This window comes from Myotis yumanensis, unplaced genomic scaffold, assembly GCF_028538775.1.
Source record: "Myotis yumanensis isolate MYYU_CA2020_CCGP unplaced genomic scaffold, mMyoYum1.0.hap1 SCAF_1, whole genome shotgun sequence".
In the NCBI taxonomy this organism is placed as follows: Eukaryota; Metazoa; Chordata; class Mammalia; order Chiroptera; family Vespertilionidae; genus Myotis; species Myotis yumanensis.
The window spans coordinates 6,327,376-6,469,655 of NW_027223752.1; the positions used below are offsets into that span (position 1 = coordinate 6,327,376).

Genomic DNA, 142,280 nt, shown 5'->3' on the forward strand with positions numbered 1-142,280 from the left:
TTCGGGGGGGGGGGGGGGGGAATCAAATACATCACAGAAAGGTCACACAATTCATAGGCAAATTGCTGCTGGAATTTATTACTTGTTTGCAACACATTCTGTTGATCATCGGTAACTGCTAAATGCTTGGGCACCTCTGACTAAATAAATAGATACATAAAGCGCTCTGCTTCTGGGAGGGGGGAGGAGAATATGAAAGTCACCTGGAAGGCTAACGCCCGCCCGGCTGAGAGGGAGGGAAGGTGAGGGCTGCTGGGCGGGCAGGGAAGGACCAGCGGCTCAGGATCCAAAGGGAAGAGGAGGAACATGGCAGGTGCATCCCCGCTTCTCGGGAACATCTGAGCTGGGGCAGGAGGGGACCTTGAACAATAGGCCCCCGGGGCTAGGATGGGAGGGGGCACATGAGGAAAAGCAGGATGTGGGGAAGGGCTTGCAGTGTCCCCGGGGACGGGGGACGGGGGCCGCCATCTGAGGGACGCACTGGGGAAGGTGAGGCGGACGGGGGCTCCCATCACTCACTTGGCTCTGGATGTGATGCATCCATCCTTTTCAGACACGTGTCCAGGACTGCAAGCTCTCGGGAGTCTTGCCTCAGGCGCCACCTCAGTGATCCCCAGGCACGCTGTGAGGGGCCGGTCCACCGGCTTGCAGAGAGAGGAACAGACTGAGAAGGGACAGGACTGTCCAGAGAGAGGGTGGACGTGGAGCCAGAGGCTGGGGCTGGCGTAGACACACGGGAGACGGCGGGCTTGACACCGGCATCATTTCACACACCCGAGGCATTCTGCACGTGGCCCAGGAAACCCCTGCATCGTGGCCCAGGAAACCCCTGCATTGTGGCCCAGGAAACCCCTGCATCGTGGCCCAGGAAACCCCTGCATCGGCTCTCTCGGAGTTTGTGTATGGAAGGCATGTTCCAGGCCCTGCCTCAGACCTGCTGGCTCAGACTCTCTGAGCTCACTGTGACCGGGAACGTATTTAAGAAGCTGACGGGCCGTCCTCTATGGAAGTGTGGGAGCTGCCAGACTGAAAGGTCGTCGGGAGCCTGTGGGCCTTTCTCCCCAGGCAGCAGGCATCTGGACGGGGTCACCGCTCCCCCAAGTCCTCAGAATGCCCCAGGGTGGGTGCTGGGCAGGAAGAAGCAGTATCATCGCCCAGAGAAGTGCTCACAGCAGCTTGGGGTGTACAGCACAGGTGTGTGTGTGGGGGGTGGGGGGGGGGGGTAAGGAGAGGGAGGCACAGAGGCAGGAAGAGAGAAACAGAGAAAGTGACCGGAGAGAGAGAGGCCAGGGAGACTCGGACAGACAGACAGCGAAAGTCGGGGGAGAGACAGGAGGGAGCAGGAGAGGGAGGTTAGAAAACAGAGGGAGACCATGCGACGTGAGTCACTCCCATCTGCCAAGCCTTCCAACCCCTCCCTCGAGTGAGGGGCAGACAGGGCCGGATCAGCACCCCACCTCCGGCGCTGGCCCCCTCCCCACACGTCAGCCACCCCCTGCCCAGCTGCCAGGCGCTCAGGGTTGTGCCAAGTGGGTGTCTCTGTGACTGTGCCAGGCAAGACTCCCCCAGGCGCACACATGGTGGGGGGGCGGGATGGAGGGAGCCTTGGCTGACTCCAACCCCAACGTGGCAAGGCAAGTGACAGGCTGCTGAGTCCTCTGTGTAGTGTAGGGCGTGGGGTGTGGGGTGGGAGGCAGGGAGCAAAGAGGCTTGTGGGAGTGGGGGGAGGAGGGACTAGCTATGAACTTGGGAGCTCAGTGGAAAAGGAGAGAAAAGCAATGCAGTTTTGTTGGGCAACCTCCATGTTCCAGGTGCCGGGTCCACATCTCCCTGTCTGATCCCCGAAACAGCTCTGCGACGTACAGAGAGTCTCCGGAATTGCAGATGAGGAGACTGAGGCTGAGAAAGTACAGAAGTCAGGCACTTAGCTGCTAAGAGGCAGAGCTGAGACCCTGCTCAGTCTCAAGTGTGTCCAATTCTAAATTTCCACATTCATTTCACTGCACTAAAGTTCCCAAGTCCATAAGAAGACAGAGAACAATACACAGCCTTTTCAAACAGTGCAATGTAGCGACATCAGCATCATTTCACACACCTGAGGCATCACAAGGCCATGGCTGACCATAGACAGGGAGGTGTAGACACAGCGGGAGTCTGGAGGGGAGCAGAGTAACATGGGCAGAGTCCTGGGATGACTTCATGGGATGGAGGGAGGCATCTCTTTATTTAATTCTCGACCCTACCATCTTCTAAAAAGTATTGGGGGGGGGGGCTTGCAGTAAGATCATATGTACGATCCGACTGTCCAAATAGAAAATCAAAAATGGTACAGAAGGAGAAATGCTTTTATAAAATCTCAAACTAATAGGGATGCTGTGATGGAACACTAAATTTAACACTGAGCTTCCTGGCAGTTGCGGCAAAAAGGGAAATGCAACAAGGTACATGATTTCATGGTTCAAATACAAGATGAAACGTGCCAACTTATCGGAGAGACATTTCTTTCCCAATGCTAAGTCCTAGAAGTCATGGATAAGACTGCCAGATGAAAAATACCAAACACTTGTTATCTTATCTTGCTATACACACACATATATAACTATATATATAACTATATATAACTATATATATATGTATATATATACAACATATGTGTGTACATAACAATATAGTTTAGTTGTGTTGTATATAAAGAACTATATAACTATGCAACTATAGTTGTATGTGTAACTAGTTGATATAGTTATAAAGTATATAGTTATATAGTATATACTTATATGGCATATAGTTATATATATTATGCAAGTATGAGTGTGTCTAAACTCAAAAGAAAGGGAATCCCTGAAAGAAGGAGAAATGGAAGCCAGAGAGGTGAGAGCTGACTCCACAGCTCATGGGTTTCAGACCCACAAATGAAACTAGGAACCAGAGTTCTGGCATTAGTCCATGTGAGGCTGGGCAGCTGGAATGGACCCCTTGCATAAAACTGGGATTTTCAAGAGCTGCAACCATCAACAAAAACAGGACAAGGAACACTATACCTGCCGGGCAGCAATGAAGAAGCATGGCCTGCCTGGGACCACACATGTGTGGGATCCAGGTCTACACGCCCTTTCTAGGACAACTGAAGGCCCTAGGCTCCCACAGAAGTAGCCAGGAAATGCTCTGAAGGACATTTTTATCACCATCACTAATCAGACTCATCCAGATGGGGAAACCCACAAGGATGACCTCACAATCTGAAATCACAAACCACCAAGGAGCCAGATCCATGAGAGTCCTTGAAACAGGAGAGAACTTGGAATGATGGAATGAGCTGAGCAAGACTATAGAACTGCTGGGCTCAGAGGACACACACAACACCATGTGTGTCAGACAACACAGGGAAAACGTCTTTAACAAGTTTTCTGTTTGATTCATCAGCCATGGTTGAGAGAATGACTAGGTTGACAAAGATTCTTTTGGTAGCCAGCCCTTTGTTTGGCTGCCATAACAAAATACTATAGATTGCGGGCCTTGAATAACAGAAATTTATTTTCCCACAATTATAGAGCCTGAAATCCAAGGTCAAGGTGCTGGTACGGTAGGTTTTATTCTAAGTTCTCTTCACTTGGCTTGTAGGCGGCCACCACCTCACTGTGCACTCATATGACCTTGTCTTTGTGCACTCAAGGGTGTGGGTGGGAGAGAGCAAGCTCTCTGGAGTCTCTTCTTACAAAGACACTAACCTCATCATGAGAGCTCCACCCTCATGACCTCATGTAACCCTAATTACTGCTAACAGCCTCAACTCCAAATCCCATCACACTGGGTGGGTACGGGGTGAGAGGGGAGCTTCAACATATAAATTTGGGGGGACACAAACATTCAATATACATCAGGCAGTCACTATTATTGTCGCCATTTTTACAGATGAGGAAACTGAGGCACAACCAGGTTAAGTGGTTGGGCTGAGATCCCACAGCTCATAAGCAGCAGAGCTAAGCTGTAAACTCCGGCAGCTGGCACCCAGAGTGCAGGCTGTTAGTAGCTACACCATGCCGTTGCATGGCAGGGATTTATCCCTGAATTCTCTTGACAACCTGGAGGGATAGGTATTATCAGTATTTAACTAGTAGGCATCTCTAGCTTCCCATGCCAGAGAGAACCCCGACTCCCTTCCTACCTACCTCACCACCCTCATTCATTCTGCAGTGTTCCCATAGGAAGATACATGGATGGATGGATGGATGGATAAATGGATGGATGGGTGGATGGATGGATGGATGGATGGATGGATAAATGGATGGATGGATGGATGGATGGATGGATGGATGGATGGATGGATAAATGGATGGGTGGATGGATGGATGGATAAATGAATGGATGGATAAATGGATGGATGGATGGATGGATGGATGGATGGATGGATGGATGGATGGATAAATGGATGGATGGATGGATAGATGGATGGATGGATGGATAAATGGATGGATGGATGGATGGATGGATGGATGGATGGAAAATGATGGATGGATAAATGGATGGATGGATGGATGGATGGATGGATGGATGGAAAATGGATAGATGGATAAATGGATGGATGGATGGATGGATGGATGGATGGATAAATGGATGGATGGATGTATGGATGGATGAATGGATGGATGGATGGATGGATGGATGGATGGATGGATGGATGGATGGATAAATGGATGGATGGATGGATGGATGGGTGGATGGATGGATAAATGGATGGATGGATGGATAGATGGATGGATGGATGGATGGATGGATGGATGGATGGATGGATAAATGGATGGATGGATGGATGGATGGATGGATGGAAAATGATGGATGGATAAATGGATGGATGGATGGATGGATGGATGGATGGATATGCTATATGTTAGGATTTTGGAGAGGATCCTATTTTAGGTGGGGGTGGTACTAGAGTCCCAGCCAACTCTAGGCTTCTGCTTCTCCACTGTTTCTCCAACATCCATGCATTTTCCCATGTCAGTCCTTCTGCAAGACATGCCATTTCTTCCTTGCCTGCCTCATCTTCCCAGTAAATCTTTGCTCATCTTTCAAGGAGCAGCAAAATTTCCCTAGCCAACCCTCTGCCCAGCTGATGAGCTGCTCCATCTTCCAGGATCCTCTCACTGCCCACATTAGCCCATCCTGCCGCCTTTTTCCCATCACACATTTCTCTGATTGAGCGAGGCCCTGCTTGGAGCAAAGCCCAGGCCCAAGGCTTCCCTGTGTGCCCGGCCCTGGCAGCCGGCTCAGCCTTCACTCTGGGAATGCCATAGACTCTGAGCTCCACCTGTTTTGACAGCATTAGAGCACCCTGAATGGTCTGTAGCTAGAATCCTATAAAATTGTTTTTGAAGGTTGTACAGTGCAGGCAATTAACGAAGGCTTCGCCTGCACACCAGGAAGGCAGAATTTCCATCCTCCCTGGTTTGAAAGTTACATGAGTTTCATTATACATTTCATCACATTAACATTTTTAAAAAAGTTCTGTTCGTCTCGTTTCCTCTCCTGGGCAGAAGGGGGAATGTTTTCCAGCTCTAATTGCTGAACTTAGCACTCGGGAGTGAGCGGCTCAGCTGCCTGCTCTGATGGCCCAGCCCAGGCTGGGACTGTTGGGAGAAGGTGGACACCCCGTGACTTGCAAGGTAGCTGAAGACTTCTAAGTAACAACCAGCAAGAACAGGGGGTTTTCTGTTGGAGAACCCATGCTCACCCCCATTTTTTTGTAGTCCGAAGAGGGAACATTTCTGACACCAACATCCCTATCAAATTCGGTTACTGTTTTTGATAGGGAGGCCCTCTCCCCAGGGTCCAACGATGTGAAGGCAGATTGAGTCCTTTCCGATCCCCTTCAGTCTTCATTATACAGATGGGGAAACTGAGGCCCCGACACGGGAAAGGACTGACCTGGGGTCACAGAGTCACTGATGGGATCGTGGTGAGAACTGAATCGAGCCTCTCCGTTGCCCCACTGGTAATCTCCGACCTTGGCCTTCTTAGAAGGGCAGCGGGAAGGGGCGGGCTGTAAGGGTGAATGACGGGCATTCACTAGTGTTAGCACACTCATCCCAAGCAATTTTGGGTACTCCATCTAGATGTTTGCTCCCCAACCCCAAGATGGAGAGTCTTCCCAAAATGAGCACATCCCCGTGTTTTCCAATCAGAAAGCAACAGGGCATTTCAATTCTGCTATTTGCACGATTTTCTGGGCGAGAAAAAGCCCAAAGTCTCAGAGACCTGCATGTGACAGCCAGCTAGGCAAAGACTTGGAGCCGAGGACCCATGGAAAAGAAGAGAATTCCTCTCTGCCCCCAGGAAGCAGGGCAGGCCTTCCCCTGAATGGCACCAAGTCCATTTCTGGCGCTGGAGTTCAAATCCCACTTCTGTTCCTCCAGTGGCTGGACATGGCCTTGGACAAATGGGGCCTTGTTTGGGGTGAAGACAGGACACAGAGGGACACGCTGCCCTGGTGTCTCAAAACGTCTTAGTAAGCATGGCTTGGTATTTGCATGTTTCTTGCAAAGTCTCCTTGCCAAGCTTCTTGGGCTGCCTCGCTTGGTACATGGTCCATGGTTGGTGCCCTGTGAATTTGCAGAACGTGACTTGCGTGGAATGTTTTCTGTGCCTTTAAGAGCAGGAAACACAAGAAGATTGGCCAAGAACCCAGTGGATCTTTGATCCCTTTGCACTCGGGGGTAGGGGGATGGGAGGGAGTGTTCTCTCATGCACAGGAGGCCCAAGCAGCCGAAACCCAGCAGAACAGTGCCTTCTCCCATCTCCATCCTGTCAGCTCCCAGGACCGGACCAGGGAGAACCAAGCTGAAGGCTATTTCCTTCTGAAAGACCCTGTGGATCAGTGAGATTATCCCTAAAGAGAGTGTCCTCAACTCTGTTAACACCTAGAACCCGGGAGGGCAGGCAGTCCTCCTGTGTGACTTGTTAAAACTCACGATGATAGAGATGCGAGCCCAGCGTCCTTGCTTCACCAACGGGAAACCCAAGCGGACCTGAGTGAGGGCACAGGACCCTTCAGGGCCTCTGTGTCCTTCATGCCTGACCCCTCTCGCCTCGCCCGATGGCGCTCACTGGGTGTCCCGGCAATGCTGGCTGAATCAAACTGGACCCGAGACTTGTCATTCTCGGTGGTTTCTTCTAAACCCCCTCTTTGCAAGCCTGGCTGTGTATGAGAATCACCTGGGTCACTTCCAGAACTACTGCTGCCCTAACCCTAAGCCCAACTAGGATCCTACCTCCAGAGTTTCCTGTGGGGCGCAGCTACAGTGTTTGGACAGGTTCAAGCCTGGACTGAGGAGAGGGCACAGTCCTCTCGTGGCCACGTGCAAGTCCCAGCTGGAGGGCCGAGCCTTCCCAGCACCATTACAGCCAACAGCTATAGCTGTAAGCTTGAACCTACGGTCCGAACATGTGGCCCCACGTGCCTGAGTGATAGAGTTCAGGCGCATGTAGTTGAGTAGGATTGAAACCCACGAGAATGCTGTAAACATCTTGATCACGCCCTTACTTTGCCTCGTGGCATCTGCTATAAAATAAAGACACGGCTTGTGGGTGTTGGCGCTGTCCATCAGAAGGGCAGCGTCCCACCGAGGCCCAGGTTTCATTCTCTGGTCTATCTTTTCTAAGCCTTTCATCGCCCCCACTCAGGGTCACCCTTGGTGGTGCCGGCGTGGCACAGGTTCCAGTGAAATCGGGCTGGGCTGAGGCCTGGCACTAAGATGTCTAAAAGTTCCCAGAAGGTCCCAGCGAGCAGCCGGGACCCAGGACCACTGTCCACCCAGCGGTTCCCGGGAAAAGGAAGGGGACCATCATCTCTGGAGCCATCATTCCCTGTCTTCCCGGATACAGGGGTCGGGGCTTGGGTTGGGAGGAAAGTGGAGAAAGACCTTCCGTTCGCCCTTGGGAATCAGCTGTCCATCCCCCACCTTTAAAAGACACAGCAAAGGACAAGGTTTGGAGATCAAGTTAAATGTCCAATTTATTTTTATAACTTGAAACCAGAACAAACTTGGTTTTTGAACAAGCGTACAAATGAAATGGCAGACACATGCTGAACTCAACATCGTGACATTGAGGGGGGGAAAAGAGGCCCAAAATCTTGTACAGAGAATAAAAGGAACAATAAATAGTTTACTAAGCCATATTGAAATGACCTCCTGTCATCTCAACATTTTCTCCATAATTAAAAAAAAAAAAGTGCCCGTTTCTTAAACAGGGCACCAATACCAAGCAATAAATAGTTCAAACTTGTAGCAAAAGACAGAACCTCCAAGTAAACAACAAAAGCTCATACAATAAGTGATAGAAAAGGTAATAAAAATTGTATAGTTCGCCTCGCCAATACAAATGCAAACTGAAATCAATGGAACTTGGCTTTGCAGGGGAGGGGGAAGGGGATACAAAGAGCACCAAAATCACGAGGTCGCCTGGGCCCCACACAGTGTCGCCTGGCCGCCCTGAGCCGGGAAGAAAGGCCGACTTCCTTTCCTCCTCGCACTCTCCTCCGGTTCAGCCTCCCCCTCTCCCACGACAGACCCTCTAATGGCAAGTGGCGGGTTCCTATTTGGGGCAACTTGGAACCAAGTCCTGGCAGTGTGGAAACCAGCCTGCGGCCAGTCGGCGGGGTCGCCCAGGCCGGGCCTCTCCCACCCGGTCATCTGCTGCAGCGTTGGCTTTCGAAACGTGAAAGAAGCAAAATGCTCTTTTTTTTTCCTGCCGTCGGTGGACGGAGACACAATCTTTGTGCTTTAGGATGGCTTAGTCCTGGCTTCTGGTGACTGGGTGTGAGCTGGGAAGAGCTGGCTACGTTTCTCACTACAGGAGGGTCACCTGGGAGGCTCCCAGGGCAGCCCAAGGGGCTCAGAGTCAAGCAGGTAGGAAACTGACACCTCAGCTTTACCCCCCACTCCCTTCCCCTCTCCTCCCCGTTGCAAAGGTAAGTAGCAAGGAGGAGAGAGAATCTCAGCAGAGAAGCTCCCATCTCTGCATTTGGTAAAGAGTTGCCCCAAAGGATGCTCGGTTATACTTTCATAACCTGAAATAATGGTTTCTTACAGTTCCTGAAATAAAAAATGGCTTCCTGATATAGGTATTTTTTAATGTATTATTCCCTCATCCAAAAAACTACCACTTTATCATCTTAAAGCTACTTGGCTTTACAGAGAGAGAAGAGAAGAGAAGAGAAGAGAAGAGAAGAGAAGAGAAGAGAAGAGAAGAGAAGAGAAGAGAAGAGAAGAGAAGAGAAGAGAAGAGAAGAGAAGAGGACAGAGAGGGAGGAAGAAAATAAATTAAATGGAAATGAAAACAAATAAAGGACCAACAGTGGAGGATGGAGAAGACACATGGGGAGGGAGAGATGGAAAGGCACCGAGCCCATCCCAGGCCCTAGGCATTCGGACACGGACGGGATGTAGCTTTCGGACAGAAAAGCAGCAGAGCAGGAAAGGGTGACAGGCCAAGCCCCTCCGTGGGGTGAAAGGCCCTGGCTGCCAGGGGGCTCCCTCCTGAAGGCCCGCTCGGCTCGCTGGTCTCAACAGCAGGTCGGTCACCTGTGCGCCGCTGCTGGGCCAGCTCCTTTGCAGACGCTTCCTGTTTAAGGTTTGGTCAAGGACTAAGGAAAGGTCAGTTCGCATTTCTTTCTGCTCTGCCGGGCGGGCGGGAGAAGTGGTGGTGGTGACTGCCAGGGCAGGGACTGGGGAGACGGAAGATGCTCACTCGCTCTCTCTACACTGACCCCTTACAGATGGCCTCTTAGAGAAAGGGCGGACGCTGGGAGATGTTTACAAAAGCTGACTTCTCCACGCAACAGGAATAATGGATCTCCCATCGGGTCTGCTGGGGCCGCGCCAGGGGGCCTGGGTGCAAGGGAAGCCTGGCTCCAACACTTCTCTGTACGGGCCGATTCCGTCAAAAACACACACAACTCAAATGATTGTGAACCAAAGCATTTCACGACTTCCTTTTGCTTCTTTCTCTCCAAGGTTGTCAGACAACCCTTTTTCTCCTGTACAATAGGACTGAACATACAAATTTTTTTTTTGCAATATTTTATCCTGCCAAATTAAAAAAATATATTATGGCAGCCTGTTTTTGTTTTTTTTCTTTTTATTTCCAAATTCACTAACAAAAAGGTACATTAAATCCCTTTAAAAGGACAAGCTTACAGTTAAAAAATTACAAGCTCCAGTAAAAATACAGCAAGTGCCTACATCATATGAACCGACCAATATATCCATTCCAGAGGGAGGTGGGAAGAGAAAAATAAGTACAGGTCAGGAATGATTTTTTTTTTTTTCTGCAAAGCAATAACAATATTAAGCACTTTTTTTCTACATACTTTTTCTACATGGTGTAGCAATCCCCTTTTAATCCCCAAATACAAGTTTCTATACATTTTTTTGAAATAAAAATTCAACACCCAAGGCAGAAAAAAATTTACTAAAACTCCGACTTTACAGTTACTGTGACAAGAACAAATTTATAGACCCACCATTTAAATTTTACTGCAACATTTTCAAGGAAAAGAAAAAAAGGTGTTTTTTTTTTTTCTCGTTTTGTAAAATGCCCAGGCATTCTCGATTATTACAAATACTGGTCCACTTTTACAGTAATCAAGAAATTTTAATATATATAATATATACTAAAACCCCATCACCAAAAGAAACAATATACACACGGCCACTGTGGCATCTTTTATAACCTATTAAGCAAAACTTTGGGGGGGGGGCGGGGGGAATGATCTCTCCAACACACATACACACAATTTTTGTTACCCTTGTATGTATCCAATACTGTAAACGTATTTTTAAGACAGAGTGCACTAAATTTACCTTTAGGAAAAAAAATTAGCCATTGTTCCTGAATTGTTTTTTTTTGTTGTTTTGTTTTTCATTCAACGATATCAACTTGTCACTTGTGTCACTTGAGCTTTAATTCAGCAGTAAATCACTTCCACTCCACATCTAAGCAGCGTTGTCCCACAAACAAAAGGGGGCTGAGGACCTTCAGCTAACAATTGTATGTCCAAGGTTGTGCTGGGTTTATTTCTTCACTCGATCGGGCCTGATGGCATTTTCATGTCCTCTATCTTCAACCGGGATTTTTAAAAATCGTATTGAAAGTTAAGTGTGGCTTTGTTTGTGTCTAAAGAACGTACTCTTCTCGTTTTACGTTTTGTTTTTTTTAAAAAGTCTTTTCGTTTCCAAAAAAAAAAAAAAAAAAAAAGTTTTGCATTTGTCTCAAGAGACTGAAATAGGAAGATCAGTTTTCAAGGCACTCACATCAGATCGAATGGCAGTAGAGAAACTGTCCAATAAGTTATTATTTTATGTCGTTCTTTATAGTGCCAGTATTGTGAATGCCACGCTTAGCAACACTGACACTCAATCTCAGTCGTCCCTTATTTAACCCACCTCTGGGCCAAAGAGAAGAATATGCTGCAATTTCTTGTTTAGAAGCCATTTAATTTAAATGCAAACAAAAAGCTTTAAAGTGCGGGTCAACAGAACTCAAACATCTAATCTCGTGGGTTTAGTACCTTCCAACCGAATGGGAATGATAAAAAGGGAAGCAGCGCTGGGCACCTTGGGATGGGCCTTCCCCTGCCTGCTTTCCCAGGAAAGGGAACAGAAATTCGCACGGACGGTCCCACCCTCCCCCACCCCGGGCCTTGGAATGTCACGTGTACATGAAATGAGAATGCTAACTTCCCTCCAGTCACCATCAGGGCACTTGTCTGCTTGAGAAATGACCGATCATCGCTATCATGGGCAGCAACTCGTAGGACTTGGGATTTTCGTGGTGGGGGTGATAACAAGAGAGAGAGAGAGAGAGAAGCTGGCAGGCCAGAAGAAGCCCGGAAGAACCTGGCTGCTTTCTTCCTTTCTGTGTCACTGCAGGCCACCACCATCAACCCCAAAAAAGGTACCCTCAGCCCACGTTAGCCTGTTCTATGGCAAATGGCTAAGACGGCATCCCAGGGTACACCTCCATTTCAAGGAGGAGGTAGCGTCTGCTGGTAATGCACAATTTTAGAATCCTCTGGGGCCATTCCCCGGGCAGCCCTCAAAAACTCCTGTGTCTCTGGCAGTGTGCAGAGTTTTGGGGGCCTCTCCCCCACCACTCCAAGTTCACCCCTGTTATTCATGGAAAGGCTGAAATCGACGCAGAAAAGGCCCCTGTTTCTCAGGACATCATCAGTGCTACAGCTCCACTCCAACTCTGAAACAAAGTGCTACAACTTTAAGATTGTTATCCGCTGTACATCCACTCCCCACCCCACCCCCACCCCCACCCCCCAAAAAAAATGCATGCCACTTTTTATTTCAGGACCAAAAAAAAAAAAAAGGAGTAAAAAAAGTAAACAACTTTAAAAGTCATTTAAGTGTTGGCTTCTTCACAAGAAATTACACATGCTTAGCTTAAATTTCAAAAAAGCAGCGCCCTCCCTCCCAAATTATAATTTAAAAGCTATGCTTCCCCTCTACATTGCTTGCGAGTCATTGCTCAGGCTTCTACTGGGTTTTTCAAAATAAAAAAAAAGAAGAAGAAGAAGAAGGGATGGATACCCAACAAACTCTTTCAAAGGAATTTAAACAGAAAGAATAATAATAAAAAGTACCTGCACATGCCAAAAAAAAAAATTACAAAACCCAATAAATACAGAAATTATTGCACAGTTAAAAGGCTCCACAATTTTGACTCGGGTTTCCATAGGACTTCGCAGACACAGGTTAGGTTGGAGAGCCGCCTCCCCCCTCGGGCCCCAGGGACACGCGGGGGTGCTCGGTGGCGGTGACACGGAGGCAAGTGTCAGGTCAGCATTCTGTCGCTTGGCAACGGTTCCACTGTACAGGTGCGGGGAGGGCCCGGCCCGCGCCCGCGCTTAGCTCCTCTCGGCCTGCTCGATTTTGACGTCGTTAGTCAGCAAGTGCTCGCCGTGCCACTTTTTCATGTGTTTCTCCAGGGTGCTGTAGACGCTGAAGGGCATCTGGCAGATGTCGCAGCGGTACACCTCCTTGCCGATCTGCCCGTGCGTCTTCATGTGGCGCGTGAGCTTGCTGCTCTGCGCGCACGCATAGTTGCACAGCTCGCACTTGTAAGGCCGCTCGCCGGTGTGGCTCCGCCGGTGCACCGTCAGGTTGCTGCAGTTCTTGAACACCTTGCCGCAGTACTCGCACGTGTCGCTGCGCCGGCCCTCCTTGGAGCTCGGCCGCCCGGGCCCGGGGCCGCCCAGGTGCGGCGTGCTGCCGCCGCTGGCCGTGCCGCTGCGCCCCGACAGGCCGCCGTCCAGCAGGTCCCCCGGCGGCGTGGAGAAGCGCAGGCTGCCGTTCTCGGACGAGTGCTCGGAGGACGTGGCGAAGGGCGACTGGCGCGCGTCCGTGAACCCCAGGAAGGGGTCCTTCATGAAGTGCCTCGATGCCGCGTAGCCCACCAGCCACTGCGAGTACACGTTCTCCGACGGGATGAGCGCGGCGGGCGGCAGCTCCAGGTCCTTCTCCACCTTGATGCGCTTGGCCGCGCTGTTGAGCCCCGGGCTGGGCAGCGGCGCCGGCTTGCGCGGGAAGAGGCCCGGGAAGGGCTCGGCGCCCGGCACGAAGCCCCCGCCGCGCCCGTTGACGGCGCCCCCCGGGCCCGCGTCCCCGCAGCCGCCCGCGTCGTCGTCGTCCCCCGGGTCGCCCGCCGCGCGCTTCAGGAAGGCGCCGCGCTTCTGCTTGTCGGCCAGCAGGTCGCTGTACTGCGGCAGCGCGCCCAGGCCCACGTTCTCCATGACCTTGCCCAGCACCAGCGCCTTCTCGTCGGCCAGCGCCTTGGCCGCGCCGCCCAGGCCGCCCGCGCCCGGCACCCCGGCCACGCCGCCGCCGTTCTCCCGGTTGCGGCTCAGCTCCGAGTCCATGCTGAAGCTCGACTCGGGCCGGCTCTCGTTCTCCAGCAGCAGCTCCTCCTCCTCTTCCTCCTCCTCCTCTTCCTCCTCCTCGGGCTCGTGGCCCAGCGACGGGTCGCTCTCGTGGTGGCGGAAGTCGCCCCCGGCCTTGAGGCCCTCGCCGGCCAGCTCGCTGGTGCCGGGCTCCGGGGAGCTGGCGGCCGAGAGGCCGTCGTCGGAGCGGCCGGTCAGCGAGCCGGCCTTGTGCATGTGCGTCTTCATGTGGCGCTTGAGCTTGCTCGCCTGCGAGCACGCGTGGTCGCACAGCTGGCACTTGTAGGGCTTCTCGCCCGTGTGGCTGCGCCGGTGCACGATGAGATTGCTCTGGAACTTGAAGGTCTTGCCGCAGAACTCGCACGACTTGCTCTTGGCGGGCGGCTGCGGCGGCGGCGTGCCGCCGGGGGGCATGGGCGGCAGCGGCGGCGTGCTCAGGAACGGGGACTTGGGGCTGGGCTGGAAGGGGTTCAGGAGCCGGTGCATAGGGTTGCCGCGGCCCGGCGACACCGGCGGCGGCGTGGAGCTGTTGCCCGCCAGCTCGCGGAGCCGCCGCGAGAAGTCCATGGCGGGCGAGTCGATGGCCATGGGGTTCAGGCGCATGACTCGGTCAAAGGCACTGGGGTGCTGGGCGACGAGCCCCATCTCCTCGGCACTGAGGCGGTGCGGGTCCAGGTGGTGGCGCGGCGGCGGGCTGAAGAGCGGCGGCGTGCCGGGCAGGCGGCCCTCGCCGAAGCCCGGGTGGTCCCGCAGGATGGGGCCCGTCATGCGCAGCAGGTTGAAGGGGTTGCTGTCGCCCAGGAAATTCATGAGCGGCGACTGGGCCACGGCCTCGGGCCCCAGCGGCGGCGGGATGGTGAGCCGCGGCGTGAGGGAGCTGCTGGCGGGCCCGGGCTCCAGGTAGATGCGGAAGCCGTGCGTGTTCTGCGCGTGCTGCAGCAGGAACCACGCGCTGGTGAAGGGCTGCTTGCATGTTGTGCAAATGTAGCTGGAAGGCTCATCTTTACCTGGGGAGACACACGGACAGAAAAGCAGAGAAGAGAGCGTGAGAAGCGGCGCGGGGCGTGCCTGCCGCGGGGCCACGGTCCTGGAAGCGCTTTCTGCAAGGCCCAGGCCCGCAGTGGGGTGACCCCTGGGCCAGGCCCTAGGTGTCCGTCCCCAGCTGGCTGGGGGCTGAAGAAGCCCGTTGTGTGTGTGGGCAGGCGGCCTCGCAAAGCCCAGACCGGCCACAGGACCTCAGCTAATCCAATTCCATTGGCCTCAGTTTGTGCCCCTAAAGAAAAGGTGTCCTTGTTGGCGTCTGCTCAGAAGCCAGATGAGATGTCTATGAGAATGCCTGACTCCAACAATGGGGATGATATCAAGGTTGGACTGCATAAAGGGTGCCCTGCCCACACCGGCAGCTCTCTGGGTGGAGGGGGAGGTTGTCAACCAAGGCATGACTGACATTGAGACCCCGATAATTCTTTGTCGTGGGGGCTGCCCTATGCACTGTAGGATGTTCAGCAACATCCCTGGCCTCTACACCCCCCTGCCCACCCCCACCCCCAGTCACTAAGATAAAACATTTCTCCAGGCATTACCAACTGTCCTCTGGGGGGCAAAACTGAACCCCCACCCCTTTGAGAACCACTGATGAGGCAATATTTGCTCCAAGGAAGTTCTAAGAACACAAGTCAGACGGAATCACCTTGCAAAGGCTTTTTTAAAAGAAATGGCTGCCTCGTTTGGGATTTTAACTCCAGGAAATTCTAGGGTTTCATATATCAGCATCCGCACAGAAAGCGCTATCAAACTTCAACGTGGACATGCAGGCGCAGAAGGAATTAGCATGCTATGAAGATTACTACATTGTGACAGCTGCCCCTCCGTGGCCTCACACACACTCTAACCATAACCACTGCGTGGGGTCGGCCTGCACAGACCCCCCAGAGGGGGCGGGGGCCATTGGCCTACATGAAGTCCTTCGCCAGAAAGTTAACCGAATGGAAGAATGCCAGGCCCACCACAGCAGCCGGGATCAATGGCGGCACGCATGGGTTTGCCAAAAGCTGGCTCTGGGGGGGGGGGGGGGGGGGGGGGCGGGGGGAGCACTGGGTACAAACTGTCACAGACCCTGATGGCACTGAGCCAGGGTGGAGTCTTGTCCGTCACTGGGGCAGTCATGGAGCTGGACGTTCTGTCCAGAGCCCGTCCTGTGGCTGCCCCCCACAACCTGCAGTTGAGGCTACCACCTGTCCTACTGCTTCTCACACACAGGACGGCGTGGGCAGGCCCTGCCTTCCACCACCAGATCTGCTCGCTGGCCGGAAGGAACGGGAACAGGACATCACAGCCACGATCTGGAAGAACCCCTTCTGCTTTCTCCACTCCCCTGTACCTGGGAGATCCTCACGCTGAGAAAACCCGGGAACCATGCTGGGGACCATAACCAACATTAGTAAGTTGATGGGAGGTACAGTGGGGTGCAGAGGGAAGAAGCCAGTCCCCCCCTTGCCCTGGTCCATTGAAGGACTTCTGAAATCCTGTACAGAGATTCCGTTTTTGTTTTCCACCCATGAATTATATTTCTGGGGGGCTGCACCCTCAGCAAGAAAAACCAAGGGGCTCGGACCCAATGCTGTGAATTCCACGCCGGTAGGTTAGTCTTGACAACTCCCGAGGGGGCAGGGCCTCCCGAGCTCACAGGGTGTGCGATGTCACAGAAAAGCAGGCCGACCAGGGTGCATGGGGTCATGGGGTCGACTCTGCCAGGCCACAGAGCCAACGGGGCCAGAGCCCCACCTCCGGTAAGCGAGGCCAGCTTTGCGGGTTTGCTGTCCTACGGGATCATTTCACTCTGGTCTCCTCTGTCGTGTCTGCGCCTGTAATGGCGAGGAGACCTCTGGGGAGGGAGGCCGGAAAGAAAAGGGAAACTGACGTTCAGCTTCACCTAGCTTCTAAACAGCTCAAGGAGAACCTCTGAGCAAGACGCTTTCCTTTCTCCAGGGCGTCTGGGGACTTCATTCCTCACGCTGGGGCCCCAGGAGAATCATGCGGTGGGGGACCTTCCCAAGACCCGTAGCAGCACGTGGTGGTGCAGGGCCTCACAGCACCCCAGCTCCCCCTTTCTGCATGCCACTCAGCTAGACAGGAAGTGCCGCTTCCTCGGAGGCACCATCTCCCATCCTGGCTTTTAGTTACTCTCTGTGGGAGACGGACTCGCTACCTCCTGCAGACGCACGGGAGAGCGGGCCAGAGGCCATATTTATAGAGTCTTCCTCAAACCCTCTTCTGGAGCAGGATAAATAAGTAAGAAATAAGAAGCAGATCGATTAAAGTTCTTTCTGACACAGCAGCTAATAGCACAGATGAAGGGCCACACCCCACAAGGTCGTAGGGCTTCAAATTAAAGGGCGCTTCTGTGCCCCTCACCTGGGCTTCGGCCATTCATGGAGCCCCAGCACCAGCCACCCCTCCCTTCCCACACTCTCCCTTTCCATCATCTGCATTTCCTTGGGTATCTCCAGAGCACTCCTGTTTCTTGCACTGACAGCCACGCATTTTCTAGAAAGTTCTATAGCTAGCCAAAGACCAGTCAGAACTCCGTCCGAAGCAGGCTCTGCAGCCGAAATGGCTGATTAAAAATTTTTTTAAAAATCAACTCAAGATGGCAGCTGCTGAGAAACGTGTAGCCACACGTCCCAAACAGCCCAGACGTTCCCACTTCTCGTTTTAAAAAAAAAAAAAGAGGGGCAGGCACCTGTCAATCTCTAACTGGGCACGGCCTGGGGAGGAAGTCACCTGCCCGGAATTCACCATCAGGCGCATCCCTCAGGTCGAGTTGCTGGGCCCCTCGTCACGCTGGGTTGAGCCCTTTCTTTTCCTGCACCCGGAAACGGCTGAGCTTCCTGGACTTCCCCCCCCCCTCACCTGGCAACACTCACCCCGGCGCCGGCCTTCCCGGGACCCGGCAGCTTCCGACTTTAAAACCCTGGGGCCCTCACAGGCCCTCCCTGACACCTCTCCCCCCTCTTTTTTAAATAAAATGTTCATTTCCATTCCCACCTCGTGGAGATCTCCCGCCCAGAATCGCCTTGAGCACTTAAGGACTGAGGGTGTCAGAAAGTCTTTGAGAGCCACACGGAGCATTTTTCTATCCGAAACCTGGCGGCGCACACAGTCCCGGCGGCTCCTTCGCAAACGCAGACCCTCGGTGAGAGGGCCGCCCCTTCCCCTTCAGGGACCAGAGGTTTCCTCGCCGGCACCCAACCTGGAGCTCAGGGCCACCTGCCCGGAGGTGAACTGGAGCTTCCACGAGTGAGGACCCCACCGGTGGCCCAGACAGGACCCACCTCCCACTGGGCTGCGGAGGTTCCAAGCTGCCGGGCGGACACCTGGGTTATTCTGAAGTGACTTAGGCAGCGGCGTGGAGCTCGGCCTACAGACCTGGAACTGTCAGCTGCACTGGGAGCTCTAACTCAGGCTTAAGGTCCACGCTGGGTCTTCTTCGCTCCGCGGGCTCTAAAGGGAGCCCCCTGTGTTTTTCTCAAGTTCAAAACCCTCCGCGATCTCTCAGCAACGAGCTAGCAGTGTGGGTTCACACCTCTGCCTTGACCTTCCCAGCACAGTGAAGTCAACCAGGTCCTTCAGCGCTCGAGCCTCGATTTCCTCATCAGTAGAATGGGAACAACACACTGGGGGGGACCAAGCAGGTCCCAGTACGTGGACACACCCTACAGGAGTCCCCGCTGCCATGCAGATGTTCGGGTTTGGGGCTGTGCATGATTCGTGTGGTTTTTTGTTTTGTTGATTCTAACCTGAGGATATCTTTTTCCATTGCTTTTCAGGGAGAATGTAAGGGTGGGAAGGAGGGGAAGGAGGAGAGAGAGAGAGAGAGAGAGAGAGAGAGAGAGAGAGAGAGAGAGAGAGAGAAAGAAAGAAAGAAAGAAAGAAAGAAAGAAAGAAAGAAAGAAAGAAAGAAAGAAAGAAAGAAAGATAGATGTGAGAGACACACATCAACGGGCTGCCTCCCTTCGGTGCACGGGCCAGTGCTCTAACCACTGGACACACTGGCCAGGGCTCGTTGGTTATTGTCCATCTCGGACCCAGCACTGGGTGTTTCTGGGATGCCTGTCGGTGTAGCTCTGGCAGTAATAAAACGCTGGAGGGATTCTAATGCAGCCCACCTAACGCACGGGAGGTTCCAGGGAAGCTGAAACTTGCAAACGTTGAGGAAACATCATTTTTTATTGTGAAGCTTGGGAACAGACACCCAACTGGACTCCTGCAGAGAAATGCTACTCTCCCTCTGCTATTCAAGTTTTCTCTATATTGATTTCAAGAGAGGAAGGGAGAGGGAAAGGGATATAGAAACATCAATGATGAGAGAGAATCACTGATTGGCTGCCTCCTGCACACCCACACTGGGATCGAGCCTGCAACCCAGGTATGTGCCCATGACCAGAATCAAACCAGGGACCCTTCAGTCCACAGGCCAACGTTCTATCCACTGAGCCAAACCGGCTAGGGCTGTTAAGGTGTGTGTTTTAATGAGCATTTAAATAATTTCCTCGTCAGTATGCCAGTGACTCTAATAGTACCAATAAAGGTATCAGGGACGACAGCAATAAAACACACACCTTTACTGGAGTTATTCGTGGAAGAGGCCATCGCTAGGGGCCGAGTTTCCCGTCTCCCACCGAGGCCAAGCCACCCCGTTGGAAAGGCAGCCTGCCTGCAGGGCCTGGGACACAGGCTGCCCTGTCCTCCAAAAGCTGGAGGCCAAAATCAGAACCGGGCCCTCTGCAGCGTGCGCCGCGTTTTACAGCGGGTCTGGCATGTGCACGGGCCGCTTCCTGCTGCTCGCACGGTGTTGGGGGAGGCCAGGCCAGGGCTGCATTCCTGCTGGCGGTGCTGAAGCCCAGGACGGCAGAGGCCCCCAGCCGGCAGGGGGAGGCTTCCCGGCCCCAGGCTCCATCTGCTGCTCAGCGCACAGCCCCACCCAGGCACGGGTCACTCCCTTCACACTTGTCAGGGCCTGTTTCCCAGTGAAAACAGCGGAGAAAGGTTCTGTGTGTCCTCCCAGGGAAGGGCATCGACGGTGCTTTGATGGGACCCAATCCGGTTCCCCCGCAGGCCCGGCTCCTGGGCAGGAGGGAGACCTTTCACAGAGCGAGTGAGCCTGAAGGGCACACCATGTACGCAGCACCCGGCGGAGGGGCCGTGAGATGCCAGGAAGCCAGGTCAGGAGCAGGAGGCTGGACCCCGGGTGCCCTGTGGCAGGCCCCTTCCCCTCCCTGGACTCCACGGCGCCCAGGCCCACAGAAAGGGCCTGGGTCTCTGACCCACCACCCAGTCTAGGACAGCGAACATCGCTGGTCTCCACAGTGGCAAATGACAGCCGCTGGCATCACTATCCCCCCTTCGATGTGGAGACCCCTTCCCAGAAAGTTTAAAACCATCTCCCCTCTCAGGGTCCCAGAAAGAAAATGTCAACCAGCGACCCTGAGGGGGAAGGGAGCCTTGGTAAGTTTCATATTTGTGTTATTTCTGAGCACTAACGTCCAGGGAATCTCTGACCATCGCTGCTTGTTCTGAATGCGTTCCATCAAAGGCGGCCTGACAGGGAGAGGTGGCACTGGGGACGCCCAGTCACAGCAGGAACAATCAGCCATTATTACATCCTCACCACAAGCCGGCCCACGGCTGAGTGCAATCAGCCTCACACGAGGCTCCCGACAACCCTGAGGTCGGAACTGTCATCAGCACCATTTCACAGATGAGCAAGATGAGGGTGGGAGGAGGAAACGGTCTGCCGGAGGCCACCAGACACTGTGCTTCTGAGCTGAGCGTTATGCTGTAACTCAGCCTGATGGCCCGGTCAAGAGAAAGAGTGTGCGGACCTGGGGTCCCCCGAGCCCAGGGACCTGATGGCATAGGACACAGCTGCGTGTGCCTGGTATGGGACCTCTGCTTCCAGCCCAGGTGCTAATGAACACGTGGAGACGTGTTGCTTTCAGCTAGAATGTCAATACCTCGGTGAAATCACGCTGATTACTTCATGGGCACGTAATAGCTGCCCTTTGTTGGGTGGGCGCTGGTGCTGGTGATACCGGGGGTAGCACTATCACGGCGAAGACACACTGTCCCTGGTGATGAAGCACTGAGCCAGCCTCAGCTGGCAGAGCCCACACCCCTCCCCTCGTGCCCATGGCAGACACTACCAATCGCCAGGAGGAAGCAGGCCAGGGCTTGGCAGGATTCGGAGGGTCCAGACCTGCCCTGGGCCTCCTCTGACCTGCATCACCCAACTCTGTCCTCAGGATCACTCGACTCATGGTGACCATTTACAGCAGCAATAAAGGACACTCAGAGACCATAAGTAAGTTGCTCAAGGCCACATAATTGGTCTTGGGTTATTTATTAAAACGGACTGTCTGGGCCGGATTCCAGCTCCCTGTGGACAGGGATCGATCAGGTCTTGTCCGCTGCTGTGACGCGGGCCACCAGCACGTCCTTCAGAACTGTCGGTGGCCCGTGTGAGCGGTATGTCCTGTCTGCTGCCCCAGGCTCTGTGTCACTGAAGTCATCGCCATCGGGAGAAGGTCATCTGCCCGATCTGGGTGAACCGGCCCGGCTCCAGCCTGCCTTCCCGGCGAGGCCAGCTCCAGCTCAGCCCTCAACGAACGGCCCCACTTCCTGGGCACGCCAGGCACAGGCCCCACCCGGCACACCCACGCTCTCCGCCGGCTGCATGCCCACCACCGGAGCATACAGGGATCCCGGGAGACTCCAGACAGACTGAACACCAGGCCACCGCCAGTGCCCACCTTGCAGCTGCCCTGGGCAGAGTGAGCGAGCAGGCCAGCGATAGGCCCAAATCACAGAGCAAACGGCACCTGTATCCCCGGAGGAAGCCCGGGCACTCCGCCTTCGGGATCCAGCCAGACTCGCTGCCCACCCCTGCCCCGGCCACTCCCCCTCCCGGCCCTCTCCTCGGGGCTGCGCACCTTCACACGTCCGTGCACCTGCCATTCCAACGCCTGGACACCTGCCTTTCCTTCCCTTCCCCCCACACATCTCCTTAGACCCAGGCCAGGCAGAGCCCGACGTCTCCCACAGCATTCTGGGAATGCTGCCGGATAGGCATCACCATACGCATGGTCAATTCAGCCCTTGACTTTGGTGTGTTCAACTCATATCCAACCTGCACGTGCCAGTGTGGGCATCTCAGGTGGACACTCGCAGCGACACTGGGAGATGGGTTTGAATCCAAATTCTGTGGGGAAGTGGAAGTAAGGCTCATCACAGTTAAGGGAGGGGCCCAAGGTCACGCCACCCAGTCTGAGCCCAGGCCGGGGTCTGAGTCCAGGCGCACACCTGGCTGCTGGCTGCCCCCTCCACTGCCACGGCAAAGTCTGCCACAGGGGGCGCTGAGGAGCGGCCTGAAGCAGCCATTCCGGCGGCACCGTGAACACCAGTGGGGGGCAGCGATGGCAGCTGCAGGCTTGCAGGAAACGCCACGGGTCCCTTGGCCGCGAGGGAAGCAGCCTCACACAGTGAAGAAACTTCACTCATCCTCAGCATTGTGGGGAGTCCCTTCACCCCCCAGTGTCCGTGTGGCCGAGGAGAGCTTTCTTTGTGCTTCGGATGCCTGGAGTCAGCTCGGGCAGGGGATTGGGCCCTCAGCCTTCATCGAAGCCTCAACCCAAAGCCCGCCCCCCCCCCCCCCGCCCCGCCCGACGGCCAACTGTGCACTAAAACACCCGTGAATCCCGCCTCCAGCCAAAGAGGCGTTCCTGGAAGTGAGTGGACCGAGGAGAGCTGACCGTGCCCCGCGTGCTCCAGGGACATGTCTTTCTCATGCATGTACTCACTCATTCACTCACTCCTCACCCATCCAGTCCCCACATGCTGGGTGCGAGCTGCCAGAGGCCCCGCGTGACCCGCCCTCCAGGAGGCCACAGGCGGGTTCGGGATCAGGGTGGGCTAAGCTGTGGACACACAGGGTCCTAAGGCAGAGCAGACCCTGCGGAGTGAGTTCAGAGCGCCCGGGCGGGAGGCAGGCAGGAAGCCCTGTGTGCAGTGAGGTCGAGCCGGACACAGGAATAACGGCACCTGCCCGCCAGGCAGGAGAGGCAGGTGGAAGGCCCGGCTTGAGCACATGGAAGGCGCCTGAGCCCACAGACTGCAAGTCTGTTTGCTGCAAGAGGAGGCGGTGAGGGAACAGGAGATGCAAGCAGAGGGGCTCACACCTGCGAGAATTCCCCTCCCGCGTTTCCCTCCGGTGCGGCCCCTGCTCGTCCACGGGGTGCCCCACGCAGGGCTGTCCTCGCTCCTCCACGCGCACATCCAAACCCAGGGCTAAACGTGCCTGTGAAGAACCTGTCCTGCTCTCTGGGCCCTGCTACTTCTCCTAAGATGCCAGGAGGGACCCAGGACCACAGCCACGGTCACACTACCCTGGCTGGTACCCCAGAAACCACTGCACCATCATAGCAAAGGTGAAAGGGCCTTCTGAACCCCATTCACACATGTGTTCCTCCCTCCCTCCAACCTTTATTCCACGAATGAACATACGAAGTGCCAGGCCCTGTGCTGGACGCAGGGACGCCGAAACGTCCGCCCCCATGGAGCCGGCGGTCAAGGGCAAGGGGCTAACGCGTCCACATGCAGCTAGTGAGAGCCCAGGCCACAGTCACCGGTAAAGGGTGTGCCACGTGGTCCAGGACCCAGAGGAAGGAGAGACCAACAGCCTGGGAGGGTCAGAGGGATTCCTCCCAGGAGGACACCCCGAAACGGAGTTCGGGGGGAATGAATCTGCCACCCAGAGAAGGGCCTGGGGTGGGATCCTGGAGTCCGGAGGAACTGTAGGTGCAATTGAAAGGGGCTTGGGCTTAGCCTGAGGAGGCTCTGGAATCAGGCAAAGATCAGCTGGAAGCAGATCAAATTCCATTGTGTCAATTCTAGCACAAGGCGGGGAGGAAGATTTTCGAGCCCACACTCAAGACGACTTGAGTCATCAACTGCTCGGTATAAGGAGTCCTCAGTGCAGCGGGAGGATGGAGGTGCACGCCGTGGAGAGCTTAGCATCAGACCAGGTCCACTCTTCCTAGACGGCGAGCCCATTAGGCTCAGAGAAATGAGACGGGAGGGCGGGAACCACAGTGGGATCTTCAAACCCAATCCAGGAAGATCACTGCCCTCCAGGGAGGCTCCTACCTCCCGGTGGTTCAATGATCCCACCCGGCCTCTCAGCCTAACCCCCAGGAAGCCATCTTCAGGCACGGGGCGGTCCAGCCTCTTAGTGACACAGGCAAGAAGCAAACAGAACCGCAGCTGCAGGCACCGAGCACCCCGATTTCCCCAGGCTCGCTGTCAACTGCTCCGTTCTGTGGTCAGACCAGGTGTGCAGTTCAGGCTGCAACAAAGCAACGTCGCTGACCGCGGGGTACTTCGGGGGGGCGGGGTGAGAACAGCAGTGTTTGCCACTAAGATGGGGGAGCCAGGGGCAGGACACACGGAGCGGCTTTAATTGTGGTAACTCGTGAACGACATTCTCGGAAAACTAGGCCTGTTTCTCTAGATCGGCGGCCGCCAGCCGGTGGTCTGCGGAGCACTGGTGGTCCGTGAGGCCCGAAAGGTTGGCGGCCGCTGGTTTAAGGAAACCTTTGGAGCAGCGGCCGCTAACGGGTAGTCTGTGGATCGCTGGTGGTCCATGAGGCCCGAAAAGTTGGTGACTGCCGCTCTAGAGCAATGGTTCTCAACCTCCTGGCCCTTTAAATACAGTTCCTCGTGTGGTGACCCAACCATAAAATTATTTTCGTTGCTACTTCATAACTGTAATGTTGCTACTGTTATGAATCGTCATGTAAATATCTGATAGGCAGGATGGTCTTAGGCGACCCCTGTGAAAGGGTCGTTCGACCGCCAAAGGGGTCTCGACCCACAGGTTGAGAACCGCTGCTCTAGATCATCTTTATAGCGTTTTCCCCTTTGCATAAGGCACTTGAATCTGCTGGAAATAATACGTCCTCCCTGTTATCGAGGGATGCATTGTCGGAGTCCCTTGAGCTTGGCATCCCTGAGAAGGACCTACCTTTTCCAGTGTGTTTGAGGGTTCTGTTCCCCTCACCCCAACACCCCCCCCCCAAATATGGGGTTTTCTGAGAGGTAGATTCTGGGACTCTGGGGGCAGGAATTCAGCAGAGAACGGGAACAGGAAGCACAGAGCCAACCCTTGCTATCATTTAATAGGAAACGGAGTGAATTAAGGAATAAGCAGGCAAGAGGGCCGGAGAGGGCTGCAGGGTGTGCGTGCGCACATGCGTGCTCACCTCCTCTGGGTCTCATGCTCGCCTGCGGGGGACACAGGAAGTCTGCCCCCCCTCTTCCACCCCCCCCCCCCCCCCGCATCGTTCACAACTCCCTTCCCAGACAGGCCTCCGCCCTTCCCTCCCTTAAACCCACACAGATCTCCACATTCCACCCCAAGAAGTATTGCAGGGGCAGTAAATCTCGCGTTAATGGAGTGTACGTTAGCTCCGAGGAGAGAATTGACGGTACGGACAGCCTCCGCCCCGGCGCTATAGGTCCGCGAATGCAGAGGGGACTCGTTACCGACGCACCACAAACAAGTAGTAATATATGTATATTGTTCTGAGTGGCATTACAGCCAAAGTGTTCCGGTCCGCGGGGATTGATAAAACACAAGGAAACAGCAGACATGCACTTGTAAATTTGTCTCATTTGTCTCTGAAGTTAAAGGTTATTCCCTTGTTCTGAATTTGTAATAAAAACATGCTGGCCCAAGCTTTGTGGAGAACGTTTGAATATTTAAATTGTGTATAATGATGGGCAATTACGGGGTAAAAACTGGACCTTCTGAATCGGGGAGGGCCGTGTGGATGGCCCAGTGTTTTCCCGCCGATGACTCATTTATCTTTAATGCGTCGCAGGCGCCTTCCCCCAAAGGGCTACAGGGACCGTTCCCGGCCGGGTCCCTCCCCCCACGAGCCAGGAACCAGCCGAGCCTGGGTTTGCTAGGGCAAGAGGGATTTTTTTCCTTTTCATTTTTCAGTTTTGTTTTCTTAAAATTGCATAGCACATCTCTCCAACCAGGGGCGCAGACACAGGCCACGGCCCCTCGAGGGCACAGCACGAATCTCCTGTGCCCCCAGTGGGCACCCCCCAGGAGGGCAGGGGGCTGGCAGCGAGCCCCAGCGGTGCCCACGGTGGCACAGCTCCCGCTCAGAGCCGAGGTGCCCGCCTGGCCCGCCCAGGTTAACCAACTGCAGCGTTCGAGTAACTCCAGCCAGCTTGTCACCAAGCACAAAAGTCATCAGCGAGTGAATGTTCTTTTCTGCACCACAATTAAGACGAATCAATACGACGTGCCACAAATGGTATTTTACTCTCAATAAGGACTCGAGCTGAGTTTATTCAGAATATTTTAGCGCCTCCCCGGGGGATTTGGGGCCTACGCAGATGGCAAATAAAGTACTCAGCCTAAGGCTACAGCACATTATGGTAATTCTAATGTCAGATGTACTTTAATATACAGCTCTATTTAATCACCCCATTATTTCACATTTCCATATGAAAAAACCTGCGGCACTCGCGGCGCTGAGCCTCTGCCGCGGTGCCAGCTTCCTCCAGCCGCCGGCAGCCGGGCGATGGTCACCCTCGCCAGGCGCCGCTGACAGTGCCGGGGCTTCCGGGGCTTCCGGGCCCGACGCGCGGCCAAGCGGCCGGGTGTTAGAAAATCGGAGCATCCGGAGATGTACCGACAGCCACGGGAGGTTACAGGAAACAGAAACCTAGCACCCCCACCCCCGCCCAGGTTCACACAAAAATGCAGGGGGGTGTGCGCGCGTGTGCACGCATGTGCTAGCACATGCACACACACACCAGGTGGTGGGGAGAGAATCACACCCGTGCTCACTACATGGTCCCCCCTCCAAAACCCGTGAGCCCAGCAGGGCGGCTGGGTGGCCCAGCGGCTCATGCCCGTGGCCCACAGGGACTGCGCCAGCTGGTTCTCATGGCACTGCCCACCCCACCCCCAGAAGGCATATGAAGGCAGCAGCGACGCCAAGGGGCAGGAGGCTGTGCCCGTAACAAAAGAGGAGGGGACCTCTCCAGGAGGATGGGGGCTGGCGGCTGGGGGCTGCAGCCCAAACTGACCGCAGGATCTGCACCAGGGAGGCGGAGGCCCCGAAGCCCAGGCCCCGGGGAGGGGAGTCCTGTGAGTTCCGAATGGCCGCAGCACCTCCAGGCTGGCTGGGCCCGCCAGCTGGCGGAGAGGCGCGGGCGGAAGCACGGGTTTTGGCTGAGCCCAGGAAATCACTCTCACACTGTCACGCGCATACTTGGCCACGCGGCGTTCCAAGAAAGCCCAGCACGAAACCCGCTGACCACCCAATTCTAGATTTCTCCAAAGATGGGTTTGCTGATGGATGAAATGGCACCTGGCACCTGACCCTGTCGGGTGCGCCAGTAATGAGTCAACTCGTAAAGCCACAGAATAGGATTCTAGTGAATCGTTACTGCGTATGTCATCAAAACGAGGCCCTTGCCTGGGAGCAGGCGAGGCCCCATTCCTCACACAGTAAAAGACCTCCACGGGAAGAGAAGAGAAAGAGAGGGAGGACAGGAGAGAGGAAGGAAGGAAGGAAGGAAGGAAGGAAGGAAGGAAGGAAGGAAGGAAGGAAGGAAGGAAGGGAGGGAGGGAGGGAGGGAGGGAGGGAGGGGAAGGAAAGGCAATGAAGTCCTAACATATGTTGCCCAGAATACTGGCAAATTCCTCAAAATTGTCCATTGACCAATATCACCAGTTACCTAATTCTAAGAGATTTGTCTTATAAGCTCAGCACAGGAAATGTTTTCAAGGAAAACTTCCTGATTATTGGAAGGGGTGAACTCTGGCCACAACCCTGCCTGGCCATTTTGAGTCAGACAGGCCACCTCCCCCGGCCCCACCTGCCAATGGCCACACCTGGTCAACCCTCAAACCAGAAGGGTCCTGGGACTTCTTTTTAAAATACACTTTGGGGGGCAAAATTCAACACTGGGGATTCATTCTCAATTTCCAAGTCCTTTGATCCACCCTGTTATTATTGGTTATTTGTCAACCTAAACATAGAGGCTAATATGACTGCTCTCCAGGCCTTTTACTGGTTGTCAGTTTGGGAGGAATAAAAGGCTAGACCAGCGGTTCTCCCCTGAGGACTGGGTGCCCTCCCGGGGACTTGGGGCCATGTGCTAAGACGGTTCTGATGCCACCCTGGGAGGGGGTGCTGCTGGCACCTTGAGGGTAGAGGCAGGGGTGCTGTTAGGCAGCATGTGACAACGAGCTACCCGGCCCCAAAGCCGAGTGCTGGGGTTTCACCGTACTGGGCTCCCTTGTGTGCACTTCAGCTTGAACCTGCAGAACAGACTGCAAGAGAAATGTTCAAAATTGGGAGTAAGGGAGAGAGGGAGAAGGGATGGAGATGGAGGGTGGAGAGAAACTGAGAGACGGGGAAGCAGGGGGGGGGGGGGGGGCGGGGGGGGGGGCGGCTGACATCATTTACTTTTGGCAAATAAACGAACTGTGGAATCCCAGTCAATCTCATCACTATAGCAATCATCTGCATTCCAGAGTTGCCCGGAGCTGTGCAGCCCGGCCTCCTGGGGAGCTGAGCCTTAAGAGGGGGACGCCAGCCTGTGCAGGCTCAGGAGCAGGAGCAGGAGCTGTGGCCGCGCCCCCTCCATGGCCACCCCCAAAACACCTCCCTCCCGACTGGGCTAGGCCCCCAAGGCAGGGAGGGCAGGGGCTGCCCTAGATTCCGCTGCTCAGATGTGAGTCTTGCAACAGCAGCTGCAGGAGACGAAAACCCAAATATCCTTCCTGAAGTCAGAGAGATAAAAACACAATTTCTGCTGCATACACCACTCTTAGGCTGCAGCCACACTTATGCGGGGGGGGGGGGGCGCACGGGGAGAATGACCACGCAAGCCTTAGTCAATTTTTTTTTAACACGATCCGCAGAGACGACATAAAAAGTACGATTAAGGGCCGCTCAGAACCCCAGGGCCTCCAAGAACGTGCCTCCTCCAGAATATTTTTAGAACAATCGCTGGAGTGATTCTTCTTAGTTGTAGAAACACTCCGAATCAGACAGTCAATTTTCCCCCTATCTGCAGAAGTGCGCTGGCGCGGCCGGCCGGCTGCGTGTGTTTGGCTTGGCGGCCGTTCACAGCGCTGTCTTGGCGGCGTTTCCTTGGAGCTCGCACCGTGAACCTGGCGCTCTGCACACAGTAGCACTTTCATTTTAAGCGCCCCGGCCACGCTCCCCTAATAACAGCCTGGAAGCTGCAAGCTCCTGTCAGGCCAGCCTGGGAATGGGGAACAGAGCCGGGCTTTCGGGGGGGCCCTCCCCCCACACTAGGGGGGGGGCCCTCCCCCCACACTAGGGAGCATAAACCGGGGCTGCTGCTCTCAGTCAAGCTGTTAAAAGGCGGAAAATAAAACAATGCCCACACGCTCTGGGGACGGCAGCGGGCTTTCACCTCGCCCGCCTGCCTGCCGACCCCCCAGCACACTCCCAGGCCCAGCCCCAGCGCCGCCCCCCACAACCTCCTTCTTCCAGAACCTGCTGAAGTTTGGATGGGAAGGGACACAGGGACTTCAGAACCACACTGGGGCCGGGTCCCAGGACTGAGAGACGGAGATGCATCTCCTGCTCCCAGCCTTGGCTGACCAGCAAATGGGGTTAACCCACCCTGAGAGGCTAAAGCATGCGTCCAGACAGCGCTCAAGAGTAAGCTAGTGATTGCTGAGAACGTGAATGAGAGGGAGAGTGAGTGAATGAATGAGTGAACAAGTCAATGAATGAATGAATGACAGCAGAGTGGGGCTAGGAGGGAGGAGGAGGAAGGGACCACTCGTGAGCCCATCCCTCTCCTTCACTGATGAGTAGCTGTGGTCCCACCCTCCCCGTTAGGGCAGTTGTCACTCAGAAAAGGGACCTCCAGGTCCAGTTCCCGCCCCTCCCTGGCGTCGGGCACTGCAGTTATTTCGGCCTCTTCGAGGACGGGCGCATCCCCACTGTCTCTGCCTCACACGCTCCCCTTTCCTCCTCTCTGTGTTGTTTACAAAGGTTTCATTATGTTTTCAACTAATCAGAAAGGCCCCACTAATACACAATTAACATGTGATTATAAAAAAAAATTAAAATAGCTTCCAGAAGAAGGAAATGTAATTAAGTAGAGAATGCTTTTCAATAAGTGCTTGCTTTAACCCATTGTCAGAACACAGGCTCCGTTCGTCCACAATGCCTGAACAGATGCCAGGGGCAGAATGTTAAAAGCAAGTAAAAAAAAAAAAAAAGGACACAAAAAAAGGAACATTATTTTCTGGGGGAATAATAAGCATCGGCTTGGCACCGCGACGTGCGTGCGCGAGAACTCAGATTCCGGCTGCAGAGGGGTGACCTGCCCCCAGTCCTCTCCCCACCCTCTTCTGCAAGCATGTCTCCCTTTTACACAGAAAGTAAGTGATGAAGCCCAAATCTAACGCAACCAGTGTGGCCGAGGGCAGAAACAATAGGCAAACACGCACATTGACAAGCCCCACGGCTCACAGGCGTTCCGTCCAGGTCGGAAAGGGGGCTTGCTCTCACCACTTCTTCCTCAATTCTGGGATCATTTTGCTCCCAATCCTGGGGGCCAAATTTCAGAGGGGGGGGTCAGTCTTGAAAAGCCCCAAATCTAAAATGGGTTTTTAACCTCATGTTCAAGAAGCTCGCTGACTAATCAAAGCATTTTGTCACTTCCCCATCGCTGCAGCCACCCCGACCCATTCTGTGAGCCCGTGAGCGCCAGCCGTTCGTTTTACTGGCCACAATGCTTGTCGATGAAATGAGGGCGCTACGGTGGGCGTTGATGGTTTCTGCCAATCACTGGGGCCCCGTGAACTGTAAATTCAACGGGTTCCCACGAAGATGGGACAGGTGCGAGGAATGTGTATGTCCCCGCACACAAAGCATCCGGTCTTCACCTTAATGCTCCCAAAGGTGATGGAGAAGATGTGAGATCGGTGGCAGGGCTGCCACGCGGGCCACCTGCCCTCCGATCCTCCAACCTGGGCACAAAGCAAATGCCCACCCGGCCGGCGTGGCTCAGGGGTTGATCGTCGACCTCTGAACCAGGAGGTCACGGTTCCATTCCCAGTCAGGGCGCATGCCCGGGTTGTGGGCTTGATCCCCAGTGTGGGGCGTGCAGGAAGCAGCCAATTGGTGATTCTCTCTCATCACTGATGTTTCTCTCTCTCCCTCTCTCTTCCTCTCTAAAATCAATAAAAGTATATATTTTTAAAATGCTCCAGGACCCAGACTGCCCCCAGCAGCAGAGGTGACAGTGAATGGCCGAAACCACACCGAGCTGCCCAGGCTCCGGAAACTCGCCCAGGGCTGTGGGCCCGGCCTGCCCAGGAGCTGGGCTTCTGGACAGTCACTCCAGCCCGGAGGCCAGGGAGCAGGGCCGTGTCCAGCATTCTGTCCTCTGGGCCACTCAGGACACTGTCCGGCATGGCCCCATGAACCTGAGCCAGGGACCAGACACGCTGGTTCCTACTCCCAGCGCACACCCACTCCGAGTTCTTAGCCAAGGGACGGGGACAAGGTGCTCAGCTTCTCTGAATCTGTCCTTCAGGGTGACGTGCCCATCTGCACAGTGATGCCGAGGGGAAGACAACTGTTCTGTGTCTTTTAGGGAGAAAAGTGAGATTCAAAGGGTTTGTATGGCAGGCCGAGGGTCTACTGTGCAAAGGAGCCCAGACCCAGGCCTGGAAGATTTGGCTCAAGAGCCTATCGTCCTAACCATGAGCCGACTGCCCTCAATGTCGGTAACCCCGGGAGCCGCCAGACCCGCCCAGCGCACCGGTCAGCAGGGCCGAGTCCCACCCCATGGCACCCCCACCGCTCACAGATCCCCACCTGCCGCTGAGGATCCCATGTGCCTAAGACCACCCACACCATGAAACAAAGGGCTGGCCAGCAACAAGCAAGGTCCACCCAGCTCTTGCACAGAACCAGCTGGGGAAACTGAGGCTGCCCAGCATGAAGAAAGGCCTTCCCAAGGTCACACACAGGTTGAGTGAGCCGAGCCCTGGCTCCCGACCCAGCTTCCCTCTGAGTGTCCCTGGCCAAACACACCACTGGACCAACGCAGCCGGCCCACTCGGACCCAGGCCTCCTTCTGGAAGGAGCGGAAGAGAAGCCACAGCGGCTCCCCTGACATTCCGCATGTGTCCCTCATGGGGGTGCCCAGGAACCCCGTCTCACAGATGAGACCAGGACACTGAAGGCAAATGACACACCCATAGCCTACAGTTCCCGGCCCAGCATCCTGTCCTCGCTCCCTCCCACCCCACAACTCCCCTCACTCCAAGACCCAGGACAGCTCCCTGGGCCACAGCACCCAAAAACAATGGCTTGCCCTCGCCAAGCACTTGCTGAGGAGTCTTGGTGTGTCACTAACCCTTGCTAGGCTCTTCACCTCGATTCCAAAGGGAGAATCCATGGCTCAGAGAGGTAAAGTAACCTGCCTGAAGCCACACAGCTCAGATGCACCCAAGGCCTGTAGTTCAGATGGTGCTCAAAACCAATGTAAATAAGTCTCCGTGTGATAGCACCCCCTTCCACACCCCACCCCACCACCCCCCTCCCCAAGGATGGCAGGCCTCTCCAGAGCACGAGATCCCGTCCATCCCCATAGCTTTTCACCATGTGCCACCCTCCGACACATAGTAGGTGCTCTACCAACGCCTGCTGGACTGAACGGAAACGCCTCTCCTGCCCGCCTCCGAGAAGAGCCCTTAAAATTCTGCAGTCGGCGCCCGCCCCGAGCGTCTGCGCGGCGCAGCGAGAACTGACAATCCTTCCTAGATAAATATCTGGAAAGAAGTCGGGAAACAATTAAAACTAGAAGCTAATAAATGATGAAGAAGCCCATGAGCCAAGTCCTGGCCCACTTCCCAGTCTTCATTCATGCATCAAAAAAACCCCAGCGGTCCAAGGCTTTGAGAGGGCAGCTGGGCAGTGGGGCTGTCCGGCTTAATATAAATGGGAATTAGATATGATCAAATGTACTCACTGCGTTCCCAACAGCAGACACTATCTCCAACTCCCCCGCCCGTGTCTCCCAGCCAAGCCCCCTTCTCGGGAGCTGTTGACAGATGATCTTGTAACCAGGCAACCAGGCAGAGGAAAGGGCCCAGGGTTCCTGCACAGGAGCAGGGACGGCTGTGTGCTGCTCGTGGTGGCTCCCGGGTGGCAGCAGCGTGACACCCTCTTCTGGATCTCTAAAATCAGGGGGTGCGGTACCCCAGCGGCTCACGCAACATGAAGGCTGACGTGCCCCAGCATCTCCCTCCCCTGCCCCGGCCACGCCGGCCAGCTTGGCGGGGACACAGCTCCCTGTCCTCATGGCCACGCAGGCCTGCGGCAAAGGCCCAGACCACAGCCTTTCCCGAGAGGCCCTCCCTTTGCAGGAGCCCATCCCCCTTGACCCAGGGCATCTGCAGCTGTTTTGACAAATGCTCCCACGACGCCAGTGCACCAACGTCTCGGAGGTGCAGCGGGCTCAGCTGCACTTTGGGGAACCGTGTCTAGGCAGAGAGAACGCTTTGGATCTGTGGGAGGGGAAACAGAAAAAGGACCTTGGGGTTCTCAGCCGAGGACACGGGAGCTCTCTGAGCCCTGAGCATGTGCAGTCACCCGCGCTAAGAAAATCAACACGCTCCAGAGGCCCCATCAGACACTTCGAAAGCTGAGCTCTAACACTGGGCAGCGGGCACAAGCCAGGCGTTTTCACACCCAAGGGGACACCGAGTCCTCCGGGGTTAGGCGGGTGTCGTCATCATCATACCGACCTGGGTGAGATCCAAGCTCAGGGCGAGAGGCGGCAGAAGGATCATTTTCCAAGAGCCTACTGTGTGCGAGGAACTGGGCCCAAGCTTTCACACACGTGGCCTTGTGAACTTTATTTTCACATCAGGATGCACACCTAGACCCCTGCTTCTGAACCAGATGTCAAATGGATGTCTCTCTGCCTGAGCGTCGACCTAGGAACCAGGAGGTCAACGGTTCGATTCCCGGTCAGGGCACACGCCCGGGTTGTGGGCTCCGTCCCCAGTGTGGGGTGTGCAGGAGGCAGCCGATCCATGATTCTCTCTCATCATTGATGTTTCTCTCTCTCTCTTCTCCTTCCCTCTCTGAAATCAATAAAAAATATATTTAAAAAAAATAAAGATGTCTCTCGGATCCCCTAGCCTGCTTGTTTTAGGGCACTGGATAGGATTACAATTGGTGGCAGCGAGTCGGACACAGAGAGCAGACGAGCGAGAAGAGGGCCACGGCGGAAGGCATGTCTACGTGGGCCTGGCATGTACCATCCCCAGGGCCTGAGAACCGCCGGCCCCTCCTTGCCAGCCAGCCGAAGTCAGTATGCAAAGCAGGTGCGGACTCTGAGTTCCAGGCAGAGCTGTCATTTTATTCCTTTCTCTCCAATAACCACAGTGCACTTAATAATGAGAATGAGTGAAGTTGGAAAATTAAAAATTGGAAAGAGAATAATTTTGTTCCAGGAGGCAGGCCTCCAGGATGTTCCTGTGGATATCAGAGGGTGAGGGAGGGGGGCACCCCAGGGAGGAAATGAAGACCCTGTTGGGGCGGGGGAATATCATCTGAGGATCTAATAAAGTTCTTCTGACCACACACACACACACACAGACACACACAGACACCCCACTCGCGTATGAATAGAAAATCCTTTCTGGGCCTCTATCTGAATGGAAATGACCACAGCTAGAGACGGGGTGGACGGCCCAAGTGGAGAAGATGCAGAATCTGGGGCCATCCACGCAACAGATGCCGGCACCGAATGTCCCACCTCTGGACCATGCATCCCCCAGCCCCAGAGGCCCTCACTCCAGTGTGGACCAACAGGCCGAGATTGGACATGAAGCCAATGAAAAGAAGATGCCGCTGCCACGCACAGGGACGCCGGCTTTCCGTGCTGGAAGCCATCCGTCACGGCCGGGCCGACGGGAGCGTTTCCAGCTCGTCTCCCCTGTTCATCTCAGGGCTGAATGGTTTTCTGGGAAACAGTAAGGAGGAGCTAATGAAACCGCAAGCTTGGCAGCGCCCGATGGCATGTGCCCGGCTAGAAACCTCTCTCCAATCAGCGAAAGTCATAACTTCTGAAATCAATGTTACTGCGTCTTCTGGTTTTTAAAGGAATCTTTTCTTCTCATACAACATTTCACAGAGAACAGATCAGGATACAAAGAACATAGAGACCATCCAAGTGACTTGCGTTAAAATTTCCAAGTTTGCTTTCTGTCCCCCTGCTGTGGACTTAGACGCACACACACAGACATGGACCGACAGAGCTCAGACTGTCTGCAGTTTGGGTTTGGGCTTTTCTCTCTTTCTCTCTCTCTCTCTCTCTCTCTCTCTCTCTCTTATTGATTTCAGAGAGGAAGGTAGAGGGAGGTAGCAACATCAATGATGACAGAGAATCATTGATCGGCTGCCTCCTGCATGCCCCACACTGGGGATCAAGCCCACAACCCAGGCATGTGCCCTAACCTGGAATTGAACTGTGACCTCCTGGTTCATAGGTCGATGCTCAACCACTGAGCCACGCCGGAGGGGCTGGGCTTTTCTCTCTTGATATTAAGTGGGAGCATTTCCCCACATCCCTAGAGACACCATGAGATCTTTATTTGAACCTCTCGGGGACGATCCATCCCACGGTGGAGACCCGCTCAGCTAACCGGTCTCCTCTGTTGGAACCTACACACTGCCCACTGCTGCAGGGACACTGCAGGGTGCGCAGGCGTTTTTCTGGGCATCCCTGGTTAGTTTCAGGGTGGAGCCCCGGTGGTAGAGTCCCTGGGTCAACGTCGGAAGGACCTGGCTGCGTGTTCCCTGCTGTACCGCCCCCCCCCCCCACCCCCGCAAATCCCACAACAGTTCACAGCTCACCCTAATGGTTGAGAGTACCTCGCTGACCCCACCCGTGGTCAGCACACATCAAGAAAGCCTTCCTTCTAATGCAGTGGTCAGCAAACTGCGGCTCGCGAGCCACATGCAGCTCTTTGGCCCCATGGCATGGGCCACAAAGTTTCAATCACACTGTACATGCACGCCCGCACGTGGTATTTTGTGGAAGAGCCACACTCAAGGGGCCACTTTGCCGACCCCTGATCTAATGGATGATTTGGGGAAAACTTCCCCGGCTGGACTGGCCACCTGACCACACCTGCTGCGTCTGCACAGCTGTCTCGCAGTGCACCCCCCACGCACGCCCGGCACCAATGCCACACCCGCCCACGCCCCTCTCTCCAGCTCCCGGGACGCCAACTCCCTCCCCACGGCACGATGCTTTGCACGGGGCCATTGTCCACAAACGATCCTTTTAAAAAAACAAACAAGAGCACGTCGCCAATACTTTGCTGAGCGCTTACTTGTCCGCTTCCTGAAAATGCGAGATAATGAATAAAAATGTTCATTACGGAATTATTCACTTTCCCCCCGATTCCCGTCCCGGTAATTACCGTGACCAGCCTAATAAAAACTGCTACAAACCGGAGGTCAACTGGCAGTTAGAAGTGTTCATTTTCATTTCAATGTATTCATCTCTGGCTCCTAATGGCCTCATTTTCTCCCATGCTCCTTAATAAATACCACTGAATTACAGGTTAAATAGCTAAATTAAATTATTGCAATTACAGCGTGCAGAGCCCTGAATCTGGGTTTACCTTTCCCAGTTCAATTAGAGGCGAAGTTTCCGCAGCCGCGGAACGCGGATTGCTGTCAATATTCTCAATTGCCGGGAACCTGCGCGGCGCCCAGATATTTGATGAGAGGGTCCCCCCCCCCACCCCCGGCCCCCCGCCTGTTTCTGAGGGGCTGATTGGAGCACCCTCAACTGAAACAAAATCACACCATCCAAGTGGCTTTTGGAAAGCAACACGAGGCATAATTGGTTCTTTTCGACTGAAAGGGGAGAAGGCATTGAAGGGTTCCGGCTAAAGGCTCTGTGTGGGCATGCACACGTGTGTGTGTGTGTGTGTGTGTGTGTGTGTGTGTGCGTGTATGTGTGCGCACGCGCATGCGTACACGCAAAAGAAAAGCCCCATCCTCTGAGGGGGGGGAGCACATTTCCACACACGCAGGCCCGCTCCCCACCACGCCCGGCCCGCGTGTGATGTGCCGGGTCCGCGTCAGCGCGCTCCCTCATTATTTAAATCTATTCGGAGGTTTGTTGCCACCGCCTCGCCACAGGATTAATTATCCAACACCCCTTCTAAGACAGAGTGTCTTAATAACACAGAGAGCCGGGAAGGAAGCCCTCGCCTGCTCGCTTCCCCAAACCCCAAGACAGGAGCGCCGATTTCTTGTGGAAGAGCTCCCCCTGACTTCGCCAGCCTCCGCTTCTCAGGCTCCACATTCCGATGCTCGCCCTCTTTCTTCCTAACAATCTGTGAACGCGCAGCGCGGGGGAAGCGGCCGGACCCCACGAGGCCCACCCCGGAGTGTTGAGCAATGTGGGTGCCACAGGGGTCCATGTCACAGAGAACAGAGCCCACTTCCCCGGCCCCCTAGCCCAGGCCCGGGGAAGGGAGGAAGCCTGGCTAAAAGCCCATTGGGAGCTTTGTCACCCGGGCTCGGGAAGCCCACAGCTGAGCGGGTGCCCAGCACTGAAGGGCTGGAGCCATAGTCAGAGCCAGAAACACAGGTGGTGACTGAGACCCGGGCACACGCCAGCCAAAGGCGGCCCTCCCAAACTCAGCATTCTCTCGGGGGCTTGGTTCTTCATCTGCTCTCCCAAGAGAAATAGGATTCCCCATCCAGGCCCAGGGGAACCCCCTTACCCATGCCCTACCCCTCAGCCAGGGCTCTGGACTCCCCAGCAAATGCCTGCTCCAGGGCCTGGGCCATGCTCACCAGGAACTTATGCCCCTGGCATAGGGCAGGAGGCTGGCACAGCCACTTCTGGGCAAACCCAGAAGGGAATCAGAAGCAGGGAGTCCCAGGCTGGGAGCTCTTAGAGGGCTGGGCCTGCGTGGAGTTTACACCGGCGCCCGGGGCCCTCCCTCAGGCCTGGCACAGAGCGGCCCTCGGTCCATATTTGCTGACTCGGAGTGAATGTGAAGCAGCCTCCCAGAGGCCAGGGCCAGGGGCCTCGCAGCCCTCTGGCCTTTTTCCTCCCAGACCCGCCTTAGCTGTCATGAGGAGAGGGCACAGCCGGCCCAGTGTGGTGGGGGCATCAGGGCAGGTTGGAGAGTGGACACACTCACCCCAACCTTCCAGGCCCCCCGCATTGTCCTAGGGGCAGGGTCTCTACCACAAAGCACCAGTTTCCCAAGAGAAGTGGCCAGTGGCCTGTGCAAATATTTCCACAGAGGAAAAAGCAGCTCTAGCCAGGGATTCCTATCCCTGGAAGCCAAACCAAGACACTGCAAAGAATGCCTGGAAAACCAGTTCCCCATCGACTGCCTAAGACTGATCACTCTTGAAAATCTATCACTTACAATTAACACATCAAGTGCTGGAGGGGGTTTTTGTATGTGGGGGGGGCTGGGGGCACAAGTGGTGACCTGGCCACCCTCCCTGTCCTGGGCACACTCAACTCCAGACTCTGAGGTAAGCCTTGCAACACCCGGATGGCACGTCACCACCATCACCAGCCCACCGGGTGCTGCCTCCAGTTTGCGGTGACGACCTACAGTTCAGAGAGGTGGAGTGATGTTTCCGAGGACACACAGCTGGGCGCCCTCAGCCTCCCATTACAGGGCTGCCCCTGGGGAAACAGCAGACGCTCCCCTGGCCTGGCACCTGTGCTCACCTTGATCTGCTACCAGTGGCCTGCTCTGCCCTCTCACACCCTCTCCTGGGCACCCCTACATTACTGGCCCCCCATCCTCCGTACCCCAGGGAATGTATTTGCCCCCTTCACACCCAGGCTCAGAGCCCCTCCCAGGGCCTCCCCTGATCGTCCCTGGATGCGCCTCACTGTTACCCGGTGACCTCCAGGGACTGACCGGTGTCTCTGTAACCTGGTGCCTAGGACAGGGCTGGGCCCCAAGGGGGTCCTCGAACACCAACAGGACTGCATTGACCGCATCCATCGGACACACTACCCTTTTCTGCAGCACCCACAGTCGCCTGTTTTTTCTTACAAAAGCTTTGTGCAGGGCCACCCGACCTGGCCCCAGCATGACGCAGGCCAGGTCACCACGGGGACAGCGAGGCAGCCCAGCGGAACAAGCCTGGGGTCTAACAGCTCCTCCCCTGCTGAGTGACCCAAACAAGACCCTTCCCCTCCCTGGGCCTGGGTCTCCGGTCAGGGAGGGAGTCAGGCCACACAGCTTCCCGCCCTCCACCAAGAATCTGGGGCCTCACAGCCCAAGGGTTCTGGGGCAGGAGCAACCCCTGAAAAGCCACGTCCATGAGAACTGAGGGGCCCCTTTGTCCTCACTGCCCAGGGCCCCCTTGTCCTCACTGCCCAGGGCCCCCTTGTCCTCACTGCCCAGGGCCCCCTTGTCCTCACTGCCCAGGGCCCACTTGGACAGAATACATGGCAGCTGCTCTCCCGAGCCCCCAGCATGTCCAGGCACCTGCTGGGCCCGTCCACGTGTTATCTCGATTAACTCCCACTTCCTGGAGGTTATGGAAGCTGGGGGTTAAAGAGCTTCCCCTGAAACAGGGCAGGAAGCAGCGGCCACTGCCCTGCCCACCAGCCCCTTCTCCTCCCAGCAGCCTTGGTGGGCAGAACAGGCCTCAACGGCTAGGAGAGCAGCACCAACAGGAAGTCCCCACCTGGCTCGGGTCCCTGCCTGTAAATCCCGCTTTTGCGGGCGCATCCCCAGGACAAGGGGCGCTTCTGTGACGAGGGGATCTCACTTGACCGCAGACACCTTTCAGGCAGCAGGGACACTGACCCGCATGTCCGTGATGGACAGAACAAGTACAGCGTGGCTTTAGTCTCTAACAGGTAGGTTCAAATGGGTTCTGTGTGTTCATTTGATGAACAGCATCCCCTAAGCACCTACTATGTGCCAGGCATTGTCGACTGCATCCATCGGACACACTACCCCTTTCTGGCAAGGTCCTGGCAAGGTCCCCTGCCTTCAAAGAGCTCATTTATTCACCTGTTCATTCATTCATTCACTCGCTTATCCTTGCTTGTGAATGCATCCACTGCATGAGTCTCCTGTGCCAGGCTCCGTGCTGGGCGGGGGCTGCAGTTATGAAGGGGACCCCACACCCACCTGGAGGCATCATCGCTGCCTGCACTGCCTCTGGGGGCCTCACAAGCCCCTGTGCAGCACACCCACCCCAGCCCCTCCCACCCCCGCCCTCCAGCCAACAGGCATCGAAGAGAGGTCCCGGCGCCATGTAAAGGCTCCCACCCTGTGGTCTGGCAGCCACTGCCCCTGCCCCGGACTCCCAGCTCTGCCCAGCCCCCAGAGCCCGGGCCCTCTGGGACCCTGCTCAGTCAGACCTGACCTGGCCTTGGAATGTCAAAGGTCATCGGGGACAAGAGGGCGGAGGCAGGGGAGGTGCAGCTGAAGGGGGGGCAGTCACTGTCTGGGTGGTGGTTGCAGACAGTGTCCATGGTGGGCCCCATGAACTTGGGGACCGGTCCTCGCCCGGGAGTCTGCAGTCAAGGTGCCTCTGTCCCTGGCATCAGCCCTGAGGCCTCCTGTCTGCACTGACCAAAGGCATTTCACCTGACAGAAGCAGTGCGGAGCGGGCGGGGTGATCTGGGGTACGAAGGCAGGTGCAGACTCACAACCTTGCTGCCCAGCCTGGGCATTGCACCCTAACACTGCAGGGGAGGACTCAGCAGCCCCTCCCCCCAGGTACTGAGGCACAGACGTCCTGCTAATGCCTGACAGGGACCCGCCGCTGCTCACCCCACAGTCACCGAATGTGTCCTCGGTGCCGGGGCCAGTGCCGAGCAGCTGGGAGCCGGGCACCAAGATGTGCCTGACAGGAGCCTGGAACCTTCTCGCTCACCTCTTCCCCTGCAGCAGGCAGAGTAGAGCTAGAGTCCAAGCCGTGGAAGGAATGTTCTGGACAAAACCGAGCACCGGCATCTTAGTTCCATCCTTGGGTCCCTGAAGGTCATGATGAAGGGCATTCCTTGTTCAAAATTCCTTGTTAAAAATCTAAAGAGACTCATGGACTTCTCTAGAGTAAGGCCACGTGGGTGAAGGGAAACACCGTTGCTTGGCATGGGCCTCAATTTAAGCCACTCGGTGTGACACCCCCGACAGGTGGGCCAGGTCCCAGATGCCCTGCGGGGGGGTGTCCAGAGTGTGCACCTCCAGTGAAATTACCTTTAAGGGAGGATGGCGTGACCGTTACCCAGGGAACGTGCACTTTCACAGCAGTGGGAGGGGGTCAAACGAAGCAGGACCTTAAAGGAGCCGTAGGACCCCGGGCAGTCGAGGAAATTCTGGGGTTGGTAGAGATGCTGCTTTGTCCTTGGCCGTTTCTTCATGGTGGTGTGGCCAGAGGTTCCCCACACCCTGAAAATGAACATCCAGGGACACCCCGAACTGAGACGCCAGGGCCGGCTGGGCCCGCGGAGAACCAGTCCACGCTGGCGCCCTCGCCCGTGATTTCTGCAGCGGGGAATTCTCCCAGAGGCTGCGCACTGCCCCCCTTCTGACAGCGGTCAGTCAATGCAGCCACACTGCACGGAGCTGGCTGCACCGGCAGTGAAAGAGGAAGACTGACCCCTGCGGCTCCTGGGGCCGCGCCCGCCTGGCATTCATCGTGAGGACGAGAGATGCTCACGCGTACATCTCTGCAGTCACACCCTCCCACAGTCTTTGTGGAATGAGGTCGGGATTAAGTACAGAAAAATATTAAAGGTAAGAGGTAAAGAGCAAAATTCACGAAAGTTCTTTTTCCCATAGTTTGCCTCCAACAGTTAAAATACCAGCCCACATATCTCTTCCCAAGAGCATACCCACTGTGCAGCCATAGAACCAGCCCAGGCCTTGCAGAAACAAGCTTTTGAGAGAAGGACAGCCCCACGGGCACGGCCTGTATCAGGAGGTCTCGCAGGAAGGGAGCCCACAGGGCCAGCGCTGCCCGTCCACCTGAAGGCGAGGATTTGGGGAGGGAACACGCAACCCATCGCCCCCTTGACCAGACTCTGTCTCTCTCCAGGGACAAATGGGCACAATAAGAGCTTCCACCAGCGTCAATATAAGATGGCTGTGTTCTGTGGGCTAATATTGTGATGGTCCATCAGTGTGACAGTCACAATTCTTATCTGGAAAATCCACAAACTATGGGCCACGGAAAGGCCGCCTGTTTTTGTAAATAAAGTTTTATTGAAACAACAGCCACACCCATTTGGTATGCACTGTCCACAGGTGCTCTTGCCTGGCAATGGCAGAGTTGAGTAGTTACAACAGGAATCATTTGGCCCACAGAACCTAAAATATTTATTGTCTGGACCTTCATCTTAAGTAAAGGCCCTATCTTACCTAAAAATCCGTGAGAGGAAGTCTCCCAGGCTTGAGGTTGATGCAAAAATCTCTCTATCCTGCTCTTTATTTTATAAGCAAATCAGGATCCACCATATTTCCCTTTTCGCCAAGGCTACCAGGAAGCTCAGGGGTAACTTTTGTGCTTCATTGCCGTGTAGGTGACTGGAACAACCTTCCCCCTCCCTTAATTGTATGACTCCTTTCACCATCCTTTTCATGCTTCTCTTACAGGTTTACTTAAACTTAAAGTAAGAGACTTCAGACTCTGCTATGGAAGCAGTAATGGTCTAAAGAATAAAGAAAAAGTGGGCAGAATGGTGCTCCAGCCCAGGGTCCCTCTGCATCTGAAAAGCCTCTGCAGACCCCATTCTCAGAATTCCCTGGCGGCACAGACCACCCCGCTCCTTCCTGTTCAATCGAAACTCCCTCCAGCTGAGCCCTCCAGGAGGAATTCCCACATGAAGCTGGGCGAGCTGCGGGCACTCACTCTGGTCACTTCCAGTGCCCCACCTGCCTCTGGGGGGCAAGAAAGACACCCCTCTTCACCCAGACCCTCCTGGGCACCAAGGCCGCACTGGCTGCTGAGACCCAGAGACACACACAGAGCACGACCGTGCACTGGGGGCCCTCGCCCTCCACACAGAAGGGTACCGCGTGGTCAGCTAGGCCCAGAGGCATACATGGGAGCTGCTGAGGGAGTAAACAGGATCCCAGCTACCGGAGAGACCGAGGGACTTGCTGGGCAGAACCCAGCCAGGATACAAAGGGCAGAGGCACCCAAGACCCTGGGGAGGAGACAACAGTAACAACCAGCCCTGAACAACGGGGGTTCTGGCCCAGCCGTGTCCCACAGCTCCACCTGGAAATGGGCCATGTACGGCCTGGGTGACTCTGGGAGTTACAGAGGCTCCCCGAGTCTCCATCTCCTCGCACCCACGTCTCCTCGTACCCACGTCTCCTCGCACCCACATCTCAGCAGCAGCCTGTAAGAGGATGTGATAACAGGCCCAGCTCACAGTGGCATTTTCTCAATGGACTCTAAGACCGGCGGCTGGCTGGTGGTGGGGTGCACCGGCAGCCCTGGGAGACGGTCCGGAGGCCCAGAGCCCGTGCATGGGGCAGTGAGGAGCCACTTCCCCGAGGGGACCTGGAGCTGGGAGCTGGAGCCCTCGCCCCTGTGTCCTGCAGTCTGACCTTGAGCTGACTTAGGCCTGCCACCCTCTCCCCTTACGGAGAAGCCCCGGTGACACCCGGCCACGGGCCCTGGGTGTGAATGAGCCCTCACTCCAGGGGCGGACAAGGGCCTGCCCAGAGGCTGCCAGCCCGAGAATCACCCAGTTCTTTACTCGGAGCTTACCAGGCAGGTGCCCCCCAGGCTGCTGGTGGCTCTAACACCTGCCCTCGCTGTCCCCAGGTCTCCCCAACACTGGATCATAAACGGGCTGTCCCAGCCCGCTGCAAAGCCAAGTGTGGGGTCCCCCTTCACAAGAAGAAAGGGGTTTCCGGTGCCCTCTGGCTCGTGACGTCATGGTTCTAGCTGCCTCTGTCCTGTCCAGCGAGGCTGGAGACCCGTCACAGAACTCGGCCGGGCCACCTGCGAGGCTTTACTGCCCTAAGGCACAAGGTCAGGTGAAGGCATATTCGCTGGAAGAATCACTTTGGTGCCTGCCCACCCACCCATCCCCCAGACATCAGGCCCCTTCGGTGGGCAGGCAGATGCTCATATTAGGAAAACAGAGGTCACAAGACAGGGCCCCTGCCTCAGCCATGGTCCGGACTTGGGGGGAGGCGGGGGGAGGCGGCGGACACAGATGGGCACATACACTGCAGCCGGGCCAAGGCCTGCACAGACCTGGGAACAGCGGGCACCTGAGAGCAGGGAGGGAGTGGCGGCGGGGAAGGGGGCGGGGCTTGGTGACAGCTGACGGGGCCCTGACCACGGCACAGGATGGAGACGCTTGCTTCAAACCGCCTCCCGAGAGAGGACAAGCCAGGCCAGGGCCTCAGAGGCCTGGCACAACCCTCCCTCTGCCACTTCGCAATGACCTGGTCAGACCCACAAGCCCCCAGGCGCCCTCCTCAACGGCTGGGGAAACGGTGCAACGCGCTGCCTCTTCTCCCGCCATTTCCCCAGAGGAGAGCCATGCCAGGACAGAAATGACATTTCAACTTCGGGGCCTGAGTGATCGATTAGTAGTGGCTGCCTCCACCTGAGGTGCCCAGGCCTGGGCCCAGGGGAGAGAGGTGCCGTGATCGACTGGTGATGTCTGCCACGGGCACGGGAAGGAGCAATGGAGGGGCCCGTGCTACACAGGTGCCCAACCCGTCTCTGGACAACAGCATCCCATTCCTTCTGCCAGAAACGAACACAAAAAGATGGAACAGGAGTTGCAGGAAAGGAGAAAGCGGGACGCTGGTCCACAAGAACGGCCAAAGCCAGGGCGGGGAGGAAGAAGAGTCGCCCATAAACCTCTGGGCTTCATTAGCCACAAGTCTTCCAGTCCCTCCTGCGACAGAGGAGTTTACTGAGAAGGTTTTCTCCGGGGAGAAACAACAGAGGAGAGGTCTGCACTCAGCTGGCCACCTCCCCGCTCCACCCCTTTGCGCTGGGTCTGAAACAGGCTCCCAAAGGAACCCGAGGGGCTCACACCCCTGGACCAAGAAACCAGCGTCCTGAGGTTGGGTCCCTGGTGCGGTACAGAGAGGGCCACTCGGGAAGGAGATGTAGCCCAGCAAAATCAGGGAGCCGGCAAGGACAGGGGCTCCCGGGGGCCGGAGCAGAGAGGCGGAGGCAGGGCTTCTCCCTGGGCACCAGGAGGTCTACGGCAGCCCCACAGAGCAGCTCACACTAACGGGGTGACAGACACTCCCAGCCCGGGGGCTCCACACTTAGGACGCAGGAGGACCTGTGGGGGGAGCTAAGGCCTCACCCCCACCCCCTCAGCTCACGCGGTGCTGCAGACTGCTGGGGTCACGGTGGAGAAGACACCTTCCCTTCCGCCTCCAATGACCGCTACTGTCCTAATAAGATCAGTAATAGCTCCCTTTGCTGGGGCCTCCCGCATGCCAGGCCCTGCTCTATCCACCGGCACACTCCGGCACCTGGGTAACACCATCATCTCCTTTCAGGGAGTGAGGGGCCCAGGCTGCGAGATGGAGGTGAAGGGCCGTGGTCACCCAGTGGGAGCCGGGCAAGCTCAGGCCCGGCGGCTCCTGGCAGGCACCCTGCCCAACAGCTCTGCCTCTGAAAGTAGCGTCAGGGCGGCCACAGGGTGCCCAGGAGAGTAAGGGCCAATCGTCAAGAGAGCTCCGGTCACACACTCAGTGTCATTTGGTGCCTCACTACCCCGTGGTCCTGGGCACCTGCTCCCTGGCCCTTCACAAAGCATCACAGAGCAGCTGGCCATGAGCCTGGCCCTTGGAACAGAGAGTGGGAGAGCTGTTCATGCACATGCATATACATACATGCATGTATGCAAACGTGTACATGTGCGTGTATGCGAATGTGTGCACGCATGTGGTACATGCATACACACACAAACGTGCACACATGCACATACACACACCACTCTTTCCAGACAGTCGAGTCTGTCGCCCTTACTCCCCAGGGACCTCCTTGACACAAATACACCTGCAGGTGTAGGGGCCCGAGGGCTCCGACTCTGCCATCTCCCCCTGAGGCTCTCATCAAGCCCCTCCCCGCACGCCGACCTGCTGGTCCTTCCGTTCTAAGCCCTCGTTTGCTCTCTGGGGAATGTAACGAGGAGACACACCCTGCTTGTCCCGCCTGTGCTTCTCGTCATCCACACGGGCTTTTGCTTCTTCCCCATGAAAAGAGGAAACTCCAGCTTAACACAAGTGAATGAACGTGAACCCTTGCTCTCCCCCACCCCCCACACACATCCCCCAAACCACTTGGTAATTCCAAACTCGGAAACCACACGTTGCATTTGATTGCAAACCCAAGAGCCTCCCCCATCCTGGGAGCAGACTTCCAGCCCTGGGGGTCCCCCGCACCTCAGCGTCTCAGACCCAATCCCCACGCACTGCTCCACCGCCCCCCCACCCCGCCCCTCCCGAGGATTCGCTGGAGCAGTGGGCGGGCTGGAGCATCCCACTGAATACGAGCAGTGAGAGGAACATGGACCACCCCAAAAGACTATATTTCAAAACACCCCGTGGCATGCCCCGAGCCAGGGAGCCGGTTCCTGGCTGGTCCGACAGCTGCGTCTTGCAGAGCCTCAAGTCTCACATTTCTTAAACACGCAGCCCTGCAGCTTCCCCTGTCCGAGCAGAGGCCTCCCGGAGGCCATTCCTCCCTCCCTGCCCCCTGCAAGCCGCATCTGGGGCCAAAGGTCCGCTCACGGGCAGCCCAGGCCCTGTGGGGCCCACAGTGTTGGGTACAGACACCCAGCCAAGGGGCTGACCCTGCCTCTCTGCGCCCTCCTGCCGCCCCCCCCACCCCTCCCCACCGCCCGGGTGCTTTCCCCCAGAACATGGCCTTCAGACAGCAGTCTCTGCATCTGCCCCTCCCCACAGGGACACCTCCCTGCACGGCCCCCGCCTCAGTCATGGGAGGTTTCTGGGGGGGAATAGAGGAACAGCAAAGGCACAGAGCAGTTTCTTTGAGGGGACAGCACCTAGCCTGTGTGCACCCTCACCTGAGCAGGAAGCCCAGCAGGCAGAGGGGACCCGGGGTTCTGTGCCAGGGCCAGCCACAGATAGGGGACACACACCCCCAACTCCCATCTGCTTCCCGTTCACGTGAGAAGACAGACATGGAACCTTTTCAACTGGACATTAATCATTTGCAGCAATTAGACACCCGAGCCCGCGAGGAGGGAATCCGATTGGCCCCGGGAAGGACAGGCGCCCCGGGGCGCTCAACAGCCAGGCTCTGCGAGCCAGGTGAGCCGCGGAGAGGCCAGCACAGGCCCGAGTCCGCCCGCTCGGTGCCGCGCAGGGCCTGCCCTGGAATCAGATCGCAAGGGGTTGCCACGCAGAGCGCCGGTGGATTATTCAGCAATAAGGTATAATTGAAAGGATTAGCGTGAATGCCATGTTTCCCTTCCAAAAATTCGAGGAACGCCAAAACGACTCTCATCTGGGCTGGTATGACTCATGTTTTTAATAGAGGAACTTAATTTTCACTTCTGAGGAATTCGGGCTCAGGGAAACATTGTCTAAGAAACACTCATTTTACTCCGCCGACAACAATAAGGCCCGCCACCCCAAAGGAAAAAACAAAGGCCCCCAGCCCGCCCTTCTCCACGGGATGGGACCCCCGAGGGCCTGGGCAGAGTGGGAGGTCTCAGGAGAAAGCGTGGAGCCTGGGGGCCTAGCTCAGCTGGTGGCCTGGGGCCAGTCCCTCCGGTCTTGCGGGCCGTGCCCGCCTAGAAGCACACAGGCACTGGGCAGGGGATGCGGTGTAGGCAGGGCAGGAGGCGGCCACCAGCACGCAGAGCCCAGGGCCCAGCTGGGCTCTGGCTTCCTGCCACTCTCCGAAGGCTGGGGACAACGTAGCTCCAGCGCCTCTTACACAGGGACGGCCTCAGCACCCCGACCCTACGGCACCCGCCTCCTGTGCCCCCGGCCCAGTCCTCACCCCCAGGGGATGGGGGGGGGAGGTGCTGACAGAAGCAGGGCTCAGAGGTCACATAACCTGTCGCCACTCCCAGCTGCCTGGTTAGTGGAGGTACCGTTCCCCACCTCCATGACGAGACATCACAGAAGCTCCAGAAATGCCCGTGCCTAACCAGACCCGTCCCTCCTGGCACAGCCAGTGAGCTGTGTCCCCGTCCCTCCCCTGAGTCCCCGCTCTAGCCCACCCACTCCGGAGCCCAACGAGTGTGAGGTTTTACAGAAAGACTGATCCGAGGGCGAGTGTCTGGGGTGCAGATTTCTCTCGAGCAGCAGCCCCTGGCCAGGCACTGCTTTTCTGCCTCTTCACCTTCTCAGCCGCACCTTCTTAGTAACATGGCCCCCAGCAGGTCCCCAGGGCTTCCAGCTGCTGGACGGTTCCAGAAGGGGAGGAGGAATCAGGGGGCCAAGAAGCAGGTGCTGGCTTGAGGCCATGGCATCTGGGTGCCGCCATCCGGCCCTCACGCCACTAAAGAGCCCTGCAGGTGAGAATTTCCCATGGAGCACTTGGGGTGGAGGATGCTCTAGGGTACCATGGCCGGCCACAACGGGATGTCCCTTCAGAGTGCTGCACACCATTCACCATGGCTTCCACAGGGCCCCAGCGTGCCCAGGCCGCCACCCGCCACCCCCGCCCCCACCATGCAAGAAAGAACAGGTATCCAGACCCCCTCCCCAACTCTTCCCCCACCCCTGCTCCGGCCACGGGAGAAGCACTCATTTATAAGTTGCAGATAATGTCACCCACCATTCATCCAAATGTGTCACTAACATCCCATTAGACTGCAATTATTTTTTAATTAAAACTAAGAAAACTGGCATGCCTGTGCCGACTTTATGCATCTGTTATGGGTTAAAATAGCTTTTAAAAAATGTTTCGGAGACCGCAGTCTATTGTGGCCGCGGCCCCTGCCAAAGAAAACGCAAGCTTGCTTATTTTCTCCATGGGGCGCAACAGCGCCTGTGTGTGCCGGAACAGAATCGGCTGGCCGTGAAAAGAATTCTAAATAAAACACAAACATGGAATTTGGCAACGCCACAGAAGCAAGCTTAAGACTAATTCCAGCATGCGGACGGCTCTCACATAGTAAGTCTGGCTCCAGCATAAATGAAACCAGGCACCGTAAAATACCAAGCAAGTTGGAGTTTCAACTTAAAGGGGCAGAATGCTGGTTCCAGGTATAAAAGCTTATTAAGCCTGCTCGCGCTGGCTCCATAAATCCATAGGTTATTAGCTGTTTGCTTTCAGCCAATCCCTCCGTAAAGAGGTGCATATTAAGAGAGAGAGAGAGAGAGAGAGAGAGAGAGAGAGAGAGAGAGAGAGATGAAAACCATCACTTTGCACCTGACTTTCAGTGCAGCGGTTCTGGAAATACCGTGTTCATTATCTCAATGAGAAGAGAAAGGCTATGTGAGACCTCAAACGCACACAGACCCAAAGGCAGGAGGGAAGACAGGGCAGAGGGGGTGAGGGATGCTGGTCGGAGGCCTGTCCCATCCCAAGGATGAACAGGGCGGACACCAGAGCTGTCACAGGGCGGCCCTCAGCACAGCGGGGAGAGCCGGGTGGACCGGACATACCTCACCCGGGAAACAGCCATGATGATGATCCTGATAATAACAATTATTATTATAACAACAATAAAAATATTATACTGCCACTTGCCACTCTTCCCCACCTTTCCTATGCCAGCCGCTGCTGAAGGCGGTGCAATGGACAGGGCAGGTTCTCAAGTATAACAGAGCAGAGCTTCGGGCCCTCCGTGCACACTGCCTCAGTTTCCTCACCTGAGGCCGATGGTGCCTTCCTCGCAGGCTTGGGGCCAGGGATGTGGAGAATGAAGCCCGAGTTTAGTAAAGTGCCCGGTTATCATTGCTGCCCGTCCCACTTCGTCACTGCCATCCTCATCTACAGACGAGGAAACTGAGGCTAATGAAGATAAGATCCCTCAAGGCCAAAGGGCTCATAATGTCCGAGGCAGGATGTGACCCGGCTATCCATCTCCAAAGCTGGCGTTTCCCCGGCACACAGTCCTGGGGAGGATGACCCACAGGACTGGCCTATGAGGCGGGCGGGGGGGGGGGGGGGGGGGGGGGGGGCGCGGACCTGAGAAAACAAATTCATCCCCAGAGAGAAGCGCCCCCCAGCCTCGGGGCTGGGCCCTGAAGCGCCACGGCGCCCACTGCAACGCAGGAGGAACTGCCAAGTTCCGGGAGAAAAGTCCCGAAGGGTCTCTGCCTTAAGCACCAGCTGTGGGGGCGGGGACGCTCCCCCCCACCACACACATACGTGCGCACACACACAGGGGCATCTGTATACATATGCACACAAATATACACATACACACACAGCAAGACACACATACATACACACACCTATACGCATATGCATTCATATATACACATGAAAACACAAATACACATATCATATATACACACATGCAAATACACATACATATATACACATGTGATCGCACACGTGCATAGGCATACACATGCATACACCTATACACATATGCTCACTCACATAAACACATATGCATATGCACACAAACACATACTCACTTATAAACACAAACACATACATCAACTATACCCACATGCAAACACACATACATACACATGTATTCATGAACGCACAAATACATGTACTCAACATATAAACACACAAACACACGGGGCCTTTCATTATGGGGTCCGTGCCAGACCCAAGGCCCCTGGCAGAGGCAATGGGAAAAACCAGGGAGAAAATTACATGAGGCAATGCTTGGCTCCCAGTGAAAAAGCCATGGAATGTTTCCCTCAAATCTGGGTTGTGTCGTACAGGTCTACGCAGACCGGGCTCATAGCAGGATGGCCGGGCCAGCTTCCCCCGGGGGAGACCCGAAGCCTCCTGGCTCCTGAGCTGAAGCGACTACAGTCCTCCCACCTGACCAGCCACCTGACCAGGGGTGGCCGGGACATCCCCCGGAGGCCATGGCCAGGCTGATCTCGGACCATCCTCCTGACCCTCCCCCACTGTGAGCCTGACGCGGCATCACACTCCAGGGGCCCCAGGCTGCTCTTCCTGAAAAGATGCACAACATCTTGGAAGATGCAGACTAAAAATACTCCTGGCTTCTCAGAGTCGGTTTACAAAAATAATTACATTTTCTTGAAAAAAAAAAAAAAGATTATAGGCAAGTATGTGTCCAGCTATTTTTAGCTCCTACTCAACTCTGCTAATTTTTTCTCACAATAATCATCGCAGGCTTTTTTTTTAAAGCCACCCCACTCTCTATTAATAATTGTGCTCTGACTTGGCACAGGGCAGGACTGGGGGCCACACCACCTTCCGTGAACCATGGGGGTCTGGGTGTTCCCAGAGGCAGCAGCATCTGAGAAACACAGGACTCCTGGGGGAGGGAACATGTGCAACCATCTCCAGGTGCAGCCCAGCACACATCTGGGTGCCCCCAGATGCCAGAACCTGTCCCAGACTCAGGGGTTCACGAGAACACCCAACTGGGGTTGCTGCCCTGCAAGGGCCTTCAGCCCAGCACGGAGGATGTCATGAGCGGAAGGGTGTCCCGAAGTGAAATGCCCATAACCGAACGTCTCCACTCCGTGACTCTGACCTTCTCTGGAAAAGCGGCCACTGCAGATGTACTTAAGTCCAGGGTCTGGCGTGAGATCATCCCAGATTATCCGGGTGGACGGTAAACCCAAGGAGTGTTGTCCTTTTATTTTATATTAAATATATTGTTACTGATTTCAGAGCAGAAGGGAGAGGGAGAAATAGAAACATCAATGAAGAGAACCATTGATCGGCTGCCTCCTGTACACTCCCTACTAGGGATCAAGCCCGCAACCCGGGCACGTGCCCTGATGGGAAATCGAACCTATGACTTCCTGGTTCATCGGTCGACGCTCAACCACTGAGCCACACCAGCCAGGCAGAACAGTTGTCCTTTTCATTTTAATTGTCCAGGAGAGGAGAAGAGGGACCCCAAGGAGGAGGACACAGGACCGCAGAGGCAGAGACTGGAGAGAAGCGGCCACAGCCCAGGGCCACCGGGGCGCCAGGAGCTGGGAGGGGCAGGAAGAGGTCCTCCCCGGAGCCTGCAGGAGGAGCCAGCGCTGCCCACACCTGGAGTCTGTACTTGTGGCCTCCAGAACTGAGAGACGGAACATTTCTGTTGTTTGAAGCCATGGTCATTTGCCAGGGCAGCGCTAGGGAGCAATACAGAGCAACCGGGAGAAGTCCCAGCCCCAGAGAACCCTCACTGTCCCTTTCAACAACGAACCTGAGCACCCATCACAGCCGAAGACCCAGGAAGGCGCCCTCGGTCCCCCCACGGCCCCGCCAGGGAAGGAAGGCCGCGTGATGACGCCCAGGAGATGGGAGAGCCTGAGAGGCCCAGAGAGGAGTGGGGCGTGCCCCGGGGCCCGCCAGCTCTCCCTCGCTCCCAGGTTCATGGTTCTGCTCAACCAAACCCAAACCAACGCCCTGCAGACACAGCAGAGAAGCAAGTGGGGATTGTCCACTTGCAGAATTTTCTTCCCCAGACACTCAGGCTAGAGAGATGTTTGGCTGATAGCTGAGAACCAGTCATGCTGGGGACAGGGCCGCCATGGGGTCAGAGACCCTCAGACAGAAGGTACCGCAGGAGGTGCCCGGGACAGTGGCTACGGACACTGAGCCTGAAGCCCGGGGAAAGCTGGTTCCATTCCAGACCCTCCGGTGTATTAACCGCTTACCGTGGGCCAGTTGTTGTCCACATCCAAGACTCAGGGTCCTGGAGAGCAAACTCCACGGTCAAGTGAGGATGTGGACAAACTCGGCCCCTTGGGCACTGCTGGTGAGAATGGAACATGGTGCGGCCATTGGGAAAGGCAGCGGGGGGGGGGGGGGGGGGGGGGACAGTTCCCCAAAGGGTGACACATAGAATGGCCATGGATCCAGCAATTTCTCTCCTGGGTATAAACCCCGGAGAGCGGAAAGCAGGGTCCCGAACCGCTGTGTGCACATGTTCACAGCAGCATCCCTCACAACCACCAAGAGGCAGAAGCAGCCAAGTCTCCATCACAGGACGAGTGGACAAACAGACGTGGTCCATCCGCAGAGTGGAATACTACTCAGCCTCGAAAAGGAAGGAGAGCCTGTCACACGCGACAACATGGATGGACCAGACCTGGAGGACGCGCTGGGTGAGACAGGCCAGGCACCAAAGGACGAGCACTGTGTGGCTCCACTTCTACCAGGGGCCCAGGAGTCAAACTCACGGAGACAGAAAGTAGATGGTGGTTGTGGGTTTTGTGTGGCGGGGGGGGCGGGGGGGGGGGGGTTCAAGCTTAAGGGGGGGCAGTTTCCATTTGTGATGATAAATGGATCTGGAGATGGATGGTGGTGCTGGGACCAGAACAATGAGTATGTACACCGAAAAGTGGCTAAAATGGCCAGTTTTCTGTTCTGTGTGGTTGACCACAATATGAAAACAATTCCAGCGGCATATCCTCGTACCACCGTGAGAATCATGGAGATGGCGCGTACAGAGGCTGTGGCACACAGTGGGCCTTCAAGCAATGGCTCCTTTTACTATGAAACTGAGAATAAAGGAGGTGCTTGTTAATAAAGTACAAGGAGTTGGGAGAAAAGGGAGCCCTTGTCCGCAAGAACTGGTTAAACTCGGCTCCTCCCGCCGGCCATGCCTCACCTCTTATTAACAAAGGCAATAATGTACAATGTCCAGATTTATGAAATGATTCCAACTGTCCCTGTCTCTGCAGCTAGTGACTCCATTTTTTGCATTAACCTCCTTTGAGAAGTCCCAGCCCTCGGATCCTTTTCGCTGAAATCATAAAGTGCAGGCCTTCTTTCTATCCGGGTGCAGCCAGCCGGCGCAGCTCTGTGACCCACTAGCTCGTTCCTCTCTCTTGGCTGCTCCCACTCACCCAGCCAGGCAGGCCAGCGGGAGGGCAGCCTGTGAGCCAGAAAGCCAGAGAAGGCTGTGGCCCCCAGACCCAAAGACACCCGAGTTCAAATCCCACCTCTGCCACCTATGAGCTGTGCCATTTCAGGCAAGTCACATCACCTCTCTGGCCTTCTCATCTGTCAACTATAGAAGGTTACCTTCCTAAGAGAGAAGCTGCTGGGAAGCTTAAATGTCTGCAAAGGCCTCTGCAGAAGGCCTGACACACAGTGGGAGTACAGAAATTGTGGCACACAGTGGGGCCACAGAAATAGTGATGCACAGTGGGAACACAGAAATAGTGGCCTGCCCGTGACCTGGTGGCTTCACTGTCAAGGGTAAGAAGAAACCTGGTGGGAGAGGAAATCATGGTTGATGCTTCCACCCCCACCGACCACACACCGTGGTCACACACCACCCCCCGGCTCTTGGTTATTAAATAACTCCCAAGGAGGGGACTCAAGTGACGGGCAGCTCGTATCCGCCTCAGGTGTAAGGCGGGCTGCACGTGGAACCCCACACGGCGGGGCCCCTGCCCACCGAAGGTTTCTTCCCGCTGCTTTTTGGATGAAATTGGCCAGCCTTGATTATGTTTGGATAAACGATATTTCATGGTTTAGACTACTTGGGTTTGATTGTGAAATATGCACAGTACACAGCCTCTCCGCCCTGCCCGACCCTCGGGTTCGAAAGGACAAGTACATTTTGTTCCCCCACCAAAGGAGACAGACACCTCAAGCTTTAGGGGCGACGGCAGCTGCTTCTCTCGAGTGAAGAGAGACTGTTTCCGGGGGGCGGTGCACACAAGTGAAGGGGCACGAACAGATCTGTGAGCTTGTCCTGCTTTCCCTGGAGGACGCGACCGTGACCTTTCCGGGTCTTCACCGTCCACCCGCGTCTCCCGGGCCCGCCCAGCGCTGGGAAGACAGTGACCGGGACATGCGTGGACCTGGTGAAGGCTGGAGCGGGGCCAGCGCCGAGTCCCTGCCTCCCAGCCAGACCCCAGAAACCCAAATGGAGGGGGATGTGATGAGAAAATCTCTTCCCAAACCCCAGGCCTCTTCTTCAACATCAAAACTCCCCTCGGGTGGTCTGAGGGTCAGTTACTCTGTGTCCCCTTAAGTCGCTGACAACTTGGACCGCCCCCTCCCCCGGGGGGGCCAGCCAGGGTCAGTGGAGGCTGGTCGGGTCAGCGGCACCCCTCCTAGAAGACGCCCACATCTGTCTCTGTCACTGCCCCCCACACTGGAAGAAGCCTGCCCCCTCCCCAGCCTCATCTTCCCCAGCAGGAAACTCCGTGCACCCCGACTCCTCCCAGATCCCCTAGCCCAGTCCTTCCATCTGTCTTCAGTCAAGCACGGCATCATGGGATGTGCATCTCATGTTTGCTGTGCAGCCCCCACCACCGGGACCCCCTCAAGGGAAGGGCCCCACTGAGCTCATTTCCGATCCCTGCGTCTGGCCCAGGGTCGGGCACGAGGACAGCTGGTGATGAAGGCAGACCTGGGGGACGCCCCCAGGCCCATTTCTGAATGGGGTCTGGTTTCCCAGGGCAGGCCACATTGCTGTTTCCCGCCTCTGAGCCACCGTGCAGCCCACCGGAGGGGACAGCTGTGAGCATGACGCCAGGGCCAGGCAGACCTGAGTCCCCATCTCAGTTCTGCTACTCATGTGCTGTGTGACCTGGGGCACTTGGTTGGCCTCTCTGAGCTCCAGTAAACTCATGAGCATAAGGTGGTGCGGCGGCTTCTTCTTAGGGGGTGTCATGAGGATGAGGTGCCTCGGGCACTGCTGACGACAGCTGCCAACCCAGGAGCACTGACGGCCGTGGGCCCTCCTCCCCGTCCCTGACAGGAGACTGTCAGAGAGATGGCGGCCACGTCATCCTCGGAGCACGTGGCACTCGAGGCTTTTCAATACCAGCCTCCTCCTTCCTGCCCCTCACCCCTCCCTTCGCCTCTGCTGCCCCACGTGCTGGTGATCGGCTGTGGCCATCCCACGCTGGCGGGCCGGTCAGCGGGCCCCCCAGTGCGGGGATGATGAGCAGGGAGAGCTCATTTCCCAGGTAAGAAAACTGAGGCGTGAAGAAAGGCAGTGGCTACCCAAGGTCACAGGGTCACGCCATGCCCTGGAGAATAAGAACCAAGCATGGCCCCTTCGCTGGGGCTTCCCGCGACACCTGCGGCCCTTCTGCCAACATGTGTCCACAATGGCCTTTCCTGTCCCACGGGAATCCGTGCCACGAGCCCTGCGAGGAGATGGGGCGGCCACAGAACGGCTCGCACCGGAGACGCATGGAAGCGTGTTCCAACTGCACACGGCCAAGCTGAGGGTCCCAGAGGCTAAGCACGTGAGGCTCCCCAAGGCAAACGCTATCTATCTGCTGCCCAGTCCAGCGGCACGTGTCCCGCAGCCTCAGGGGGACGGTGAGACTCCTCCGTCTTCAAAATGAACTACGTGAGGCAGTGTGGTCTAGTGGGCAGAGCCTGAGGGTGTACTGCAGCTCAGCTCAGCCATACACGCCCCCCCCCCCCCCACATCCAACATCGTTAAAGCTTCATACAAGCCTCAGGCCACCAAGGTGAGCCCGGTCCTGGGCCACTGGGCTCCACGTGGAGGGCGCCGGCCGCTCCCGCCGCTTTCGGGCGCCCTTTCAAGCTGCGGAACGGGGGGCGGCCTCGCTCTGAGATCTCTGGTGTCGGTGGCCAGTGCCGGCTATTCACATCCACTCACTGCTTTAAAGTGCTGCATCCAGGCTGCATTAAAAATTAATTACACATGCTATTTTATTGCCAGTGCATAATGTAATGAGCACCAGCTGTGCTAAACAGCCAAACTCCTTTTTAAGACAGCTATAAAAAAAAAAGGGGGGGAAGAAAAAAAAGGAAAGAAACTGCACTTCCAGTGCCTCTCCTTTCAGAGCAGGAAAAGCAGCAACATCTTGGACGGATTTGAGCAGAACTCTTTGATTTAGCTCTGCCCTCAGAGGGTCTGCGGGGCCGGCTCGCAGAGGCGCATGGAATCTGGCCTGGCTGCAGGTCTCCGTCTGGATGTCGTCGCTGGGAGCCCTTTTATCTAAGGACGGTCACACTGGTAGGTGCCCCTGCCCCCCGCCCCCCGCTGGGCAGCCTCAACCCCTCCCCCACCCCTTTCCCTGCTCCCCAGCAACCTCAGCCCCCACTGGTGCTGGAGAAGTGACTTCAGGCAGCCAGACAGGGGACTTTCTGGGGTTCGCCCATGCCCTGGGGCTCTGGGCCACCTCCACCAGCCTGGAGAGGGGGCTCCCTCCACCCTGGGGGCCGTGCGGCTCTCCACGGCTTCTCCCAGCACGTTCTCCAATGGTGGGCGCTCAAGGCCGGAGGTCGGCGCTGGTGTGATCTCAGAAGCGGACAGACACCGCAGCAGAATCCAGGGCCTGGCGTGCAGACGTCCCCGCGGGGTGGCATCTGCCGGACCTGCGGCCCTTGGGGCGGTGCAGACATCACAAGGCGTACGAATGACTCTAAATTTTTAATAACTCCCCTGAGAGCCCTTCTTCTACAGTGAGCCAGCCCCCACCGGCCCTGAGACCTGGCTGGCCAACCAGGACCCATCTACAAACGCGACTCTGCAGAGGGAGGCGCAAGAACACGTCCCGAACCTCCCCGCATCGGAGTGCTTCCGTCCACACACGCTCACCCACACTCACTTCTCTTCTTCTTCACCCCATACTCACCCCTCCCTCCAGAGTCTCCAGGGAGGCTCTCACACCCCACTGGGGCACCTGGGCGCCCCTGCACGGGTCGAGGCAGTGCGCCGGCGCGGGCCTGGCGGGCGCTGCATCGCGGCCCGCAGCGCCCCGGGGCTGCCCACGGATCCTCCGGTGCTAATCAAACCCAGTCCAGAATGCAACTGCAGCTCGCTCCTTGTTCTGGGATGAAATGTGCAAAGCACAGACCATATCATTAACATAAAGTTTCCAGAAATAAGGCCCCTTTCCAGACAGACTGTATTAATTGCACCAAGCTTCCACAGCGAGGGTGGTCCAGTCCACGGCATCCCATTGGACGGCCCGGTTTTAAAAACCAACACAAATGAACACCGGGATATAGCAGAAGGAGGGGGAAACGATGGTTAAACCCTCCTATTTACTTACAGGTATTCTTTTATCTCTATTGTCCCTTTAACCCAAGCCAAGAAACCCCCGCCTGGTTACACAGCACAGCAAGCAGGCTCTCCATAGAAAAGTAAATTGAATTTAACTTTACAGGATGGCCCTGTGATTTCAGCAGATACCAGTGACAGCAGCGGACTCCTTCCATTAAACCCAAACACTCCTGCTTCCCCGAGCTGGGGTCCTGTGTGGTCTTGCATGCGCCCTTGAGCTTCATCAAACTCATGTATTAATCAGTGTGGCTGCTGACCATTGGCGGCTTTTAGATACGCAGCCAAGTCTCTCGCTTCCTTCTCTACCTCCTAAGGCTGGTAGGGGATCTGCCGCTCAGAACGGAGCCTCGGGGTCCGGCTTGAAGGAAGAGTCCACACTGTGCCAGACACGGACCACGCCATGTTCTGAAGCCCATCTGCTCACCAGTGAGTCGCGATGTCTACAGGGTTCAGCACGGGGCACAGTCCTCCACTCTTGACCTATGACCTCATGCAATCCTCCAAACAGTCCTTCAGAGCATGCACCATCCCCATGTTGCATGTGGGGAAATGGAGGAAAGGGGCAGGAAATGACTTCTCCAAGGTCACACCTCTCCAAGGTCACACTCTCCAAGGTCACACTGCCATGCGGCACAGAGCGGCCTTCACCCAGGGTCTGACACACTCTTGTGTCTGCCTCTGAATCGCAGACACCTCTAGGGCACGTTCCCCAAGCCCCAGGCCCAGCCATCCACAGTAACTGTAACTGAAAGGCCTAAATGACCCACTTCAGAGATCAATATAAGGAGCCCCGTTTCTAACTGTAACATGTATATCACAGCTATATAGGGTGTCCCCCAACAACGTATACACACACTTTGAATCATTGTAAAGGCCGTGTTTATTAAAATACATTTCATTTTCAAAACTGAGCTATCAGCTCTTCAAGTCTGTATACATTTTGGGGGGACACCCTGTATATGTATGTGTATGTATATATATATATTTTTTTTTTTTAGAAGGAGAAAATGAGGCTCATGGTGGGGGGGGTGGGGGGTCACTTGTTCAAGGTCACCAGCCAGGTACAGGAAGGGCCAGGACCACAGCCTGAACCTCTTGACGCCACGGGCGGCCTGGAGAAGTCCCTACGTGGAATTTCTCAGGAAAATCTTCATTTCCTAGGAACGCCTGGACTCGGCTGCCCGTTATCTCAGCGAGTCAAAGAGCAACAGACGCGCAGGGGTCAAAGAAGTCCCTTCCCCCACCCTGACCACCAGAAAGGGGTCTGGGTTGGGGTCCTGGGAGGCGGGGCTTGTGGGGTACCACCAGCCCGAGAGGCCCACAGCACCATGCCTGTGTGGTCTTCTCCCCCATGAAATCATACCCTTCCATAAAGAGCTGCGAGCGTGTTCCCGGGCAGGCAATTAACCTGCGCGAAACGCGGTTACACCGGGGTTTTCCGTATTAATTTGAAGAGAGAGGTTCAGTGCATCCAGATCCGGAAAGGAACAAGACACAGTGCGGCCGGCGGCCCCTTTCCCCCTGCACAGAGGACTGCCTCCTCCTGACGGGGAACTGGGAATGTAATGACTCCATTGCAGCTGCTAATTAAACAGGCACTAAACACACTGAAGCAAACAGCCGGGTGCCAGGGGCAGAAGCTACAGAGGGACAAACACCACCGGAACGGGATATTTGCAGGTTGAAATTCATCGGAAAATACGGTGGTGCGACCTGGCGCAGCTGATTCGTGGGGACCCGGCGATGAAAGGGGACAGTGCTGGGAATCGGGGTGGAGCGCTGGAGGCTGAGAGCGGGCCCCTGGGGTCAGGAGGAGCGGTCCCAGGGACCCCACGCACAGACACCCCACTGCCATCAACTCTGGGGGCTGCTCCGGTCTCTGAGTCCTCATAGCATCGAGCTATAAAACCCGAGGAGGCCTCACACTGAGGAGGCAACGCCAAAGATGGAACAGGTGCTGGCTGAGCAGCCCAGCATCAAATCCCACCTCTGCTCCTCCATCCCCTTTAAAGGGATGTACAGTCCCCTTCCTGCTCCTCCCACCACCGCCAGACTACAAGCAGCGGGAGGACAGGGACCCCTCGCCTGATTCCATCTGGGTTGCACAGTGTCTACAAACTAGGTGCCCAAGAAATGGTGTTTTGTGGAGGAATGGATGAGTGAATGAATGAATGAATGAATGAATGAGAGCGGTGAGCCCTCAATGCCTCTGAGCCTCATTCTCTCATCTGTAAAGTGGGGAGTGAACCTACCTAAGGCTGCTGTGAGGATTAAACTCAAGAATGCACAAAAAGTGTCTAGAACAAGGCAGCAAACAGTAGGCCCTCAATGCACAGCCCGTACAAGGAAGCAGGTGGCACCGCGGCTGCGAGCAGGTGTGTGAGGAACATCCCCCGGATGTAGGCAGAGGCATGTGACTCGGTAGGCAGAGGGTAGCCTTGTCAGGAGGCATCCTGCTGACAAATTCCAGGGCCCCAACCTTGGCCCAGCCACCCTGCCCGAGGCTTTATTTCCCCGTCTGCACAATGGGGTGGAACAGCTCCCGCACAGCACAGCTGCTTCTAGGAAGAGCTGGAGCCCGCAGAGGGTTAAGCAGAGCCCTGAGCACAGAGGAGATGGTGTGTCTGCACCACAGAACTTGACACTGGGCTGATCTCTGATAGCTCGCCCCACCCCTACCCCGCAGTGGCTGCAGGGCCCACAGTACTCCTTACAGGAAGCCATGAGAGCAGGGAAGCCACCCAGACAGCACAGGCACCGGTGCTCAGCGAGCAGGGACCAGAGCACAGACCTACGAGCTCGGACAGGAGCCCCAGTCACCCTGGACACCAGGCCCGGGTGACTTCTATGCGAACCTCTCCCAGGCGATTCTTCTCGGTGCGAAGATGCCACCATGTGTCAGAGGGGATGCTGCAAAGGCTACCTCGCCAGCAGCAAGGCCCAGCGAGCACTTGACCCTGGAGCTGGGCCACCTGTGGCCCTCCACAGAGATGGGGCTCCAGCAGAGACCCTCCCTGGGAAGAGCTTTAACTAGAAGCAAACCCTGCCCAATAAAATCACCTTCCTCCCACCACCCACGTCAAGAGAAATCCTGATGTGTCCCCACTCTGCGCCCACCCTCTCCTCTCCCGCCTGGAACCCGGACAGCAGGTGCGTCCACCACCTGGGATGTGCTGCACACCAGGCAGGCGGCTGAGAAGCTGCACACAGCCCGAGAGGCACACGGCGCACACACCAGGGCCCAGGCCAGAGCAGGAGGTGGCCTTCTGTTTTGGGACTGGGGGTGGGGAGGGTGTTGGTGGTTGTAATGGTGGCCAGGTTGAGTCACCTCACTGCCCCTGTGTGCCCATCTGTAAAATGGGCAGCCTCGTCAACTGAAAGCCAGGCGCACAGTAGGTGCTCAGCCCCTCAGTAAACACATGGCCCTGCCCCAGCCCCCTAACATACACCCCCCCCCCCGTGAAATCCCCCTGAAAGGCTCCTTTAAAGTGCTTTTTCCTCTCAAAGTTAATGGGCAACACATTCTCACAAAGAGAAACGCGTTTTGGACGGCTCAGCAATGTACACAGACAACAACCACGGAATCTTCTCCTGGCCATGTCTGGGGGGCGGGGGGGCAGTGGCTGGGGCGGGGGGGTGGGGGCAGTGGCGAGGGCAGAAGAAAACCTCAGATGTTAAGCGTTATCCAATTAAGCTTTAGCTAAACAGCCCAACGAGATGGAATTTGGAGGCTGGGGTGCATTCTGGGAGACACTCAGAATGGGCGGAGGCGTGGGGACCTCCTGACCCATGGGGACCAGGCACTGGTGCTCAGTTCTGTCAGCATCCTTCACCACTCCCCCTGGAGCCCCCCCCCCCCGAAAATGCCTTTTGGGACAGGGGCTGCACGGCCCCCCTGGGTCTCCATCTTGCCCCGGCCCACCTGGGAGAGGCAGCTGCTAGCTCTGCCAGGGTGCACCCCACCACCCCCGGGAGCCCGCCCCCCCCCACCGCGGCGTCTGTTACCTGACAACTGACACTGACATCCAAAAGGAGCCTCCGTGTGCCCCTCACCCTGAGTCCCGTCACCCGAGACCGGGCGCGCGCTGCAGCACGGCAGGGGGAAGCAGGGCGGCAGAGCGCCCAGGGCGCGCAGAGGTGAGGTGATCACGGATGTGTGAGGGTGGGAGGAGGAGGCAGCTATGGGGGCCATCGCGGGCAGCTGGGCAGGCCTGCACGGCCCTGGAGAAAAAACAATAGAAAAGACTGGTCAGTCGGGCCCTGGACTGTACACGGGGCTCGGGGCGCAGAACAGGGGCCCGGGGCAGAGGGCTGCAGGCCGCCCTTCCAGGGTGCCAGGCCCCGCAGGGAAGACCACCGGGGCACAGGCAGGGGCCTGGGGGTGCTACTTCCACAGCTGCCAGGTCGGGCTGTCTTAGGGCCAGGCTCCCCTCCCCGAGGGCCTAATGCAGGGAGCTGTCAGGGTGCCCACTCCCAGGTAGGTCCCCCTATGGGAGGGGGGGCTTCTGAAGTGCTGGGGAGCAGGCCCCATTGGGCATCTGTTCCCAAAAATCTGGGCCACCCCCCCCCCCCGCCCTTGGGAAACTCCAGGCCACCGCTTGCTCTATCGGATGGCTGTCTGGACAGGCCCGGCCTCCCCCAGTCCACCTCGGAGCGCCGGGCGCCGGTTAGCCTCCAGCCTGGCGAACGGCCAGCTGGTGCCGCCCTGCAGCCCGAGGCCCTCCTCGGCGACCCACGCCCCCAGGCCTTTCAGAGGCTTTGAACACCCCCGAGAGAACCCTGGCACTGCCCAGCACCCCTCCTCACGCCTCCCTGGTCCGATGGGCATGACGCAGGGCCAGGGGCCTGCCTCGCCTCAGCTCCCCGGCACGGCCTGCATTTGATTTGGCCGTTTATCTTAAATGGCTAAGAGACCACCAGGGCAAAACATTTGTGTGAAGCGCTTGCCAAAACCACAAGTGAAGAAGCCCAAATTCCCTGGGTGAATAATTGAGCGGGGAAGCATCAGAGAGACAAAAAGAAAACGTCAACAACACGACAGGCAGCTGGGCCCTGGGCCGGCTCTGCCAGGGAGGCCGCCCGACGCTGCTCACCGCCCCACGCAGGTCTGCAGGGAGGGGCGGCGTCTGCCCACTCCACGGCCCCACGCGGGATCCTCCATCCAGAGAGCCACAGGGCCCTGCAAACCCGCTGCGAGCCAGGAGCCACAGTGTTCACCGCCCGTGAGTTTCCCAACATGCCCTGGGGTGAGGCATACGATACCCATTGCACAGACCAGGAAACTGATGACGTGGCCCCAGAAAGCTGTACACACCAGCAGCCTGGTTGCCTGGCTGCAGAACCGGGGTGCTCTGTCTGTAACCCAGGATTGGAGGGGCAGCAGGGCATTTAAGAAGACCTGCCAATGTCCTGCCGGGAGGTCAGAGCTAACCCCACCACCTGGGCCCGTCTGGGCCACGGAAGACCTCCCACCAGGCTACGCCCAGGGCCCTGAGATGCTTCTGAGCTCAAGACCCAGGAAGGGTGTGGTGAGAGCCCCGTACGCAGTTCCAGCCACAGACGCCGAGCAGAAGGCAATGCCCCAGATTCCAGACAGGCCCCAGGGAGGGTCGGCACTTGAGGCCGGTGTCACCTGCCCCCTCCTAGAAGCCTGCCCTGGCCAGTCCTGGCCTGAGAACCCGTCCACTACAGAGGCCTTGCCTACAGACCCCGGGCGGCTTTGCACCACCCGTGGCTGTGACAGCAGCTTTGAGCGAAACACCAACCACAGCCACCCGCTCAGCAGGGAAGATCATCCCCATCCCATGGGGAGGCGGAGGCTCAGGGAGGTTGGGAACCCGAACCCAGTTGTGTCTCTGAAGCCTGGAGGTGCCCTGCAGTGGGGTGGAGTGATGGGGCGGCCCTGGATCCTGAAAGGGAGGGCTGTGGGGGGAAGGGGAGCTGGAGGGTTTGTGGGCTCAGCCAGGCCATCGGAGGTTGCAAACTAGCAAACGTGGGTGGGTCCCCAGGTTCTGGGTGAGGCCACAGCATTTCCCAGGGCTGAGAAAACCAGCAGAGCCCCCGGTGCTGGTGGCACTGCCCAAGGCGGGAGCAAGCAGAACCTGTGCCTCCGTGGTTGGAAGGAAGGACCACAGGACAGTACAGCCACACTCTCTCCTTCTGGGACGGTCAGGCTCAGGCCCGAGTCAGGAAGGGTCCAGCCATCCTCACTCAGCGGGTGGGGGCTGGGCTGCCCCTGGGGGCCTCAGCACCTCATTAGGAATCTCCCCTAGCCAAGTCCACCTGCTCCCAGGTGGAGGCGGGCTCTACTGAGGCCGGGCAGGGGCCAGCAAGGTGAGGGGCTCCCAATCCTGACCTGCCTGCAGAGAACCCCTGCTTGGTGGAGGGTAGGGGGGCCGGTCATCACTGGAGCAGTGTAAGCCTGCCCAAGGGTGCGACTCCAGAAGTCCTGGCCTGAAGCTGGGGCAGAAGCCCAGGGTGCTGAAAGGAGCAGCCTACTGTATGATCGCATGTGTGTGGAGAGTCCAGGACAGGCAAATCCAGGGAGAGCCCTGGATCGGGGGTGGGGAGGGGCGTGAGAGGGTCACGGCGGGGCTGCTTTCGGGGGAATGAAAAGGTTCTGGCATTAGATAGTGGTGATGGCTGCCCAACACGGTGACTACACTCAAATTCGTACCCCTTGAAATGGTTAAAATGGTGAATTTTTTGTTCTATGAATCTTATCTCCATTTTCTTCTAAAGGCCAACGTGAGGACTGTCTCTGGCTTCGTTGCCCATCCCAGGCCACCTCCCAGCTCTGGTTCCTTCTCAAGGAAAGCGTGTCTGCCTTCAAAGGTGCAGCCAGCACCTGGCCAGTGTGGTTCAGTGGTTGAGCATCGACCAGTGGACCAGGAGGTCACAGTTTGATTCCCGATTGGGGCACGTGCCCCGGTGTCGGGCTCGGGCCCCAGGACGGGGCATGCAGGAGGCAGCCGATCCACGATGTTTCTCTCTCGTCGATGTTTCTATCTCTCAATCCCTCTCCCTTCCTCTCTCTCTAAAAATCAATAGAAAACATATTTTAAAAAAATAAAGTGCAGCAGCCAAGGGACCCAGAACCCCTGACAGAGCACTCAGACCCTGTGACCAGAGGCTGACACGTGCACGGGAAGCCGGGAGCTCAGAGAGAGGCTGCCTGCGAGCCCGAGGCCTGGGTTCTGATCTCGCCTCTGCCATTTCTCTCTCCTCTGCCATTTCCTGGGTGAGTCACTTCTCAGACTCCCGCCTTTGAAGGACAGTCCGGACATGCCTGGCCGGAACAGAGCTTCTAGTGAACACGCAATAACTGGTCACCCTGTTCGTTTTTGTTATGCCTCCATTCATTTCTTCATTCATTTATTTATTTTCCTCTCTGGAACTCCCTCCCCACTCCCCATGGAAAGGCACCCTAGGGAGCCCTGCAGGGCCCTCCTGCAAAAAAAAAAAAAAAAACAATTTCTTTGGAGGTCTCGGCGGGTTCCCCGCTGGAACCGGACCAGACGCACGTGTGCGGTGGTATGTGGCAGAGGGACGCCGAGACGCCATCCCGGCTTTACCGGGATCCAGGCGGCTTAAAAATAAACCCCTGGCTGGCTGGCCTGCTTATCATGGAAGCTCACTTTCATTAGGGAAAGAGAAATAAACAGTGAGTACATATATCATCTCATTTAAGCCCAGCAGCCGCCCGAGGAAGTCAGTAACACGACCCCCCCTCCCTCTCACAGATGAGGAAACCGAGGCTGGGTGCCCAGGGCCACACGGCTCAGGGGCATCAGCAACTCACTCTGTGCATCTGCACAAAGAGGCACGAAGATGCCCAAGCAGAAACCCCAAAACGTTTCTTAAGCTCCCCATCAGGGTGTAAGGTAATTTTTAATGCATCGTTCCGAGGGGGGGGTGTAACCCGCTCTCCCTTCAGGAGGGGCCCTGCAGATGGTGCGGTTCCTCGCACATGCGCACTTCCCCGGCGCGCACACACACGCACACACACACACACACGCACACGCACACACACCCACCGGCGCGTGGAGACACAAAAACCCTCCTGGGAACGCGGGGCCGGTTTTGAGGGGAATGGAGCCTTTCCCAAGGCTGAATCCTCGGGCGACCCTCCCACGTGGGCGGGAGGGTGACAGATCCCAGCCAGGAGATGGGCTCTGGACTACACTGTGCAGATGTATATTTTTCTCCCTACCGGTGCCTTTCCATGGATACATTTTTTAAAGCCAAGAACTCCTACTGATAGTGCAAAAATGAGTCACAGACCCAGGAGGGCGACAGACAGACAGACAGACCGGGAGCCAGCGCCTGGCCTGCGAGTGAGGGCCACTGGCAAGGAAACCTGACAATCCCACGCCCCTCCCCCCATGCCAAGACATTAATTCTCACAAGTCGGAGAAAATTACTATGCATGAATGCAAAAAGCATGATCAGGAGTAATTAACATGGCTTCATATGCAAATTTTATTAATGCAGAAGTACAAAGTCATTATGCAAATGAAACTTACGTCAACTCTCTTGACAAATATTCATCGCTGAGGCTCAAGTTTCTCCCTCTTCATTTATTTATTTATTTATTTTTTCCTCTCACCCCCCTCCCCCCTTTCTTTTTCCTGGGTTTTTTTGTTTTTGTTTTTGTTTTTTTTTAGGGGCCCAGGTAGTGCTGCTGGCCGCTTTGGCAGCAGCAAGCCACAAGGACTGTGTGACAAGTTTGCAGTTGCTTTTCAACCAGAGAAATTTATTCTTGCATTGTTGATTTTTTTTTTTTTTTTTTTTTTTTGGTAGTTGGCAGGTAAGAGACAGCTCATAGGAGAAGGGGAAAAATGAAAAAATAAAAAAGCTCTGGGCAGCCGGCAGCCAATCAAAACGCCAGAGCCTGTAATGAGGGCGATTGATGGCTGTTTGGCTTTTACTGCAGGGTAATGAGGAGGGGGAAAAATATGAATATTCATGAGACTGTGCTCCTGCCTTTGATGATTAAAGAAATTTTTAATATTCAAATAAGCGCTTGCCAAGTGATTAACAAAGAACATGCACGCAGAAATATGGAAATGGGAGCCGGGGAAGATGTGAGAGTGGCACAGACTGCAGGAGAGGCAGCCTCAAATTTCATAAACAAGATAGGCAGATAACCCAGTTAGCACGCGGGCAAATAAAAACATTTCTTTCGGATCGCTTAAATATTTTGCCAGCTACTTTGTCTTAAGGATGATAAAAATGCTATGTATTAAGGGGGTGGGGCAGGCAGCGACGGGGAGAGGGAGAAGTCAAAGGCACTGCTCACATTTAAGGATCATGATCCAAGTTCCAGCCCGCCTCCCCCCACCTGACGGGAAATCAGGACCCTTTTTCCGGTTTGCTAGAGAGAGAAGCGGGAGGGAAGCCAGCTCAGGCTGGAAAACCCAGGGCCGGCCAGTTAGGGGTGGTCATTTGTTGCTTCTAGGAGGGGACTGGAGGATGGTGACCGCGGCTAGAGCGAGAGAGGTGTGATTTGGGGGTCCCCAATCTGGAGAGCTCAGTACCTCCCTGGTCGAAACACATAAAGAAGATGGTCCCATGGGGAAAGGGGGTGCATGTCAAGAAGCTAAAAGGACTCAGACTTCGGCCAGGGGCCCGGCCTGGCCATCTCAGGGCCAACTGGGGGGCGGGGAGGGCACCGGCTGACACCAAGGAAAGGAGCCTCCGCGGCCGCGGCCCCATTTGCCGCCTGCTCGGCCGCAGGACCCTGTTTAACAGCTCCGGCGTGTTCACATGGAAGCACATAATAACAGCATTAGCTGGCAAAACGACCCCGCGGTTAAAATACATCTAATTAGCGGCCGATGACATCCATTTTGGCAATTTCCTCTTTGAAAGAAGCGGAGTGCCACCTCAAATGAGCCGGCGTAGGTACTCACCAGACAGGCCCTAGCCCTAACCCATCATCTGTCCCTCTTGCCCTTTTGCGGGGAGGTGGGTGTAGGGGCAGGGCTGTGGCTGAGACAGCAGGAACAGAGAAGGAGGATCCTAAGGCATCTTTGTTACTCAATTTCAGAGTAGCAAGGGTCCTGTGGGGGCGGGGCGGGGGGGGGGGAAGAGGGGGTGCTCAAATAATAAATTCCTTCCCTCCACAGGTATTATTTCACCTTTTTCTTAGTTTTTAATTGCCAAGGTCTGGGAACCAGCAAAGCCTGGAACTTGTTTTTCACTTCATTATAAATATATATCACCATCATAAAACAAAGCAGACAGGGGATGCAAGCATTTCGGTGAACAGCGAAAGTCACCGTGGAAACCTGGGGGGGGGGGGGGCAGGGGGAGGGAGGGCAGGCCCAGAGGGTACTGCATGGCTCAGCTCCTGGCACCAAGCGTTTGGGGGACCAAGAAGTCCTCTGTGGGGAGCTAAGGCTCCCCAAGTCCCACTTCCAATTTCTCATTCTAAATCAGGCGCCCATCACCGGTCTCTGGGTCCCTGGCTGCCATGGGTTGGGGTTTGGGGGTTCACGTGTAAGTGTCCTTTAAAGGAGGAGCCATGGGAAGGGGAAATGGGTTTCACAGGGTTTGCACAGCTATGTTTAAAGATTTCCTTCAGGCCCTTACATGGGAGACATGAAAACATGGTTCACATCCACATTTAGCCGGAACTGGCCTGCCTGCTGAAAACACAGCCCTTTCGGTGGCCTGAGCTGACGGGCTGCCCTCACCACCTGGGCCTGGCTGGCTGGGGGCACAGAGTGAGGGCAGGGTTTCCACAGCGACCACCCGGAGACCCCCATGCCTGCCTTCCCGTCCCTCCCAGCACCTGAGCCAGGCCCCTCCTCTGGGCGCCTCCCCGCCCGCCCACCCCCGCACTCTGGGATCTGTCAAGGGTGACTCACCGCCTCCACTACTTTTGCTCCCCAGCCTGCTGTCATTTCATGCACCCCAGAAAAGGGAGAGGCGAGGCCAAGAACAATATGCCCCCAACACCACCAAACCCGCCTTCCTCCTCCCACCAGGGCTCAGGCAATGTCCTCCCCGCAGCTACGCCTCACGGTGAGGAGTGCAGGCCACCCCTGCACCAGGCCCAAAAGCACAGGTGCCTGTGGCAACCCCAACTTCCCCAAGATGCAGCCGCCAGGTCCTCTGGAGCAGCAGGTCCCCTTTCTGCAGCCCGAGCCGAGGGTCGGTGGGGTTCTAGCACAAGTCCCCATCCCTCTGTGGCACCGCCCAGTGAGTGGCAGCGAGCACTTCGGGGCCTGCTGGGAGGAAGGCTGTGTCCGAACCTCCTTCTGACCTACTCGGGGGAAGTGGAGGGAGCTGACCGCTGCAACGCCTGAGCCAACCCTGCAGGGAAAACATGAGCTCGTGTCTCTGCTGGTGCGTGCCGGGCTCTCGGGGAAATCCCTGGGCTCTCCGCTGCCGGAATGCCAATGAACAGAACTCCTCCTCCTCCAGCCGGATGCCGAGGCCTTCGACCCTGGCTTCGGGACCCCCATAGGAACAGATCTGAGTCCTCTGGGGTGACCTCAGCAGGTGGGCCCCCGGAATCAGAGCCCCAAACCTGGAATGGGCAGGCATGGGGACAACAGGTGAAACCATGTGTTTCACTCGCCAGGAAACTGTGTGCATGCTCATCTGTTACACAGAGATTACACACATGTGCACACTCATGCACACGCATACGCACGCACGTGTCAGCAGTGTGGGCAGGGCACAGTGTGTGTTCCCATCCCCAGGAAGCTACAGAGGCCAAGGACAAGCTAGAGGTGACAGATGCTCCGATGGTCACCAGCAAAAGCCTAGCAGAGGCACTGCCCCTTCTCCCGGCCTCCTGACCTGCTTCCGTCTTCCGTCTTTGGCCCTAAAACAACTTAGCCAAGCTCCTCCGATCATCTCCTCTGAGGCTGCATCAGGACCCACAAACGCTAAACTACACGCATCTTCCCAATGCGCCCCCCCCCCCCCCACCGCCCCCGACGAACAGCACAGCCTGTAAACTGAAGTAAAAAGCTGGATAAGCCATTTGGGTTCCAGCCATGAAGAATTTGGGACGTGGGGTCAGGAACCTATGGCCCCTTTTTAGATGGAACTTATGGCCAGACCCCAATGACCAGCTTGGCCAGACACCCCTTCGGCATGTGCCCATCTCTCAGAGTTGCATGTGTGTATGTGAGGGGGAGGGGGGGGACGAGGGGGTGGTGTGGAGAGGGCAGGGGCCATCGTCAAGAGTGAAGTCTCACGTCACACAAGGGAAACAAACCAGAAGATGATTCCAACTGACAACACATTTCTCTTCCCCATCAGCATCCACAGGGCCTGGCCTCTGAGGAGCGAAGGACCTCGGAATGCTGACTCCTGGACTCGCTAACTGTCGGGCGGGTCCGCTACAGGCGTGTTTGAAACGGGGGAGCTCAGGAAGCTGTGGTCTCGGGTCCACAGAAGCCACCGCTGCTTCGGCTCAGCCGCCTGCACGCAGAGAGCATCACCAGAGGAGGAAGCCCGAACTCTGAGAACCTCAGAGAATTCAGTGAAAAGGACGCAGCCCCGCCAACAACAAGAACCCCGAGAAACGCAGCACCCAGCAAGGAGGTTACAGCCAGGAAAAGGGATTACAATCCCAGGTGCAGGGGGATGGGGGGATGGGAGGAATGTCACAGCCTCACCCCCGTTTTAAGATCAGACCATGACGTTGTACTGGGCAGGAGGGGAGCCTGCAACCCCAGGGCCAGCAGGGCTCCTTGTAGGTGAACAGAATTTTCACTCAGTTAGTAGAAGGTGAAAAAAGAAAGAAGAAGAAATCAAATTGTCGAAAGGGGGACCCTGTTATAGTTTAAATAGCTGTCTTGTTTTTAGTTGCAGTTAGTAGAGCTCTATGCAATTGGTCTCCTACAATAAACACACACATGCGCGCGCGCACGCACACACACACACACACACACACACAAACTCTCCCTGGATTTTGTTGTTGATTTTTTTTTCCTTTTCATTTCTTTTTACCTTTTACTAATAGACATAGAATATGGAGGCTCAATCACATAAGAACATCTTTCTGTGGCCTCACTGGGTTGCCAGGCCACGTCTGAAATGCCACTGCCTGGAGGCCTGTAATTACCCCCAACAAAGTGGCTCCTCTGGCCGGGTTTCCTGAATGCAGGTGGCGTTTCATCCACGTATTGCGAGCCTGCCTTTCTGCACAGGTAGCATCTGACGATGAACGTCACACATTGCCTTCCGAGGGAGCAGCCCGGCAGGCACGTCCCTGCTTATTTCCTGACGCGAAATCCATCTTCATCTCCTAACGCACCAACGGTGACGTACAGTGTGTGCAACAACAAAATTTGTAAAAATTAACACTTGGCGGGATTAATGCACTAAGGATGGTTAGCACGTTAGCACTGGTAACGCTGCTCCTTCCGACTCAATCTAGCCCGGCTCCCGCCGCCTGCTGCAGAGGTTTGCCTTCAGCTGCGCATCACACCGCTCTTTGGTGTAATTAAAGGAACCGTAGCAGGGTCCTCCGTGGAAACAGCATTTCACCGCCAAGCGCTCCCCGTAGGAACTGGGGGGGGGGGGGGGGGGGGGGGTCACAGCACGCTGGCGCTGGTCCTGCTGCCCTGGTTTCCTTGGTGTTTTTGAAACAGAGCTGGTGTGCTGGGCCTCAGACTGAACTCACCCCAGAGGCCCGGCTGCTCCCTGCACAGACTCCGGAGAAGTCAGGCCTGGCCTCCTGGCAGGAGCACCCCCCGCCCACACACACACACACACACACCTGTATTTGCCATTTATTTGTTTTTTGAACCTTAAAAAAAAAAGTGTTTTTAACCTGCAGGCTCCCTGGGTTGTAATTCTCTGCCCAGCACCCCACCGGGACAATGACTTTTCAGATACCCCAAAACAGTGTGGTGGATAAAAGGCAGAGAAAGGGCCGCCTCCCTGGCTGTTCTGTATATAAACAATGAGAGTGCGGCTGGATCCCAACGGGCCCCCAAGCCGGGCTGGGACCAGAATCTCACTGTAACCTCAGAGAAAGGATCCAGCAAGCACTGCTCAGGAGGCCTCGGAAACTGCACAGACACAAGACCAACCTGAAATAAGAAAACAAACATCTTTGCGCCACATCATCCAAGATGGCAGAGCAAATGAAGTCTCTTGGCTGAGAGCGAGGAGCCTGACGCAGCTCTCGGCCGCCGAGGCAGCTGCGGCCTCTCCGGGTCGGTCTGTGCCGCCTCCTGCCCCCGGAGCTGCCAAGTGCGACAGAAGTGAGACCTGTCTCCCAGGCGGCTCCCTGCGCGTCCCTGAGCCTCGGGGGCAGCTGGAGGGAGGGGATTTTTTTTTTTTCTTCCCTATGTGCATTTTTATACCCTTATTCTACATCCTAATTTCTTTTTGGGGGGGGGGGGGGAAATCAGTGTCACTAAAAAAACGTCACTCTGTTTTGCAAAATCCAGCAGCTTCCTTGGCAGCGAGAGAGACTGGCTGGCATTATACCCTCATTTGACAAAACTACTATTTCTGGGCATGAGCTCAAAAACAGGTAGGAAGCAAATGCTGAGAAATAAGGAAGTAAAAACAGCCAACAGATTCTTCACTCCCAAGAACGCCAAGCGTAAACATGATTTATTTAGCTGCGTTTAACGCGTCTGTCCTCCACCCGACTAGGAGCCCCATCGCTCGGGCTAAGGGGGGAGGCTGGGGAGAGGGGGTGGGAAGGGGCAGCAGGGAGGACCACGGGGCACCGAGAGAAGAGGTGGCAGCTACCTGGACTTCCTGAACGGTGCCGTTCAGAGTTTTAGGAGAAAGACAATCTTCTGCCCCCCAAATTCATGCATGTGTCCAAGAAGGCTGCACTAATCTGCTGGTTAATTAACGAGCTGCCACTAACAAAAGAGAGAAGACCCAGTTCTGACAAACAGTGTTTACATGGGCGTCGCACGATCATGGCGCCCACCTCCCTTCCTTTTTTGCAAACCACGCAGGCTGGGTGTGGGGACAGGCCTGGAGGCCACTCAGGTGGGGGGGTCCGAGCTTCTAAGACCCGAACTGGGGGAAGGAGGACTCTCACTGCCCTCCCTGCCCATTCTGGCATGCCCACATGGAACTGACTGAGATCTGTATTCAATTAAGGAACAGCAGACAGCCTCTGGCTCCGTGCCTGCACCGACACAGCTACGGGGATCCGCCATGGCCTCACCCCACTCCGGCTCCGATGCCAGGGAACAAGGGCTCCCTCAAGTGCCCCGTGGAGAAGGCAGAGGGCCACCCCCCACCCACACCCCCACCCCCAAAACGCAAGCCGGAGGTCTCGGCCCTGCTGGGGTGAACCAACGAAACACATAACGCAAGCATCTGTATTTTCTAAATAGCAAGTCTGAACCGCAGGGGCTAGGCCCTGCCACAGGTGACTCCTATTAAAACTCCAATTCAGGTCACTCAGCATTTGCTGGGAAAAAGGAATCCAAGCCTCTCGGAAAGAAAAACAACAAAACAGGAAGACGGAGCCCCAGCAGGACACTTAGGGCCTCTCCTTCCCCCAGTGAAGGGACCGTTTCAGAGCGCCAGCTGTGTGCTCTGTGGGCACAGATGCCCATGGCTGTTAGCTTCGAGAGACGGCGGCGAAAGCGAAACAATTTCCTCGCCAGTCTGTACGGGAGTTGCTTCCTCACCTGCGACGAGCAAGACTGCGCACTTAAAGGCTGCCTGCTGTATGCATTCCTCCCCCAACCCAACCGGTGTTTGATCTGCACTCTCCCTGCTCAAGTCCTCTCTTTCTGGAGCCAGACACCAAATGCCAGGAAAGATACCTTCCATGGTATGTTCAGGTCAAGGGCAACAGCAAGCCCAGTTGGTGTTAGGGTTCTGAGTTACGTGGCAGTCCCCAAAGAGCTGGGGGGCCAGGCCCCTAAAATGAACGGGAATGGGGGAGAAGCGTTTCCTATTGGTATTAGGTCACTAAATTGAAAATTCAAGTCCTCCTCCTTATCAGCCCCCTCCCCTAAGCCCCCTATCTTTTCCCCTTACCTTGAACATGACATGCTACCCGAGTAGCTATGTGACTCCTTGCCCTTTTGCAAACCAGTCAAGCTGCCCACCACCCCCCCCCCCCCAACCCCCCGGGAGCTGAACAATGACAGCCTATACTCTTTTATGTCTGAAATCAGCAATGACTCCACTGGCCGGGAAGGGTTTGCTCTGGCACCTGGACAGCGGCAGGAGTGAACACAATTGCCTATCCCCATTCAATAGAGAAGAAACGAAGAGATGATGAGCTGGTTTGCCCCGGGCCGTTTAGGAACAAACACATTTGAGACGGGCAGCGCCGTGCGTGCCCACATCTTGGATCGGTGCTTCGACACCCAGGTGGCCCCTCCTGCTCCTGCCACAACAAATACTGGTCGAAGGTGTCACCGGGGCTCAGGCGCTGCTCTGAGAGGCCAGGCTTCTAGAGAATCCGGGAAGAACATCTAGATTTCTCAAAGTCATAAAACGGAAGATGCTTATCCACACCTCCAAAGGAGGCCTCCCTGGGGTCCCACTGACGACCATTTCCACTGGCATTTATTTCAACAGGATGCAGCTGACACAGGCCCCCCATTCCCAAGCAAATCTCCCACACACACGGCTCCGCAACAAAGCACGGCAAGTCACCTGTGCCCTGCAGGCTTGTCGTGTACAGCTCAGAACAACACACCCGCAAGGCAGCCCACCCTGCCACGGGGACACAACGGTGAGTGCCTTCCAAGGAACGAGAGAAGAGGGAAGGGGGGCTTTCACCACTCTGCCCCCAGCCTTACCCCAAAACGAGAGGGAGAAATCACCGGTCATTTTTACCACTGTTGAACCATCAAAATAAAGAAAAAAGATAAGTTGGCCTCCTCCTCCTCCTGTAATAGCCATTAAGTCAGCCAACCACACGTTCCTATCTTCCAGGCAAAGCCTGAACAATTACCCCCATACACACACCTTGTCTCCCCAAATCCCCAAACGTACATCCTTCTAAAGAAACGGCAGGGACCTAGGATGGGGCCCCCGGAGCACACACACACGTGACCGGTGTTTTATCTTCCTTTCTCTAAAGGAATCCGGCAACATAAATATTAATCAAACACGGGGATCTGCCTTTTCAGTCCTGGACCATTATGAGAGGCGGATTGTGATCTTTACCTGTATTTACAGATATTCAAAGGCAGATTCTATCTTGTTAGAACTGTTATAAATGGACGTCTGAGAAACCGGCCAGCAAGTTCAGGCAGATATGCAAACCTCCCTGTCCAGGACTGCCAGCAGTTTTTGAGTTCCCAAGTGTTGAATGTGTTACCTTTTCCACAGGCCTTTCAAAAAAGTAAATTGACAAATTCCTTCAGAATCCTCCAGCAGAAAAGCTAGCTGCTCAGAGTTCGGGTTCACTAAAACGGAGATTTTCTTTCTTTTTTTTTTTTTTTTTTAAGGTCAACTCTTACTCAAAATGCCACGAAGGCATTGGTTACAAATACTGTGCCCCTGAGAGCACAGAAAGGGCAGTATCCTGTTATGATCTGGATCAGCCCAGATCATAAGGAGATACGTACATGCATATTTTTTAAAAATTACCTTGACGCTTGTTACAGCAAATTTCTGAATAATGAAAAATTAGAGACGTGGTCCCAATTCCAGCCTAGAAAAGCTGTCCCAGCGAAGGTAAACTTTTCATCTTCTCTAGCCAAATAGCATACATTTTTATTTCCAGAGTCACAGCTTCGGGGAAATGTTGGAGCATTTCCTTCAGAGCTTTGTGGTAAAGACATGGGGAGTCTAAACCCCTGCTTTGCTGGGTCTTTAAGGGCTGGCTGGAGTGCTTTAAACAATTGGAGGCCAATTTTTAAGAAGCAAAAATAGAGACTCTGAGCGAGGTGGCCATTTGCATACCAATTCTCTTGGAGGGAGGGCACTCGTTGTAAAAGAAGCCGGGCTGGAGGAAGGGCTGACATTCACTTCCTGTACTTCCACGAGGCTTCGGGCCCCACTCTAGTGGAGGGTTCCATTCCCACACAATTGGGAAAGCACTTGTGTCGAGTGTTTTAAAATCCCAGCCCCAGGAATTCCCTCTAGAAAAGCAGGCTCCCCCTCCTGCAGGAGGAAGGCGGGGAGGGGGCAGGGGGGGAGGGACTCCCAAGAAAACCGCCTCTGGACAGGACTATAGGACATAAAATGCACATGGGACCTGAGGCTCCTTCCATCCCCGCCTCACCTGGGTCCAGGGACCTGCCCAGCTCTGGGCCAACACGAGCTGGAGAGGGAGGCACGACCCTTCAGTGTTTGGAGGCGGGAGGAGAGCGGGGAGAAGAGGGGATCCTAGGGCACCCCCCACCCCACCCCGGCCCCAGGAAAGCCGCCCCGGCAAGGACCCCAGGTCCTTGCGCGCAGCGGTTTTGGGGAGGGGCTACTGGCAGGAGTGTTCAGGGTCCTGAAATGCCATTCCCCAGGTCTGGGGCGGTCACTAGCCAGGGCCCGCACGCGGCCCCTGAGCGGGGGAGGGGGAGGCGGGTAGAGGAGGGGCGGCCCGGCGCGCACAAAGGGGCCCCAGGATGGCGGGCTCCCCGCCCTTGACCTTGGGTCTCCGCCTCCATCCATCTCCAGCGGCAGCCAGCCCAGCCCTGGAAAGGGGCTGGCTCGGGGCCAGGGGCGAGCTCGGCGGGGCGCAGCGGGGCTGGGGGCCTACAGGGGGCGGCCGGGGGGCGGGGCTCGGAAAAAACCTCGGGGCTGCTCCCAGGAAACGCGCATTCCGAGTCCGCGGCTCCTGCAGGACCTGGGTCCTGGGGCCGATCCGATTCACTGCACGCCTCCCGCCCCCCAAAGCAAAAGTTGCACGGGTGCAGGAAGGAAGCCCCCTCCCCTTGGCTAACCCCACGTCTCGCCAGCCCCCCTTCTTCCCCGGACCCGGGCCCAGAGGGGGAGGGGAGCTGTCACGGAGGAAGAAAGGAGCGCCTTCCCCGCGAGGCCAGACTCGGGCAGGTCAGCTGCGCCTCCGCCCGCCCCTCGCCCCCCCCCCCTCCGGCAGCTGGCCCATTAAGCCCCCGAATTATGCATGTGCCTGGAGCCCCCTCGGCCCTCCCGCCCCAGAAAGACACAATCAACGTCTTTGGGGGTCGGCCTGGAGAGCTGGAAGGAGGTGGCTGATGGTCGCAGAGCCGTGCACCCGCCGGGCCAGCTGGACAGGCCACAGGCCAGTCGGTGAGGCGCTCCCGCCCGAAGGCCGGGTGGTACCCGGTGGGCAGGGGCGGGGCACGGACAGCAGGGAAGGCCCTGGCGCAATCACAAAGTTTTCCAGAGTGTCTGCAGGTTCCCGTGCGGGATCGGAGAGGTGCGGGCCGCCCCCACACCCCGACACCCCCACAGCCCCGCCTGAGCTGTTCCACCCGCCTCGCCTCGGGAAGGAAAGGGCCGTTGTGTGGTGCCTGGACTTGGCAGTGAAGGGAGACTAAGGGACCCCAAGCTCCGAGCCCCTATGGGCAGGGCCTGAAGTCCCCGGCAGGGGGGCAGGAGGAGCTGTCCCTGCCCCCTCCCGCGGGGGAAGGGATGGTTTGCAGGAGGTGGGCAAGGTCCAGAGGGCAGGGGGGAGGGGTCGCTGGAGATTCAGACCCGGGCAGAACGAGTCTTGCAAGTTGCAACCGGCGGAGTACGGGGAAACTGCATTAGTTGGGAGGCAGGTGGTTTCATGCCAGCGGGAGGAGGGATTCCGTCTCGAAGTCGGAAGGATTTTGATGTCCATCTCCCCAACCTCCCCCCCTCCTAGTTTTGGAACGTGCCAGCCCAGGCCCCAAAGCCCTTGGCAGCCTCCGCGTCTGCACAGCACGTGGTTTGGGGAGTCCTGGACCTCAGCGCTCCCTACCCTCCCTACCGCGGAGCCCCACACTGGATGGACCTTGTTTGCTCTCTGGGGGCCGATTGTTTCTGGAAATGAGTTCTCTCTCCCTTTCCTATTCTCTGCAAAGCAAAGGCCAGGTCAGGAAAATTACAGACTTCTTTTTCCCCGCGAATGAAGTGGCCTGCTTCGCAGGGAAAGTTTTACAAGCCCATGATGTCAGTGATGCAGGGCGAAGACCACACTGTTTAGGCTGCTTAATTGGCGGGCTTTGAACTCGTGGTGGGAGAGGGAAAAGAATCCGCTCTGGCGTCCCTGGAGAGCTTAGTTTTGTGGGGTCTACCAACCTCAGCCCACTCAGCCAGTGGCTGGGGTGGGAAGGGGTCATCAAAGGTCGGCCCTGTTTCTCCTTAAAGGAAAGGAAGACCCAGCCATCACACTGAGCCCACGGCAGGCAGTCCCCGATCCCAGTCCCAAGGGAGGGAGGACCCCTAGAATCCCATTGGGGGTACACTCTCCAGATGCCATACTCTGCCCCCAAAAGCTGTGGAAACAAAGCCAGTGTTTTCTCCACTGCCTTCAAGGATCCCTTTCCTGCCCTAGCTGGTTTGGCTCAGTGGATAGAGCGCTGGCCTACAGACAGAAGGGTCCCGGGTTCGATTCCAGTCAAGGGCATGTGCCCGGGTTGCGAGCTCAATCCCCAGTAGGGGGCATGCAGGAGGCAGCCGATCAATGACTCTCTCTCATCATGGATGTTTCTATCTTTCTCTCCCTCTCCCTTCCTTTCTGAAATCAATAAAAAGTACGTGTGTGTTTTTTTAAAAAGAAGGTCCCTTTCCTGAAGTCAGGAAATGGTGTTCTCTGGACACTGCGGGGTGGACAGGTATCCTCGCTCGAGCCCCACCAGACCAGGCTCTAGGGACGCCAGGCCCAGGACTCTGCATTGTGAGTTTGCACCTTTGAATCTCGATTCATCTGCCTAAGGCTGTGTCCACACCTACAACCAGCAGGCTCTGCAAGCTGCCAGGACTCGACCCCAGGGGCTCAAGGGCCCTGAGCAAGCATCACTGTCCCAGGCTGGGCAGTCCTCCCTGCCTTCATGGTCCACCTGAAAGCTGCCCATCTCTGCACCAGGACTGGGGGCTCTGACTTCCCACCTCCAAAGGGAAGGCCATTTTGTTGCTATTTCCCACCCAAGGGAGCCCAGAGTCCCAGTTTCCATGGAGTCTGAGCAGCAGCAGGCAGCCTTTCCCAGACCTGTCTCTCATCCGGGGTCCCACTTCTCCCTCCCAGGCCATACCACTCTCACACCCTCCCCCAGCCCCATCACACACACACACACACACACACGCACAGACTCCTCCTTCCTGAACCACCTCCCCTTCCACATCAAAACCAGCAGGCCAGCTGGAGGGCCCTAAGAAAACCCACTGAAAAAAACAAACCGAGGCTTAGCGCCCCACCGCCCTGGGCCCAGCTGGGGGCCTCCAGGCCCCGACCACACCTGCCGTGGGGAGCCCCTCCCAGGGTTCAGTTAGGGAAGGCTGACATCTCTGCCCGCTTTCGGTCGCTGGCCGCCACCTAGCAGTGCCTGCGCCAGGGTGGGTCCGGATTTCATGGGGGCTGAGGCTTATACAATGGGGGGGGGGGGGGTGGCCCTCTTAACAAAAGTATCAACTATCAAACCACACCTACACTCGGGGCTTGGGCACACGAGGTCCCTGAGCCTGAGCTCTCAACCTCAGGGTCAGTGCACCAATTCCTCCCAAAGAGTCTGCCCAGCTGGGAGCTGGAGAGAGAGAGACCCTGTTTAATCCTCTAGGACAATGGTTCTCAACCTGTGGGTCGCGACCCCTTTGGCGGTCGAACGACCCTTTCACAGGGGTCGCCTAAGACCATCCTGCATATCAGATATTTACCTGACGATGCATCACAGTAGCTACATTACAGTTATGAAGTAGCAACGAAAATAATTTTATGGTTGGGTCACAACATGAGGAACTGTATTTAAAGGGCCAGAAGGTTGAGAACCACTGCCCTAGGATCAGAGCTTTCCTGTCCAGCCGCCAATTTCTTCCGAGGAAACTTACTGAGCCCCACCTGTAACAAGTGAGGAGAGGGGGTGGGGCGGGGCCTCTGGGTGGGGAGGGGACCTAGGTGAGAAGCTGGGATGGAAGGCCCCACCCTCCCGCCAGGCCCTCACAGCTGTTGGAAACCACGGGTAATACCTTCTCACCCTTCAGCTCAGGAAGCTGGGGCCCAGGGAGGGGGCGGGTCTGTTCAAGGTCACAGCATGTCAGCCAGAGCAAGGACACCTTCCCCAGCCTAGGAGTCCAGGTTGCCTGCCCTCCCCGCACCCCACCCCACGCATCCCACACTCCCGCAGGAGTCAGCTCCTAACAAGATGGACTTTGCACAAACGGCGTCGACACGAAACCCACAGACGCGTGGAGGACAGGTGGAGGCCACGGTCCTGGCTCTTTCAACCCACGCTAGCCCCCAGGTCCCATCATGGCACGTCACCCACGGACTGGAAGCCACCCACAGCCTGGCTGGGAGCAGAGGGAGCCTGTGGCAGGGACAGTGACGGAACTGGAGGTGACCCAGCGACCACCCAGTGCTGCTCCGTGAAGGTCGTCAGCCAGAAGTCCGGAGCCTGGGTTCTGGGCTTACTCACAGGGTGATGGTGCAAGGGCTTCCCCTCCCTGTGACTCGGTTTCCTCGTCTCTAAAATGACAGTCATATCTGATTTACCACCTCTCTGGGGCGGAGAGAGGGTGGGAACGTAAGGTGAAATATGACCAGGGCAGCACCGCCTCACCACCGAGCAGAGCGTGACTGGAGAGTTTACACCCTGAGCCCCTGTTCCACCGGCTGTGTGACCTTGGGCAAGTGGCTTAACATCTCTGTGCTTCAGTTTTCAATTCTGCAAAGTGGGGCTGACACTTGCACCTACCCGTTGAGTTGTTAGGAGGATTAAGTTGACTAAGATTTGTCAAGCCCTCCAAACAGTGACTGGCTCACCGGAAGCTCTAAAAGCATGTGCTCCATTAAAAATCCTAATATGAGCCACTCAGTCTTTCTGTCTCCTCCGTGAAAAGATGAACCCAAGGGCGCAGGGCTGACAACCGGGCTGCCTTATTTCTAGGGCTTGCTGCATGGAGCCCGCTCCTAGCGGAGTCTAGAGCTGGTGAGTATGCATTCGTCAGGCATGAAAATTAGCAAAGGAAAAAAAAAAAGCTGTCAAATGCCTAATAAAAAACTTAAGTCAACTGCTAACTATTTACTGTCAAATAAAAACCCTAATAATAATAACAGTAACTAGGCTGTCGGTTATGTTCCGGCCACCGGAGCCCAGGCTCCTCCTCCTGCCTCCTCCCTCCCTCTTTCCTGACCCGGAGTGGGAGCCACCGACCTAAATCACAGATCCGAAGGCCCCAAACTTCAAAAGAAAAAAATGGCCCCGTAGCTGACCAGTACTTTTGTCTTCGTTTTCATTCAGTAAAGTTTCCCACAACAGCTCGGTGGACAGTCACATTCTGAGGCTGCTGACGCTGTTTGCACAGGCCACACAGCGGGTGCACCGCCTCCCGGGGAGGCCAGCCAGACAGCAATCCCTCGCTCCGGCTCCCGGTGAGGAAACCGGAGCTCGGCAAGGCGAAGAAATGCTTGGTCTCGAGCCACAGGGCTGGGCAGCCTGGTGTGGCAAAAGGCCACCTGTCCTGACTCAACAACCCTGGGGTCTGGACTCAGCCCTGCCAGGACCAGGGACACAAGCTCAAACAAGTCTCCCCGCAGGGAAGAACGGGAGGGGTGGTAATGAGGTCCTTCCGGGCGGGTCAGCAGGCCAGAACCCTGCTTTGCATCCCACTGGTGACTCAGTATCATTAACAACTGACGATCACGGGGACCGAGTATTTGCATCAACTGTCTAAATCACACCGACGAGAAGTCTGAAAGGTAAGAAGGGTGATCTCCATTTTACAGGCAACGGAGACTCGGAGAGCTGAAGATCAGACCAGTCACTGGCAAAACCAGAACCCCAGCCCAGGGCTGCCTGAATTCACATTCTACTGCTCTTCTTTCTGCCCCCACCTCTGCAAAGCCTTCACCAGGAAGTACGCAGACTGTGTGTGGGCCAGGGTCTCTGGGGAGCCTGAGGGCTCCTGGCCGTATGGGCAAGGATCACGCCTGGGACCAGCTACCAGGAGCACCTTGGATGGGGTCTAGAGGTAGTGCCTGCCTCCAATGGCTCTGCCGACCTCCCCCTAAAAGCTTCCATCCCTGTGTGATGCCAGGAAGCCAGGCTGACCCAAGTCTGATTCCACTTTGCTGTGTGACCTTGGGCAAGTCCCTTAACCTCTCTGAACCCCAGTTTAAAGTAGGGTTAGGAATGTCTAATTTCAAAGTGGGGTTACAGGTATCTGTTTCAGTGTTGCTAACTATTTCTACCCAAGAAAAGCATCTAGCCTAGTGTGGGTTACCAGGCAGGCCCCCTCCTCCCCTCCACCCACCAACCCTGCCCAAGCTCGGGGGGTAGGGGGGGCGGGGTGGGGCAGAGGGGGCAGTCAGCATTGCAGCCTGAGCCCAGGCCACGTCCCTCTGACAGAGCACTCCCCTCTTCCTTGGTGTAGACAGAGCTAATAATTAGCTGTCACGATTTAATAATAGAAAAAGATAATCCATGCCACAACACACATGGATTTAACCAATCTTAATTTGGAGGGGAAAATAACAACTCGAAATATATCAAATGCAAGTTTTTCAAGACAACCTGCAAGTGAGTTTATCTCGAGTTTCCAGCACAAGCAAGTTATTTCGTCTCTGCTACCGGCCAAGCTAATTTTTTTTCCCCCGCGCTTATTTTATTTATTTTTAAAAGTCTGAAACGAAGTCTCAGAGCGGCATGAAAATCCTCCAGCTGATGAGGCGCCCTTTTTCCCCAGTGCATTTTGTCCTGCAATGGGTCACCGGGACTCCAAACCGAACCCCCTGTCCGCGCCCTGCCTGCTGCCTGCACCGCCCTCCGCCCAGGCCCACCCTGGCCTTCGGGGTTCCGGGGGAAGACTTGTGGGCGGGCGGGGAACTGCCTGCAACCTCCAGCCCAGGGGGACCTGCCACCTCCTGTCACCCGCTGCCAGTCTCCTGCCTGTCTCCAGAAACCTGACATTTGGGGTCTGGGGGGAGGAGGAAGAGAAGGCAAAAGGCAAAGCTCTGAGTGACAGCTGACGGCTCATTCCTCCCGTTACAGCTTCGTTTGGTTGTGGAAGAGGGGAGAGCACGCTAGAACCCGTTACCTGTGATCAAGAGCCTCCCCTCCCGGGGCTGTGAGGTGGGAATTCTAAGGAGGGATCGCGAGGACATGGCTGAGAGAGCCACGGTACACATCCAAGACGTCCACTGAGGAGAGCAAACACCTCGTGCACCAAGCAGGGTCCACGCCCTCCCGAGCGTGGCTTTTTCAAAGCCTCCCCTTTTCCGTCGTCTACCGCCAGCTGGACGTGTGCTGGGAAGTAGGTGCAGACGTGGAAACTGAGGCCCAGAAAAGTGACTTGACTTTCCTGGGTCCAGCCAATGCCCAAGCGAGCCCTGGCTCCTTCGACCCCCGAGACCCTCCCAGGGCGGCACACCATGAGCGCCTCGCCCCAGGACAGCAGTGTGACCAGGACGGGGGCGGGCAGGGTGGGGACACATAGGACAGCACCACAGTGGTGCTGAAGTTGTTTCTGATGGCGGGATTCTAAGAACCCCAGGAAATGATGGGGCGGGGCAAGGGGAGGGTGCTCACATGTGTAGCACATGTCACTGAGAGTCACCATTACTGTCAGGTATGTCCCCAGATGCGGGCACTGCAGCTTAGCGAGGCCGGCAGGCAGCCGGGTGGCACACAGCTGGCCTGGGTGCTTTTCCAGGCAGCAGGCCACAAGCCCCACAGCCCCTTAAGCTCCCTTTCTCCTCACCCCTCCTCGAAACGCCCACCCCGGACAGCGGCTCAGGGACCCCTGCTCTGTGCAAACCCTGGAACCTCCTGCTGGCCCCTCCCAGGGTCTCATCTCCCCTTGACAGATGCACCCAGAGCTCCATCAGAAACCTCAGAGAGGCAGGGAGAGGCTGCAGGAAGGGATCTTAAGAAAGGGAAGAACTCCATCGGCTGGCGGGGTACCAGCATCAGATGCCTTCCTCCGACTCGGACCTCTAAGCCAAGGTCCTTACCGTGACCAGCTTCACCTCTGTCCCCAGATGGGACACACGCACCACGGATCTCCTCGCCCAGAGTGGACGCTCAGGGAGCAGGGCCTGGGCCGGTAGCTCCACACATCAAGGGCAGGGACTTAACCGCCCGCACTCTGGCCACGTTCCCCACGCGGGAGAGAGCAGCAGCCCTGACGGCCATCCTCCCACACGCTCCGGACCCCTAGGACTCCACCACCGCGGGGAAGGGCAGTAGGCGCTCAGTTGCTGAATGAATGAACGGATGGATGGATGTTTGAATGAATGAATGCCCTCAAGAGACAAAGCTTCAGAAACTTCCTCCTGCCATTCGCCTATTTCTCTACCATTAAAAAAAATAATAATAATAAAAAGGAAGAGTAACGAATCCTTTCCTACCCATCCCCAGGATTACTGTCCAAGAAAGGGTGATCCCAAGTCCTGCCCTGGTACGATGACTGACAGAATCCCAACGTAGTTCTCACTGGGGATGCCCACAGGAGTGGAAGGGACCCCGAATAGTGACAAGCCAGCCCTGCCCATCCATTTCTGGATCACAGCTTCCGGAAGCACCTGGCAGCAAGGGGGACAACACGCAGACTGCCCCCCAGGAAAGTCACCACGCTCCTGGCCACCGCGAGCACCTCACCTCGGACACCAAGCCAGAGGCGAGGCCCCAAGAATGAACAGCCACCGGAGAGGCCTGGGCACGGCCAGCGGAGCCAGGGGCATGGGCAGCAGCTGGGCGGGGTTCCGGGAGCCTGGGGGCGGGGGGAGCAGCGCCTGTGGCTCCTGGCTCCCCTCTTAAAATCTAAAGGCTCAATTATCTCTGAGCAGCTTGCTTTACACATGAATTGACACATTTATTTTACAATAAATAACTGAAAGTTATCTGTGTTTCCTTTACTGTTAATCTACACAGAGAAATAATAAACAGTGCTTGTCGACAGAAATGCAACCGCTGCAGTCCTCAGAATTCAATTACGCTAAAATAATTAATGCTCCCACCATATTAAATTACTTTATACATTTGAGGCCCTGAAGTTTTATTCTCTAATCTTCCCTTTTTATTAAATAATAATAATAATAAAAAAAGAAGTTTGGTGCCAAAGTAGGAAGGGAAAAGGAGAAAAGGAGGGACAAGAGAGAGAAGAGCGAGGCGGGCTGTCGAACGGACGGCCGTCTCCGGCTGGCAGGGCACGGAGGCTGTTTTGTGCCCTTGATTAAAATACCACTTTAAATGCTCTGAACAGACCCATCTCTTTAGCGTTCTAAGGGATTGTTTCACACGTTTCTTCAGGAATGGAGAAAGCCATTCGTCCTGTTGCTGAACAGAAAAGGCCGAGAATACCTTTGGTCCCATAAAGCAGAAACACTGGAGACTGCTGCTGTATTACCACCTACAACCAAAGGAGGGGAGGGTGTAGGGGAGGGAGACACAGCGCCTTGGAGATTAGTGTGGCCTTTTATGAAATCATATTTAGTCGCTTTCTGAAACACACATACCCTCCGTGGTCGGCAGCCTCTCCCTGGAAAACACCTGCCACCTGAAATGCGGACTCAGAGGGCTTCTGGGAAAAGCAGGAAGCCGGTCCCCTGGGGAGCCCCCCGGGGGATCGGTGGGCACCGATGCCAGGTGCTTGTACCGCTGGGGAGAACAATCTTCACGCATCCGATTGAGAAAAGAAAGGGTGGGGACCTCAGCAGTACAGACAAAGGGACCCGGCACTGTTCTCAGACTTAGCACAGGACGCACCACTCAGATCTGCACGGAACTCGAAAGCTAGGGTCTCCGTGACCGTGGCCTGGGACATTTTCCTCAGCGCCCTTGGTGCCGTAGGAGCGTGGGAGCTCTCCTGCTGGGACACACACCCGAAGGCAAGGCCCACAGGCCAGTGTCCCCAGCGCAGACCACCACAGTCTCCCTGCAAGAGAGAGCTAGCTCACTGATCCCATTTTACAGATGGACAAAGTGAGGCCCACAATCACACGGCTGCTCCAGAGAAGCTGGGCTCGCTGTATTACCGTACCCACTGCCTCCTGGTGGCGGGGGGGGATCTCTGCACACACACCCATCCATCTCACCTGTGGGCTTACCTGGCTCACCCTCCAAGGGGCACCAAAGCCTCAGTCCCTCCAACCTCCCCACTAGCTTCCATGACCAAAACACGGTGGAGACGGATCCGCACATTTTCCCAGCCGGCCACCCACACCTACTTGCACACAGCAGCACAGAGGGGACCGCCCCAAAGAAAAATTCCACCGGCAAAGCAGTCACGGAGCCGCTGCTCGTGTAATCCTCATGCAGGCTTGCCAGTGTCATCACTCCTGCTGACCGGTGGGGAAACTGAGGCAGGGGCCCAGGAGCGACTTGTCCAAAGCCAACCATCAGGATTCGAACCCTCATCTGCACCGAACCTGATGCCATATGGCTGTGGGACAGGCTGCCGCTCTCGGGGACACGGGCTGGCCAGAGCCCCGCTTTGTTCCCGGGGTCTCCTGGGCTCAGAAGGATGAACCAGAGCAAGCACTCTGGTTTGCACAGAGCCTGGGCCCCATGGAAGAGGATCTGGCAGGCCACGGCCAGGGCCTGGAGAGAGGGACTCATGCAAAACCACATGATGAGCAGACTGGCCGGAGACCACAAGCCCCATACCTGTTGCTCAGGCGGAAAGAACCAGTGGTCCAGGTGGCCAGCTCAGTCGGCGGACCAAAGGGCATGCCCAACCTCCCCGAGGGGCACAGTGCTCCAGCAAGTGCCCACAAGCCCTTCCCAGACCTACCCACGGGGACAAAGCAGTGGCGGAAGGAGCCTCTTTGCACAAATGGGAAACGGAGGCCAGAGAGAGGAGGGGGAGAAAAGGAGCGACCCCATTCCTAAGTGCCCTCCAGGGACCGCCCCCATGCAGCCCCCCCAGCTCACAACAACCCTAGGAAAGAGGTGTCACAGGCGCCATTTCACAGATGCGGACACGGATCAGGCCGAGTTGTGAAGCACAGACTCCAACCCAAGACTAGGGCTCCAAAGCCAGAGACGGAGCTATGCACCACCGCACCGTGAGGCCCAGCCAGACTGCCAGGCTCCCGTTCCGCACTCCTGGCCACCTGTACACGAGGCCATACCTGTGCCGTGCCCCCTTGTCCAAAGCAAAGCAACCATCAGCCAGTCGGGCCGCCCTGAACCCTGGGCCCGTCTCCTCCTGAGGGTCACCTGGACGGGGGGCCTTTGGAAAGGGCAAGCCCAGCGGGTGGCCCGGAGGCCATCCTGGGCAGCTCCCAGGCCATCCCGGCACCGACACCCGACACAGCCAGGGGTGAAGGTGGGCGTGGGACACGGGGGGTGGCTGGTGCGGCGGCCGGGCGAGCGCGACGTGCCATACCTGCCATGTTCTCCTGCTTGGGGCAAATGCCTTTCGTGGGCGAGAGCAGGTGGTCGTCTTCATCGGGGGTCACTTGTATCCCGATCTCCACCGGCTCGGACACTTTCCTGAGCTCGGAGCGTGAGGAGGGCGGCGGGCTGCCCTTGTCCAGGCCTTTGTCATAGCAGGTGCCCAGGCTGCCACCACACTGCTTCTTCTTGTGCTCTATAAAAACCAGGATGTCCCCCAGGGGGAAATTCATCTGACACTGTCCACAGGTGAGCAGGTCAGGGTCGGGGCCACCCACCAACAGCCCCAGGCCGCTGGGCTCCTCTATGTCCAGACCCTCGTCTTCTTCAAGGATGGCAGCCTCCACATGGTCAGCCTCCGCTGCAGAGAGAGAGGAGAGGGGGGCAGAGAAGACAGAGATGGGCTTAGGCAGTCACAAGCACCCAGCCTGCATTCCAACCCGTCCCCACCTGCAGGCAGGCCCCCTCCGCTGCGGGACGCCAGAGCTCGCCAGGTCCTCCCCCGAACTCCTGGAGACAGGGGTACACCACCCCCAAGGTGGGCGGCCGATGGGCAAACTGAGGATCCGGGAGCAACGGCATGGCTCCCTGAGCTGGTGGCTTAAGCAGGGCTGACCTTACTGCTTCCTGGTGGATTCTCTGCCAACCCCCACCCCCACCCCACAGCGTCCGAACACACATGCTGGTTTCACAAGCCATTCAGCCATCCCAGATGGGGCACATGTCCCTCGAAATTTGCAACATCTGAGAGTCACCCGGGGATCTTGGAAAACCTTCCACGCCCAGGCCAAGGACCCTGGGAGCCAAACACCCGGTGGTGGCTGTGGTTGAAGCTCCCAGGTGATGCCGATGGGCAGCCAAGGCTGAGAGCCAGGAGCCAGAGCCCTCTGGCCCGGCAGGGGCTCTCCCTGCCGCCCCCCTGGCCTCCACCTTTCATTCATGGCTTCCCCATTCATGCGAGTCCGACTTGCATTCCTCTACCTGAGACCTGGCTGCACACCAGACGAGAAAACAGAAACGCAGGCGGCCGTCGGAGGCCCAGGCCCGCGTGCCCAGCAACAAGTGAGTGTCGGTTCCAAGAGAAATATCAAAAGGAAGAGCGGGGGCCGGGAAGGGAAGGGGCCCTGCGGGGCGGCGGCCGAGGGGCAGCAGGCTGTCCCCAGCAACCAGCACGTGTCAGGCCATCGCTCGGTAGGTTTCCCAGCACTCACCAGCCGCCCCTGTCCCGTCCATGTGCCTGTTGGGGTCACTCTCGCTCCCAGAAAAAGAAAAGGGGGAAAAATCCTTCGGATTCCAGAGGCATTTCTGGGCAGATGACAAACCACACTTTCAATGGGTTTCGTACATTTTCCCATTTCTTTAGCAGCCGATACACTTCCGTATTTTGTGTGTGTGTGTGTAAGGGGCATAGGACACAAATATTTTGAAACCAATAAATACCTCAGAAAGCGGCAACCCCCTCGGGGGACACTGGGAGACTGGGCAGCAGAAAAGGTGTCATAAATCAGGGACATGGACAGGGAGCTGCGCCCTCCCTCCGGGTCTGAGTGAATTCGAGGTGGAGATTTTTGAGAGCAAATGGCAGTGGTCGGGAAGATGGCACGAGTGTTGGGGTCCTCAGAGGTGGGACACCGGGGGGTGGGGGGGCAGGTACATGTTAAGCTGTGAGCTGTTTGAAAAGGATCGGGAAAACCGCAGGAGCACAGAGGGAAGGAAGAGAAGGGAGAAAACACATTCCGTGGCTGTGAAGTTATTGGCGGGCCCGAGCCAAAGAACAGATAATTTCAGGGAAAAATCCTGTGGCATCTCTCATCCTATACATAAATCACTGCTCTGTGTTTTCTGAACACAGGCTTCTTTCGGGGCCTGTGCGCGTCCGCGTGCAGGACTGAGTCCACGGTCGTCGGAACACGGCACGGAACACGTATGAAACATGAGTGTGTGGGTCCTCGAGTAGGTCCCGCTGAGAAGGGAGATGGGCGTCTGAGACCCCGCCTGGGGTTCTAGGAAAGCAGACTGAGCCTTCCATGAACTGAAAGTAGACACGCATTCGAAACGTGGCCCCACAGAAACACCCCGCAGATGAGGACATCTTAAACCTGCGCCTGCTTCCCTCCAACAGAAAGACCCTGGAAGGTACGAGAGGCACCTTTCACAACGCCGCCCCAGAAACCATTCATTACGCTTTGAGAAGAAAAGGGAGGTGACTTGGAAAGGAGCTGGAAGACAATGCTACGTAATTAATTTACCAATTGGTTTGATGAAAAGATGCCTTGCTCCAGTGAAAATGGAATCGCCACCCTCCCACCCCATGCGGTTCCGGGGGGGGGGGGGGGGGGCTGGGTTCCCTCGAACCGTTCGTCAGGACGGAAAAAGGTAATTATTCGGAGCCTCTTTTCCCTTTAATGATCTAACATTGAGCAATACTGTTTGTATTGAAAAGCTCACACCTTTAATTACCAATTACATATACATAATTTCAGAGCCAAAGGAGAGGGCTGTGAAAACAGCTCTTTAGAAATATCAGGGCAGACTCTGCGCCATGTCTAGAGAAGGACTCTAATACATGGGAGGAGGGTGTCAAAATATTGTTTTGTTCAAAGAGAGAGAGGCACAAAGGAAATGATCTGAAAGAGGGAAAAAAGGACAAAATGAAATTGAGAATGCCAATGAAACGGGTGAGTTCGTGGTGGGCAGGGCGGGCGGCCCCTGTCCCCTGGCGAGAGGGCCTGCCCAGGCGGGCGGGCGCGCCGGCCTGTCACTCAGGCCATGTGCTAACAGTGAGCAAGGACGAAGGAGGCCGGTGCGCGTTCCCCAGCATCGCCAGGGGGCCAGGCGGGGCCTCCTGCTGTCCATGTCACCTCTGGTTTCCCTTCCTTGCTGTGTGCTTTGCTTTCATGAACTTTTTCAGCCTGGTCCCTGGCTCCCCTGTGCAGTTCTAGGAAGCACACGGCTCTCTCTCTCTCGCTCGCTCTCTCTGCTGGGGGGGGGGGGGGGGGGGGGGGGGGGGGGAGCTACGTAATTTCAAATCCTGTTGTAATTCGAAAGAAACACGGGTTCATTTAAAAATTAGCAAGGGTCGCATGCGCTGTTTGCAAGCATGCTTCCCTCTCCCTCCCGTCTGTGTACCAGTTCTGTCTTCCTTGTCCTCCCCCGCCCCCGACTTTTTTTTTTTTGGTAACATCTGTAAGCCTTCCTGGACTGAGCGGTCTCTCTACCTTCCCCTTCCTCCTGCGCCAGCCCCGCCAGCCCTGGTCACTGAGTTTGAAAGTCTCCCACTCCATTCGCTGCACGGTAGTTCAAGGTTCCGCCTCCAGTCCCCTCACAGCCACAGACAGCCGGGCAGCCGGGCCCACTGGCGAGCCACAGACAGCTCTGAACCCATGCCCACCTCCTGACCCAGGGTCCAGCTCAGTGCCTCCAAGGGAGGCCAGGAGGCCAGGAAACACCCACCAGAAAGCCTCCCTCCCCCCACTTCCAGTGTTGAAAGTAAAACTCCAAGTGAAGAGGGCATTCACCCCGCCCGACAATGGGGTTCCCTCTCCCCGCCTCCTGGGGCGTGGGGCCTGCTGCAGGAGACACTTCCCAGGACCGTGGCAATGGCACCCCCAAACTGCTGAATGTTTGGGTCAGAGCGGGCAGACCAAGACGGCCTCCTGGGCCTTAAAACTTCACACCCAAGGCCTGGGAGACACCCCAACATCAGGCTGTGGTTTCATTTCCGCTGGCAGGCGGATACCAAGCTGGGTGTGCGGAGCGCATGTGTGCGTCCCTTCTCAGAACTGCATCACTGATGGGAGAAATAAAAGGAGAGAGAGGCACCTGGCCAGGCTTAGAGAAGGGCCGAGTGGGGCCGTGCCTGGCCCCTCGGAACCCTGCTTCCTCTGTCCCACGGGCGCCCAGCCGCACAGCTGGGCACCGCCTCAGAGAACCAGCCTGTGCCTGGCAGGCAGAACGGTCCCAACTGCCACCCAGAGACGAGAAAGCACCAGGAAAGATAAAAGACACCGTCAAACCAAGGCAACTTTTTGAATACCCGGGCCCTGCAGACCAGCCCCCTGCTTTGCTGGGCCCACCTGGGCCCCCGTGAAAGCAGAGGTGTGCCCTCCGGGGGACTGTGGGCTGTGCTGGGAAGCTCCCCGAGTCGGGCAGCCCTGGAAAACACTGCTGCTCTCGCTGTTGTGGGCCGAATAAGGTAGAGAGATTGCTACACTGTCTGATTCGTTAAGAGAGAGGGATGGATGCCCAGGGCGCTGTCCCAAAGGCACACGTTGGCCTGGGGTGGGTCCCGAAAGGTTAAATCCTAAAGTGCACGGCCAAACAGTACATATTTACAGACACACACACAGCACGTTCATCCTCTTTTACAACAAAACCACATTTTATTTACAAGGCAGGGCCTCCTCCCAGCTGGTGAATGCATTTAGAAGCAATGAAGCCAGGATTCACAAATAATAATGGACATTAAGTGCACGGGGGAAGCACTTGATCCTAAGACAAACTCTCCCGCGCCTCAGCTGGGCTGCGAAGGAATTTGGGCAGCAGACGGAAAGGGAAAGGCACGGTTAACTCGGGCCCAGCCAGGCCGCCTACAGGCCCCCAGCGGCTGCTCGGGCTTAGCCGGGCCTTACCTGGCCGGTGATCCGCCCCACGCAGGATCCCCTGGGTCCCGCCCACCGGGTGGGTCTCTAACAACTGCCCCTGCACCTGCCCTCCCAGGAATTCCAGCCGGAGAGGGAGAGGCGGGCGCCTGCGGTCCCAGGAGCACCTCTGCACAGGCAGCACTGGGCTGCGTGCCCCTCACCCTGCAGTGATTCAAACCCAACCCTCTGCCTTCCATGGCTAAGCCACAATCCGGGAGGAACATACACAGAATTACTGTCTCAGGAATGGGGGGGGCGGACAGGGAAGGATGTGGGGGGAGGGGTGCAAGGATCTTAAAATCGTGTGCCACCCACGTCACCACCACCACCCTGCTGGGACCGGTGTTTACAAGGACCGTGCAGCATCCACCCAGCCAGCTCGGCACCCGGCACCCGACTGGAGGCTCCAACCTGCTCCCTGAGGCCCGCGCCCGCTTGCGAATATCTGCGGAGGGGTCGCTTCTGTCCCTCCCGGGAACCTCCAGGGAGGGGCCCGGACTCCCGGCGACCACGCGGAAACCAACCGCCACGCGCACTCCGCGGAGCACAACACATTCTGAGCTGCCATCAATTTTTAATTTATTGGATCCAAGAGAAAATAACAACCTCGGCGAGGCGGGGAGGGGGGAGCAGGGGATGGGAGAGGGGAGGAATCCATTCTTGGTGAAGAACATGATCTGTGACTGGATGACGCTTTAAGGCGCAGCAAGAGGCTCGATGAAGTTCCCCCAACACAGGGCAGAGGGCCGGCTGGCAGCGGGGAGACCGGCCTGGCCAGTCACACGTTAGGAGGACTGTCCTCCCGGGGCCACGAAGGGTGAGGACAGATCCGAGGGTCGCCATCCAGGTCCCAGTGCATTTCCCCACCGAATTCCTGCAGCCAGCCGGGCTTGGGGCTGTTGCTGGACCCTGGGAGGGCACAGCGGCCGGGCCCCAGCAGGGCAGGTCACCCTGACGGACTCTCTCTGCTGACCACCCGCCCTCTTGCAGAGAAGCCTGAGGCAGCGCCTGTTCCAGGTGTGGCAGAGCAGGTGGCCCAGGCCCTGGGCCTCCCTGAGACCTCCCCAAAGGGGCCCCCTCCCTACTGCCCTCAAATTACTGGAGGGACCAGACCAGTGCACACTGGGACCCCCCACCCCCACCCCTATGAGACCCTGTCTGCTCCACACCAACAGCATCTCAAAAGGAAATTTTCAAAATTCTGACATCCGGGCAGAAGACGGAGAGGAGGCTGTCAGGACACAGCCTGATCTGCCATGTGGCTTTCCCTTCCAGGAAAATGACCAGGGGTCTGGCTGAGGGGGACGGGGAAGGCCTGGGCCTGGCCTGCATTCCGGAAGTCGGGAGTCCTCATCCAAGAGGTTTGGGGTGCAGGAAGAGCCTCAGCCACACAGCCAGGGGGCAGGTCCAGATGGGCTAGTGCGAGGAGGTGGGGAGGAGCCCTGCACACCCCCGCCTGGTGCCAGGACACTTCAGCGTATCCAAAACAGCTCCCGGAAATACCCTCCCTTGCTCTACAGACTTAGTCCGACCTTTCCCCTCCCCCCACCACACGCAGCTCTCCCGTGAACCCCCAGAGGCGTGAGGCCGGTCTCACACATCCAAAAGCAGAAAGAGGACCACAGGAATAAGGAAAACAGCGTCCAGGTATTCTCACAGATCCTGTCCATGACTACAAGGTTTCTGAAAAAAAGCCCAGTCCATGATACCAAAGAATGGAGTGACCTACGTTTTCATAAATAAAAGTCAGTTTAATTTAAAAAAAAAAAAAAAGAAAGACGTACCGCAATGTACAGAAATCCTCCTAACCACGTTCAGAAGATCCTGTAAAACTGCAAATGCCCTACATCTTCAGAGCCACAGCAGGGCTCACCAGGATGCGATAGAAAAGCATTGTTTGCAGCCAAATGACGAGGTTTGCTGCACTGAATGCTACGCTCTCCCAAAGGTGCTAAGCAGGAGAAAGAGGGGCCCCCCACCCAGGACAGGGGCTGCAAGCCGCCGGCAGCCGGAGGGCCTTCCGAGGGAGACCCCAAAATCGCAGGCACAGGCTGCTTTCCACACCTTCATGTCCAAGGTCGACACTGACAAGCCACCCCATCTTTTCCCTGAGCAGCACCTCCATTTCTGAAGCCCACGTGAGTCACAATAACATTGGCATTCAACTTTCTGCCGTGGGTTTTGTGTTGGTTTTTTTTTTCCCCTGTGTTGTTTTAGTGGAGAACTCATTAGAACATGAACAAATGTATTTGTATTTCAGCAGTTCAGTGGAAGGGGGTCATAAAAAAGTTATGTAAAACAGAGAATTTTTTTTTTAAACTTTTAAGTCACTTAATTTTGTGTGATCTGGGCTTTCATGAGAGTAAAATAGCGCCGCCTCCCTAACCCAACACCCAAGCAGATTATCGGCTGCTTCAGAAAAAAAGGAAAAAGAAATTTTAAAAAGGCATGAATATCTTGAATTTCACCAACTACACAAAAGACCTGCATATGTCAAAATGCCGGACGAAAAGTCCCCGTGAAGGTAGCACCATTAATCAAGCCTCCGATCTGGTGTCACTTTTGCCAGTAAAAGAACGATGCTGTCCCCCCACCCCCACCCCCACCCCCATCGCCGGCTCCTGCGCACGAAGTGTGTCCCCCGGCTTTCATGTGCCTCCAGATAGCCTGGTCTCGGCACTTCCCATCCTCGCCTTGGGAAAACCACTGCTCGGGGGAGGCAGTCCACACGCAGCTTGTCTCGGGGAGGGGAGAACGGGGGCAGATCTCAACGACGCTTGGCTCCCTGGGAAGGAGAGGTTTGTGGGAGTGGGGAGCACGGGGCGGGGGCAGACACAGGACACACGGGACTCCAGACCCGATCGTCGTTACATTAAAGAATGCTCCGGAGTGACAAAGCCATTCCCGGAGCAGCTGGGTGACACAGACGCATCGCCGGCATTCTCCTGTGCCCTCACCCCATTAAAAAAACATGGCAGCGTCCCTCCAGCTCACACCCCCTCCAGAGGAGCCTGCTCAGTGGCAGCAATAACTTGACCGTGTGGCACAGGGCAGCGTCCCCAAAGCGTATTTCTTCTCCCTTGTCCTCCCAAATGTGGCACCGCATTCAACCGAGCGGCCAAGTCCTTGGAGAGTTTCAGCTAAAGGCAGGACCCAACCGGGCAGCCAAGGGGAGCCTTCCTGGAGCCGCAGGAGCCGCAGGAGACAGTCCCCAAAAGTCAAGAACCTCATCTTCACCCTCCCCCATAGACACATATTTTTTTTTTCAAGCTTTGCCATATCTGTGGTCTGTACTGAGTTACAGCTTGTGAAACACCCCCAAGTTCCAAGGCACAGGATTGGGGATTTCTACAGCGAATGTTTTTAACGGTTTCTGCAGGCCAGAGGCCACTGCCCAGCCCCAGGCGGCCAGGTGACGGGGCCGCTTCATGTCTGAGTTGTCAGATAAGCCCGCTGCTGCGCTATGCTTACCACCGGCTCGACTCAAACATTAAACGAAGTAGAGAAATCATCAGATAAATTGCCGGCCCTCTGCGCGGAAGAGGGAAGGCTCCTCCGGCTGATGACAGCGCTCGGCTTTTGTCTGACCTAATTTATTTCTCTTTCAGGTTCGCATAAAGCACACTTTCCTGTCGCAGGCCAACCTCTTCTGCCCAGATACTGAACTCAGGCACAAGACTCGGGGTGAACTGTGCTGCCTCCAGATTTCTTCAACTTGAAGACGAAGCCATCATAGATGCAGAAATGCTGTGATCAAAAGCACACACACACACACACACACACGCACACACATTCCCCAGCACCAGACCGCACATGAAGGGAGACATGGTCCCTTTAAAAGCCATCCATTGCGAGCCCCGTTTGGGGTGAAAGGGGTTCGCAACGTGGGGTCTAGCAAGCATACCCTCCTTCCGAACAAAGTTTCACTCGTTATTTGAGTTGGCATTTTATTTCTTTGGGGAATGATGCCCTGTCCCTTAGGACAGTGGGAACAGAACCTAACGAATGGAATTGAGAGTCCAAGTGTTATAAAACCTGAGCTAAAAGGACTTCCACTCATCAAGCCGTTTTAGGTACACGACTCCCCAAAGTAGTGGTTCTCAGCTGACCCCCGCCTCTGTGACCTGCAGCCTAGGAAGGGACAGCGTGATGCACACTCCTCCCAGACCCCCCTCCCCCCGCGTCAGGCATGCCTCGGAGCCGAGGGGGATTCTCAGAAAAGTCAAGACCACAGACCAGTCTGTTTGTTTTTAAAAAAAAAAAAAAGAAAGAAAATAAAATTGCCCCCACCTGCCAAGGGAGGGCTTGTAAATCAATGCTGATCGCTTGGAAATAGATTTCTCAAACTTATACTCTCATTCTGCCCGGCCCAAATCTCTGCAGGAAAATCAATATTACAACTTCACACTTAAGGCATTTTTGCAGCCACGTAAAGGGCCCCGAGCCGCCTAAGGAAGCCCATTCCTCGCCATTGTAGCCAAGGCGCCCAGACATGACACGGGCGCCGAGCGCCCCCTAGCTGCCTAGTGGCGCCACGAGCGTCTCGGCGCCTCAGGCTTGTCATCCATCCACCAGAAGCCAATGCAACTGAAAGTTTATTTTGGAAAGTCTTTTATCACAACAAGCACCAGAGATCGCAAAGCGATGGAGAAGGGAGATGAAAAGGGAAAGGGGACGGCTGGTGCAAGCCGTGTTCTCAGCGAAAAGGCCGTGCCAAGAGCCCCGCTCTGATAAGACGCTGGAAACCGGTGCACTCCACAGTCGGAAACGGATATCTCTGTGTAAAGGGGCCGTTTGGCCTGCTCCATCTCGCGGAGACATTATGCTAATTATTGTCAAAGGCATCCGCAGCTGGCCATTGCACAGTGGTCAGCAGAGCCTCTCGTCCACCCCTCGGCCCTCAGCTTCCCTCCCTGTTCCTGAGGCCGGGTTCACCAGAGCGAACTGCATTCACTCCAGCAGTTGAGAAATGACTCGTTTTCTGTTATGAAATATTTTGAAGGCCAGACAAAAATCACCAAGGCCAGAGCACAGGCAGATAGCGATTTCTTTCCCTCCAAAAAGAAAAAGAAATAGGCATCTGTACATAATATTCGGGGGGGGGGGGAGAAAACCTTTAAAAATATTAGGGATTGTTAAAATATGCTCACGGCTGTTTTCGCTCAGGTGTGAATTACAAATGAATAAAATCAGCCCGGCATCACACCTTTGACGAACACATTTTATTCTCCCGTGGAATCAGAGCAGCTGACTTATATCACACTTCTAATGATATGGGGTTTCCTTCTGTGCAGAAGGGAGAGAGACTTCACTCCCCCTACCAGCTACCCCCCCCCCCCGAAAAAAAAGAAGGGCCTATAGCTTATGATATTGATCAGAGGCCCAATTTTGAAAGACCGGCGGACAACTGGAGATGTACGACCATACCCTGGAGGGTTACGATCCCGGTAAGCACCACCACCTTCCACACAGACAGCTACAGCAACGCCTAATGCCAAGGCACCCGTGGAACTCACACGGCCGAACTTCGGAGTCAAATCTTGGGTCTCTAGTTGTTTCACAAAATCATGAATTCTCGTGGAAAATGGCTCATCTCCCACAGAAACCTGTTGGTGGGCTGTTGAGATCGCCCCTTTCCTGGGGTGATGTGATGCACCGCGGGCATCTCAGTTTCTTGGGAAACCTCAACTCCTCATGGACGGGTGCTCGTGCCCTGCCTCTCACCCTGGGTGGCACCACAGGCTCAAGGCCCTTCCTCGGCCTGCTCACCCCGGCGCTGTTTCTGGAACCCTCTTCACTATTGTCACTGCGTTGTTTTGCGTTTGTTTTTAGATTAATCGCTGTGTCTGTCCTCGGGTTTGAAAAGCCATCTCCATCTGGGTCAAACATTTTGAAACAAACCAGAAGCCCAGGTTTTCATCCCCAGCTGTCTCCCGCACTCCTCATACCTCCCTCCGCTTCTCCCGGGTCCTGTCTGCAAATGTAACCAGCTCATCATGGAGCCCTTCGATTCCCCCCCCCCCCCCCCCCACACACACCCCAAGGTTATCCAGGCTCTTTCTGTGCTCTCGGTGTTTCCCAGACCATCAGTTCTTCCTAGGCTGCATCATCCCTGAAGAACCCACGGCTGCTGCTCCCCAGGCCGGCCGGCTGCCCCCCCAACCGAAGCTGTACCACGCTGTAAGTGGTTCCTTTCACATTTAAAATCTAAAATGTGAACTCCAGGTGGGGGCTGTGACAGCACCCATTTTGCTGGCCAGGGCTCCAGCGCACCTCCCGGCCATGCCCCCAGCATCGTGGAGGGACACAGGCACAGACCGGTGCAGCCTAAACTGCACCCAGTTCTGGCCTTTCCCCAGCCTGGACTCCCACCTCCCGGTGACACAGGACAGACAGAAAAGCCAGCTGCTTGTGGATAATAAATAGCCTTGTCTGCAAACTGGTTGGGCCACTCTCCCCGCTTAAACCCCTGCACATGCTTTGGACGCCCTGTGCCCTGAGAGGCAGGCGGGATACCCTTTGCCCTCTCGCCACCTCGTCCCCACCTCCCTCCTCCTTTTCCCTCCCTGCCATGGCTCCCTAGCTGGCTTTCCTCAGCACCGCTCTGAGCAAGGCTAAGAGAGACTCAGAACAAATGAAACATGGAAGGATGTCGCACCAGGCACCCCTGGGCCCCCTCACCCAGCTGCCTTCCGTCCTCCTGGTCCAGGCTTTCTCCCCAAAGCCCAGGAATGCCAGAAAGGGAGCCAGCAAAAGCCAAGCAAACCTACCTGCTTCTTCCCCCTGACACACAACTGCAAACACGCCCGGCTGCTTTTTTGAAGCTGCTAGCTTAGCAATGCACCCCCACGACTCCCCCTTTCCCAGACCCCCCACCCCAACTTTCCCCTCCTCAAAAACAACTCTTGCCATTATTCAGAAGCTGTGTGGGGCAACTTGCCTCCTGGAGAGATTAGGCATCTGCAAGTACAGACATTCTAACCACCACTCCACTATCTGTCTAAAGGTGGGGGGTCAGGGTGAGAAGCAATTGATTATCCGTAAAGGGCACAATGTCAACTGGCAAAAAGGAGGATCTGGGTCAAGCCAGGCTCAAATCTGGTTGCAAAACATTTTGTTTTAAATGCAACCGGGAAGTCCTCTTTCAGGTTAGAATGGTGCAAAATAAAAGAGACGTCCTCGTCCTTCCCTCCAAAGGCACCCCTCTCCCAAGGCGAACCCCACATTGATACCTATTACCTTCCACCCCCCCAAAAAAAAAATAAGAATCCACAAATTCTTACTAAGGTATCTGCTGTAACAAAGGAGCGACGGCAGCAGCAACTGCTCCGAGCAGATGGCTCCTATGCTGGGTATTCAGGGGAGGGAGAACCCCTTTATATATATTTATTTATTTATTTATTTAAATTTTTTAAAATATAACATAAATATTCGGCTCTCCGCTGCCCTGCAGCCAGTCCTCCGCGGCCGCGGCGGCGACTGGGCGCGCAGTCGTCTCCAGCTCCACGCGGGCAGCCCGAGGAGCGAGGCGCCCGGAGGATTTCAGGAACACAACCTGCCCTCGGTCTCGATGGCACCCAGAGGATGTTTTATTTCTATTGCAATATAATTTTAAATATATATATATACATATATCAACGGCGACCCGGGCACCGCAAGAGAAAGGACCGCAGGAGAACGTTCCCGCGCCGCGAAGCAGCGGCCGGCCGGGCCGGGAGCGCTGCAGCCGACCTTCCCCGTGCAACTGCGCGGGCACCCGGGGCGAGCTCCGCGGCAAAGCCGGCACCTGGCCCGCTCGCGCCCGCCTTCTCCTTCTCCCAATGAGCCCAACTGGGCGCTGGGAGCTGCCGCCGCTCTGCCCGCTGCCTGACTCTGTCCGCCGCGCCATTGGCTTGAAATCCACAGGATTTCAGCCCATGGCTTCCCCCTGCGACCTGCCTTGTTTATTTAGATAGAGAAGATGAAAGATGCTGGATAGAAGGATGGGTAAGAGATTGATAGGTCTCCTTTTCTTCTTTTTTTTCTTTCTCTTTCTCTCTCTCTCTTTTTTTTTTTTTTACTACTAATTTACAAGCACATCCCTCGCTTCCCACTCCTAGCTGACAATCTTTGCCCCCCCCCCACCACCACCACCACCACCCCGTGGCGGGGATTTTTCATCAACCCCCCCCCCCTCAATCGCCCCCACCCCCACCTTTTTTTGGGAGTGGGGGAAAGAAGAGAAGATCATCCCAGGAGACTGCGGAGGTGGGGAGATAGGGGTGGGGGTGCAGGAGCCGGCAAACAGCCGCGCAGCTGGATTCTTTTGCAAATAGCGAGAGGAGGGGTGAGAACGGCGGCTTCGGAATCCGAAGACCAGCGTGGCCGGAGCCCTGCCGGGCTGGGTGCAGCGACCCGGGCCTCGGAGCCGGCGGCCGCCGACCGACCCGCGTCTCCCCCAGTCCAGAGCGCACCCCGCTCTCCTCCGCCCGCGCCGTCAGCGCGGACCCACGCGCTCGCCAACTTTTCCCCACTTCCCAGCTCCCCCTCCCCCTCCTCTCCCCTAGCCCCCTCCCCCTCCTTTCCAAACCCCGCCACCAGCGCCGCCGCCGCCACACACGCCGCTCGGAGGGGCGAGCGTCCAGCCCGGCTCCGCGCGCACACACACACACCTCCTCCAGCCTGCGCGCCCCCTCCCCGGCCCAGCACCCGCTACGCAGGCCCCAGAGCCCGGGGCGCGTCTGACTGCGCAGCGCCCCGGCTCCCCGGGCTGCAAAGAAACTTTCCTATGGACCCCCGCCCCCCACCACGCTCCGGGCCGACGCCGCTGCCTCTGCGAGCTCGCGGGCCGCCTGGGCGCCCGGCCCGGCTGCACCCGGCTCGGCGTCCCCAGCCCCGGGCGCCCGGAGCCCCATCCTCCGGCCCCTCGCGCGCACGCCGCAGACACTTACGGGTGATGAGCTCCCTCTGGGACAAGTGCTGCGGGTTGCCCTGTTTGCGGCGGGACATTGCCCCGGCATCTATTCTGGCATCGCCCGGAGAGCTGCTCTGATGAGGGGAGCCGGGGAGGGGGTCTGAGCTGCTGCTGCCGCCGTCGCCGCTGCCGCTGCCGCCGCCGCTGCCGCCGCCGCCGCGCCTCCTCCTCTGCCCGGGTTGGTGTTTTGGTTTTTGCCCCCTTCCTCTCTTGCCCTCTCTTCCTCCTCTTCCTCTTTATTTTGCTCTTTCTTCTATGCTGTTTTTTGTTTTGTTTGCAAAAAGAAAAAGAGAAGAAAAACCTCGATAGGAGAAAGAGGCAAAAAAAAAAAAAAAATCTGCTGTTGCTTGCCGGGGACTGGCTGGTTTCCTTAAAAATATATTCTTTAGAAGAAAAAGAAAATCCTTTGCACTTCTTCCAACTGCTTGGCCTCCTGGACTTCAGATGTCTTCTTGGACTTAAACCGGATTTTGCACCGGCTCCTGACACTTTTTCTTTCAGGGTCTGGTAGGTGGAAAGCGCACTTCTACCAGGAGAGGGGGGAAGAAAAAAAATGCAAACAAATAAAAAAAAAAGAAGAAGAAAAAGAAAAAAAAAGGAAAGAAAACTTGGGGACTTGTCGCTACCCCCCTCACCCCGCCCCCTCAAAAATCCCAAAGCAATGCAAAACTGCCCGGGTTCGGTTGTTTCTGGATTTTCTGCGGGCTGCCTGGTTTTTTCTCGGAGACTGACCCTTCCGAGGTTCAGGGGGGACTCCGGGAGCGGCTCCTTCCCAGTTCACCTGGCTGGCTGGCGCCGGCCGAGAGGCTGCCGGGTCCCCGCGAGCGCTCCCCGGCGCTCCCCTGGCGCCGCGGGCCCGGGGGGAGCTGGGCTTCGGGGCGGCTCGCCCAGTGCGCCTGGGTCGGTGCGGGCGCGGACTGGGAGCTATAGATTGCAACGTGAAGATGGCGGAGTCCGGGTTCTCTGGGAGCTCTCGGTCTCTCTATGGCTGGGGCTGCCTCTGTACAATGGGATAAAATTCAAGTTCAAGTGCGGACGTGACGTTTAATCTGCACTAGAGAGACAAAAAGACCCAGAGAGTCGGAGCACTGGGGGCGACTAGCGGTGGCTTTTTAACATTGTACCCTGTAAGAGAACAAGAAAGCACACCATTCTCTCTCTCTCTCTCTCTCTCTCTCTCTCTCTCTCTCTCTCTCTCTCGTGCACACCCACAGTCCAGGCCGGCCACACGTGCAAACGGCTTGTTTGGTCAGGACCCTCCTCCCCTTGCACTGGGAGCGCAAAGCGGGGAGGGGGGGGACGATGGGCAGGATATTTTTTAATAAAATTTTAAAATCCTCTTGTCCCTCCTCCCCTCCAGGGAGCAGGACCCCCTGAGAAGGGGGGGGGGGAGGGTGCAGTGTGTGTGGAAGTTGAATCAAGGCCAGTCCTCACGGGCACGCACCCACACCCACGGAAAGTTCTTGGAGAGTTGGGGTGGGCCCCGCGACTTGGGGTGATGGTCAATTGCTTCCTCTCCCTGGAAAAGAGCTTGGTTGTTTTTACTTTTTATTTTATTGGGGGACTGGGGTCAAACTTCCAAAAAAAGTGTCTCCATGTAAGTCCTGATATCCTGTCCAGCGAAGTGGACAAAATAAGAGCTACTAAGAGAAGACAGTTAAGAACATACTGGGGGGAAGTGGGCGGGGGAGGAACCTGAGACCTGGTTTGAGTCTCATTCTGGAAATAGTATTCACCCGAATCCGTGTGCTCCTACCACCTCGCCCCTTTAACTCCCCCCTCCAAGGCCAGGGTCTGTGGGAAGTGTGGGAGTACCTGGGCATGGGGTGCGCCACGTGGGACAGGAACTTGTGCGTGCTGACCCAGAAGTAGGTGTGGCCGGATCTCCAAAGATACTCGGGTTCCCCAGTTCCCGGCCCCCCCCCCCAATTCCTGCCACCTGCAGAAAAGCTGCCCCCAACCCACTGCTCCTCGCCCAGGCCCAGGGCAGGACCTGAAACACCCCCCCCCCCCCCTCCGGCAGACTGGGAAGACAGCTGTCTGGTCACCCGCCGGCGAGGACAAGGGGGGTGGGGGAGGAGGGTTTGACCGCGGCCCGGGGACCAGGCCAGGCCATGATCCTGTGGACACCCGCTTTTCTGCCCAGGCGGCGGCTAACTTCGTCTATTTGATGACCTGAGCTCCTGGGCTGGGCGGGCCACGCGGCTGCAGCGCTCTCCCTTCTCAGGGTTTCTCTCGTCCGGGCCAGGAGGCGGCCTGGGCGGGTCGGGGCCTGGCTCGGGGCTGGGCTTGGCAGGCTAGCCGAGCTGCACCCACCCCACCCCGCCCCCAGGCGCGGCTCGGGCGGTTCAGCGGAGCGAGGGGCTGGGCTGGGGCGCCTCCGGGCGCGCCGCCTCCCTCGGGGCCTGTGCCTTTGGGGGCATGCCGGCTTTAGTTCGTCCCCAGGTCTCGGGTGGGCGACGGTACCAAACACTTAACCGAGCGCAGCGCCCATTAGCGAGGATAGAAAGAGCTCCCTGCCCAAACCACCCGCCCCCCAAAATAATAACAATAAAATGTGCCCTAGCATGTAGTTTTTCCGATGGGCTGCGGGGTCGCCGGCCGAGCGGGTGCAGGGGGATAGGGAGGGGCGAGTCTGCATTCCCCACCCCCACCCCAGGACTACGCGCAGCTGCCCACCACCCGCAACCCACACCCCACCTCCACGTGGTCCAAAGTCTAGAAGCGCCTCCCTCTCCTCGCATGCCGCCCTGCAGCGGAAAACCTTCCAAAGAAGTGGCCTAAGTAAGAAAAAATGCCCACACGCACCTTTAATAAACTTAAGAAAACCATAAACCGGCCATTCTAACTCGCCCAGATTCTTAAGTGCGGGGAAGCCGTACGCTCCCTTTCTGAGAACTGGCACTGTGAAGTCCAGGAGAGGTTAGCGTCTTGCCCAAGGTCACTCCGCGCATGGGGCAGGTCTCCACTCAAACCGCCTCGGCGTGCCTGCCGCCCGCGCCGCCTGCGCTCGGCGCCCGAAATCCCGACCGTCCACCCTCGTCCTCCGGGGGCTGGTGACCAGGAAGGGGAATGGGGCAGCCCCTTCAAGAAAGAGGCCCCTACGGGGACTGCGCGGGGCGCTCAGGGGCCTCAGCTGCAGCTGCCACCTCCGGCGCGCGAGGTCTGGGGAAGGGGCACCCTCCGCCCCACCCCCGGCAGGAAGTAGCGGGCAGGGGGCGGCACGGGCAGCGGCTGACAGAGGAGCGCTTCCTCATTGGCCCCGCGCTGCCCCGACGGCGGGAAGAGGGACGCGCGGGCGGGCCGGCGCAGGGCCGGACACGCCACCGCCCGCCGGCGCGCTCCACCTCGCCGTGGCCGGGGAGTGGAGGCGCTGGCCCCTTTGCCCTCCTCCTCCTCCTTCTCCTCCTCCTCCTCCTCCTCCTCTCCCGAGAGGAGAGGCGGCCGGGTGCAGGCAGCGAGCAATCCCAGCTGCCGCTCCAGTCTCCTTTTTTTCCCTCTGCCCGTCTGGCACGGGCATCATTAGCGCTGAAAGCTGTTAATGTCTGGTCTCACAGCTCCCCCTTTAGTCTTGCTGCGCTCCCTGTCTCGCGTTCCAAGCCAGATCAATAGCCGCCTCTCGGCCGACCTTGACCTCTCCCTAGACCCCGCCCGGCTCCGGCAGCTGGCCCGCTCTAATATTTCTCCCCTCTCTTGATACCCACACAACAGGCGGGCTGAGCAGGAAGAGAGTGGCGCAGGTCCGGCCACAGCCCGGTCTCTACCCCTTCCTCAGGACCCCAGGCAGGCAGGGGATCCTGTAATCCTGTACCCTTCTGAGGCCACTGCGCGGACACACACACACACACACACCCCTCCTTGATCTACCAAGCCTTTGTTTAGAATAAAAGTCCATCCATCCCCAATGGGGGGAGGGGGGGAGGTAGGGGGGGGCAGGTGCTTAACATGAAAATATGAAGGAAAAAGTGCAGGTGCTTATGCAGTCCCAGATATTACACAACTCCACACTCATTTCTCCAGCGCCTACCTGCAGTGGGCCTACCGTGTGCTGGACCCAGTGCTGGGGCTTTGTGCAGATTAGAATCAGGTGGAAAGAAATGCCACATTTTCTGCACTATCTTTGAGAGAGAAGAAAAAAAACAGATGTCAAAAAGCTTTTTGAACTCACAACTATTTCCTTGCTCTCCTTTTTCTAGCTTCGTAGCGCATTCCAACAGATAACCCTCCATATTCTCCGTCATTTTAAATTTCCTTATAGAGGAATAGTTCAGCAGTCACAGATCAGTTCTATCAAATCGGGGTGCGTTTTTATTCATCTCCTGGAGGGGCTCTGATTCCCTGTGCGTGCTGCCTGTGACAGGCCCTGCAGTGGGGGCAGATGACACAGACCCGTGACCCCTCCCCCAAGCAGAGCTTCTTGTTTCAAATTCTTTGAAGGATTCTCATCCTTAACTCTTAGCTGAGTGGGGGGAGGCGGGGGGGGGGGGGGTGCTGTAGGAGATTCTACAATGTTATCTTTGCCTTCTGGGCTGTTATATTTTATGTGTTTACGAAAATTTGGAAAGAATCGAGATGAGTAATGGCAGTAGAAATGGGAACTCCCAGTGTTTCTGCAGGAAATCTGTGCAAAGAGGCGGCGAGTCTTTGCGTATTCACAGGTAGAGGGCCAGTGCAGAAGCGAACTGTCTCCACTTTCCAGTCCTTGGGATCTATAAACGCGATTGACTGAGAAGATGAAGATAAATAACACTCATCGATCTGATCGGTGGATTGACTTGTTTTCACTTTCGAGGAAACCGCAGTGGAGGTACTACGCAAATCCAGGGTGTGCACATATTAATAAGATGGCCCTGGTGTCCTTCCTCACCATTCTAGAATCTCTAGGGGCTGCCAAATCCAGAAGCATAAAAAGGCAAAAGAGGTCGTGTGGGCTTCCTGGAGTCTCTTCTAGAATTATTTGATGTCACTTCTGCAAAGTACAGCAAGTTTCCGGGTGCCACAAGCACTCGAGGAAGGCTTGGCTTGCCAGGTTGGGAAGGGGGTTCTGCAGTCTGTCGCCTTGTAGCGAGGCAGACCACAAGGTGCCTTCCAACCACTGGTTGGTTGGTTCTCTGCAGGTACTGAATTTAGCAACATTGCCTCTGCTCAAACATGCCACCGTTTGTACCTTATTCGTAGGGCTGGATAGGGTAGGCTTCCCACTGTTGCTTAACTGTGCGGAGCCTAGGAATGTTCTAGGAAATCTAAGAGGTAGCGCTGTTTTGCTGTCTTTACAGCTGCAGCCTGCAAGGGGTTAAATCAAAGTCACTGCTTCTGATTCATGCATTATTTTTCTTATAAAAAAAAAAAAAAAAACACTTAACCCAGCTCTCCATATATGAAAAAGACTCACACCCACACGGAATGTTCCCAGCTCTCTGTCCCTGTCATCAGAAACGATACTGAATGGCTCAGTACTAGGGGATCTGGAACTATTTCTACAGCTTTCTCACCTCATTTGGAATTTTCTTGCCTTGCTAATTTTAATTCTTTAGTTGAGTCATCAATTCAAATTTGGTAGGGACTGACTGGCATCACCCAGTTGGTCGGCTAGGGAGAAATACTGTTCACAAGGATGATCCGACTGCAGCAAATCCCCCCACCCCCCACCTCTCCCACCCCCGCCCCTGTGCACAGAGTTCAGAGTGACTGTGAGAGGGCGAGGGCGTGTGGGGGAGGTGATGTGCAGAAAGGGTCTCTGCTGCATTTCTCTTGTCACTGAGTCTCCGGATTGTAAGACAGACTGTGCAACACACACACACACACACACACACACACACACATGCACACACACGCACACACACGAGTTTGAATTCACGGGTCCAGTGGCCTTCAATCTCCCCTACTGAGAACACAAGGGTGGAGCGTGGGGAGAGGGTTACATGGTTCATTTGGGGAAAGAACTGGGAACCAGAAGGGAATTTTCAGTTCTGACTCTGGCTGTCAGACTGCAGTGGCAACGAGGTGTCTGATAATAGGAAATGGAGAGGGGTGGGGTGGAGGCAATAATGATCACCTTCTAACAAGGGTTTTATGAGACTGTGAGGATTAATTAGTTTGTATCCTTAAGCAGTTGGAGAAGGAGGAAGTTTCAGCAAATGCTGAGCTGGAGTTGTAGATGAATCTGACTCAGTGGCAAGCTCTGCGTTCCCCCCTGCGCCCCACCTCCAACCTAGGCTCTGTCTGTGCTGAGATGCGCTGCAGAGGACATGGCGGAGGGGAGTGAGGGGGAAGGACTGGCTCAGGGAAGAGCAGAGGAGAGAGGGGCGTGAGTCAGGCCAGCATCCTCCGAAAGGCATGTCTAATGAGAATGCTGCGAGGGACCACTTACCGAAAGGTAAACATCAAAACCAGGCAACACCTTGCCTCGCATATGCCTTCCGGAGCCGGAAAAGAAAGGGTCTGGGCGCTATCTGTTGTCTGTAGCTCTAGAAACAGCCATGCATGCTTTCGAGTGAATTCAACAAAGGTAGTTTGTACCCTAGAAAACAGTTAAGTGGTGTTCCCTCTGTCGAACCGACAGGGGCTGTGGTTGCCAAACGACAAACAAGCCTCCACAGCACACGGTCTGAACGGCAGGCACATTGTTGGAGGTGGGATAATAGATCTATAGGACGTGGACGTCACAGAAATTCCATTATGCACATATTAAAACATTGAATCTGCTTGAAGACACACACTCGGCTCGATTTACAAGGCAGACAATTTGCTGCAACAAAAGATAATTAATGCCACCCGAGGAAACCGAGCCGCGGGACTGCTGTGCATTCTGGTACAGCGTGTTCGTTTAATCTGGTCCTTTTAAAAAATGATTTCGCTGTGATTTTAAGCCTTTGGGATCTTTGAAACAGCAATGGCTTCTAAAATATGGATGTGGCAAGAACACTTTCTATTTGAACTTGCGACAAAGCCCTTTACCCCCCCAACCCCACCCCACCACCACCACCACCATCTCTATCTATCTATCTATCTATCTATCTATCTATCTATCTATCTATCTATCTACCTATCTATCTTCCTCCCACATGTGACCCGAAATGGAACTGGACAGGAGCAAGGACACCCATCTCGGACCCGTCTCCGATGGTCTGCCATCTAAACAGGGCAGACTCACGGCCCATTTCCTTACATCTGAATTTGGATCTCCGGATTCAAACGGGCAGATGCACCGGCTGCGGGGACTTCGTACAGGCATCTGCAGTTTCATTATTTGTATCTGCTTAACAGGAACAATTAGAGAACTGAAGAGTGAGGACGCCCGTTCGGGGACCGGTTCGGTATTGTACCCAGACCACACATTCCGGCTGGGAAGGAACACAGTAATGTATAAAGCATTAGTGGATTGAACACTCCGCGCTGTGTTTGGGGAATCGAATTGTTGATGTTTCTGGCAAAAAAAACTCATACTCCAATTGAAATCTATCAAACACCTTAATTAGCTCTGGGTACCTAAGTGTGCCCAACCCAGAGGCAGGTTGCAAGGCATGAGAGGGGATGGGCAGGGGCTGCACAGAGATGCCAGGGCCTCCCTCGCCCCCCAGCCCTGGCCCACGACCTCAGTTTCCGGACCGGGACGCCTGGGCCGTGGTGGGAAGTCGGTCCACCCTGGCTCTCTCCCTGGCAACCGCAGGGATGTGATGGAGGGTGTTTGGATGGCTTGCAGGATGTTGGCGAACCGGATGGGAAGAGAGCACAGTGACACAAAGCTGTTGCCGACGGTAACTGGAGTCTTTTCCTCAGCCAACCATTCCACCTGGACCTCGGTACAAATTATTGTTTTCAATTACCACCTGTGTATTCCTTCCCATGCAACTTATTGATGTAAAATTACAGCTATACCGGTATAAATAAGTTATGCTGCAGTTGTAAAATGGAAGAAATTTTGTTGTAGCAATTATGTTCAGCAAGATGACAAAATAAATTTCCAGAGCTGTGCCTGCAGTAACCTGGGGAATTTAAACCTCATAATTTCCATTCATTTCAGATAATTTGGAGTAATTTCTATATGTAATAACTTTGTAATGAAAAACACAGCGGTACTGAAGTGATTTCACTCCGTTTTTTTTTCCTCCTATGGTATACATGGCACAAAATAAATGATAAAAATAATATTTCCTTTTTATATGTGTGTGTGTTGAGTAATTCCTTCAGCAAAAAATCATAAACTAATACCCGGACTAAATCTCTGTCCACAAAATGAAAAATAAATTGAGTTAAAGAAAGTGAAAAAGTATGAAAGGCTGTGGATGTTTGATTGTGAGTTTATTGAATTGTCTGATTCCCAGGCTCCTCCTGATCTCCAAGGGGTACGGCTCCCACGTCAGGGGCAAAGGCAGGCCAGCCCCAGACTCCCCGCACGGCTGCAGGGAGGCCCCCGACGCTGGGATAGTCAAGCCAGGGGCGTGATTTCAAGGCGGTCTCCTCCCGCGACGAGCTGGGCTGTCCACGCTGCTGCTGCCCACCCAGGTCTTTGAGGGCCACCTCCACTGTGACTGATCACCACCGATTAGGGCGGGCAGTGGTCACCCAGGTCCCCCTCTCATTAATGACGGAGGGAGGCGGTGCTGCGCCCCTAGCTGCCCGGGTGCCCTGCCGACCTCTGATGTGACCCCTTCCTTCCCTGGGGAGCGCACAGCCCCTGAAGGCCCCGCGTAATCCAGTGGCAGCTGCCACCGAGTGGTTGGAGGGGACAAGGACCACAGCGGCTGCGTTAGCTCCCAGGCCCTGCAATCAGCCTCAGCCGCCACCACAGCGCCCATCAACCGTCATTTCTAAATGACAACCGGAGGCTGGGTCTGGATGAGGTGGCCACCCCCTAAACCCTGCCTGCTAGGAGTGACAGCCAGGCCAAATGTCAGCCCCTCCTCACCAGCCAAGAGCCCCCCTCCAACCCCCGGCCCTGCAAAATCCTGCCACTCTGTGCGGCCAGGACCTCAGAGCTGGTCTCCGGCTGGGTGGTCCGGGGCGAGGGGAGAGGGCGTTCACTTCTCGGGCTCTGGATCTCCCTGTCAGACGGGGCTCACGTCACCTGTGAGCCCACCGTCAGAGCTGCGGGAGGTGGGCCCTGGCGCCCGGCCCAGTCTCTGGCACCCAGCAATCACTTCATAAGCATCACCATGTCTCGTTCCTCCAACAACACACCGTGACGGGGTGCCTACTACGTGCCAAGCACAGGGAGGGGTGCTGGGGCCCAAAGACGGTGGTGTGTGTGTGTGTGTGTGTGTGTGTGTGTGTGTGGTGGTTAGGACCCAGGTTCCTCATTCAGACAGCCTGAGCCTGCCCCACCATCCCTGCTCCGAGGAACGTGGGAGGTGGAGCAGGAGTCTGTGACAGGTACAGGACCCTGGCAGTTACAGTCAACCCACAAGGGACTCCTGGGGCTCAGGAGCAGGGGCAGGGTGCTGGTCCCAGGCTACAGACTTCCTCTAAGTAAGACCTTCGAGGCCTGCTAGGTCAAAGACAGGTGGACCAATGCCATTGCCAGGCTTATCTTACTTAATCCAGGAACGAGAAAGATCTTCATTCCCAGAAGCCCAAGGCCAGTAGCTAAGAGGCCGGCCAGAGACAGCCTAGGGACAACCACCTCCCCATCCCTCCCAGATTCGGGTCCCCCATCCTGCAAGGCCGCAGCGGGCAGCTGCAGGCACCGCTGGCAAAGGCAAAGACAGTGCAGGCCCAGGACACAGAAGCGGCAGGAGAGAGCGAAAAGGGAAACAACGCCGAAAGCCAGGCTAGCAGCAGGAGAAGTTTTCTTTCCTTTGGGACAGCAAAATCCAGGGAAACGTGACCAGGGCTCTGAAACCCAGTAACTGAGGCGGAGAGAGATCTGTAGGAGAAAAGATGGAGAACATCTGGGGATGGTGGGTCTCAGAGGCGGCCGAGCAGAAGCCACAGACTTGGGGTTCAGTGAGAGGCAGTGGGGTAGGCAGAGGGTCTGCCGGTTAAATTCGGGAACAAATAATCAAAATTGGTACCGACCGTTACAGAGCACAAAGCCCTTTTATTCCCTGACTTGCATTTGTCCTTCCAGCAACCTTGTGAGATATGCAGGGCAGGGCACCACCAGCTTAATGCACATGTGCACACACACACATACACACACACGCCAGTGCCACTTGGGCTGGGACGCTGGTCTCGGCGTCTGTATTACAACCAAGACGTTCTGAGGATTACATCAGATTGCCTACCTGAAAGCCCCCGGCACCGGGCCCGGCACACAGTAATCATTTAATAAATAACAGGTATTTATTATTATTATTATTATTATTATTATTATCATCATCATTATTATCATTATTATTATTAAAGCCTTATGCTAGGGTGGAGGAGCCTCACACTCAATCATCTATGGCATACACTTGAGCACTTTCATTTCAGGTCTGAAAAGAGTAACTCTCCCCAGAGTTCATTTGTGAACATATTCACCTAATATTGATGAAGCGCCTACTATGTGCCAGGGACCAGCCTAACCTCTGGGAATACCCAGAGGAAGACATCATGGTCCTCATCTGCCAGGGTTACAGCCCGTCGCTGGGCGCTGGGCCCCTCACGGCAGACAGCGGAGTCTGCCCCCTCGCCTCTGCCCAGGGCGGCATGTGGCAGGTCAAGGAGCCAGCTCGGCCTGCACCCAAGGCCTAACACACCTGCACCCGGGCACAGGGCCCACAGAGCAAACACTGGGAAGAAGCCCCGTGGTGTGCCAGCAGGCGTCATCTCAGAGATGGGGACCCGAGGGTCACCATACTTCAGCCGGGGGGGGGGAGAGGGGGCGGGTGGGGCAGGGGGCGAGTGATAAATAGATGGCCTATGACGAAAAGTCTGGAAGGAGAGGCTGAAATGATGGCCCCTGAGCGTTCACATTATGGGATTCCAGAGGCTCCTTAAAGAACTTTATTTCCCAAACCTCCTAAAATGCCCTTAAAGACTTGCCATACATGTTTAATAAAGTTTATAAAAGAATCAAGGGAGCGATCGCTGGGCTATGAAGAACAGCTCCTGGGGGTGTCTGGCCCTGAGAGGCTGTCACAAGAGGGCTCTGGCCTGGCATGGGACTGCCTGGGGGCAGGGAACTGCAGGACAAGGTTGGAGGGGTCCCTTTTGAAGATGCTGCCTTGTGGCGCTGGCTGGTTGCTCAGTGGTTAGAGCGCCGTCCCATGCACCGAGGTCTTGGGCCGCGTGCAGGAGGCGACCAATCGATGTTTCTCTCTCTCGTTGGGAGGGAGGAGGAGGAGAAGCTGCCTTGTTCTCTCCCTCCTTCCCTTCTGTGTGGGGCCTCATCGCCTGAAACTGCTGGCCCTGATGCAAGACTCTAACATCCAAAGAGGCTGATTTTATTTTTATTTTTTTTAATATGCTTTTTATTGAGATCAGAGAGAGGAAGGGAGAAGGAGAGAGATAGAAACATCAATGATGAGACAGAATCACTGATCAGCTGCCTCCTGCACGCCCCCTACTGGGCATCGAGCCCACACCCTGAGCATGTGCCCTGGACCAGAAATCGAACTGTGACCTCCTGGTTCATAGGTTGATGCTCAACCACTGAGCCACCGAGGCCGGGCAAAAGGGCCTGGTTTTTGAATGCCTCTTCTCCCCACCCTCCGGGGACAGGGAGCTGGGACTCTTCGCCTGGTGAAGGCTGGGCCGCGCGGCTGCACTGGCCTCGAGAAGCGAACCCTAGGCCCCGGGCTGGGTGCACGCTGAGTGGGGGACCGTAGACACTCGCAGCGAAGAATGTCCCCTTGGAGCTTCCCCCTCCTTCCCACCTTCTGTCATCTGGGGGATAATTCATTTATGCAGCTTTCACAGAAGACTGACATTTCCAACACTTTTAGCAGAATAAATTTATAAGGTAAATTAGGGGGTGGGAGCCCTACTGTCCTAGGCAGATTCAAGCTGGTAATTACAGAGGCCTAATTATGCATTCACCACGGAGCCTTCTGGAACACGGAAGGTGACAAGGATGGCTCTTTTTCTTCCTGCAAAGGACACTGTCCCCTGGAACCTTCGCCACCAGCCCTGAGCCGCCGCGGGAAACGCACTTGTCACAGGCGCCCACGCCTGATCGCTGCAGGGAAAACCCTGGCCCCAGCCAGGCGCCCACATTCTCCTTCACAGTCGGGGGGTCAGGCGTGGTTCTTTAGATCAGGGATCCTGACTTGGATAAAACAAAACTCAAAAAAAAAAAAGAAGTTTGTATTTTTTTAATCTTGCTCTGCTCACCTTCCCTGATGAGATCTACGCTGTCAGGGCCTTGTGCCCGGCTTGGCCAGTGCTCCTCGGGGAGGGGACTGCACCCTTCACTTCTCGGGCTCATCAGAACTCAGCAGGAATGAGAAAGCGCAGGAGGGCAGTGTCAGAGGGAGATGCTGGGCCTGGAGGGGGTGGGGGGGGAGGATGCTGAGGGGGAGGGGGCGCGGTGAAAGCCTCGCAGCAGCACCCAGCACCGGCACCGCCATGTCTGCCACCCCCTTCGCATCCCCAGAGGCCCCTCTGCTCCCCTGCGCTGGTCATTCACCGGGGAAATAGGGATTGCGCTCTGTTGTGGGTTGGAGGGTGTCCCCCCCCCCCCCAAATACATTGAAGTCCCGATCCCTGTGCCGGGGATGTGACCTTGATAGGGGCAGAAATAGAACATTGGGGACCAGCTATAATTGTAGGAAATACCAATCATGCTCTGTTAACCGTGATGGTTGTGTTCTGATTAAAGAAGGCGCATTCTAGCCTGCCTGGGAGTTGCTCGCGGGACCTGGGAGCTCACCTGGAGAGGCAGCCCTGCCTCCCCATTGGGAGCTGCCTGTTCTCAGGGAAAGATGAACAACTTTGCTGCGGAACCAGAGTCGTCAGCCCTTTGAAGACCCAGCCCTTTTGCATATCTGTTAACTGCCCATTTGGCTTACCCTTTAGCCTACTTCCCCAGGTAATCTTTGTCCTTCTACCCAATACAAGCAGCTGCCTTATGGGGGGTGCAGAGCAGATGTTTGTGGCTGACCTGCTGCTCCCATGCTGCCGGCAGGATTGGGATAAACGCTCATATAGGATTCAACCCTGTCTCTGCTGAATTGGCTCAAGTAGTGACAGGCAGCGCGGACCCACTGGTTGTCCAGTTACAACCTCAGTCAGAAACAGGGTCTTTGCAGGTGTGCTGAGCTCAGGGGAGGTCACACCGGATTGAGTGCACCTTTATCCAATGTGACTTGAGTCCTTATAGGAAAAGGAGATGACACGCAGAGAGAGACACACAGGGGAGAGTTCATAGGTCTACGGAGACAAGGACCTCCAAGAATGCCCAGTGCAGCTCCTCAGGGTGAGGAAGGCCCCCCCCTCCCCCACCCCCCCCTCCCAGAGCCTTCGGCGGGAGCCTGGCTGGGCCGACACCTGCAGGCCAGCCTCCGGCCTCCAGAGCTGGGAGGCAGTCAGTGTCTGGTTCTGAGCCACCCGGTTTGCGGTACTTCAGTCACGGCAGCCCCAGGAGACTAACACAGGCTCCGGCTGCATGTGGGCCCGAGCGAGGCGCAGGCGGCAGAGCTGGACAGCCCAGAGGAGCGCCTGCCCTGGAGGCTCCCAGGCCACCGGCCTCGCCTACAACCCACAGGCTTTGTATTTGCAAAGAGGATGTTGACGAGAACTGTCCACCCTCCTGTCACCCTCAGGTCGAGCAGCGATGACTGGACTATAAAAGTCATGAGGCCAAGACAATGGCAGGTTCCCCCTTCCATCCTGACATCACCCCCAAAACCCCGCAATAACCTCTCATCCTAGCTCCAGGCTTCGAGCAAACTTCCAACTCCAACTATAATGGCAGGACTCAGGGAAAGCCACACTTCAGTAGAGGAAGCACTGGAGGCTAAAAAGCCTCTCCTGGGCCCCCAGAGCACCCCTCACCCCCCCCCCCCCGCCACCTCTCCACCCTCCAGCCCCCCACCCCCAACCTCCCCACTCCTGTAAGCAGGCTCTCAGCATCTGCAGAAGGTGACTCCAGCACAGCAGCCCTCACACTCCTCAGCACCTGAGGCCTTAGCTTGGTTTGTGGTTGGGTTTCATTTTCATTTGGGGGTTAAATAAACAAAGAATAAGAAACAAGAGACAACAAAGAACTGACTACATTGCAGTCCTGATAGTAAGTGACAAGAGTTACAGAAAATGGAACCGGGTAAAAGACAGGTCTCTCGGGTTTGTACTGAAACCATTTTGCATATAATAGAAGCAGGGCTCCTCCCACCCCACCCCACACACACCTGAAAAATCCTCCAGGCAAGGAAAGCAGCCTGGCTCCAGCTTAAAGATCAGAGAGGAACTTCTTTAAGACCTGTCTCCCCACGTGCCCTGGCTGGGGTGGCTCAGTGGTTGGGTGTTGAGCCATGAACCAGGAGGTCACAGTTCGATTCCCAGTCAGGGCACATGCCTGGGTTGTGATCCATGACTCTCTCTCTCATCATTGATGTTTCTATCTCTCCCTCTGCCTTCCTCTCTCTCCGAAATCAATAAGAATGCATTTTTTAAAAAGAAAGAAAGAACGCTCAGGCCAGGGGCAGAATGGACTCCAGGTGGCTCCGCGGCCTTGGGTCCTGTGTGTGCAGCGTGGAGGGAGAACGGGGAATTCACACAGTTCTCAGAAGGGCTGCAGTCACGCCAGGCCCAGGTGTGACTTCGACCAAACGCTCGCGTGTAGGGCTAATTGATGGGACTTAGCTAATAGGGGTCTGTCTCCCTATCAGACTGTGACCCCCCAGAGGAGTGGGGTGCTGGGGCTGGGCTTCCAGAGGAGAACCCGCACAGTCTGCGCACCTCCTGTGTGCCAGGCACTGGCTGGACGCCTTGCGTCCACTCTCCGCACGCCCACCCTGTCGCTGAGACACCGGCGTCCCATTTGACAGGTGGGAAAACCAAGTCAGGCAGCCAGTCCCGGCAGAGTTAGGATCCCAAGTCAGGGTCCCAGTGGTGTGGGTCCCACTTCTTTCTACAGCCTCATGTTAGCCGGCCAAGCTGCAGTCAGCGAAGGTCCCTAGCCATAGAGGTTTGCACAAGAAAAGCATCATTTCCCCCGCTGTCTCCTGCCCTTCTCGCCACACCTCCTGGCCTCCAGGGACACCAAAGAGTCACACTGGCTCTTAACTGCCTCAGCCCAGAAGTGACGCATGGCATGTCTACTCACAGCCCATTGGCCGGAGCTAGTCAGGGGACCCAACCTAACTGCAAGGGAGGCTGGGAAATATGGACGAGCACCTGGAACAGTGGAGGGCCGTGCCTGCACCTGGTGGCCACCATGTCCAAAGACAGTGTATCCCTTGGATACCGGGTCTTGACTAAAAGGACGAATGGGCTTTAACTAGAAATTTCTTCACCCGTCAACTTGGGGAGCAGAGGATGGCTCTCCGACAGAGATAACACGCCCAATGGGTTACATAACTTACTGAGGATTCTTACTCTGAGCCAATGGGCTTTTTCCACCCTCTGATACTCACAGTTTCTGTAACCGTCTCTCTGCCTGCCCCCGTCACACTGAGGAGGAGCGGGGCCTGCAGGTTAACACGCAGGCCCTCCTCTAGGAGACGTTGTAACTCGCTGTGCATCTCGCCGTCAGGAGGACACAGACCTGCAGGATTGGAGGGGACCAGTCAGCTCTAGGAAGAAGGGGGTCCCAGACGGAGCCCCTCCAGTCCAAGAATGTGTCCACTTGACATGCCAATCAAAAGAGACTTCGGAACTCTGGAAGGTGTGAGACGGGTGTGTGGGATAATGTCGAACAGCCAGCTTCCCTCCGAAGCCCTCAGAATACTGTTTGATGGACAGATTTGGAGCAGAGAACTTCGAAGCTGGGAGGAGCCGAGAGATGATGGGGTCCACCTACCTGGGGAGGGAGTCTGAGGCTAGGGGAGGAGGCACCTGGCCAGAGGGAGTGCCTGGCTGGGGTGTGGGGGCCTCCGTGTCCCGACCCCCAGGCCCGTGGCTGCATCCCAGACGTCCCCCAAATCCCTTTTCCATCTGTCAATATCACAAGAGAAGTAAGCTGTTGAGGAATCCTAGGGCTCGGTCTCCATTAGGCCTGACAAAGGCTCCCGACAGCCTGTCACCCCGGCGACAGGGGGTGCCAGGGAAATGGTGTGGGAGGTGGGACGCTGGTCGTCAGGAACGGAAAGAGGCCGTTCTCTCCTTCCACACGGCATCATTGCCACGTGTGCCCTGCACCAGGCCAGAGAGGCCAGCCCTCACCCTGGACGAGGTGTCCCCTCCAGGATGGCCACCAGGTCCTAAAGAAATCAGGGACCCGCTCAGGAAAGTGGACACCCACATGGTCGGGCTCCCAGTTGGGCCAGGGGCGGGGGGGATTGTCCCATGGACCTCGCTGGCCCACAGGCCCACCAGGGCAGTGTGGCAGCTGCTCTGTGCGTTCTCATGGGGCGTGAGGCTGGGCTCACCGCCCACCCGGGAAACAGAAACACACTGACCTGCGGGGACTCATTGTGGCAGTGGGGCCGACCGACGTGCTTCCAGGTGAGCACCTGGAGGGGGGGAATCCCAGCCCCTCGGATCATAGAGGAGGACACCCACCCACTGCAGGGCCGCCTCATCCCCAGCCCACCACCTCGGCCACCTGCTGGGTCCCTGCAGGCTGAGTGCCGGGCCTGCCGTGGCCTCACGCCGTGTCCCTCTGCCTGGGCGCTCGGCCGGTCCCTGCAGCAGGTGACAAGCTGCACCTCGGTGTTGGGGGCCTGGGCCAGGAAGCCTGCCTGGCACCACCTCCTCCCGGTGGCGCTCGCTCTGCCCTCCTGCCCCAGGACCCCTGAGTCCTGCCCCTGCTCCTGCGGCCACCACCGCATCCCTCTGTGCTCACCTGGACCAGGTAGCTGCAGGCGGAGACCGCAGGCCGCTCCTGGCAGTGCCTGGACCCGCCAGTCGGTGGACCCGGCGGGGGGCGGACGCCTGAGAGGCTGGCTGTGCGCCTGCGCAGATGCCGCACACACCTGAGTGCAGAGCGGACAGCAGGCCTCATCACCTGGCTGTGATCACCTGTGGTTACCTAAGAGCAGTCCTTGTTTTCAGAAATCTCTAGACCAGTGGTTCTCAACCTTGGCTGCACATTACAATCACCTGGGAATCTTTTTAAAATCCTGATTTCTGGGCCTCATCCTCCGGAAATTCTGTTTCTTTGTTCCTAAATGTTGTGGCCCCACCCCATAACAAAGAAACAGAATTTCCGGAGGGTGAGGCCCAGAAATCAGGATTTTAAAAAGATTCCCAGGTGATTCTAATGTGCAGCCAAGGTTGAGAACCACTGCTCTATAGGTAAAGGCATCATATGGCCGTCTTATGTTTAAGTGGTTCAGAGGTGGGGGAGGAGGGTATATGGGGCAATGGATTAGCATCTGGGGAGGATGGCTGATGAGTATCTGAGAGTTATTTGCATTGTTCTTGCCATGTTTCTGTAGGTCGGACACTGAAGGTCACCAGTGCCTTTCCTGGCACTTCTTGTCGCCTCCCTGGGCTTTATCTCTTCCAGGGCAGGTAATGACGATCAATGGAAGGGCGGCAAAAGTAGGCGTACAGTTGCTCAAGGGAAAGCAGTACAATGATGAATACATGATAATGCCAGAATCAACTGTGTTTCCCATACTCCCAGCTGTAAACCTACTTTTGCCCCTCCGTAGTATATTTTACTTCTTTTGTGTCTTGTCTGTCTTCCCCTACCAGAATGTAAGCTGCATGAGGGCAGAGAGCTGGGTCACCAAAGAGCTTACATACATACATGCATGACCAATGGACATAGACAACAGTGTGGTGAAGGCCTGCGGTGGGGTAGGGGCTGGGAGGAGGGGGTACAGGAGGGGAGAAATTGGGGGACATCCGTAATACTGTCAACAATAAAATAAAAATAAAAACAATTAATAAATATATATATTACAAAAGATGAAAAAAAATCCATTTAAGAAATATCTATCTTTGGGTGAGGATTTAAAAAATTAAAAAATACATACATATATAACTCTTAATAACTATTAGCAGATAAAAACTAGCCATACATAAAAAAGACAATGCATCATAACCAGGTAGAGTTTATTCCAGAAATGAAGGCTTGGTTTAAGATTTGAAAATCAATCAATGCAATTTACAGTATTCATAGGATAGAGGAGAAAAACCACATGATCATTTCAAAAAAATTTAGGAGCAGCAGTTGAAAAAAATTGAACACTCCTTCATGCTTTAAAAACTCAGCAAACTACGAATAGAAGCAAACTTTCTCACCCTGGGAAGGGGCAGCTACAAAAAACTATCGCTAGCATCGTTCTTAACGGTAAAAGACAGTGCTTCCCCCTCAGGTTAGGAACAAGGCAAGAATGTGGACTAAAACGAAATACATGCCGACCCTCGCATCCCTCCTCCACAGAAATGTGAGCACACGTAGGCGCCAAGCGGCAGGTTGAAGATTGTGCGTGGCTGCATTTTTCATTTTAGCCCCAAACTGCAAACAACCCAAATCCCTGTCAATAGTAGAATGAATAAATAAACTGTGGTATGGCCATAAGATAGAATACCATAGATCAATAAGAAAATAAAATGAACCAATGATCTATGCAATAATATGGCCACATCTCACAAAGTCAGATATAAGTGCCTACCCCCTGTATGAGTCCATGTATATAAAGCTTAAAAAAAAAAAAAAATAAGCCACGGTGATCGAAGTCACAATGGAGGTGACGTTTGAGAGAAAGCAATGGGAACATGAGGGTGCTGATAATCTTCTATTTCTTGGCATATGTGGTGGTTACACCAATGGGCTGGTTTCCCAGAAATTCATTAGTTTATACAACTGTGTCCTGAATATGTTTTTCTATGTGTGTTACACTTCGGTTTTTTAAATTACTTTGACAATCAGGGTGCATCGACACGATAAAATGCCATGTAACCATTTTTACTGAGGTAATTTTCCCTATGTGTACTAATTTGGAAATATCTCCAAGACACCTTAAGGGAAAGTTTTTAAAAAATCACATAGCATGACATTAATGATCTGTTTACTATACATTTAGGTGTGTGTATGTACACACACATTCATTTTAGATGGGCGGATAGAAAGATAGGTCTTAAAAGAGATCATTTTAAATGATGCACAAAGATATCAGAAATTTGAAGTTCAAAAGTGAGAGCCCCAACTACGATGACCATTCCTGAAGGAAATATCGAAGTCAGTGGCATATGAAGACGTGTTAAGGGTGTACCCATGAGAGCAGTCACCCTGTATGCAGGCAATTGTCTCTAGATAATTTTTAAACAATAATAAAGCTAGACGTTTATTTGCTTTTTATTAACACCACACATTGGCCATTCTAAATAATGCTAGTAATAAAATACCCCTGGAAAAAAAATGTTTTGTTGGCCTAACTTATAAGTAATTGCTGCTATTACATTTGAGTTTTAATAACATGTAGGCAAGTTTCAAATTAGCGCATTTTTATTACTCACCCTTTATTGAATATTGTATCCTACACAGAAGTTAATTCAAAGAACTTTCAGTTAAGTGGTTTGCACCCAATACACGTGAACGCAGTTCCGCGTGTTCGTTTGGAAAGTAAGTTCATAATGGTTGGGGCGCACGCAAGCTTGCAAACTGAGAGGTGTGGTATTTTTGTTTTGTAAGTGAAAATTTTAATTCATAAATTAACTATTTTGCTGAATTTAAATGTATGTAACATTGGTATTTCTTTTTAAATTGTTTATTGTTTTAGAACTAAATAGCCATTGAGAAAATAATATTACTGGTTATTGTATGACTATTACTTAAATAATTTTGTTACATTGAGGAAGGAAAGTGTTAAAAATCACCTGCTTCCCTTGTTAAGCGTACTAGAAATGCTGCTGACAAGTAAGTTATACAAAGGCCATGGCCGTGCCTAGGGCTTAGTGGACGCTGAATGCATGGTAGCTTTTTTAAAAATATATATTTTTATTGATTTCAGAGAGGAAAGGAGAGAGAGAGAGAGAGAGAGAGAGAGAGAGAGAGAGAGAGAGGGAGAGAGAGAGAGAAACATCAATGATGAGAATCATTGATGGGCTGCCTCCTGCATGCCCCCTACTGGGGATCTAGCCCACAACCTGGGCATGTGCCCTTGACCAGAATCAAACCTGGGACCCTTCAGTCCACAGGCTGATGCTATATCCACTGAGCCAAACCAGCTAGGGCGGTAGCTTTTGTTTTTAACACCCATAAGGAGGGAGAAGCAAGATGGCGGCGATATAGGCAGAAGCGTCCCAGGTCTTGTCCCGGAGCAAACTGGAGTAAGCAGCTGAAACTAATAACACCCACCCCGAATTGGCGAATTTACTCAGCTGGTGAGACGGTTTACAGCCGGGAAGGGCAGAGCTCCCCTGGAAAGGTAAAAAACCAGGGATCTGGGCAGGAAAGTTTGCCAGACCTCTGAGCCCAGAGGGTCGGAGGGAGGCCGCGTGGCCGACAGCCGCATCTCTTAACACCCATAAGCAATTGATCCCCTATCCACCTTTCTCCACCTCTTACCCCTCCATTTCCAGACTTAGAGAAGTTGAGATTCAAACTGAGATCAAAGTTTCAACTCTGTACCAAGCTCTGTAATCTGTGTTTTAAATGCATTTTCTATTTTTATTTCTCAAAAAAAATTATATGAGCACTATTTTTATCCCTCTCTAATATGTCATAAAACCACAGAGAGTAGAAGTAATTTTCTCAAACTCGTTCAACTAATAACTGGAAGTTTTATGATTAAACCTGAGTTTTCCTGTTATTAATCCTGTGCTCTTTCTATATAACCATCCTGCAAACTGTATTCACCATTGGTGTCATCACCATCTTCATCATCACCATCTTCATCACCACCACCATCATCATCATCATCACTACTACCATCCATCATCATCATCATCATCATCACCATCATCACTACTACTATTGACGAGCACATGCCAGGTATATATACTTTAATATATTCCAAAAACAATTTTTGCCCACATTTTAACTTTCTTAGTTCTTCATTCCTTTCTGTACCTCAGACCTTCAACCTGGAATCATTTTTCTTTGGAATATTTTTAGTGAGGGCCTATGGGTAGCAAATTTTCTGGTTTTGTCCATCTAAAACAACTGTATTTAATCCCCATTGTTAAAAGATATTTTCACCGCCCTAACTGGTTTGGCTCGGTGGATAGAGCGTCAGCCTGCAGACTCAAGGGTCCCAGGTTCGATTCCGGTCAAGGGCATGTACCTTGGTTGCGGGCACATTCCCAGTAGAGGGTGTGCAGGAGGCGGCTGATAGATGTTTCTAACTCTCTATCCCTCTCCCTTCCTCTCTATAAAAAATCAATAAAATACATTTAAAAATATTTTCACTGGGTATAGAATTCCAGGTTGATGATTTTTTTTCTCAGCATATTGAAGATACCATCCCACTGTCGTCTGGAGCCTATTGTTTCTGTTGAGAAGGTGGCTGTAAGCTTGTCCGTCCTTTATGTATAATCTATCTTTTCTCTCCTGCTTATAAAATCGATTCTTAGTTTTTTGGTGACCCACAGTTTCATTGTGCCATGTTTTTCTTTTAAATGAACTCGCTTGGAATTTGGGGGCTTCTGAGGATTGTTCTTGCCTTGATTTTGAAGTTTTCAGCCATTATCTTTTCACATGACAGGCTTTGTTCCATTCCTCCCTTTCTCTGTCCCGTCACCTCTCCTCTCTCTTCCTTTCTCCTCTCCCCACCCTTTGCAGCTGCAATTAGACATTGGAACTTCTCACTCTATTTTTCAGGTCTCTTAACTTTCTGTCCATATTTCCCATATATTTGTCTCTTTGGGCTGATTATCAACTTCCTCATTTCTATCTCCAAATTCACTAATTCTCTCTGTCACTTTTTCTAAACTGCTATTAAATCTGTCCATTGAATTTTTAACTCCAATTATTACTTTTTATTTTATTATTATTATTACTAGAGGCCCGGTGCACAAAAATTTGTGCACTCGAGGGGGAGAGGGGGTCCCTCAGCCCATCCTGTGCCCTCTCGCAGTCTGGGACCCCTCAGGAGATAAGGACTTGCTGGCTTAGGCCTGCTCCTGGGTGGCAGAGGGCAGGCCCAATCCCTAGGTGCAGCCCCTGGTCAGGCTCAGAGCAGGGCCGATTGGGGGGTTGGGGCACCGCCCTCTGTCACACTCAAGGCAGGGCCGATCAGGGGGTTGGGGCGCTGCCCCCTGCCATGCACAGAGCAGGGCTGATCAAGGGGTTGGGGTGCTGCCCCCTGTCACACACAGAGCAGGGACCATCGGGGCTTGGGGCTCCGTACTCTGTCACACACAGAGCAGGGCCCATCAGGGGTTTGGGGAGCTCCCCCTTGTCATGCACAGAGCAGGGTCAATCAGGGGTTTTGGGAGCTCCCCCCTGTCATGCACAGAGCAGGGCTGATCAGGGGGTTGGGGAGCTGCCCCCTGTCACACACAGAGCAGGGCCAATCAGGGGGTTGAGGAGCTCCCCCCTGTCACGCACAGAGTAGGGCCAATAGGGGAGCTGGGGCACCGCCCCCTGTCACAGAGCAGGGCCCGTGGGGGGGGGGGGGGGTAGTTGAGGCGCCACACCCTGTCACACTCAGGGCAGGGCCGATGGGGAGGTATGGCTCTACCCCGTCTCACATACAGCAGAGCCCGTGGGGGGGTTGGGGCGCCGCCACTGTCACACACAGAGCCGCAGGGCAATCGGGGTTGGGGCGCCGCCCTCTATCACCCACAGAGCAGGGCTGATCAGGGGGTTGGGGCGCTGCCCCCTGTCACACACAGAGCCGCAGGGCGATCAGGGGGTTGGGGCGTTGCCCCTTGTCATGCTGATCCCGGTGCCAGGAAGCCTCGAGGCTCTGCTGATCCCGCCTGGCAGGGTCACAGATCCGGGTCCCAGACCGCAGACAGCCTTGCCTGCTGCCGCCTGCCTTCAGTATGCAAATTAGCCGCCATCTTGTTGCTTCAGGGTGGGGGTCCCCACTGGGGTGCCTGGCCAGTCTGGGTGAGGGGCTGAGGGCCGTTTTCAGGCTGGCGGGCAACTGAAGCTCCAAACCTCTCCTTTTTTTCTTTTTTTTTTATTCTGGCATTTATTTACCTTCTATGGCTGTCACTGGAGCTGAGAGCCGGCTTTCTCTCTGAGGCTCGGCTGAAAGCAGGTTTCTGGCCTTTGTTTTCTGTATTCGAAACAACGTTGCGACTCCAGCTCTGAGATCCCGGCTGACTGACAGGAGGTTTCTGGAGTTTTGTTTATCTTCTGTAAATGTTACTATGTTTCCAACTGAAGCTCAGAGGCCGGCGGGGAACGTTGGAGTCCACAGCAAGCAAGCCTCCTGTTCGCTTCCAGCTGCCTGGCTGCCGGCCGCCATCTTGGCTGACAGTTAATTTGCATAAGGATACGCTGATTAGCCAATGGGAAGGGTAGCGGTCGTACGCCAATTACCATGTTTCTCTTTTATTAGTGTAGATTATTTTTACTTCTAGGAGGATGTTTAATCACATGAACTCTTTTCCCCCTGAAGCCAAGTCAAGTGGGAATTTTGTAGATGGCCATCAACAGGATTTCAGCAACTTCAGAAAACTGCCTGGTGTGTGACTTTGAGGCGATTTGTTCACTCGTTTATTTAGTCATTCAATCAATTGTGGACTAAATGCAGACCCTTTCCCACCGATTTCCTCAGGCAACTGAGAGCACAGAATTCAGCCAGATCTCACCTCCACCTGCCCTTCTTCCAGACACCTGTGACCGTCTGCACTCAGGCCAAGTGCTCTGGGGCATGTGAGATCATGGGAAGGTATGGACAACCTGGCCACCAAGCATCATGAGTGTGTGTGTGTGTGTGTGTGTGTGTGTGTGTTGGGGATTTGGAGCCAGAGCAGCCTGGAGAAGCTTGGTGGACACACACACATGGGCACACTCCACTTGAGCGGTGGCAGTTCACCCGGAATAGATGCTGAACACTCCATCAAAGCGTGAGGCCTTCCCCTCCATGTCCACCCAGTAGCATCCTCATCCCAGTGAGCTTGTCACACCTTCCCCTCCTGTTCCGCAGGCACTGCAACCCTCGAATTCCAGGTGAAGACACCCCGGCTCAGAGAGGTTCAGAATGTGCCCCAAATCACCCGGCTTCCAGGAGGTGGGACTGGAAACTGAGCCCACGTTTCCCAATTTGCACCTGGGGCATTTCTTCTGGAGACTGTGAGGTGCGTGGGTGGGGCTGGAGGGAGAAGGCCTGGGTGCGCTGACAGCGTTCTGCCATTTACTGCTGCGCGACCTCGGGTAGCAGGGAGGGCGCTTGCTTACAGCCCAGCGCATGGTCACGATCACTGTTTGCACACGATGGAGACCAGGTTAGTGGGCTGGGGGGGGGGGACTGTGAGGAAAGGGGGGGGTGGGTAGGACTTAAAGGGGCAGCATGAGGGGCTCCTTTGTCACCAAGGAAGAGTTCTTCACCTTGACTGTGACGGTGGCAACGTGCATTTTCACGTGTGATAAGACACCACAGGACTAGACACAGAAACGTCACCCAGAGACCGGCGCATGCAACCGCCGGTGAAATCGAGGTATGGTTTCTCATCGAGTTCATCACATTGTGCGGACCAGTTTCCCGGTTATGACCACGCACATACCGATGCCAGATTCGCCACTGGAGGAAGCCGGGCATGGGCCAGTGGGGCCTCTCTCTCCTTTTTGCCATTTCTGATGCATCTATAATTATTTCAAAATACTAATTTTAAAAAGAGACATGTAGGCCTCACCCCTAAAAAAACCCTCAGAGGAGCAGGCAGCGCCTGTGCCCCGGCTGCAGGAGACGCCTTGCAATATCATCTCCACTCATCCTCCTCGGGAATGACTGCCGCTGGGCGTCTCCTCGCTGGATCTCACCCCCCCGGGAGTGCACCCCTAGGAAGCACATGGCCTCCCAGACCTCCAGCTGCTCTCCGAGCATCTTGACGATTGTACATCCTGGTTCTGGGAAGGGGGTTGTTCCGCTGCCCGCCCCACCGCACGGGAAAGACGCAGAACCTTGTCTGGGGGGTGGGGGTGGAGAGCACACTGACCACCATGGTCCAGGGGAGGAAACTGGGGCCCAGACACCCGGAGGCCTGGGACGCCCACACTCCTTTGGAGGAAAACCCTCTCTCCCAGGAGGAACACGCGAGCCTCGCTCCCCGAGGGCACTGGCCACCGCCGCGGTGTTTGCTCTGCCAGGCGGAGTCCGTCTGGGTCCACTCCTGGCTGCACGGTGGCCTTTGAGACCAAGAACAATGCCCCATTGTGGCCCCGGCTGCAGATAAGAGAGGAACTTGGCCTGAGTGCCAGGCAGGAGCGACTGTCCCTCAATATTAATACAGGAGGGCGTGCCCTCGCCCGCGCCCGCGCCCGCGCCACTTTCGCCGTTGGGACGGTTGCTTGGAGTGTGAGCCCGCTGCCGTCTCTGGGTGGTCAAAGGCCAGCGCGCGGGCACTTTTATTGTCAGCGCAGTAATCTTTAACCTCCCTCTGGCCAAAGGGCTGAAACCCAGAAAGACAAAACAAACATGGGTTGGGCACCAGAGGAGCGGCTCAAGTGAGCCGGGACCAGCGGCAGCCAGTCTCCCCCCCCCCCCCCCCCCCCGCCCCCTCCGCCGCCCCCGCGCCCCACCATGTCACCCAGGCGGCTGGTCCGCATGCCGGGCACAGATGCCCGAGACCACCCCTGCGACCCATCGCCGTCTGCCCCTGGCTGGTGGCGGGATGCACAGCCCTGGGGTAATGGCTGTTAGCTTGTCTCTGCAGGTTCAGGGACTGAGGGCAGCTGTCCCCCAGCCATGCTCACTGGAGGCCGGGACTGGCCCATGGAGGGAGGCAGGAGTGGCTGGGTGGGTGGGCTTGCTCCAGAGGCCAAGGAGGAAAAGGGGTCGAGCAGGCAGTGGGTTCCTGGGCATTGGGCAGCCAGGGCTGACCCACTTCCCCCATTTATCTGACCATCCTCCGGCGTCTCGGGGTCTCGCTGTGAAATGGAGACCCCGACGGCTCCTCTCAGCGCTGGTCCTGGCTGCTGCCCTTTGCTGAGCATTTGCCACTGCACCACACTGTGCTTCCTCAACGCCCGAGAAATGGGCCTCAGCGTCCCCACTTTGGGAACAGGAAACTGGGGTGCGCAGAGGTGGATTTGCCCAATGGGGACACCGAGACCTGAACCCAAGTCTCCGTGATCCCCACGCTGTCCCCCTCCCACGGAGCTGCACGTGGAGAGCCCTCCCAGCAAACGTGCTGATCCCGCCCATGACGGCCGTGAGGTAGGGATCTGGCTCCATTTGGCCAATGAGGACTCTGAGGCTCGGTCCCCACGCAAGTGAGCGGTGGTTTCTGGTTGAGTCACTTGATTTCTTATTTCCTCTCAAAATGAGGAGGGCTGCCCACATCCATGGGGAACTATTCTTATCACCAGTGAGAGAAGGTTTGGACACACAGCCGGGCCCTGAACCCATTTTAAGGGGCAAAGACAGAGACCCAATAGTCCCTCACGGTCCCTGGTGATGGGGGGGGGGGGGTGCCTGTCCCCTCGCTGTCCGATCAGAGAAGGGGTCACTGTGTGTGCAGGGGAAGGACAGACAAGGAGACCTACACCCAATCCGGCTCCCATCTCCGCCCCGAGGAGTAGGGGCTGTCAATGGGGAAGGGGGGTGGGGGGACATGCTGGAGGCAGCCAGGTGTGACTATTCCGGATGGGATTCCTGAATCCCTCTCCCCCACAGGGCTGGGCAGCTCGGGGCTCTGCTTGCTGGCATAGTTTCCCCTCTTGGCATCCAGGCTGGGGCCCCAGCCCAGCCCTCACCAGCCCAGCTAATAAAGTTCCTTCCCTGCCTGGGGCAGAAGGTCAGGAAAAGCCAGCAACAGTTTGGAGAAGGCTATGGTCCTGGGATCTGCACTGGGGCGGGGCGTGGGGAGGGAGAAAGATAAGAGTGGACAATAAAAGATAGGCAGAAAGAGACAGTGAGGGGGCGGTTGGCAGGGGAGCGCGGCCCCCGGCAGTGCCATCTCTTTATGACCCATAAAGGGCACATAAACAGGCATCGACGGCTGCCTTATCTCCCCCTCCGGGTCTGTAAATGATCCAGAGTCCACCACTGGACTCAGAAGCAACAGCTGTGCTGGCCACAGTGGGAACCGAGCCATCGGGCAAAGGGAGCCCGGGGCAGAGGGCTTCCTGCTGCTCTGCCCCCCGGGCTGGAAGGCTGTGGGCGGTCCCCCCCCTCCCTGGGCCTCAGGGCCCCGATGCCCCCAGGGGTCTCTTCTAGGCCAGGCAGCCTCGGCGCAGGTGGGGGTCCGGGTGCGGGTGAGGAGCCCACACCTTTGGGGCGGGCAGGCTGTCAGGGGTCATCCTCTGCAGCATAAAGGTCACTGGGCTGTAAGGGTCACTCTGGACGGGAAAACAGACACCGACCCCACGCGAGTGCTTTGTGCATTTTTGTGAATAAATGAGCAGCCTCCGAAACAGCCTGTAGCACCATACGTGGTGGGCGTGGTTACTCATGGTGATCCTTGTGGCAGCCAGGAGCCGTGTTCACTGTCCAGGGCCCGGCAGCCTGGGAGCCGTGCTCACTGTCCAGGGCCCGGCAGCCCGGGAGTCGTGCTCACTGTCCAGGGCCCGGCAGCCTGGGAGCCGTGCTCACTGTCCAGGGCCCGGCAGCCTGGGAGCCGTGTTCACTGTCCAGGGCCCGGCAGCCGGGAGCCGTGCTCACTGTCCAGGGCCCGGCAGCCTGGGAGCCGTGCCCACTGTCCAGGGCCCGGGCCCGGGAGAATGCACCACACAGGCCTTGGATCTCAGGCCTTGGATCCCAGGTAACTCCACTGACCCAGGCCCCGCCCCCAGGGCCCTGGACCCACTACCACTGCCTTTGCAACAGGCTGAGGCCTGGCTCCCCAGGGGCGGCGCCAGCTGGGGCTGAGCTGAGCTCGGCAGGGTCCTCGCTGCCCGCAGAAGCCGGGGCATGGCTGCCTCGGGCCCTCTGTCTAGAGCAGTGATGACGAACCTTTTGAGCTCGGTATGTCAGCATTTTGAAAAACCCTAACTTAACTCTGGTGCCGTGTCACATATAGAAATTTTTTGATATTTGCAATCATAGTAAAACAAAGATTTATATTTTTGATATTTATTTTATATATTTAAATGCCATTTAACAAAGAAAAATCAACCAAAGAAATGAGTGTCATAGGTTCGCCATCACTGGTCTAGGGTCATCCTGAAACACACGGGAAGATCGGAGACGTGGAGCCCAGAGCCACCGGAGGTTGGGTGACCAATGACCACGTGCCAGCACCTGCCCTGCCCCGGCTGCTCTGTGGCCTGGCGACAGCCCACGCTTCCTGGGCAGCGTTTCCCTGGGACTTCCTGTGGGTGTGGCAACCGAAGCCGGGCGGGCAGGTGGACACAGAGGTCGGGGGGCAGGCGGACGCAGAGGTCGGGGTGCTCCTTGGCTCCCTTCGCTTTATCCTCACAGGACGGCAGCTTTTGTCAGGGGCACCCCCACCACACACAGAAGCGGGGCTCCCACCTTCCCGCTGCTGGCGACCCAGGTGCCAATGCCCTGGTGGCTCCTTTAACCTGACTCACGTGTCTGTAAACCATCCCTCAGTCACGTTTTCCTCCTGCGGGGGGGTCTGCTTCCTGCAGGACCCCGGCCGTATGGGACCAAAGCCTGCCCCGGGTGCGGGGGGTGGGGGGCTGAGAGGCTGGTGGCGGCCCCGTTCCCTTGACCACCACCCAGGTCACAGCTCCGGCCTCTCCCACGGGCCACCAGAGCCTCTCCGCCCTGGTCGTGGGTGGTTGGTTGGCTGCCACATCCCAGCCTGGCCTGTCTGGGGAGGCGAGAGAATGAGACACAGACAGTGGCAGAGAGAGGGGCAGAGGGGACACTGTCTGGAGTGACAGGCACATGCAAGTCTCCCAAAGGCCATGCACCAGGACACAGAGCAAGAGGAGGGGTCTGAGCTCTGCAGCCGCCTCACCGAGAGGGTCACCTTGGAGGAGAGGGGACCCTGGCAGGCAGCCAGAGGCAGGGCGACCTGCTGCGGGGGCCGGCTGTGGGCAGGATGAGGTTGAAGGCAGCCCGCTCTACACGCCAGGGAGCTGTGTGGGGCGGCCCTGCAATCACACACCCCTGCGAGCCAGTGTCTGGACGGGGTGGGCCACCCAGGGGACATCAAGTGTCCCCTCCTGTGGGAGGGAAGCGCTGTGCTGGGCGTGAGACTGGAATTCTCAGCGGCACAGGATTCGGCCAAGAGGTCAGGGGTTAAAAGAGGAGGGGGGAGATGTGACATTGTCCAGATGGGGCCAGAGAGTGGACAAAAGCCAAGCCATATTGTCAGCATTGCTAGCGCAGGGACACGGCAGAGTAGCATGCGCTATCTTATCGCTACGGCAGTCCCCAGCAAGGCCAGCGCCACGCACAGGGGGGACAGGTTACACTGGAGTCAGAAGACAGGGTAGGGAGTAGTTTCCCCCCTCACCCCAATTTTAAACACTGAATGCCCACCTGCGATCTGTCAAACACTGCAAAGTCCTTCTACCCCAGCGCCTTCCCTTGCTGCGTGACTCTGCATCTCTCTGAACCTCAGTTTCCTCTTCTATAAAATGGGCTCATAATACCTACATGACCGTCTCAGACTGAGGATTCAGGGGATCGGTATCCAGAATACTTCAGAAATGGGGTGTCCGTGAACGTCGTTCTCCCGGGATGGACCATGGGCTCCTAAGGGCACAGATGCCCCAGCTCAGTGGGTGCAGCTTGGCATGATGGGCCCCTGGGAAGTGTTTTCTGGGCCAGTCAGGACAGTAATTCATTTTCTAATAAATCATCTTTTGGTTGCAATTTTTAACTAAAACATTAAAACAATGTACGGGTGAGTCGCATTTTATGGAAACCCAAATTACACAGGTTTGCTGCAGCCGGATGTAGCAACGGGGATGAAGCCTCTGCGAGTGACAAGAGTGGAATCGAGGTAAAAACCCACAGAGCATTTTAGAGCTCATCAAGGAACCACGCAGTTTTTTTGTTAGGGAAGAAAGAAATCCCATACTTTCTATGTGGGCTGTGCAGAGGGCACTGTAAACTGTGCTCCTGCCACCAGGGGGTGCCACGCTCGCTGGTAAGCCCCTTGGCCCCTGGTCCACGCTGCCTGTGGAGGTCTAGCGTGGTGCTCCCTGGACCTGCTGCCCTGAGGGCGAGCTTGCACCGAGGTGGGCGGAGGGTCCCCAAAGCAGCTCAAGGAGGACTCCCCCATCGGCTGGGTTGGATGGACTGGGAGGCAGATGAGCAGGACATGGTCAGTCCCGGGGGGTTCAGGAGGCTTCTCAGGGGCTCAGGGAAGCCCAGGAAAGCTTTGAGGTGTGCCCTGCAGAGCTGTCACACACCCCCAAACAAGGAGCACCCCTCCCCCAGTGCTGAGGGACCGGAAGGCCAGAGTGGTGACCTTGTGGCATCAGAGCCTGGACCCACTCGGTGCGGCCAGGGCCAGGTTGGCCTTTAAGAAGGTGAGAAAACGCCCTGAGCTGAGCCGGGCTGGGTTCTCACCTTCTCCGCCCCCGTGTGGCTCCTCTGTCCACTTCCTCCCTGGACTGTGCCCAGTCACCCGGGCCCTGGCGGTCACTCTGTTGGTGCCCTGAGGAGAGTAGCTAGGACAGAGGGCACGCTTCCCCACCCGACAGCTCAGAGGGCATCCCAGCCCCTTCCATGCTCTTCCAGTCAGGATTCAACAGGGGATGCTTTCCCACTCCCCGTCAGCCCCGCCCGCCCCGAGTGGGGAGGCTTCCTGCATCCCAGGGCCCCTGCCACCGGGATGCTGGGACCCCCGCCACCTCCTCAGGGGCTCCTGTCCTGCTCTCCCGCTTCTTCGCAGGAGGCAGACCAGAGGGTCCGGCTCCGCAGGTGTCTGCTGCCCAGGTGCTGTCCTTGCCCACTCCAGTGTGCTCAGCAGGTCGCAGGGCACAAGCTGCCACCAAGCCCCGGGCACACGGCCGGCTGCCTGGGAGCATCGGCACCCTCGGGGCCTGTGCCGGACACCCCGGGTGCCACCGAAGCTGGTCCTGCCATGCACCCGCGCATTCACCACTGGTTAATGAGGGTGCTGTGTGCACCCTCATGCACACTCAGTCACACACATATGCATGCTCAGTTGTGCGCACAGACATGCACTCATTCTCACACACATGCATGCACACACATGCACACAGGCATACACTCACATTCTCACACACACACATGCATTTCACACTCATGCACATATTCTTACACGCTCAAACATGCATGCCTACACGCTTATGCACACACACATACATGCATTACACACTCACACTGAGGGGCATACCAAGAGCCTGGGCAAAGAAGACTGGAGGTTTTCCAGTCCCTGTTTCATGGTGTGTCTGGAACCCAGTTCTCTCTCCCCCTCCCCTACCGCCACTCTCCGCTGAAAACAGGGCACGGGCCCTTCCTCACTCAGTCCCCAGACGCCCTCCTCAGTGCCCACCCCAGCACAAGCCAGGCACACTTCTTCCCCAGCGTCCTCCCCGTCACCTGGCATGGTTACCGGGAAGCCTCTTCAGGAATCAAGGTGCTCTGTGTGCCCAGACACAGACCCTGGTCCAAATCCTGCCTCGCCTACCTACTGCTTCCTGTGTGGCCTTGGGCAAACCTCACCTCACACCTCTGAGCCTCCTTCTTTGTGCTTCAACATCTCAAACACACACATCGGTGGAAACACACCTCTAACACCTCTCCTCCTCTGGCTGAACTCCAGCTTACTTCAACCGCCACTTCCTCCTGGAAGCCCTCCTTGATCTCCACAGCAGAGTCAGTGTCTTTCCCCCTGGCCACACCCTCCCATCACCTCCCATTCCTGTCTCCCCCTGCGCCCTCAGACTCCCTGAGGACTGGGCTGGTGTGAACCTGGTGCCACTGCTGGGGGCCACACAGAGCCCGGCTGGCTGTAGAGACCCCAGTCACGGTACCTGGCAGGCACCAGGGAACAGCAAGGCTGAGGAGGGGCGGCTGCCTCTCCCGCAATGTGGAAGACGCTGGCTTTCCATATGCCGCTCTCTCCCCTCCGGAGGTATCCGCCTGGTAGCGAACCTTGGGTTTGGCAGCGACCCCAGGACTCCGAGCCTCTCTGTTCCTTCCAAGGCCCCAGGAGGCATCCTCCTGCCGAGGAAGTGTGGATCCGGGGACTCTGAAAGGGCTCCCCTCCCCGAGGTGGTTCTCCCTCCCAGGCACCCCCTGCTGCCTCGGTTCCCCGGGGGAGGGGAAAGCCCTGGAGAGATGGTCTGCGAGAGGCTTTGCCCGTGGAGACCGGCCCCATCCGAGGAATGGCCAGCCTGTGTTTGTCCGCTGGCGTCCCAGCCCTCCGCCTCCTGGGTCTGGCGGCGCCTGGCCCTCTGTCCTGACCTCTTCCTGCGGCTCATACTGCATCCGTATCCGCTGGTCTCTCCCATCGGCTTTGGCTCTGGCCCTGGCCTCTGGCCGTGGACAGTGCCCCTGTGGCCTGTGGGAGCCCTGCTTCAGCCGCACCAGCCCCCACACACCTCCAATCCCCTGCCCGGTGCACCTGCCCAGCTGCCTGGGCCTCGAAGACCGTCCTGTTGCAGTGAAGACAGCAGACCACGAATTGGGACATTGTGTTTGAGTTTGACCTCTTATGTCACCGTAGAAACTGGGCCTCAGTGTTTTCAACTGCAGAATGGGGACGGTAGCCCAGACCCAGATGAGCGCATGCACCCATCCCACCACGCGGCTTCTGTTCCCCTGTCACACCTGCCAGCCTACCCAGCCTGCACCCTGACTCTGGCCAGGCCCAGCCTGGGCCCCCCTGTCTCCTCCCTTCCCACTCCAGTGCCGCCGCCTCCAGAAAGCCTTCCTGTCTTGCCCGGCCTCAGGGATCACTCTCCCCTCAGACCCTTGACCTAGCATCAAGCTTGAGGCCCCGTGCTAAGAAACGCATGCTGCCCATAAGCGGTTTGCTTGGGGGGCCCAGCCTCAGGGGTGAGGAAAGGCCTGACTCCTGCCCTCTCAGCAGCCAATCACTTGGCTTTGCTCAGCCTGTTTCCCCGTCTGTACAGCGGGGAGGCAGGGGGGCCGTGGAGAGGAAGGCCCCCAAGCACTCAGCCCGGCACCCAGCACGTGGCAGGTGCTCAATAACCAGCAACTTAGAATAAAGCCCGAACCCCAGGCCTCCTCCCCCGTCTTCCTTGGAGACACATCCTTAGTGGGGACCTCCTAGAACCCTGTCCTGGGCCACTGGTGGTGACTGGGGTGATTTCGGCTGCCCGCAGGCCTATCCCCACTGTGGGCCTCCCCTCTCCACCCCACCCCACCCCCACCCCCACCCCGCCAGGAGTTCAGGCGTTCATCCAGCCTGTGTAGGCAGAGCCAGCGGCACGGCCCTGCCAGGCTGCAGTGAGTCCAGAGTCTGAGTCAGACGCCAGGCAACACAGGAGCCCGATGACCGATTCCGGGAAGGCTTAGGGCTGACCCAGGCTCAGCCGGGCCCAGCCTCGAGCTGGCACACACAGAGACCTGGCACACACAGAGGCCTGGCACACACAGGGGCCTGGCACACACAGGGGCTGGCCTCTGGAGAGGAGGCACTCCCGCAGTTCCTGGGAAATTCATGAAAAGAGATGCCTTCTTAGGAAGTTTTTAAAGTAAAACCAAACACAAGATGTGGGAGTGGCCCCTGGGGCGGGATAGAGCAGACGCCCGGGTACAAGTTACCCACAGCGTCCCGGTTCCCGCACTGGGCGGGGGGCCACGCTTTACGGTGCACATACATGACATATAAGCACACGGAGCCGTCGCGAGCAGGCAGCACGAGCCAGGGAGCACCGTGACCTCGTCCCGTGTTCGGGGTCCTCACAGACGACACGGCTGGAACGGCGCCTGCAGGGAGCTGGCTCATTAGAGGTGCTTAATAAATGCCTCCTCCCGCCTTCCTTCCTGGAATGTGACATTTCTCTCGCGTTCAGAAAGCAGATTTGTGCCATCCCAGCACATCTGAGAGGAAACAAAGAGCACGTCTCTCTCCTCAAAAATCTGTCTCCTTCCGGAAGCAGTGCCAGGAGCCCTTCAGTCACCACGCAGGCAGGTGACAGGCGTCTCCGTGGCCGCCCGTGCCAGATCCCCCCAGCGCCCTGGCCGTCCTAGCGAGGCCCCATCACCCGGGACAGGCCCAGGGAGCAGCGCCAGGGGCTGACGGGGACAGGAGCGCCATGCTCATCATCACCACAGGGCAGGGCCCCCCGGACAGCAGACCAGGAGGGTATCCGTGGGGTTCAGCATAGGAATTGGTTCTCACAATGATGGAGGCTGACAAGTCCCAGATCGGCAGCTGACAAGGAAAGCCGGTGGTCGGTACCCACGCGAAGGTGGGCCGGCTCGGGCCCAGGAAGAATGGAGGTCAGCATCTGGGAAAAGCCCGTGTCCAGCTGGAAAACAGCCAGGCAGAGGCGATCCTCTTCCCCAGGGGGGGTCAACTTGTTATTCCAATCGGGCCACCAACTGATGGGGTGCGGCCCACCCACACCGGGGAGGGCAGTCTGCTTTACTCCGTCTACAGATTTAAAAGTTCATCTCCCCACAAACCGCCCTCTCACCAGCACCCAGAATCACGCTGGGCCAAACGGCTGGGCGCCCTGTCAGGTTGGCGCATAATATTAACCGTCAGGTCAGCCGAGAGCCCACGTGGGGGCTCAGCATCAGACCACCTGCCACCTGGACCTGCAGACTGGGCCCCGGCTGCACTGCACTCAGCCCTCATGCCCGCCCCGCCCACCCACATTAAAGACCCGATAAGAAGCTGCGGGGAAGGTCCCCGCTGCGGGTGCCGGCAGCCCCGTCACCCCATCTCCTCGTGTCCTGGTTCCCGCACTGGGCAGGGGGTCCAGGGCCCCAGACTCAGCCAATAAAAAGGCAGGGCACCCAGCCGTGCGCACCTCAGAGAAGCAGTGCATGCTTGCTGCCGTGGAAGGACGTCCCCGCAGTGTCTGCAGGCTTTGTGCATCGCGTTCAGGGCATTATTTTGTTTCCCACCATCGTTTCTCCTTTGTTCTGGATCCCTCGCTTCCTTCGGGGTTGGGGGGTGGACAGCGAGACCAGGAGTGGGGCCGGGCAAGTCCCCGCTGTGTGGCTCCCCACTCGGCTTCACCCAGGACCCCCGACTCTCCTTGGATCCGGGTGCTTCTCCTCCTTGGTTCTCGGCTCCTGAGTCAGAGCACGTTGGCGAGCTCTATGTCCACAGCTCGGGGCTCGTTGGTCCTGTTTCCTGACAAACAGCCCATCTTTTCTGGTTACTCTAGGGCAGTGGTCGGCAAACTGCGGCTCTCGAGCCACATGCGGCTCTTCGGCCCCTTGAGTGTGGCTCTTCCACAAAATACCGACTTCTGTGCATGGGCCACGAAGTTTCAATCACACTGTACGTGCGCGCCCACACGTGGTATTTTGTGGAAGAGCCACACTCAAGGGGCTAAAGAGCCGCATGTGGCTCGCGAGCCGCAGTTTGCCGACCACTGGCCTAGGGCATCTGTGTGGCCCCTGAGGCCCCCGAAGGCCAGATGCCTTGAGCGCAGAGCACGAAGAGCCTGTGATGAAGACGTTAGTGTCCTGGGCACCCAGTGGGCAACATGCTTCGTTCAGGGAAACTAAACACTCCGCCCCCATCAGGTGTGCTCGTCTGGCCTGTGTTGGACCCTCCATCGGAGGTGAGTGTCTTGGACGAAGAGCAGGAGAACTGGCCCGGCCCCGTCCGCCACGCAAGGCAACTGGGCCACCTGGAGGGGTCCCCGTCACCTTCCAGGCTGTCCCCTCCCGGCCAGGTCCTGCTTGCCTGTCTCAGGTTGGCTCCTCCCCCCGAGGCCTGTAAGTGTGTGTGTGGATGAAGCCGATCATCTGACCAGTGTGAGGATCGCAGGAGAGAGGCTCCACCAACATTCAATCGGCCCCAGAATACACATCCATCCGTTTGTTCAACAAACAGCAAAGGTTTGCTCGCTGGTGGCGCTTGGAACGAGTCCCCCACACACTTGAGATGCTCACAAAGGCTGATTCCAGGGATGCCGGCTCAGGGGTGAGAACACTGGGAAGAGCAGGCTGGTCTCCCAAGGCGCGGCGGTGGCCAAGCCTCCCTGGTAGCGCCAAGAGGAGCTGGCGGATCTTGACATTGGCGGGAGCCCACATTTTGCCATTTCACTTGTGCTGTGCTCGGGGGGAACAGCCAGCAGCGTGAGGGATGGAGGCAGACGGGGACGGCGATGGGGAGCGGCCTGTCTCCTACCCCTCTCACAAGGAACGGGAGGCCAATCCTCACTGGGCGGGCAGCGAATGGGTCAGCGATCATCACCCCCACCTGCTGTGAAGTTCAACATCATCTCGGTGCTGCCAGGTCTCCCCCACATGGCAGGCTGTTATTGACAGGTTCCCCATAAGAACAGCCACGAGGTCTTCAGGCCCTCCACCGTGATGATGACGTCATTCCGGCCCCGAAGAATCGTTCCACTTCGAACTGCGCCCAACATCTCAGCCCATGTTGTACAGATGGAGAAACTGAGGCTCGGAGAGAGAAAGCGACTTGCTAGGATTGCATGGCGGGCAAGGGGGCTGGCTGACAGAGGACCCCGTACTCTGGTCACCAAATCGACCGAAGAGACCTTAAAAGAAAGCACCCCATGGCCCCATCACAGGACCCCTGCCCCAGAAGCCCACACCAGCTCCTACAGAGGGGGAACCACAAGGCAGGGCCCGGGCCTTGACAGCCAGCAAAGCCAGGTCTGTCTGTCCGCCCCGCTTGGGGCCAGGCGGGAGTCCCCACACCGGTGACTATTGAATCACAGGGCTCCGGAAAGCCAGGCACCGATTTCACAGGGACTGTCCCTCCAGCTTCTACACGGGGACCACCGGACGATGCAAAGATTCTGTGCGGAGACCACACATGCATCCCGCCGGCTTCGGCGGCCCCTGGAATCCAGGCTGCCCGTGAGCCCCGCTCACGCCCTCCGTCAAGCCTCAACACGCCACTAGCACCTCCCGGGTCCCTGTGCTGAGGCAGGAGCGGCCCCCGTAGACCGTAGACCGAGGAGATGAATGCCAGGAATCTGATCTTTCAGCACCCAGGAGCTGGGCCTGGGGCGAGAATTCCTTCCTGCCTCTTCCAGCAGCGGCAGTGCTCTGGGGCCCGGCACTCCTGGGCCCGCTCCTAATCTCTTCTCATTCACTCATCCGTCCACACAGAGGCGGCAAGCTCCCACCGGGGCCAGATGGCCAGTCACCGTGGCCCAGAGCCAGGCCCGGCCCTATCAGGGCTCGCGTCTCCCCACCTTGCACCTGCTTTCCACGTGTTTCATTCCCCTCCCCCACCAGGCCAGGAAGCTCACGGTCAGAGACTAACACAGAACAGGGTCAAGTTAAGATGAGGTCGTGAGGGAGGCCCCTGATCCCGGATGACCGCGTTCTTATAACATGGGACATCTGGGCACAGACACGGGGACGGCACCGTGGGTGACGATGACGGCAGAGGTCAGAGTGACGAGGCAGCGACAAGTCAAGGGACTGCAGAGATGGACAGCCACCCCCAGAAGCTCAGGGAGAGGCCCGGACTCCCCGCTTCCCCCGGCAAAGGAACCAGCCCAGCAAACACCCTGATCTTGGACCTCCAGCCTCAGAACTGTGGGGAATAAATCCCTGCTGTTTAAGCCCCTCTGTGCAGGCTCCCCGACAGGGGTTCCCGGCTTCCGTCTCCACTTCCATCAACACTCTACTCTGCACCACGTGGAGTCCAGACTAGGTCCCCTCACCTGTGCCTCTCCTGCTCAAAAACCATCCATGGCTCCCACTGCCCCTGGGAAAGCCCCGCCTGCTTCCCCGGCCCCCACCTTCCTGAGTCACCGCCACTCCAGCTGCACGCGCTCTGGGGGCTCTCTGCTCCCATGTGGCCTTGGACATGTCACTCTCACTCCCTGACCAGTGTCCCCAGCTGCTGGTGAGAAGCAGCATGAGATCTGAGGCCCCTGCAGCTCAGAGTTTCTGCTGCCAGAGGAGAACCACGGGGGGCGAGAGGGGACCCACACGGGGCGGGAGGGGACCCATGTGGGCCAGGAGGGGACCCACACACACTCACGGGGGCGGGCCCTGCTCAGGCACCCGCTCAGGAAGGGAGGCTCCGGCTGGCCGGCAGCCACCAGCCACGTTTTCGAGGCGCTCATGTTCACGGCCCGCGGTTTGGTCTGCAGAAACCACTAACCTTTGCCTCTCACAGAGGATTAAAATAGGAACGGGTCTCCGCCTCCCACTTGGGTAGACAGTTTTCACACTTCACACGGCACCGGCTCAGAGAGCCCTCGGCCAAGCCAGCACTTCCAGGCCTGGAGGTCGATACTTAAAGACGGACAGAAAGGAAAGGTGAGCCGGGCCAGCAGGTGTCGGCTTCCCCAGGCCTCCATCTGCCGCCAGGACATCTCCTCTTGCTCCTGAACAGGCCCAAGGAGGGATCTACACGTGTGTGCGCACACACACACACACACACCCATGTAAACACATACTTACAAACATCCACAAACAGCAAATGCACACATGGACCCTCACCTACCCATGGGTCCGCCCACTGGCCAGACACAGTGTGCGTGTCATGCGCACATTTACACACGCCACTCCCTCCCCCAGGTGACGCCCACCTGACCCCACGTCCATTCCCCCAGCTCCCCTCTTGATTCTGATCCGCCACCAATCAAATCTAAGGGATGACACTCAGACGCAAACCGACACAGCCCTTGGCCTTCTCTGTTACCTGAGACACACACACATGCGCACACACACACACACGCAAACACAGGCACATGTGCACGCACACATGCATACACACATAGACACACATACATGCACACTCACAGACGTGTGCATAAACAGCTGCAGATGCCAGCACGCAGACACACACACCTAAGCCTCGCCTCCAGGTGGACTTTCTGTGAAGTGGGCTAAGGCCTGGCAGGAGCAGGAGGTGGGCCGGGGTGGGGCAGCCCCCAGAGTCAAGGCTGGGGTCCAGCCAGGCAGGGCTATCTGGGGAGGAGGAGGAACTCAGGCTGCGTGGGTAGGGCAGAGCTGGTCCTGGGGGCCTCTAGAGGGGCCCACCCCACCATTCTGTAGCTGAGGCCCAGGGCTGAGGGTCGGCAGGAGGCCAGCCCAGGGTGGCCCTCTGTCCCCACCCAGGGTCCTTGCCTCTGGTGCCCAGACAAGGGTGGCCTGTCCTCCTCAGGACCCGGCCTCTAGTCCAATTCGAACGCTGAGCTCCGGGAAGTGCCATTCACTCCCTGGACAACATCGGCGGAGCCCGCTCTGGGCCAGGCCTCGCAGGAACACAGTCTCTGCCCTTGAGGCGCTGGAGGCCGGGGGGTGGGGGCCTGAGCGTGACCAGAGGCGGCACGCTGGTAGAGCAGAGCAAGGACAGGGCTCAGGAAGGGACGCCGGAGGTGCCCCGTGCAGGGAGCCACATGGAGCCATAGCCGCCTGGCGCAGCAGGTGGCTGGCGCTGGCCCACGGCTCGCCTGGGGGGCAGGGGGGCTCCTGGCAGCAGCATCGCTGCTTCTGGAGCTGCCGCTCCCAGAACCCTGGAGAGGAACTTCCCACAGCTCCTCGCTCACAGTTTGCGTTCTGGGCAACCTTTCCGATCGCCGAGCTCTGCTCAGAGGAGACGCGAGGGTGTCGCGCTGACATTTCCACTCCTCCAAGCTGCTTGTCACTCCGTGTTTTACTTCTAAGCAGCAGAGAAGAGGGCGGGGTCTGGCCAGTCGCAGAGCCCAGGAAACAGATCTGGCCTTTTCTCGGGGAACCTGGGAAAGGCTCTGGGCAGGACCCTGAATGCATAGGGGAGGGGGCTGCCGGGCCCACAGGGAAAACTCCCGCGGGGAAGAGAGAGTTCCAGAAACCAAGGGGCTTCCTAAGCTTCCAGTCTAAGAAAGCACCTGCAGGCAGGGTCCCCCGCAACCCCCAGGCCCCAGCCAGCAGCTGGAGGCAGGCAGGGCTATAAACTGCAGAGGGTGGCCTCCGGCACAAGCAGTGTGACCGAGGGGCGAGCGGGACTTGCCTTCCTGCCCGGCCTCCGCCTCTGTCGCTGTGGGATGCGCGTCCGCTTGCCGAGGGCCTCTGAGCATCCGTCTCATTCTCTACGAACCGGGGTAACAACCCACGGCCAGCAGGGCCCCCTGCTTTGTGACGCGCCCACGCTCGGTCAGGTGGGAAACGCCATGCGTGGACGAGGAATCCCGGGCAGGACCGGCCCAGGAGGAGCCTGGATCCCCGAGTCACTCCCAGGAGCAGAGGAGGCCGCTCAGCAGGGGGACGCAGGAAAGCGGGACCCCCTCCTCTTGTCAGGAGGCCATGGGTCGGGGGGCATCACCCGCTCTCACACACCTCCCTTTGCTGTTCACTGCGAAGGCCGGTGCTTCACCCCAGAGCAGTGGTCGGCAAACCGCGGCTCGCGAGCCACATGTGGCTCTTTGGCCCCTTGAGTGTGGCTCTTCCACAAAATACCACGTGCGGGTGCGCACGTACAGTGTGAAGTTGACTTAAAACTTTAAAGTTTATTAAGTTAATTTTAGGGAACGTTGTGGAGTGAAAGAAGATGTAGTGTCGAGGGTTGAGAAAGGTATGTGGAGATGGTTTGGACATATAGAGAGGATGAACGAAAGGAGATAGACGAAACAAGTATACAAGACGAGTGTGGATGGGAGAGTTGGAAGGGGTCGACCTCAGCGAACGTACCTCCATCAGATTGAGGACGTTTTTAGCAAAGGCCAGCTTAGGAGTACCCTAATTAAGTTAATAACAATGCACCTACCTATATAGTTTCAGTTTAAAAAATTTGGCTCTCAGAAGAAATTTCAATCGTTGCACTGTTGATATTTGGCTCTGTTGACTAATGAGTTTGCTGACCATTGAGCATCACAGCACCTGTGATGTGATTGAAACGTGACAAGTGGGCCG

The 142,280-nt window shown here is 56.3% G+C and overlaps 1 protein-coding gene across 4 annotated transcripts; it reads right to left on the minus strand.

Annotated features, from left to right (window-relative positions):
* Window positions 1-10,148: 10,148 nt before the first annotated feature.
* BCL11B (BCL11 transcription factor B) lies at window positions 10,149-102,237 on the minus strand. Of its 4 annotated transcripts, XM_070412825.1 has the most exons (4): window positions 101,222-102,237; window positions 87,641-88,009; window positions 62,240-62,455; window positions 10,149-14,955 (listed from the first exon to the last, which is right to left on the minus strand). In XM_070412825.1, exons 1-4 carry the CDS (start codon window positions 101,277-101,279, stop codon window positions 12,917-12,919), a joined length of 2,682 nt encoding a protein of 893 aa, XP_070268926.1. In that variant the 5' UTR covers window positions 101,280-102,237; the 3' UTR covers window positions 10,149-12,916. The 4 variants fall into 4 exon arrangements, with proteins under 4 accessions (XP_070268926.1, XP_070268946.1, XP_070268936.1 ...); XM_070412845.1 differs by lacking the exon at window positions 87,641-88,009; XM_070412835.1 differs by lacking the exon at window positions 62,240-62,455.
* Between the last annotated feature and the right edge of the window lie 40,043 nt (window positions 102,238-142,280).

Bases quoted from the DNA above. Each gene is read 5' to 3' on its own strand.
- BCL11B (XM_070412825.1), bottom strand. From the start codon at position 101,279: ATGTCCCGCCGCAAACAGGGCAACCCGCAGCACTTGTCCCAGAGGGAG. The intron at 88,010-101,221 runs GTAAGTGTCTGC...CTCTCTCTGCAG, and splicing joins CCAGAGGGAGCTCATCACCC to CGGAGGCTGACCATGTGGAG. The intron at 62,456-87,640 runs GTATGGCACGTC...TTTTTTCTCCAG, and splicing joins CAAGCAGGAGAACATGGCAG to GGCCGTGCAGGCCTGCCCAG.